General features: G+C 41.2%; 1 protein-coding gene across 1 annotated transcript; it reads right to left on the bottom strand.

Annotated features, from left to right (window-relative positions):
- Positions 1–33,111: 33,111 nt before the first annotated feature.
- On the bottom strand, positions 33,112–120,840 carry arid3c (AT rich interactive domain 3C (BRIGHT-like)). Its single transcript, XM_041936354.1, has 8 exons — positions 120,835–120,840; positions 118,315–118,962; positions 75,869–75,941; positions 61,975–62,158; positions 44,937–45,181; positions 38,808–39,113; positions 36,746–36,835; positions 33,112–33,281 (listed from the first exon to the last, which is right to left on the bottom strand). Exons 1-8 carry the CDS (start codon positions 120,838–120,840, stop codon positions 33,112–33,114), a joined length of 1,722 nt encoding a protein of 573 aa, XP_041792288.1.
- Between the last annotated feature and the right edge of the window lie 23,339 nt (positions 120,841–144,179).

The raw sequence follows: 144,179 nt of genomic DNA, 5'->3' as shown, positions 1-144,179 counted from the left end.
GGATGATCTGAGGGAACGAGAGGGGGTGGCTATGGAGAGGAGGTCAGAGAGATATGGGGGGGGGGGGGAGGTTGTGGATGGCCTTAAATGTATACAGTAAGATTTTGAAAGTGAGTCTGTATTTAACCGGGAGCCAATGGAGCTGCTGAAGGACGGGGGTAATATGGTGAGAGGAGGGGGTCTTGGTGATGATGCGGGCTGCAGAGTTTTGAACCAGTTGAAGTTTATGGAGGGACTTTCGGTGAGGGACACCGAAAAGGAGTGAATTACAATAATGAAGACGGGAAGTGACAAGGCTGTGGACCAGGATAGCAGTGGTGTGAGGGGTGAGAGAGGGACGTAGACGGTTGATGTTGCATAAATGAAAATAGGCAGACCGGGTAATGTTTTTGATGTGAGAGTGGAAAGATAGTGAGCTATCGAGGATGACACCCAGACTCTTAACCTGAGGGGAGGGGGACACTGTGGAGCTGTCAAAATCGAGGAAGAAACTGTCAGTTTTGGATAGTGATGCTTTAGTACCAACCAGAAGAAGTTCTGTTTTGTTACTGTTAAGTTTGAGGAACTTAGAGGTGAACCAAGATTTTATCTCTGAGAGGCAGAGGGTGAGGGACGAGGGTGGGAGAGCAGTGGTTGGTTTACAGGAAAGATAGAGCTGGGTGTCCACGAAGTAGTGGAAATGGATATTAAATTTGCGGAAGATATTGCCGAGAGGGAGAAGGTAAATGATGAAGAGGAGGGGCCCCAGGACAGAGCCCTGGGGCACACCAGAAGAGACAGGGGAGGGCTGGGAGGTGAAGGATTTAAGTTGGATGAACTGAGTGCGGCCTGTGAGGTAGGAGTGAAACCAGTGCAGGGGGGTGTCGGTGATGCCTATGGAGGAGAGTCTGTTGAGGAGAGTGGGGTGAGAGATGGTGTCGAAGGCCTCACTCAGATCGAGGAGGATGAGAATGGAAGTTAAACCAGAGTCAGATGCCATGAGGAGCAGAGGCGGGGCTTCCATGGTGGCACGGGGGGGGCACCCGCCCCCCCCCTGCAGTCTGATTGGCCACCCTGTGTGCCCCCCCAACGGCCATTGACTCATCATAATGTCAATCATTGCGTCAAGTTACTGACGCTGCATGACGGAAGTAAAGCCAAAACCTTGTTTGATTAGACTATGTTAAAAACTCATGAAGGCTTTTATTTTGGAAAAAGAAGGAAGTGGCTCCTCGGCTCCACGCATGAACTCGTGTAACTTCACCAGTCACGGACTTTTTTTTCGACGTGATGCTCAAAAGTGCACCGAGCTAAGGTAAGAACAGAACACTACAGGTTCTTAAAAACAGTGTTTTTCCAACTTCTGTTCCACTTGGTTGAATTGGCATGGGAAATTGTTCACTGTGTTTTACTTTAGTTAAGTCTCCATCTGGATAAATGTAGGCTAAACATCTCTCTACAGTTTCAGTAGCGTTAGCATCCTTCGTGTGTTGAGCGTTTTGCTACATGAATTAATAGTCAACAACAGAGTATCATGTTGCCACTGTGATGTGACGGTACAAATAACATGTTGCTTTTTGTTGTGTTTGTGGACACGTTTTTCAATGTAGGCTATAGTATGAAATGGAGGCAGGGAGATATCTCCAGCTTCTTCACGAAGAAGAAAATTAGGGAGAGTGACCAGGAGGAGTGTGAGAATCAGGGTGAATGCAGCCAAGCTAACATTGACCAAAGTTCCCAGGGCCTGAACAGCGCTCATGGACTTCCAGGTGAAAATGCAGGAATTGTGTGTGTGGTGCTCTCTGCACAAGTTACAGTTACAGTTATTTAGTGAATTAAGGAATTTAAATAGGCTACCTCCTTTTAATCATGGTACTAAACCAGCACGCACTTAAAATTGTGTAGTTGGTCCATCCATCCATTATCTATACACCGCCGAATCCTTTGCAGGGTCACGGGGGGGCTGGAGCCTATCCCAGCCGTCTCTCGGGCGAAGGCAGGGGACACCCTGGGCAGGTCACCAGTCATTCACACCTATGGACAATTTAGAGTCATCAATTAACCTCAGCATGTTTTTGGACTGTGGGAGGAAGCCGGAGAAAACCCACGCTGCACAGGGAGAACATGCAAACTCCACACAGAAAGATCCCAGGCGGGATCGATCCGGGGATCTTCTAGCTGTGAGGCGACGCTGCTAACCACCGAGCCCATGACCATGCTGAGTCAGATGACAGCTGCAGCTACAGCAGTTGCAGCAGCTCCAGCAGCAACAGGAACCCCCCAGTTCATCCGTCCTTTGCTACGCCGAAAGGTCCCCAAGGTAGAATATTTATTAAAAATTATATTAACCTATCACCAGCAACATCTGAATTACTCTTTTGTATTAATTTTCTGCTGAATTGCAGTTGTCCCTTTATATATTTTAAAGGGCTTGACAATCAAAATGTTACTTTCGAGTTGTTGTTGCTTAATGATCCAACTCAACTTTTATAAAGTTTAATAAAATCCTCATTTAAAAATTCCTGAATCTTTGCATATATTTTTCAAACATTTGCCATAGGAACAATAACAAAAGCATATTTCTGTCTTTAATTGTCAGTGTTGATCATGAGTATTAATTTCCACAAACTTATTTTGGATTTATTTTTAATATTTCCAGACATTTCTCAAACCAGAGCTGCAGGTCCTGCGCAACCTGTCCTGAAGACCTTCCCTCGCACCCAGCACGGACAGGCTAGGACCAGAGCGTTCAGGCCTTCGTGGTACAAAACCTATACCTGGGTGGAATACTCCCTGTGCCAGGACTGTGCTTTTTGTTTTGCATGTAGGCATTTTTCACTGCCCTGTGTTCCAGAGACAACATTCACCTCAGCTACTGGCTTTTCTGTACTGTTCTTTGCTGAGCCTTTTTCCTCTGCTTGAAAATTTCATATAATTAATAAAATGAGTACATCTGGAAACACAAGGTCTGTTTGAATAATTTTGGTGTCATAGGGAACACTTTGAGGATTTGTTGAGATGGGTAATTATTAGTGTATGTGTTACTGGTGAATAGATGAAGATGACACACAATAAAAATTAAATAAATGTAACCCCCCCTTGTTGTCACCCCCTGTGCCCCCCACCAGAAAATTCTCTGGACCCGCCCCTGATGAGGAGGTCATTGGTGATTTTTATGAGGGCTGTTTCTGTGCTGTGACGGGGACAGAAACCAGACTGGAATCACTCATACAGACTATTGTTGGTGAGATGGGTGTGAAGTTGAGAAGCAACAGTTTTTTCTAAAATTTTGGAGATGAAAGGAAGGTGAGAAATGGGGCGGAGGTTATTGAAGTCCTTGGGGTCTGATCCAGGTTTCTTGAGAATGGGACTCACAGCTGCAGATTTGAACAGAGTGGGGCCAATTCCAGATGAGAGTGAGGAGTGAATAATGACAGAAATGAGGGGGAGTAGAGAGGGGAGGCAAGATTTGACCAGAGCTGTGGGGATGGGATCGAGCACACATGATGATGGTTTAGACTTGGTGATGAGGGCAGAGATTTTATTTTTTTTTTAAATTTATTTAGGACAGTGCACATTGATGAACATTGCTGTAAATGTGCCAGTTTATAGCTGATTAGCTAATTTGCAACTGTAGTCCTTGGGCAGAATGTTAGTTGCCTAATAAAACAACATGGAAGTTCACATTAAAAACATGGAAGTACACATTACATAAAAATACAATTACAAAATACACATTTCAAAATTTCAGAGGGATGAGGGAGGACAAAAGTGGACAATGGTTGACAGGAAGGGAGAGGTTCAGAGGAAGGAGCGGGTGAGGTGGAGGAGCCCAGATGCTGGTGGATGTTGATGATCTTATCGTTGAAGAAAAGGAGGAGAGAATTACAGAAGTCAGTGGAGTAAAAGTGGGGGGGAGGGAGTCAGGGGGTTGAATGATGCTGTTGAATACAGAAAAGAGAGACTTGTGGTTGCCCGCATTAGAGTAGATGAGTCCAGAGTAATAATCAGATTTAGCGCGAGAGATGGAGTCCTTATAAAGAGAAAGTTGAGCTGTGTACACGTCTTTGTGGATAGTGAAACCAGATTTCTGTGACTGTTGTGAATAGAGCAGCTGACAACAAGGGAAAGACCATGTGACTGCTTGGAAATACAGCTGACAGGAGGAAAAGACCCCACAGGTGCTGGTATGGGCTAGCAACCCATGGCAGCAGTGGCAAGCCTTAACCTTGCTACAACCAGACTTAGCTACAACCAATATAAGGAAAATACCCCAAGAGTCAGCGAGAGCAGGGGTGGAAGATGACTCACAGGTGGATTGCATGGTAACGAACAGGATAACGGATATGACTATGCCTTGGATACATGACTCAGTGAGGGATGGGGGCACGGACCCATCTCTTAGGGCCAGAGGTAGCAGTACTCAGGTGACAGGGAAGGCAACTAAGGAGAGCAAAAGTTGTGCAGCAGAGGATAAGAAGCTTCAAGTTTGCCCATGTGGCTGGCAGAAAATAACATCAATCCGAGGCCTTAGAACTCATCAGGGAAGGAGGAAGTGTTTAGCGGTGGAAGGGCAGAGTGGCCGCATCGACCAGTATTTCTTGAGAAGTCAGTCGAATCAGTCGGATGAAGTCCAGCGACAGGTAGAAAACCACAGTTCGCAGGATATCAGTAACACTATCCCTGGAGAGGAGGAGGTACGGAGAGGGGATGCAGTTGGTGTTGAGGGCAACAGGCCAGCCAAGGAGAGAAGCATGGAGCAGAAAGCTAGAGTTAGGTGGCCGAGGGCTAATGATAGCAAAGAGTGGGAGGCAGTTGATAGAGATTTATCAGTCATATTAAGCAGGCTTAGAGGAGATGTAGTGGAGAAATTGGATAAAATTGGAGATGTGATCTACTCCTATGGTCGAGAGAGATTTGGGGTGCTTGTCAAAAGGAAAGGTGAGAGGGTGCAGGTCGGCAAGTCTAGGCGGCAAAGAGAAATAGAGAAGTTAGTAAAGGAAAGGAGGCAGTTAAGAAAGCAGTGGAGGAAGGCGACAGAAGAAGAAAGGGAGGGAATTAAGGTGTTGCAGGAGGAACTGAGAAGCAGGTTAGCAGTACTCAGAAGGGCAGAACACCTTAGGGAGAAGAGAAAGAAGAAGGAACGTGCAAGGTCAGCATTTTTTAGGAACCCCTTTAATTTTGCGAAAGGCTTGTTTAATCAAGAAAAAGGAGGGCAACTTAAGGCAACGAAATCAGAGATTGAACAGTATTTGAAGTCGACGTATTCATATTCAAAGGAGAATAGGAACATAGGTCTTCCACCTGACATGCCACCATTAGGGGAAGTGGAGCAGGAGATGGATGTGAGCCCACCTAGGTGGAGAGAAGTGGTGGAGGTGGTTAGGCGTGCAAAGGCTTCTTCGGCCCCAGGGCCTAATGGAGTCCCCTACCGTGTCTATAAGAGTGCACCTGGCATCTTAAGGACACTATGGAGATACCTGAGAATAGTTTGGGAGAAACAAAGTATTCCAAGAGCATGGCGCAGGGCAGGAGGTGTCTTTGTCCCTAAGGAGAAGGAGTCATCGGACCTTAGCCAGTTTCGGATGATTTCTCTCCTAAATGTTGAGGGAAAGATTTTCTTTAGTATCGTAGCACAGAGGCTGGCTAAATACTTAGAAAGGAATGGTATGATAGATACGACAGTGCAAAAAGCAGGGATACCAGGATTTGCGGGATGCTTAGAGCATACTAGCATGATTTGGCATCAGATTCAGACAGCTAAGAGGGAGAAAAGAGACTTGAATGTTGTATTTTTAGATCTGGCTAATGCGTTTGGGTCAGTGCCACATAACCTTATTTGGAGTTCCTTTGACTACTTCAAAGTGCCGGAGATAGTTGTTAACTTGGTGAAAGCATATTTCCAAGACATCAGACTGTGTGCAAGTATCGCAGAGCTCACAACAGGCTGGCAAAGATTGGAGGTTGCTATTATGGCAGGATGTACAGTGTCCCCGCTAGCTTTCACAATGGCTATGGAGGTAATTATTAGGGCTTCCAAGTGGGTCGTAGGTGGAGAGAGACGGCAGAATGGAATGCGTCTTCCACCAATTAGGGCTTATATGGATGATATGACACTGCTAACTTCAACAGTGCCATGTACAAGGAGGTTGTTAGATAAAGTCAATCAGAATCTCAAGTGGGCTAGTATGAAGATTAAGCCTAGTAAGTCAAGGAGTATTTCAATATACAGAGGGAAAGTAAGTGATAGAAAGTTTGCTATAGATGGTGAGGAAATCCCAACAATTAGGGAGAAATCAGTTAAGAGTCTAGGACGGTGGTACAATGTGGACCTGAATGATGTTGAACAGGTTGTGCAATTTAGAAAGGATGTTGCAGAAGGGCTGGAGAGAATAGATAAATCAGGGCTCCCAGGAAAACTGAGGTTGTGGTGCTTGCAGTTTGGCTTGTATCCTAGGTTAATGTGGCCAATGTCAGTATATGAAGTCCCATTATCTGTAGCAGAGAGAATGGAAAGGCTAGTTAGTTCTTATATTAGAAAATGGTTGGGTGCTCCCAGGTGCTTAAGCAATGTAGCTTTGTATGGGAAAGGAATGCTTCAGCTGCCAGTATCCAGTCTAACAGAGGAGTTTAAATGCACTAAGGTTAGGACAGAACTTTTATTATCTGGGAGTAAGGACATGTTAGTTAGCAATGTGGTTCCGAATCCTTCTGGGGGGAAGAAATGGAACCCAAGGGCAGCAGTGCAGGAGGCAGAGGCAGCTCTTAGGCATGCAGATAGAGGAAATAGTAGGAAATGTTCAATTTGGCCGGGGAGGCTTGGGGCTTGGCCCAGGCAAACCAGTGTGGAATAAAGCAGGTCTAAAGGAGAAAAGAAAGCTTGTAGTGGAACAGGTGCGTAGGCAGGAGGAGTTGTTAAGAGGGGCAAAAGCAGTTGGTCAAGCCAAACAGGGACAATGGTTGAATTGGGAAGGTGTTGAGAAGAGGAAACTTAGTTGGAGGGACCTGTGGAATATGGAGGAAGGCCGTATTAAATTTCTGATAGGGGCGACATACGATGTGTTGCCAACCCCGCAGAACCTAAGTCTCTGGGTACAGGGCGATCAATCGTGCCCACTCTGCTCAGGTACAGCAAGTTTAAAGCACATTTTGTCAGGTTGTAGAATTAGCTTATCACAAGGCCGGTATACATGGCGGCATAATCAGGTGCTGAGAAGCTTAGCATTGAGGAGAGAAGGAAGCAGGTGAATTCTGGAAGTTCTAGAAAGGAGAGGTTAGATGTGCAGTTTGTTCGAGAGGGGGAGAAAAATAGAGCTGCTAAGTCAGGGAGAAGGCAGGTAGGTGGCTGCCTGGTAGGGGCTGATGATTGGCAAATGCAGGTCGACTTGGGAGGAAAGCTAGTTGTGCCCCAGGAAATAGTTTATAGTAATCTGAGGCCGGACATTGTCTTATGGTCCATGAGTAAAAAGACTGTGTATTTTATTGAGTTAACAGTCCCTTGGGAAAATTCAGTGGAGGCAGCTTATGAAAGGAAGAAGACTACGTATGCAGATTTAAAGACAGAATCTGAGCAGAGGGGATGGAAGACCAGGGTCTGTCCGGTTGAAGTGGGGTGTAGAGGTTTTGTTGCAGGGTCAGCTGTTTCACTGTTGAGGGAGCTGGGAGTGCATGGGCAAAATTTAAGAAAGACAGTGAGGGAGATGTCAGATGAGGCTGCTAGGTCTAGTCAGTGGATATGGATCAGGAGAAATAATAGTAGTTGGGGGGTGAAATAGGGACAGTGGGGGGGGGGCAGAGGACATGCATGCCTAACCCGGCAAGAGAAGAGGTTAAAGTCTGAACAAGACACCTCTCCTCTGCTCTGCTTTCCCCCCCCCATCTTCTCGCTCTGCCAATAGGAAGAGAACCAGGAAGTTTAGATAAGGTGGGGGTGTGGCCAGCTAGAGTCTCTCTTTGGGACCATCCGGCCTGTTCAGGTGAGTTTGCGTTGTAAGATACAGAGTTGGCTTGTTTTTTGATCTTTTTGGTTGTTTTCCTGTTTTGTTTGCTTCTTGAAGGAAATGTTAGGGTTTGTTTTCCTGCTCTGTTTGCTTTTTGAAGGAAATGGTAGGGTTTGCTGCTTCTTGAAGGAAATGTTAGAAGAGGCTGTTAAATCTAGTCTGTGGTTTAGGCCTCCACCTTCAGCACCCTCTAAATTTTCCACCCCCTACCCGAACAAGGGTCTGTATCCAATCCCTACTTTCATCTTTTGACTCTACCTCTTTATTTTCTATCCCCTACCCGAACCAGGGTTTGTATTCCCACCCCGCTTTTTCTTGGTGCAGTTGGTGAGAGGCAGGGGTAGATGATGGTAGTGTGGCAATCGGCAGTTACATGTGGCATCTAGGCCTGTGGTAGCATTGTAGCAGCTAACAATAGCTAAAGCGGTGAGAGTATGATAGTATCTTAGCAGTTAGTATTGGTAGCTAGCAATTGACATTAACAGTATAGGTGAATCTAGCTTTATTGTCTTCTTCTGTTCCTCTTACCAGGTAGCGGTTAGCACGTAACATTAGCTAAATGGTAGCATCGGAACTGTATTGTCTTCTTCTGTTCTTCCTAGCGGTTAGCATTAGCATTAGCAATAGTTAAATGGTAGCATCGGTACTGGCCACTACCTGGAGCATCTCTGGGTCTCTGCTGTTTGGATTGTGTAGGAGCAGTGTGAACTGGCACTAGGGGGGGTGACTCTGGGACGCCGGAGTTCACTGCCTAACCTCCTGGAGGTGTAGTGGGTCTAAGTAGGCGAAACACTGTTGAAGGGAGGTTTCCACCTGATGACCCCCAGAGACGTGTTAGGAATCACTGCTCTTTGGCAGGTATAGAGGCAGATTAGAGCTCCAAGGTTCTTCACTGAGAATGAATCCTCTTTTTGAGCACAAGTATCTTGTGTTTAAATTAACCTGTAGAGTCTTTCAAGCTGTCGATTTTTTGATTTCATGGAGCGGAGAACCAGGGGGCAGATCGAGTGAAGAAAACAGAATGTGACTTGATGGGGGCGAGTGAGTCGAGAATGTTGGTGAGACCATTATTATATTGGGAGACAAGATCATCAGGGGTGGAGGGAAAGTCCATAGTCAGGCTGGCGATGGAGGAGGAGAGAGAGTCCATGTTAGTGTCCTTTATATTACGGAAGGAGATGACACAGGGTGGTTTGGAGATGGAGAGCTGGAGGGTGACATTAAATGTGAGGAGGAAGTGGTTGGTGATATGGAGTTCATCCGCAGAACAGTTGGAGGGTGTGTGTCCAGAACAGCAAACTAAATCCAGGGTGTGGCCTTTGATGTGTGTGGGGAAGTCTGCAAACTGTTTGAAGCCAAAACTGTCGAGTGATGAGGAGAAGTCTTTGGTGAGGGGAAGAGCAGTATTGTCCATGTGTATGTTGAACTCTCCCAGCAGAATGACCTTAGGTGAGAGAGTGGAGAGGTGTGGGAGGAGGGCGGAGACTCATTTAAAAAGTCTTTGTGCAGTTTGGGGGGGGCGGTAGACTGTGGCTATGATTGTGGGGGTGGGTCCAGGTATCTGACAGGCAAGACATTCCAGCGAGGTGAGGGGAGGGACAGAAAGTGGAAGGACCTTCCACTTCTTGCGGTGAAGTATCGCGAGACCACCTCTGCGACCTGAATCACGTGGTTTGCAGATGTAAACAAACCCCGGAGGTGTAGAGTCATTCAACTGAGAGAAGTCGCCAGAAAGTTGCCAAGTTTCAGATAAACAAAGGAAGTCAAGCTTATGGTCTGTGAGGATGTCCTGGATGAGATGTCCTTTGCTTGAGAGGGAGCGGATGTTCAGGTGACCGAAGTTGACGCCAGAGATGTTGTTGCTGAGAGGGGCATTAGCCGACCTAACCAGGCTGGCTAACACCCCGTGATTCACAGACCGGCTGGTGTTTGTGGGTGGGCGGTGAGTGGAGGACCAAAAGGAGATGATCCCATCGGAGCTCCCGACGTGGAACCCCCGCCGAGACCCCCGGTGGATATATCTCCGGCGAGGCAGGAAGGAGATGTCTGGGTGGAGGTCCAGAGCTGGTGGAGGAGTTCCGGGCCCTTGAAAGCGAAACCGGAGGAGCCCCGCGGCCAAATACTGAAGAAGTCCCTCCATGGGTGGGTGAAGGAGCGACAGGATAGTCCAGACCAGCACGGACAATACAAGGATCCTGCCGGCCAACATCGTAATGCGCAGTGGTGAAGTGGCGATGACACACACACACAAAGCCAAGCAGCGAGCCGAGCAGGTAGGCAAACGAAGGCCAGGCGAATAAGAGAGAGTTAATATCCCAAATTAGATAAGAAATACGGTCATCAAGTGCGTGGATAACCGTAAAAACATGTTAAAAGTTGCCGGTGAGCAGCGGCAGTAAGACGCGCCAGCGTTCACTCGACCGGAAGTAGGCTCATTCTCACTCTGAGTAGAGAGAAAGTGGTTGACATCAATAAATCCTACCAGTGGCTGGAAAATGCAGGACTGACAGACAGCACAGAGGCACTAATCATGGCAGTACAAGAATAAGCCATAAGCACAAGAGCGATAGAGGCCAGGATCTACCAGAGTAGATCAGACCCAAGATGCAGACTGTGCAAAGAAGCCCCTGAGACAGTCCAGCACATAGTAGCAGGATGTAAGATGCTAGCTGGATTAGCGTACATGGAGAGGCACAACCAAGTGGCTGGGATAGTATACAGAAACATCTGCAACCAGTATGGAATAGAAGTATCCAAATCCCAATGGGCCATACCACAGAAAGTGGCTGAGAACAACAAGGCCAAGATTCTGTGGGATTTCAGCTTCCAGACTGACAAACAGCTCCTGGCTAACCAACCGGACATGGTGGTGGTGGACAAAGAGCAGAAGCGGATGGTGGTAATAGATGTGGCGATCCCAGCTGACGCCAACATCAGGAAGAAGGAACACGAGAAAATTGAGAAGTACCAAGGGTTGAAAGAACAGCTGGAACGGATGTGGAAGGTCAGATAGATAGATTTCATTTTTTTTTCAATTCGTGCACAGAATGGACAGCTAGCAGGCTGTGAGAAGAAATTTGCTTAAGATCAAATTTAGCGAATATCAGCAATCTTTCTCCAGAATGACCAACTCCACCAAGTGTTTTCAGTTTAAAAGAAACGTCACGAGTAGTGATTTTTCTTAAATTGGTGAGTGGAGCTGTTTTTAAATTCAATTTTTACTTATCATTCATTTGAGTCCAAAATTGCTTTTCTAGCAGTTTGATAAATATGAGCTATGGACACTGCAACCACAAATTTGCTGTTTAACTGTTGAACTAGGAAAGTAAAACGTTTCATCAGATGGTCTTTTTTTAATGAAATGTCAGATTAGAATTCAAAACTCAGTCTCTTGTGATACTGGAATGTGATATTGCAAGATATTTATATTACAATCAGAGCTATAAAAGGGACAGCTACCTTTACATTTTTTAAAAACGCTTTTTAACCCTTTTTTTAAAGTTTTAGAATGTTGCTATTGTGTCAGGGGTCCCATATCAGACTGATTTTCATACATGGTAAGACAAGTTAACTCAGAGTGAATAGAAGTAGGCTCCTTTTCACTTCCACAGGAGGGCAGTGCATCCTCAATCAGTGACACAGACCACATCAAACCAATGCTGATGAAACAAATAAAATGTGAGCAAGATGGTCTTCAAATCTTGTTTTTTTATTGTAGCTTCAAATGGCCTTTTCCATATTTCTTAATTTTCCTACAGAGGAAACTGCAGTCAATGGATTTTCTTTGTTTTAGATAAATTCCTCCTTAGCTGACTTTATACCACCTAAAAATTAGTCTGTTGTTTGCAGACAATAATCAATAACTTTGTTAATAAGATGTTTTGAACTTGCAAACCCGATTCTCAGTGCCATCCTCACAAATCTAAGACTAATAAATCTAAGACAATCTAATCTAGCAAAGAACAAACACACAAGCACAATTTTAGTATCATACGTAGTTCTATCATGTAGATGCAATAACTGTCACGGCCTGCTTACTGCTTAAGCTGCTGGGGGAGCAGAATTGAGTTGTGAACTGCAATACTGAGTTTGCGCACACTCACCCAGCATCTCCAGAAAAGGCCAACGCAGTGCTATTGTGAGCAACTCAACTATATGTAGTTGAGCTCAGGTTCCTTCCACATGCCCAGAACCAGTCTGTAGTGCAAGGAGTCAGCACATCTAGGTCCCTACCTTTGTTTACTGTCCAGCTTGGAGTGCACGCAACTCGACTGGTCGAAGCCAAAGGGTCAAAGGGCCCAAAGGGTTAAAGGAGGAGTGCTCAGTTTCTCTGTTACGGATGAAGTGCGGCTGCTCCTTCTTGGCTGATTGAAAAATACGTCCAAACGTGAATTTTTGCTGGCGTACAGTAGGGGGACTCTGGTTCCAAAGGTCGCCGGTTCAATCCCAACATGGACCATAACTCCACTAACCCGAACTCTTACAAAGTGTTATGAATCGTTCAAAAATCACTTAAAAATGAAAACACAAATAGGAACGTGGGTTATTTTGAATAGCAACATTTGAGAACCACACATACACACATGTAACTTTGTGTGTTTCTTTAGTAATAGATGCAATTTAAGGATACAATCTAATTAACAACTAATGGAATAAAGCACTGCAACAATGCATCTGCCTTGTCTCACTGACTGTACAATGTGGAACTGTTTGCAATACTGTTTGGTTCCTTTCTTGTTATTTCATTGTCTGCTTGAGTTTGCAAAAAGCTAAACTTTACCTGACTCCTGTTTTTACAGATATGTTTCGTAGAAATGATTCATTAGTACTGCTGTAGAAATATAAATTTTATTAGAAAATATACACCTTAATTCTCTCTCATGCACACAATTGTAACCATAACACACACACACACAAAGAAATTAATGAAAGAAAATGTATAAATAAACTGAATACAAAGTATAATAATTAAAGATAGAAAACACTGCTCTACAATATATATACTGTATATACTAAAACACAATATCGACACACTTTGCCAGGAACACACAATATTTGTCAGTATATACAGTATGTTATTTCTGTAATGCTGACTTTCAGACCTGTTACATGTGATGATAATTAAATTATTACAGCAATGGGCTGATAGAAGAAGCAGGCTGTGGGGCATGGCTGTACAGGTGGGAGAGGGACAGGAGCAGCAGGAATAGAGGCAGCAGGCAGGTTGACTCCTTGCAGCAGAATACTACATTTCTGCCTTGTCAGTCGCTTGTTGTGCCACCGTCTGATTCACATCAAACAACTGCAGAGTAGTGTTGTGCATGACCCTACCATTACCCAGGACCAGCTGCCTGATCTTGCTGTAGTCTCTGAGAATCTGAGTCCATCTTGTCAGAGGTTAACTGCCTGTTTTTTAGGCCTCTTAATGTTACAGAGTCTGACAAAGTTGGACTCTACGAGACGACAACAGTCTGGCCACTTGGCAGGGGATCCTGTTGATGCTCAGACACAACATAACATGCTCTCCACACCTGGTTTAAATTCAGGTTTCTTTTTTACAACACCTGAAGCGTCCTGTTGTCAGACGCACGCAGTGCCATGCAGGACCAGCAGCGAGTGGCATACGCAGAAGGTTCTGCCACAGGGCTTTGATGGTGGTGGCCTGCTGGTTGCTCAGTGTTTGTCCAGTTTGAGTCCTCAGCCCCAGCAAATCCTCTGCCAGGCTGTCCACTCGGCCCATCCCTGGGACACTGTACTCATCTACACCCTGATAAATATAAGAGTACAGCAAAATCAAAAACACACAATATCACAGACAGACAAATAACACATCTGTCAGAATGTAACTTGTCACAGCATCAGATTATTGTATTTCTGGATAAGAAAAATAACCTCATCATGATAACTGACCAGAGCAGGCGGCTGAAAAGAGGCCCCGCTTCCTCCCGAGCACCTCAACGCTGTAGATGTTGACACAGTGAAAAGGGTCCCCTGAGTGGCTGAAAGCAGTGGGGGGGGGGCTTCACTACCAGGGATGCAGCCTAACAGTCCTGGTTCATCTGTGGAGGCCCTCCGGGGCCACAGCTGGAGATTCAGGCTGTTGCCTTCAGATAGTAACCATGTGATCAATAACTGTAGGTTAATTTGTTGTGTTTGGTCATTTAAAAGACATTCATTGTGTCACTATTTCCAGGATGATAATGATAATAATAATCATCATCATAAGCACAATAATGATATTAAGAACTGCAAGAGAACATGCTCTAACATTATAACGTTACTGTAAGAACAATGAGGCTAATAAAACGTTAAGTTTATGCATTGTTCCAGCAAAAAAGTCTAAATTTAACTTGACTGAAATCGCACGCTAAAATGAGGGTTATAATTATGCGTCGCTCTATGTGATTTTATCCGAACCTACACAGACAGGGACAGTAATTAACGGCGACTCTCTCTGCACCGACGTGCACCAAGACAGTAACGTTATGCAACGGCATTAATGCCGATATAGCGCTCGTCATATAGCGTAACAGCGTAAAGAAGCAAGCTAGCTCGTCGTCAAAACCAAATAAGTATAAAATAAGTTCACCAGCAGCAGCAGCTCACCTCATTATGTCGGCGGATGAAACCTGAGAGCGGCAGAAGCGGACCGGGACATTTGAAGCGGCTTCAGCCGTAAACACCGCAGCCGGCTCCCGTTCCCGGGTTTATTTTCGTACTGGCCGGAAACCGGCAGGGATTGGCCGCGGGGAAAGATGGAAATGGCGAGCCGCGATTGGCCGGGGGAAAAGATGGAAATGAGGCGCCGCGATTGGCCATCGGCCAAAAGATGGAAATGGGGCGCCGCGATTGGCCGTCGGCCGAAAGATGGAAATGGGGGCCCGCGATTGGCCGGGGGAAAAGATGGAAATGGCGGCCCGCGATTGGCCGTCCGGCGAAAGATGGAAATGGCGAGGCGCGATTGGCCCGCGAAAGATGGAAACAGGGAGAGGCGATTGGAGGAGGGGAGCCAGTCTCTCGGTCCCCGGGTAGCGCCACAGTCGCCCCTAAGGAAGCAGCACAATCGGCCAAAATTAAAGCCAGAAGCAGCGATGACCTGGTTTCAGGCATCACAAAGCTGAAAAAAGTCACATCAGATTGAGTGAGACCAACCACTGAGCAAGCAACGTCTGTGGACATCCAAGACAAGTTGATATCACATCGGTCTGTTGTGTAATCTGGACGTCTACGTGACATCCAGAATTAGTCGATAAATGACATCGAGAAAAGAGTTCTGCCTGGCTCGATTTTGGACGTCGACAGACAACCAGAACTAGTTGAAAATAGACGTTCCAACAGGCCACAATCTGGATGTCCAGTGGCAAACTAACTTAAATAACACAGAGAATTCAGCCAGGCCAACAAAGGGTCCTGGGTCAATTGAACTGTTAAACTGTTAACTGGACAAAAAAAAAAAAAAAAATCACTTTTTTTTAATCTTGACATGTTCCATAAAAAAATGTGAATTAGTTAATGTCCTGTCACGTTTAGATTTTGCTATTTAAAGCATTTTAGGCTATATTTGCATGAAAAGTTCTACACAGTATCAATAAAGTTGAGTTGAATTAACCAATCCTGTTCATGACACCAGGCTGATAGCCAATAGTTCTTTATGGTGATTGTAACAACATATTTTGCACTCATGGTAGGTATCATTGCTTTTAGCGATTTGTTTTCCAGCCTTATAATGTGGTAGCGAGTTCTTTAGTCGACCCCACATGCCATGAATGTATCAGTTTTTCTCTAGATCAGTCACGGATGGATATGATGACTGCATGAAAAAGGCAGTTTGCAAAGGAGGAAGTCCTGCCACAAGACGACTTGCACTTGGACTATTTTGAGGTAACAAGTCAACTTCACATAACCTTTAACACTCGTAGCTGTTTGTAACACACACGCGAGCTAGATAGACATTTTATGAAGTCGTATTCACTCCAAGCAACTTGGAAAAATAACGGTCACTTGTATTTTAGGCACGTACCCCCAATACACACAGACACATACATAAACACATGCAGCCTACCTGTTAAAAACAACAAAAGACTCAGTCCACCCCCAACTTGACATCACTTTGTCCATCTTTTTTTTTTGCATTACCTAACTGTATTCTGTATTCAGAACAGCTGAATTTGCACATAACTGATGGGAACAGTTTTTCCTACGGGGCGCAGTGGTGGCGACCAGTGCTCTCTCAGCTTTGTCGTAGCTTTTTATTCCTTTTAGCTCTCTTGAAACAGGTGCTAGTCGTGCTGCACACAAAATGGTTCTTTGTGTTTTGCTGTGTGTTTGGGCCTTAAGCCTAAACAGTAGCGTCTGTATTTATTGATCTTACATGATTTTTGTGGGGTTTTTTTTAGCTGCTGTCATGCAGTGGGACAGTTCTGCAACAGAGGCCCAGATGAGGACTGCAGCAGCTGACTACCTCAAACATGCTCCGGGGAGGGTGGGAGAAGGTGGATATAAGCAGTAAAGGTTTTGTTTGCAGCTATAAGGGTTACAAATATTATATGTGGACAAGACTTTTGGGGTCTGCTGCCTGCTTTTTGGGATGTGGTACTGCAGCTTAAGTAGTTTGAATGTGTTCCAGGTATCAGTCCAATGAAGTGACATGCATGAGTATTTAAAAAAAATTCAGGTGATTATGTTAAAATTAGATTTTGTGATCAGATGTTCAGATCGGATATAAAGTTTTGTATTTCCATTTTTACACTTTGTTTTAAGTGAGAGTATAAAAGCATTTGACTTACATAAGTGTGGTTATAAGTGAATGGTTGCAAAGCTATGATGATGATCAGTTGAAGTCACTGCATTTCAGTGAAGGGTACTACTTTTACAAGCTGTTCTCCCCAGTTACCCAATTTGAATGTTTAACATTTCCAAATGTAAAGTCATCATCCTCATGCAGTCAGCAAGTCTTTTGGATATCCAGTAATTTATGTCTTTAAAATTTTCATTGACATCTGTCACACCGCGGTGAGGTCTGTCTCGTCATGGGTTTTTTTGTCTTGTCATTTCCTGTTTTATTTTGAAGGTCTAACTCTCCTCTCGTTTCAGAGCACTTGCCCTTCCTCATGTGTCCCGTGTGTCTGCCCTGATCACCTATTGTCTCCACCTGTTCCTGATTACCCTCCACGTGTTAAATAGTCTGCGTCTCCCTTGTCTTGTGCCAGTGTGTCTTTGTCCGTCGGCGATTCACCCGAGCCTGTCTTCCCCGTTTGTTCTTGCCACAGCCACAGTCTTTGTTCAGTAAGCTCTTGTTTCCTCCTCGTGAGTGTTTTTTGTTTGTAATTTTGATATTATAGTTTCTGATTTATTTTCTTAGCTTAGTCCTTAGCCAAATTGATTTCCTCGTTGTAGAGTGATTTTCTGTTGTTTCTGTTTTAGTATTTAGATTCTAGTTCCTCCGCTTTTTAGGAGAGTATTTTGAGTTTATAGTTTTCCTTATCTAGGTTCGGTAGTTTCCTGTATTCATAGCCCATAGAGTTTTCCTCCTTCCAGAGTGTTTTTTGTTTCTTATTTCTATGGTCATGGTGTTCTAGTTTTTCCTCATAGGGAGCGTTTTCTGTTTCTTTGTTATTTTCTCATTCTTGATATTTATAGATATAGCATTGTGCCTAGTATAATTCTGTAGCCTATTAGTTTGACACTCATTGAAGTGGATCTTGGGTTGAGTTCAATAAAGATCTGTGAATTCAAATCTCTGTGTCTGAGTCCCGGCCTGACAACATCTATAAAACGTCCAGAAAAGACATCTGTACAACGTCAAGAAAAGATGTATAAAAACCTTTCATTCTGGCTCCCCTGGGGACGTCTTCTGGCTGTTCAGAGATCACATCTTTTTGACGTGTTCTGCATCACTTTTTGCTCAGTGGGTTGGTTCATACTTGCCCCCAGACCATGCACGCCTGAAATGGTGAAATTGAATTATGGGCCTTAATTACAGTGCCTACATCATTACCACAGCAACCCATACAGATGGGTTGGTAATGTCTGGACACACAAATCTGATGTGATCACTGACAAAACAGTGTATCATCAAGATCTGATTTGAAAACAAATCTGATTTGCATGCAGTCTGAACAAAGCCGAGCACTCTCAATCTTAATCTTGTGAGTTTTAAGAAAATTCTGCTATACACTTGAATTTGCAGTTAGATGACTTTATTTATTTCAAATTTAATTCACCAGTAAATAGCAGTCCTTATGGGAACAGCGAAGCTGGGCCTCCGACTGAATTACTGTAAGGTAAGCAAATGACAGTCAGTTATCTTGGACCTCAGTCTGTTATTGTTCTGTGTTGTCTTGGGATATCCACTTCATAACACCTGTTGAACTTTGACAGTGGAAGCTGCTGGTGGCAACTTTGGAGAGTAACATCACATTGCATTTCAATAAGCTCCAACTGTGCTCCTTCCACATTAATGTAGAAAGTTGGTTGGTGTCCTTATCAATGGCAGCAAAATCTTGAAAGTGTTTTTTAAATTTTGTGAGCACAGTCACATATTTTCCCATTTTCACATAAACTGGAGATTATTTCCTGCAGTGTACAGCATTGCAGTCAGTGCCTTTCAAAAAGCCCTAAATTGACAAATTATTTCATGTGTGCATCATTTCATGCAGGCTGTTGTCCAACATGCTCATATGGCCAGTGAATCAAGTAAAAAATGAAGGTCTGCCTACCACTCAGGATTTCTCAGTTACTGTGCTTTTACCTGTTTCTTTTAACTGTCAATTTCAGATCTCAGAGAATAGAACTGCTCCAAACTGTCCCACTGCTAAGTCAGCACACATGAGTGGTAAATTATGTCCCTGTGATAAGCCTCAGTTTCCCACAGAAACGCCTGAAACTCCTGCTGATTAAGTGCTCATGACTGGATGACATTAACAGACTTCACCACGGTACTCATCACATTGCCCAGCTGTGTGGCTCTGGTGGAGAGTGTTACTGATATCCCCATATGTTGACAGTAAAAACTAGCGGTCAAAATAGGATCAGCATCTTAATAGAGTCAGTGGGCCAAATATTTTAATTTTGAAATAACTCACACAGGTGATATAAATTAATGTCATCAAATTACTTTCTGACATGGCAGTTTCAGGACAGAACTCTATTGATGCTGATGATGCTCAGTGTAGCCAAAAAGCAGCAGCTCAACAGTCATCCCTCATTGTTGCCTTCCTGCTGAGCCAGTCTTTCTGAATGTAATACACTGTACACAGACTTCATTATGGAGCAACTTTTTTCTCTCCATCTGCTCATGGCTCCATCCAACACCTTCACTGCAGATTGATGCTTCACCTTATTTTTATAGTAGTGTTATTGATTAGCACTGTGCTTGTCAGTGGTGCATAAAATTAACATTGTGTTATAGGGGCATGGATTTCTGCCAGTCCTTGACAAGATAACCTATTATTGGATGACTGCTCCTAATTTGTTTTTGTTTATTCAGAAGTAAAAAGTAACATTCAGCCGGGCCCCAGTAATTAGTCTATTACCTGCAAATCCTTGTCATGCCATTTGTGGCCACTAATCTTTGCTGCTCCTAATTACATCAGGATTCTCAGCCTTAATTAACCAATCTTTACCCAATTTTGCTTGCTTAATGCTGCATTCAACCGAACTGCATTAGTTAAACTGCCTGCATTTGCTGAAAAGGAGTTTCCAGTTCTCCACATTTAAATCCACAGTTGCATTTAAAAAAATGCATATCTCTTTTTTCTGTAATCGTATTATTATATTGTCTATGGTATTTGAAAGACAAATGAAAAAGTCTTGATTATCAAAGGTTTTGCCATATTCCGTCCCTGTTATGGTTTTCTTTGATTCATGCGATTCATTTGTTTTTTACTGCTTTATTTTGAAATACTGTACCTCTCCTGACATTTCAGTTATTTCAGTTCCTGCCCTTGTGCGTTTCCTGCCTGTGTGATTACATACCCCATTCTGATTAGGTTCACTTGTCCCTCCCTAGTGTAGATAGTCTGTATGTTCCCCTCTTTCAGTGCTCGTCTTTGTACTTTGTGTTAACCGTTCCAGCGTTTCTGTAGTTTTTTGTTGCCCTGCTATTTTTGAATGTTTGCACTGTTTTTCCAGACCATGCTGCCACTTGTTTTCCTGCTACTGTGCTTGTACAACTGTGATAGGTTTGTAGTTCTCTGTTTAGTCTGTAGTCATATCTCAGAGTTCCCCAAGTTTATTAAAATTCCTTAAAAAAAAACCCATACAATAATATGGAATTATACATTATATTTTGTATCTACACGTATCAGTGCTCCTTGACAGTAGCTGATAGCTTGTCAAACCATTTGTAACTGCACCATTCTATTGAAAGGAAATATTTTGAAAGTCTTGTGCCTTTCCTCCAAATTCAGCCTGACAGATCTTTAGAAACTTCTGGATCTCAAATAGAATTTAGAATAAAGTTTGGAGAGTTTGTTAACAGACCACCTGACTCAGATGGCCCATCTGCTGGCCGTCGGAGTGTTAAGTCCTCCGCTTGTCTATGAACACAGCTGCTCATTTATAACCCCGAACTAATAAACTTCATCTCTGAGTTGCCTCAATTTTGTAATGTTTTGTAATTTTGTATAGTTTGTTTTTTGGCATTGATTGTACCTGTTGGTCTTATTGTGTCTTAAAATGGTTTGCATCAATCGAATGGCAAAACTGAAAACTTTCAATGTTTTTCAGTTCAATTCAGTTTTATTTATATAGCGCCAGGTTCAGGTTTTGACAGAAATCACACATATGGCATGGGATATGCCTGTGTGATATATTTATGTATGTGATGTATTAACATATTAATAGCAGATAGTATATTAACATAGTACGGCACTAATAATCTAATAATAATGGTAGCATAGCTAATAACAATAAAAGTTGCAGTGGATGTCCGGCAGGTGAACTCAGTAGTTCAGGTTTAGCCGCTCTCCATTCAGACCTGCAAGACGAGAAAGCACAAACACTTCGGGGAAGAAGCCAAGTCAGTAACATGCCTTGGTAGGACAGGAACGCACGCAGATGGAGAGGGAGAGAAGGACAGAGGTTTGGGTGTCATTGTCAGTCCCTTGGCAGCCTAATCCGATGGCAGCATCTAGAGGCTGGTCCAAGGCAAGCCGGAGCCAGCCCTAAATGTAATCTTGATCAAAAAGAAAAGTTTTGAGCCTGCTCTTAAATGTAGAGAGGGTGTCTGCCTCCCAGACAATAGCTGGAAGATGGTGTCACAGGAGAGGAGTTTGATAACTAAAGGCTCTGGCTCCCATTCTGGTTTTAGAGATTTAGGAACCACCAGTAAGCCTGCTTTCTGGGATTGCAATGTTCTACTGGGGTATAGGTTCTTTAAGATAGGATGGTGCCTGACCATTGAATGCTTTGTAGGAAAGGAGAAGGATTTTAAATTCTATTTGAGATTTTACAGGCAGCCAGTGCAGCGTGGCTAATATCGGAGAAATACAGTCTCTTTTCCTGTTTTTTGTCAGAACACATGACGCAGCATTCTTGATTAGTTGGAAAGTATTTAGCAATGAATTGGGACAGCCTGATAGTAAGGAATTGCAATAATCCAGCCTGGAAGTAACAAATGCGTGGACTAGTTTTTCAGGAAGCGCCTGATTTTTACAATGTTACGTAGGTGGAAAAAGCCAGTCCTTGAAATGTGTTTAACGTGGGAGTTAAATGACATATCCTGATCAAAGATGACTCCCAGATTCCTTACGGTTGTACTGGGGGCCAGCGCTATGCCATCCATAGTTACTTTCTCATCAGATAGTGAGTTTCTAAGGTGTTTAGGCCCAAATACGATAACTTCAGTCTGAATTAAGTCTGTCTGAATTCAATAACAAAAAACTGCAGGTCATCCAGGTCTTTATTTCCTTAAGACAAGCTTGGAGTTTAGTCAATTGATCTGATGCAATTAGAAGGTCGTTTGTGACTTTAACCAATGATGTCTCCGTGCTATGGTGCACTTTAAATCCTGACTGGAAATCCTCAAATAAACTATTGTTATTGTTATTGTTAAGTTGTTGTTGTTAAGTTGCACAGCTGGCAACTTGCTTTCTCAAGAATTTTAGAGAGAAAGGGTAGGTTAGATATAGGTCTATAGTTGGCTAAAGCCCCTGGATCAAGAATGGGCTTTTTGAGGAGAGGTTTTATTACAGCTACTTTAAAGAACTGTGGTACATGTAGCCTGTTGACAGAGACAGGTTGATCATGTCTAATAAAGAAGAGCCAATTAAGGGGAAAACATCTTTAAACAGCTTGGTTGGGATGGGATCTAAGATACAGGTTGGTGATTTTGATGAGGAAATTGTTGAGATTAGTTCATAATTCCTTCCTGGCTCTCGAAGAAGGCGGACGCTTTTTCTTTCGCTCCCTCCCTGCCCTTATCTACCCTGCTACTGCTCTTTGTCCTGTGCTGTCTCTGTCTAACTATCTCGGAGCCTCTCTCTGCATTCTCCTCCAAACCCAAAAATGATGGATCTGGTCAGCTGGTCTCTCAATGCAATTGACCATATTTTCTCCACAATGAAGTTGGGTAAAGGAGAACCCGCCTGCCCTGACGGAACGTTCGCAGCCGGCTACACGTTGGACTCCTGGGAGAAGTGGAGGATCGTGTGTCTGTCGGTTCTTTCCGTTGAGGATGTTGAAGATGCATACACAATTGGATTTATGATCTTAGGCTTTCTGCTGTTTGGCTTTGGCGGATACCTGATCTACTGCATAATAAGGAAGATGCTGGCGGAAATTGGCAAGCTGCTTGCCTTGATCGAGGGAACTTGCAGGGCTGCCAGCACTCAGACTCAAGCGATTTGTGAGCTCAATCGCAAACTGGATGCAATTCCTGAGCTCCTTTGCCGGTCGGATAACAACTTGGAGAAGCTGTCGGCTCGCCTGGCTGAATCTGGTCACTAATTCGGACATTTTGGAGCAAGCCACCGTGAGACCAGAGAGACTCAAGGGCAGACAGAAAAATTCCAGGTCGGCCCGTCCCAAAACAATTGTTATCTCCATTGGCTCCCAGACATAAGCGGCCTTCTCAAGGACGCTTATCTCTCCACTCTCCTGGATGTTTCTGCAGACAAGATGCTCCGACCCCCACCTCGTTCTGGGACATTCACCCTTACCCTCAATTCAACGCCTTCTTTGGCTCCTCACCCCCCTCCTTCCCCCGTGCGGCATAGTAGGCTAAGGGTTGAGGACGGCGCCCTGTAGGAGCTGCAGCCCTCCCCCGGGCGACTGTGCTGTGACTCCCCCCCCCCGAACTTCCTTCCCCCACCCACATGTGCAGGTGTTACAGTCTTGTTATGATGTCTTAAATGTTGCTTGTGCTGAGGTGTTTTTTTTTTTTTACCAAGCCCACACTGTGCCCCCCCCCCCCCAATGGGCGCAGTCTGAGATTAGTTTTTTTTTTCTCTCTCCTCTCCCTCCCCTCCTGTTTTCATTTGTTTTTCATCTAAGTAAGCGAGGCGCCGCCCTGCTGGTTGCATCGTGGTTCTCCTGTCCCTGTCTTCCCATGTCAATTATTTGTACTGTCTTTTGTGCCACTGTGTCCTCTGGGACGGTGTAACTGAACAGAATTTCGTTTATTGTCATCACAAACTTGTGTGATGACAATAAATGATTCCTGATTCCTGATAAAGCTTGACAGGAGAGAAGCTGTCTAAAAACATGACAGGTTTAACAGCTACTTTTAACATACTCATCATGAGACAGCCAGGTTTCAGTCAGACAAAATAAATCAATGTTATGATCTGATATTAACTTATTTACTAATACAGCTTTAAAGGACAGATATCTGATATTCAGCAATCCACATTTAATTCTCCTGTCTTGTACTGTTGCGGTGGTGGTGTTAATTTTTATTAAGTTTTTACATATAACTACTCTCCTGTTTATTTTAGATTTAGTTTGTTTGCGTGGTCGGGGAGCAGACACAGTCTCTATGGAGTATTGGGTGGGTAACTGCTCTAATGGAAGCGCAGAAAAGCGTATAGGACTGCAGTTCTGCCTCCTGGACTCAACTCTGGATTGTCACGGTTTTGGTCGACTAATAAATTCGGCCAGATTTCTAGAGATGAGAGCTTCTCCGTCCAAGCTGGGATGGATGCTGTCTCTCCTAATCAGACCAGGTCTTCCCCAGAAGTCTGCCAATTATCAATGAAACCCACATCGTTTGCTGGAACCCAGTGCCAATCAGCCAGCCAGTGATTGAATGATGACATGCAGCTCAACATTTGGCAGGGGCCCAGAGAAAACTACAGAGTCAGACATTGTTTTTGCATATGCACAAACCGACCCCATATTAATTTTAGTGACCTCCGATTGGAGTGTCATTATAGCCGATGTGAATAACAGTCTTACTGTATTTACACTTATCCTTAGCCAGCAGTTTCAAATTTGATTCAACGTCGCCCGCTCTGGCCCCGGTATGCATTTGACTATAGTCGCTGGTGCCGCTAACTTCACATTTCTCAAACTAATGCTGGCAGTAACCAAAGTTGGTTCCTCAGCGGGTGTGTTGCTGAGTGGGGAAAATCTGTTAGAAACATGAAGTGATGAACCGTGAGCTTCAGCTGTGGATCATTTTGCCACTCACGATTTCTTTAAACAACACTATATGCATATGGTAACTGCAGAGACCAGCTGCTGTAATTTTAAAGGTTGAATGTTTTCCCAATGATATAATTTCACAAACATTTTCAATAGGTGAGAAATTGGGACTACGGGCAGATCAGTTTGGCACCCAAACTATTTTACAACCTTTACAACCAGCTTGCTTATGGCCAGTTTGGAGAGAATGTTCTTTGGGATTCGACCATATTGTGCTGTTTGTGTAATCAGGTCTCCCAGTATGTGCCTCATGTGGAAGCTGTTTAGCTTCCACTCTTGATGTGTTGATTGAGTATGGGGTCTAAGCCTCAATACCATACAGAAGTGTGCTGATGACACAGGGTCTGTACACACGTACCTTTGTGTGGACTGGGAGTTTGCCATTGTCCCATACTTTAGCTGTGAGCTTCACAAATGTCAAAGCTGTTTTCTGGTGAGGCTGGTGAGTTCAGTGTCAGATTGCTGGAAATGGTTCGTCCAAGGTAATTAAAAAATGCACACTGTTTTCAATGTGTTGTTGTTAATGGTAATGGAAGGGAGGTTTCAGTACCCTGTCCCAGACAGCTCGAGCAGAACCAGGCTCTAGGTGGGTGGCCATCTGCCTTGACTGGTTGGGTGAGAGAGAGAGTGAGGAAGAGACAGCCAGACAGACATAGAGAGAGCAAAACAGAGAGAGGCAGGGACAGAGAGAGAGAGAGAAGAAAGTGTCGGGGGTGAACAGAGATGCAATCACAGTAACAGTGACCGCTCCAATAATAGACTTGTAGCTATATGAAGTATATATAGCATAGTATATACACATGTGGTATGTTTATGTTTATAAACTGGTTTATGTTTATATAGCGCTTTTCTAGTCTTCCGACCACTCAAAGCGCTTTACAACATGAGCTTGCATTCACCCATTCACACATGGTTGCTAGGCCACCTGCTCATTACAAGCATTAACACATTCACACACCGATGCACAGCTGGGAGCAGCTTGGGGCTCAGTATCTTGCTTAAGGATACTTCAACATGTAGACTGCCAGGGATCGAACCACAGACCTTCTGATAAGTAGATGACCGCTCTACCTCCTGAGCCACAGTCGCCCCAGTTATGTATGTGATATATAAATACACACATTAGTAGCAGATAGTATATGTACATAATACAACACAATGGATCTAATAATAAATTGTAGTATAGCTGATAGAATTAATAGAAGTTGCAGTGGATGTCAGGCAGGGACATGGCAAGAGAGCTAGCTATAATCCACAATACAGGTTCAGCCACTATCCATGGGGACCTGCGAGATGAGAAAACACAAAGACTCCAGGGAAGAAGCCAAGTTAATAATGTTGAGATCTGCAGTCCCCTCTCCTTTTGTTTCCTTTAGTGCTCCTGTGTCTTCCCTTCCTCTTGTCTCTTGTCTATCTCTCCCCTGTCTGTCCAGTGAGTGGTATCACTCCAGGGCATGGCCGACAGATTGGGCCAGCCTCTTCCCAGACCACATGGCTTTACAATATAAGAACCCCGAACAATCAACCACTTTTCGCTGAATTGAAGAGTAGGCTTTATAAAAAGAGGTTTTATTACAGCTACTGCAGGAGTGCTGCAACAAGGCATGCCACAAATTCTCCTAATTTAGGTTTCAGCTTCTTAGTTATTAGCATAACACTGTCTCTGTCAGAATGTGGCCTTGTGACAGCTGCTTTTTGGGCACCCACACTTTTCATTGCTGCAAGTGTGTCCCCACCAACTAACGTTGCCAGATTGACTTGCCTTTTATATTAAAAAAGTGTTAATTTCTCTTGGAAAGTGAGACTCAGATTCATATTTAATTACATTTTGTTGACAGGCACCATGATGCACTGACATGATATCAGCCACTCTGTGTAAGGTGTGTTAATAGACTGCTCAGAAGAACAGGTTTTAATCTACTAATGTATGTCATTTTCTTAATTGCTGAAGATAAATAATTCCTTTTTTCTATGTATGAATTGTCCCGTGGGCCATATGTGGTATGCTGGAGGTTCCCAACCCCTGATTTGGAGACTCAAATTCTGCCAGCTACTTAACTTCTCTGTCAACACATTTACAAGGAAACGGAGAAAGGGAGGGATTTTTGGCCAAAACATTAGTTGGCAGTATTTCACTGGGAGTTGTGGGACTTTTTTGATGAGAATTAACAATAACATACAATAACTGTAGACAGAGGAGTTGCTGAATCTGAGGCTTACAGGACCAAATCATCAGCATACAGTGACAATTTGTGAGTTACTATGTGTGACATGCCTTCAAATGGCTTTTCTTCTCGAAGCCACATGGCTGAGGGCTAAATCTCAATCATGAAAGGTCAACAAAGCACAACCATGTCTAGTGCCAAAAGAGAGTGGAAACACAGGTGCCATTCATTGAACAGAGGCCACTAGCCTAGTACATATATAATCATTTTATTCATAAAATAAAGTTTTTTTTTAATGAAAATCAAAACAAAACTGGAACGTTAGACTTCATTGTTAGCAATATACAGAGTTTCACTGGTTTTTGTGGAAAGAATGTCTCTCCAACATAAACCCAGTTTGACCAGCTGAAATTATGTGGATGTAGCCTGCTTTGGGGAAACAATATTGGCTAGAATTTTGTAGTCTACATTTAAGAGGGAAATGGGTCTGTAACTACTCATTGTATTTTTATCTGGAGTCACATTACTAAAATGACAAGAAGAATGGTACAGAAAGCATTTCACTCAAAGCATGATTTTATTTCTAAATACGCTACAAGTCAAATGGCAAAACAGGAAAATCTCTTTTACCCTTTTGTACATTTTTAACCCCTGAGCACCACATCCAGCATTCCCATAACATGCTGGATTCATCCAAGATAAACAAAATGGAAATAAAAAAAAAAAAACATTTAAAGCTTCATACACAGCAAACAAAGCGATTAGTCTCCAGAAACCATCAACATTGCATTATTAAAAAACTACCAGCATAACATGGCTAAAAAAAACAATCTAAACATGTTATTTGATTACATAAGTAAATTCATTTTTTTCTGCATGCTGAGCCGTCGCTTTCTCTTTGCTTGTCTGCTCTGCTGTCGTTATAACCAGAATATTAAGATAAAATGGTCACAGCTTGAAAACGTTTTTGGTGAATAGTGCCAGTGATTCCATGCTGCAGCCTAACAGTCATCTGAAGTTTTCAGTGATTCAGGACTAGACTGAGAATTGGGAGAGAGGGCTGTCCTATCAGGAGCACCTGCATCATGGAAGTAAAAAATTTACACTGTCCTGAATGAGCCTGGATCCAGGAGCATCATATGGTTTATCCCGATCCTTAATAACCATCTCACGAACATTTCATTCATTAAAATTTGTAAAATTTGTTATGGGGGAGAATGTACAGGTAGTAGGCAATCACCTTAGCAGCTTTTAAGATTGAACCAGGGACATTTAAAGAAACAAAAAAAAAAAAACAAACATTTTTTTTTCCATTAAATTCAAAACATACAATACATGTAACATTAAGCTTTCTTCCACACTCACTGATTTTTTTGTTTGCATTGACTGATATACTAATCGTTGTTACTGTACACCTGCCCAATGTATTTTTTTGGTAACCACATTAAGTCTACAGGAAGATTGTCTCCCACCCAGTGAGTTTGTATTTTCAATATTCAGAGCATCCGAGTGGCTGAAGTGTCTGGTTTACCTACTGTGATGGTCCTGCATCTAGGTAATTCTTGAATATGTGACACTTGTTTTGAAAGGGTACTGTAGAGTTGTGAAGTGGGAGAAGCCACTAGTTCTAGGGGTATCTATATGCCCCATTTTCTTTGAATGATCTCCCGTTGAAGAGATAATTTTTGTGTGTGTTTGTGTGTTGCGGAGTCTCCTGGAAAATTTAAAGACCCGTCAGGTTTATGTTATGCCCATCACTTTTAATAATAGTAAGAGGTAAGTAAAAGGTACAAATGTCATTGTCTGCCAAAATGACCCATGAAAATATTTTTCCTAACCCTGACACAATTGGTGGGGGGCATTTTTGTCAGTGTCTCCCAGGTCAGGGTTAGGAAAAGATCATATTCATTGTAAAAAATAAATAAACAAAAAAAAAAACAAACAAACAAACAAAAACACATTACTGACTTGACACAGGTTCAAAATAATGTCACATGCTTTGTTGATCCAAGCACCCACCCTGAAATCAGGTCTTAGAAGTTTTGCAGCACTACTTCTGCCTTTGCTTTTGCGAGACACATATACGTAAGTTGCGTGGCCATGAGAAAAAACATAATAGGTAGTTTTATGCAACTGACAGATTATTAACACTGCAGTAGAATTTGCAGCACTTTGTCGTAATTATTTCTGAATTAATTTTAAAAATGTTGCTACAAAATGTAATCTTTAGTTTTATATTCAGGATAACCCTTCTGTGACAGATAATAACAAAATTATCTGAGGTCTAGGAAGACCCTAGCTCTGCCAGGACAATATGAACACCACTATTACTGAAACAACATTACAGATTTTCCAGATGCTTGCTGCTTTTGAGAAAATGTATTCAAGTCCCTTAATAATAATCACTTGGCTGATATCACTGATTTAGTGCTTAAGTATGCAACACCAAGTTTGAAGAAGGGACTCTTTTCTTCAACCTTTGCTGTGCCTACCTGCAGAATTCTCTGACTACTAAAGAACACATTTCAAGTAAACACAAGAATTATAAAGAACCACTTTCACCACCGAAACTGAGGATTGTTCTCTGCTGCACGACTGTGTTTGTACAATTTCAACATCATCATTTATACTGCACATATAGTCACACAATATAGTATTAGCTTTAACACCAGTAATTTCTCCTTGGAGATAAATAAAGTATCTATCTATCTATCTATCAGCCTGCATCGTTACACTGTCATCATGAAACTGAACTAGTCATAGCATTATAAATCAAGAATGGTGAACAATCTGCATGAAAAACCCTGCACAGTGAGGAAGACAGCAACTGTAAAAATGCACACAACAAGGCAAATCTTAGAACTAGCAGTAGTGGACTTTTGACCTGATGGTGTTCTAGAATCAAGGTTGGGAGACCGGCAAAGTCCCTCAGAATCACCTGAATCACATGAATTTGATGGAAATCTGCCTAGTAGTTAATGTAACAATGTGTTGACCAGATGGATTGATAAACCAAGTCGAAGACAGTTTCAGCTGTCACTGTTTCTTCCAGTTACATTTCCAAAATGACAGATAACAGCTCAGTTTTGCGGTGGACGCATAGTGCAAAATTGCTAACACAGGCATTTAGCCCAACTTAAATTTTTCAGGCTGAAAGTGATATCGATGTTTGAGAAAAATCCAATATAATGACCTGTACTTGTACATCCATTTCAACTGCATCTCAGGTGAAAATCTGCAAAAGACAAACATTGTATAAATCGGCACATGTGCCGATTTATACCATAACATATATGAAATTAGAGAACAGTTAAGACTTTTCCATGATCAGTTAGATTTACTGAGTGACACCACTATCCTGAGGCCCCACTGCTGACAACACAAATAAAAAATATTTGATTGCCATTCATTTCAGGTGCTGTCCTCCTTTTTTATGTTCATGTTTTCATGCAGATGATTTGTTTTGATAAGTGTCCCGACTGTGTCTCACAAAAGGTTGTTTTGTTGCGCCTGCACAACACTAAACGTAAAGAGCACTTGTTGCTTAATTCTCGGTTATAATCTATTGTTTTTTGTTTGACTGAAAAGCAATTTGTGTTTCAACAAGTACATGACTATGACACACCATGAATGCACTGGCAATTAAGATTGTGAACATGGTTGTTGGCACAATCTATAACAAATGAGGTAGATGTGTGTCAGTAATATATTCCCTTCTGTGATATAACTATACAAAAATCTGAAAAAAAAAAAAAAAAATCCAGTGATTACTTGAAGTAGAACATTGATTTTCAGGTGGCTGTACCAAAAAATTAATGAAATTTATGAGGTATATCTTGTATTCGTACTTTACTATGATTATATACAGGCAGATTGGTGAGGTACTCAAGAAAAAAAGGTAAAAGGATTTGCAAATAAAATGGTGGCGCTGAATGCAACATTTGCATTATTGAATGTACAGCATAATAAATAAAATCTGAAAAAAAGAGAACTGAAAGAGGGAGAGGCTCTGATGTTTGACACAAGTACATTACTAAACAAACATGCATTCTATTCACAATATAAAACTACAGTGTGACTGATTTCATACATACTGCATGTCTTTGTATGTTCAATGCTTGTTATGTTAACAAATGCCACCAAGATTTCTAATATAGTATTTTCTTTAGTCAGTGTGTATTGCAGACTTCTTCAAAAAACTATGCAATTTCATGTGCTGCAGCTTTGCTACACTAAGTATTTCGTACCACGACCAGTGGAGAAATGACACTGACTGCAGTATTTACAATCATGAATGAGGAAAGCATATGACTGGAACAATGCTATAATAATAATGACAATTTAATCTGTCACTGTCTTTGTATACTCTGGAAGGCAGAACCAACAAGGTTCTGTACTTTTTTGTTATCACTGTAGTCTTGACTAAAAATAAACTTGTTTTGAAATAATAATTTATTCCATGATCAAACCGTAATCTTGTGATCAGGCTTGTCTCAGGTCAAAATCAAGTGACACTTATTGTGTGATCACAGCTAAAGAAATCCAAGACAAAAAAGACAAAACTAATGTTGTCAACATCTTAGAAATTACTTAATGCTGCTCCTTCTAATGGCCATATTGCAGGTCCTATTACAAGAGCTGTGAGCAGCCCTTACATGTACACCATAGCTGTCTCAACAGAACTGAGCAGAGATAATCAGTTACTGTGCAGTTTCTGATACTGAAAGATGATTTAATCAGTGAATTCTCTGTTTAGCTTTTAATCTGATCAGCTAATTATCACAGTGACAACACATCTGATTAGTACACTAGCTAACATACTAAAAGTTAATGACTGTGAAACTCTGTGAAAGACATTTTTTGAATGTGGTGTTTATGTCCCAGAATGCACACACAATGCAAAAGTGCTGTAAGTAAGTTCCGAGTTTGAAATTTCCCATGGTGTTCTTAGCTCAGATGAATTGACTGGGTGCATGTGCATTTTCTCATTTTCCTCAATTTCTTTTTATACTGTGTGCTATCAACATTAATGTGTATGTTATACAGGGGATGGTTACTAACTGGGTAGAGCTGCAAACTGCCCCAGGGTCTCTATATGGCAACTACTTTGGAGTAATTTGATTAATTCAAGTTTCTGCTACCATGCATCACAAAAGCACAATAAAGTCATGTCTTGTAGACAAACACTGCATCAAAAGTTGGTTTTAAGTTTTTAGTGGATAATATGCTTACATGGTGCATATCTTGAAACAAATGTGTTTAATTTATTTCATTGGCTGACAGCCCATTTTGCTGTCAGGCCCCTTGACAGGCTAATGTAATCGTGATAACGTGTGTGTATGGAATTCGGACACACTGTTTGTTACGAGTAGATAGAGGTATGTGTTGCCTTTATTTTCTTCGTTCCATTGGCCTGCTGACTAATAAGCTAGTTGTCAAGTTAAAAATCAGCTGCTGATTTTCTGTGTGATAAGATGACTTTGATTAAGAGAAGAGACCGTTTTCTGTCTTAGTAAATTACACTTGAAAGAAATCCACGTATTAAGACTATTTACTTTTACCTCTAATGTTATTACATGGATAAACACATAAAGTACATCACCCTCTGTAGCCTTCTTGCTGGCTATATGTTGAAGTAACTGTTCAACTTAATTGACTACCACTTTTAATAGGTCTCTGATGAGACTATACTGTTAAACAGTAGCCTTTCTACAGAATGCATGATGTAGAAAGGCTACTACGGATGTGCTGAATTCCTACTATAATCTTAAGGTTTGTTCATTGGCACTAAAGATCACAGTTTATGTATTAAACCAGCATTTATTTTCTTCTTTGGTATCAGCTGTAAGCAGCAAGTTTCTAAGGTCTGTCAATTCCTTGCTGAATTGGCTGAGTTAGCTCTTAGAGTTAGCTGTTCAGCTGCTTCATCTTTTGATTGAAACGATGCACAAGAGAAATTCTTTATTTGGCTTCACTCAGGTTGCACCTTAAGTTGATGGCTGTCCATGCCTTTAAACTGTTTCACACTGAACATATGTCTTTGAGGATGTGAGAGCAAATGGGAACACAGACAGGTTAAATGTCCTCGAAAGACACTGCGTCAGATCTCTTGCTACGGATTGTTTGGTTTTTTTATGCTGCTTTTTAATCTGTTGTTAGCTGGCCAACAAGGAATCTGATCAAGTGCATGGTGAGAAAACCACCTTCAAACAACTGAAGTTTATTTGATGATTGTGTCTCTAACTGTTTGGTGTCGATGAGAACAGAATGGATCCCCTCCCTTTTGAGGTGGGAGGAAGAGATGAGGAGGGGCAGGAAACTCAGGGGGAGGAGTTTCTGTGCCCACAGAGTGAGGAAGATGTGGAAGATGATGAGGAGCAGGAGGGCTGGGACTGTGTGGGACTCATCTTCCCCTGAGTCTGACAGTTGCTGTGTTTCCCATGGTGCCCCGTCATCGCTGCTATGGCTGACTGCCGAGCAAAAAGGATACCTGAGGAACAAACATCAGTCTTTGTTAGCCTGAAACTCAAACACTGTCCTGGTATCAGTTCTTAAATGACCATTCCAGGCTTTTTTATATATTTTAGTCTGTTCACTACAAATGGCATCACACTACTACCCTCCAATGCCTTTTTCACACCTTCCAAGCATCTTGTTTTTTATTAGTCTAGGTAGTCTAGGTAGAAACCTTTGCTTTAAAATAATTTGTTCCTCCGTTGAACATACAACTGTGGTTACTCTTGACAACCACTGATTCTAATCAATACAGCTCTCTATATCAGAGGTCTTTTTTGTTCCACACACAAATAACTGTGAGCCAACTGATGTCGACTGAGCTATGACAACTCCAAATGAGAGTTACATATGTAACTACCTTTACATGAATTCTGGATTACCTCAAGAGACTGTATGTAATCCCTGGAGTTTTTTATCATCTTGACTATAGAAATATTGGATTCATTCTAGAAAAAGACAAATAACTATCTGATACCAGAATCACATTAAAGTAATATGACATGACTGCATGGAACTATAAAGAAGTCAAAGAAGTAGTTTTAGGATTGCTTTTTAAAGTCACTATGTGTAAGGTTAGAAAATTTCCTAGTTTGTGGACTTCCAGTGATAACATTAAAAAAGATATTGGTGCAAGCAGTTGATATCACCTTTCTCTCATTGCATGATTCTGACTCTGGAACACAAATGAATAGGCCAAAATAAAAACACTTCTAAAGCTTCCACACACAAAAAACTATGCTAAAATAATAATTAATAATAAAATAAAATCCTGCAATTTAAAAGATTCAAGAATTCTAAACATGTGGCCTAAATGTTATAGTATCAATACTTATATTTGTAACCACAGTTTATTTAAACAGGCTGTTCACCTGCATGTATGTTCAGTGGGCAAATATAATGTAGAATTTAGTGAGGGAAGCATTATTACAAAATACATTTAATATTATACAGTTATTGTACAGTAATACTGAAGACATAAAAGCTATAAAATAACACATATGGAATTATGTGGTAAGCAAAAAAAGTGTAAACAAATATGGTTTATATTTTAGATTCTTCAAAGTGGCCACATTTTATTTTGATAATAGCTTTGCATACAGTTGGCTTTATCTTGACCAGGGAGGTAGTCACCTGGAATACTTTTCCAACAGCCTTGAAGGAGTTCCCAACTACCCTGAGCACTTGTTAGCTGCCTTTGCTTTACTCTGCAGGCCAGCTCATCCCAAACCATTTCAGTAGGGTTTAGGTCATTGTGGAGCACTGGTCATCTGATGCAGCACTTCATCACTCTCCTTTCAAGTAGCCATAACATGGCCTTTAGGTATGTTTGGGGTCATTGTCTTGTTAAAAGACACACACAGCACACACAGCACAACCTTATGGGATACCATGTTGCTGCTATTTCTCCAACTGACTGACCTCCATTTCTTAAAGCACTGATGAAGTGATGTTTCTCTTTACTTAGCTGAGCAGTTCTTGCCATAATGTGGACTACTAAATTAGCTGAATAGGGCTATTTACTGTATATCAAGACTATATAACACAACTGAAGGTCTGTAATACATGAAGAGGGCAAGATTTCCACTAATTCCACTAATTAACTGTTCAAGAGGCACACCTGTTGACGGAAATCCAGGTGAATACCTCATAAAGCTTGCTATGATAACGTCAACAGTGTGCAAAGCTGTCATCAAGGAAGGATCTAAAATAATAAACATACTGTATACTGTTTTGTATAACACTTTTTTGTATACTTCACAATTCCACATGTGCTCTTTCATAGTCTTGATGTCTTCAGTGTTAATCTACATTGTAGAAAATCATTGCAATCTGCAATTTCAATAAACCCATAAATAAAGTCTATCTATCTATCTATCTATCTATCTATCTATCTATCTATCTATCTATCTATCTATCTATCTATCTATCTATCTAAAGTAGTGGATAAGAAGGTGTGTCCAAACTTGTACTGTCTTCTCTTATCTATTCCATATGTGTTCATCCTGGAAGAGAGACTGAAATGGCTTTCGAGACTAGACATGACTATGTTGGCTTTGTATGAGTTATGTAACAGGTGATCAAAGAGAGTGAATAATTCTGACAAAAAGACAAAAAAATAAATAATTAAAAACAGTAACTGACATGTAGACCTTTTAATTTAAGACACTATGCCTTTTCCGTACCTCCTGGGCTTCCTTAGTTCCTCCCTTCTACCCCTCGCAGTGCTGTTTTGCAGTGCTGAGTGTAAGTTGTGTGATTAAATGCTGCTGTGATTGTATTATTTTCTTTGGAAATTTAGCTATTTATGTTAATAATCTTTGGTGCATATCTTTTGCTGTTGCATACTATTATGCTACCAACCTGTTTTGTGTTGTTCTGACCGTTAATAGAAGATTTAAAGACATTTTTAGTTTAACTTTTTTGGCGCGATTTGTACGGCAGCAGTCTGACCTGTGTCATGTAACCTATGCAACATAGCTTGCATTGCTAGTGTAAATACTACGCATGTTTGCATGTTTAGGAGCAGAAGTGCAGAATGGAAATGGACCAGAAGGCAATTAATGTATTTTAATGTCTTCTGCAGGTATGTGTTTTATTCTAAATTTTAAATTTTGTTTCTGTTTAGTCACTCCATCCCCTTGCGACTGTGTTACTGTAGCCAACAGGTGGTGCTGTTTTTCTTCTGTATGGGTTTTTTCATCCATTGTTTGGACAAGATTTGTTGTTAAAATTTACTGTATGTAAAATGTTTTCCTGTGAAAAATGAATAGCTCTTGATAGGTTATTGGTAAAATGAGTTAAATGCATATTGTAATGTGAAATAATTTAATGTATATGTATTTTGAGGAAAGAAAGTGGAATCAGACAGTGCGTTTTGCATTGCTGAGGAGCAAAAGTGCAGAATGGAAATGGACCAGAAGGTGTTTAATGTATTTCAATTTCTTCTGCAGAGCAAATAAATGCTAGGGAACAGTTCGCTGAGTCCTTCTTCATGCCCCAACGACACACCGCTTACATCAGTTTGTGGAAGGATGAGCTTGAGCAAGTCAAAACTCTGGCTATTTAACACTGGTGCTCAGAGAGAGAGCTCAGATATGATGTAACAGCCACCAGACTTATAACCTGACGTGAATGGTCTATGTTAAAGCAGAGAGGCAGTAATTACCTCAAGACACAAGCTACCGCCACACAGACACACACACCCAGACACCCACACACTCTAGGCAGGCACATAAGACAATAAGCCTCATCGACCTCAAATCCACCAGCCCAATTCTGAGATATTTAACTTTTTAAACTCTATTGGACTACCACTTCATTACGATGGATTTTATAGCAAAGACATCAAATTGCGTAGAGGACTAAGCACCAGGGTGCTGCTATAACTTATTGAATTTCCTGCCTGCAATTACATCAGCAAACGCCCCCTCTATTTACCTGTGTAGACAACTCCATTTATTTCTATTGACATGTTGATGCTGCTAATGCCGTTGGTAGACAGGTTCAATGCGGTCTCTTGTCTATCATCTGTCAGGAGAGGAGGCAGAGAACGAGAGAGAGAAAAACTCAATATGAGCATTTAGAAAGGGAACAGAAGAAGCAAGAGGAGCGCCCTGGTGGAGTATTGGTGATAATTCAGTGAGTGACAGGATAAGGAGAGCTTTATTAAAGAGTTCTGGGGAGAATGAACTGTCAAAAGATGTTACAGCCATTTGTACGTGTCAGTTATGGATGAATCCTGTAGCAGCACACAGAAAAATTGGCTGAATAAATGTGACTGGCTCTTAAATAACAGTGATGTCTTAAGAAAATGTTACACACACAGACTAACCTCAGTGAGCTGGTATGATATTAAATCATCTGTAAACACAAATTTATCCGTCTAAGTGCATGGGGTGGAGACAAATAATATTGTTTGGATGTAATCTTTAAATGACAGTGTTTATGTGTGAGGACCAGAGCCAGACCACCAGTGTGGGAATTAACCTGAGAAAGATTCTCACTCATTTTTCCATCATATATCAAGTGCAAAGCCTACTATTATGGCTAATATGAGAGAGGCAGTGATGCAGACAGAAATGATATCCCACTTGTGCAGATAGGTCCCTTATTCTTCGTTTAGCCTCTATCATTATGTCACATGTGACTTATGGCTTGTCATGAGATGTGTTGGCTGCAGCCAAAGCCCAGCAATACAGGTATTTTTACTCATAACAAGCAGATTTTTTGCCTGTGGTCAAGAAGAAGTATTTCTTCGTAACATTTGTGGAGCTGAGTGTCAAATTGCATATTATATCAAAAGTCAAAGTCAAAGTCAGCTTTATTGTCAATTCTGCAGCACAGACAAACAGAGAATTGAAATTACGTTACTTCTTTTATATGATGAACTATGTGCACATTAGTGGTTCAGGCATTTCACTGCTGGATCTTAGACAGCCTCCCTGGCAGCTAACAAAGTCAACATGACTTATATCACCCAATTTCCAAATTACACATCAAAATTAGGCTTACATTTGTTAAGTGTTTCAACAAATATTGAATGAGTCAATGTCTATGTTTCATTGTAAGACCTAACTGTTATGTTCGATTCACATCCACATGTAATCTATTCCAGTAAGAGGATAATTTGATGAGAAAAGGCCAGCATTTTTTCTAGATTTTAACTAGTCTCAGAATGACTAAAACCGGCAATGTGTTGAGTCTGTCTCTCAAACCTTTCTTGCTTTCCCTACCCTGTCTGTAGCACTCAGCCTTAAGCCCAATAGTTCCTACTGAAGACATAAATCTTAAAAAAAAGAACCCTCACAAATTTATAGTTTCATTTTTTTAAAAAGTCGAGTAATTTCCTGAAACAGTTGGCACTCTTAAACATTCCTCAGTTGTTGAGACAATTTTCAGCGGCGTATTAATCCACATGTGGCATGCTAATGGCTATTTGGGACCGCAGGACAGTAAAAAGCAACTACAATGTGTTTATGTGTTGATGACAGTGAAAGAACATGTCACCCAGTGTAACAGTGTGGTTCATTAATGTGTCTTTAATAGTTTTTGGAAAACAATGAAGCTCTATGGCAGAGAGGAATCATATCAGGCCTTCATACACAGACAATACTTGTTACTGGGATACTCACTGTTGGTTTGAGTCTTTTCAGGAGATTTGTTCATAATAATAATAAAAGAGCTGCACAATAAATACCATTGAGGACACAGAGGTCATGTCCATTTTGTTTCAGTGAATTGGAGGATTTTTATTCTACAATTTAACAAAATTGCACTTAGGTTTCAAATTGATTAAACAAGAAACTTTAGAGACTTTAAATTTTTCCAAAAAAAAAAAAAAAAATGTAACTCATGACCTCTGTACTTCTAAAATCTTGGCTACACCTCTGGACACCACTAAATTATTGCATCTTATAAAGCCCCAGAGAACTCAGAGAGAACATATAAACTCCACACAAATCAGTGTACTCAAACCTCCTGTGAGTGTCAAGTGTCTCACCTCTGTTGTTGAGTTTGATGTTGAGGGGCAGCTGGGTGGCCATTGCCAGTAGGTTCTGGTGCAAGGCATGCTGCATGATTATCTGCTGCTCCTCTGCCACGTACATCATCTTTTTCTCTGGTGGTTCACCACACTCCAGCTTCTCTCTAAGCTGTTCCAGGGCTGCTGCCTGAACCGCCACTGCTGCCTGAGCTGCCGCTGCTTGGGCAGCCACAGCTGCAGTGCGATGGCCACCGGGTGAGATAGGGAGGGCCATTCGGCTAGGAAGGCAACTGGCCATCATGGGCTCCTCTGTAGAGAAAAAGACTATTAAGAAGGTGATGTCTCTCTCCAAACACACATATGTATCCTAGACAAAAGTCATGTAAATGGGCTGTATGAGACAGCTCCTGTCACCAATCCATAAATTAGCCTAATACAGTAGATAATACTCTGTGCTGTCAACTTTCACTTCTTACATTTTGTCGTTGCTCGCATTGTTGCTGTATAAAGATACTGTGCTACAAAAAATAAGGTGACATGCATTATGAAAGAGATATATGTTTACAATATTCACAGGGAATATATTAGTCCTGTGAATAATTGCAATCTACTGTGTATCTCTTTCATAATGCATGTCATTTTTTTTTCTTTTTTGCTCCAGTATGTTTTTCCCTGTATTCTCCTGTAGTATTTTTGGTTCTGTTTTTTTAAGGCTAGCACTATTACTGGTACCTGGAGTAGCATTTTGTATGGATGCCATCTTTAAATGACAAATGGACTGTATTTTTATCATGCTTTTCTAGTCTTACGACCACTCAAAGCACTTTTACAACACAAGCCTGCATTCACCCATTCAGACAATGGTAGTTGGCCACCTGCTCCATTCAAGCATTAACACACTCACACACCAATGTACAGCATCAGAGGTTCAGTATCTTCGGTTCAGTAAATCTGTATCTCATCTATAATACGACAACTGACAACTCTTGCTGATATCTTTTCTGTGTATTGTGGATGAAATCTTCTACACTGTATGGGGTTTAATATCAGCAAAATTATCTGTAAACTGAATTCAGAAACTGTTTATGCATAATGCCAATCTAGAAATTTAAATACCTGACAAATTAAAGTGTTTATCATCTTGTGGATGCAAAAATCATATACACATGCAATTGTCACAAAACAGTACGGCTCATTGATTTTCACCACTACGTACAACGGTCTTATACACCCAGACATAATTTTCAGAGAGCTGCCAGAGTATAAACGGTAAGACAAATTTCTAATGGTTGACAAATTTAAATTGGGTCAAAGGGTCCTTTTGTATATCTTACAACATGAACCTCAGTCTGGAGAGAGTTCCAGCCCTGTGCATCCCAGGGAGCCCAACCAGTCTTTAACTTCCCACCTGATGAATACCCTTGAGAGGATCATAATGAAACACCTCGGTCACCTGGTAAACAGCGAGCTGGACCCCCTACAGTTCGCATACCGACCAGGCATTGGTGTGGAAGACGCAATCATCTACCTGCTGCACAGATCTCTTTCCCACCTGGACAGCACATGTTTTTTGACTTCTCCAGTGCTTTCAACACAATCCAACCATCACTGCTGAGGGGGAAGCTGAAAGAAGCTAGTTAGTAAGTAGCTCTGATGTGAAAAGTGTCATTAGACACATTAGATTGCTCTAGGTGATTTGACATTAATTCAGATCATAGATTCAGCCAATGTGGGCCCCATATCTGCTGGTTAACACGGTTAAAATATGGTTGAGCATAGGCCCATGTGTAGATTTCAATAGTACTTCTGTAAATCTCCTGTATTTTTAATGTTTCTAGGAAAGAAAAAGGTTAACTGTAACACTTGTCGGAGGTATAACCGCTTCTTTGATGCTTAATATATTCCCCTCCATTACAGCAGCTGCCAACATTAGCTGTAACATCTGGGTGCTGATCTGGCCTGCCTACAGTCCTGACTTTTTTCCATTGAAAAATAAAGGAGATCCCAAACTGCTGAGCAGCTGTAATCATACACCAAGCAGGGATGGGAAAAAACTACACTTTCAAAATTACAGCAATTGGTCTCCTCAGTTCCTAAACAAGTATGAGTGTTGTTAAAGAAGATGTGATGCAACAGAGTGGTAAACATGACCCGGGCCAAACGTTTTTAAAACGTGTTGCTGGCATCAAATTCTAAAAGAGGATATCGTTTTCTAAAACAATAAAATTTCTCATGGTCTATATTGTCTTTGTGCTATTTTTAAATATGGGTTTCAGTGTTTTACACCTCATCACATTCTGTTTCTATTTATATTTTACAGAATGTCCCAGCTTTTTTGGAAATATAGGGTTATATATCACTGATCAAAGCCGTGCTTTTTGTAAAATATGCCACATGGATTTAAGTGCAGCCCCTCATGGCCCAATTGTTGAAAAATGCGTGCTAAAGTGCCCCCTGGGAGCCAAAACTCGCGTTAAAGTGCCCTCTTGGGAGCCAAAACGCGCGCTAAAGTCCCCTCTTGGAAGGCAAAACGCATGCTAAAGTGCCCCCTGGGAGCCAAAACGCGTGCTGAAGTGCCCTCTTGGAAGCCAAAACGCGTGCTAAAGTGCCCCCTGGGAGCCAAAACGCGTGCTGAAGTGCCCCCTGGGAGCCAAAACGTGCGCTAAAGTGCCCTCTTGGGAGCCAAAACGCGTGCTAAAGTGCCCTCTTGGACCCCAAAACACGCGCTAAAGTGCCCTCTTGGACACCAAAACGCGTGCTAAAGTGCCCTCTTGGAAGCCAAAACGCGTGCTAAAGTGCTCTCTTGGACACCAAAACATGTGCTAAAGTGCCCTCTTGGAAGCCAAAATCATCACTACCATTAGACATCAGATGCCTTGCCAAAGGGCAGCAGTTCCAGCCATTGCAGAGGTTATAGATATAGGTGTATGGCTTTGCTAGAATTTCAATAGAGGAAGCTGCTTTACTTAATTAGTAATTCACGAATATATTTAATTTCTGGGGATAAAAGTCTTAAAAACTGTTGATGCTGTTACAATGAATTCAAATTAAAGAACCAATTCATCTTAATTAATTCTTATCCTCTAGTGTGGGCTAAGATTTAGGACACATAGGTCACTTTGAGGACTCTGAATTATAAGGGCCCACATTAACTATTTGTCCATTGATAATCTAAGAGTCAACTCAATAACAGGCACAGAAAAATGCTCCACGCATGACTACATTGACATTCCTCCTATTCGTTTTCATAATCACTGTTTTATTTTTTACAATGCGTGGATGTTCAAAGCATTTCACTTTCGAACAGGTATCTGATTCTGACCACCCAATTGTAGTCACATACTAAATGTAAGAACTAACATTACTGAGCCTACTGCTTGCTGCTCTGATATTTTAAAACAAATGGTTGCCTTGTGGTGATTTTTGAATTCACTGTGTGTAGCCTTGCCTAAATGTAAGGGGTATACGGAGAGTGGTAAGGTTGGTGGGATGGCCACAAATCCCACAAATATGACTGATATGATGATATGATATGATGTCTGAGATGTATGTGCAGCTCAGGAAAACCTTGACAATCCTTCTATAACAAGAGACCCTTGCAGGTAAATAAAATTTGGTAACATCAAGTAACAACTAAGGGGTAACACTATTGCTAAAATTTCCATTGGTATGTTAAATACATATTTCCTCAGCTAAAAAACTCAAATGCAGTGGACATGTGAAAAACTAGTTTGAAAAAATTAAGTTCCAACTTATTTTTTTCATGTGTAAAGACTAATAAAAACACTTGACTGTGGCTGTCATAGTTCATGCATGAAAGGGCTAATATAGGCTCATAAAAAAATAAAAAAATATATAATTTTGTAAGAAAGTGAAAATATTAAACAGTAATAGGGTTATTAGGCCTAAATTAATTACATTTTTTATTGATCCCCCCCCCCCAGTCTGCTTACAAAAAATCTGGCCCTTGGACAAATACAAATACAGTGTAGCTGGAGATTATTCATGGCGATCCTGTCCCAACACAAATGTGTTTTTAATGTGGCTTATTTCCCTATGGCATCATTGTCATGGTGACAGTAAGGCCAGGATCAGACTTCACAATTTGTTTGTCTTTGACAATGCTCACAGTGTCAGATCTAACTAGTCAGATCTAACTAGTTCAAAGTCTTAAGTGATGATTGATAGGCGAATGCTTCCATGAATAAATACAAAGAATACAATGATAAACATGTGACTGAATAACTGATGTAATTGTAATTTCAACTTCTTTGTGAGACACACAACCTCCCACCGTCTCATCAAAATGTCAAACTCTTTCATTGTAATTGTTAATTCAATTCCTTTGCATCTCAACTACATGAGACACACAACTTACCCTCTGTCTCTTCATTAATATTCAAATCCTTTTGTCAACCACTGGAGACTTCCAACTTCCCTTTTGCTCCTTCAGCAATATCCAAATTGTATTGTATTTTAAACTGTGATTTCTAGATGGTTTAACTTGCACCTCAGGGGGTCGGTACCAAAAACCGCAAGAGAGAAAAGTACGAATACACACCTTTGGGTAAGGGGCCGACCCTGCAGCAAACAAAGGATGGAAAACACACCCCAGGGGTTGGTTTCTCCGCAAGTATAAAATGTGCAGTTTTACCCATGCTCAGAGTCTGCTGACCGCTCACATGTTGATTGACCTTTTCTTTGCAAAGAAAATAAAAACTTGTCGGCCGGCTGAAGTCTCTATTTCATTCTTCACCAGCAGAAGCAGAAAATTCCACCACACTGAAGTCATGAATGCAGCAACATACCAAATTTGTGAATGAGGACCGTCAGACCAGATCAATCATGATATTTCTACAAATTGGTGGAAAAACAAAAGAACAAGTGTTAAAATCAGTGAAGTGTTAAAAAACATTGTGAAACAGTGAAATAAGAGATTTCACCCAAATAAACCGATAAATTAAGAGGGATCCGAAGCGAACAGAAATTAAATCCTAATATTTGATCTAATAATTCTTAAGAATTTCTGTTAAACACTAGCATCGACCCAATATCACAGAAAAGTATCTGTTTCACCTGTTATTTGATGGCAGGGAAAAGGTTGTATTGGAGGGGAAGAGGAGAGGTAAAGGCCACACAAAAATGTGTGGCCTATTTTTAGTATTTTCAGGATTGGCTGGTTGCTATCTCTCTTCTCATCTCTTTCTCATCTGGAGCTTTCAGGAACTCTCAGGTATTTTCAGGCACTCCTGATCCCACGTCGCAACTCTGGCTTGAGTCAGCTGCTAACATCTTCAGGAGACACCATTGCTACTTTGACATAATCTCTCACAGTTTGGACTTTTACAACTTTTGGTCAAATTGTTGAGTTTCATAGACAGTGGTTTAACTCTCAGCAAAACCTGAGAACCAGCTATAATTATTTAGCAGCAGACTGCTAAATGTGACTATTGTTGTATTGATAGTACCTGTCAACATTGGGAATTGAAAATAAAGGGAAATTTTCTGGTGTCCAGTGACATATGTCCACATACCCCTCACTGTAAAAAATAAAAAGTTGAGAAAACGTAAAATATCAAGGCAACGTGATGCAAGAGATGTTTGAGTTTTCTCAACTTTTGCCAACTGTTGTTGACTTAACTAAGGTTTACAAGAGTTCTGACAAGAGTTCTGCCAACTTGGATCTTCTTGTTCACCTAATTAGGATAATCCTGGAAGGCTAACAAAGTAATTTTGGTTTCAATGCCATGTATTTCTGCCTTCACCAAATGCAGATAATCTTGTTGAATAATCATATAATTCTTACTCCAGTGAGTTGAAAATTCACCTATATATATAAAGGAAAATGTATGTTGCCTGGACTGAATTTATATAACCCTTTAATAGTCTGACTTCCACTCAAAGCACTTTCACAACACAAGCTCGCATTCACCCAGTCACACATTGGTAGCTAGGCCACCTGCTCATTACAAGCAGTAACACACTTACACACCGATGTACAGCATCGAGAGCAATTTGGAGTTCAGTATCTTGCCCAGGGATACTTCTACATGTAGCTGCTGAGGCCAGGGCTTGAACCACCAACCTTCTAATAAGTGTACGACCTGAGCCACAGTCGCCCCAAATTGTCTTATTGTCTTATTTTACCTTTCTTGATGACAGGCACCTCAGAGATGTGGCCACTGTTGTGAGTGGGCACAGACAGGTGAGACATCTGTATCTTTGGTGAAGACAGGAGGGTGGGTGTGCCCACAGGAGAGTAATTAAAGATAGTGGAGCCATAGCTCTGCCGACGGCCTTCCCGACGGTTGCTGTCGATAGCTGCCTGAAGCTCACCAGGGGAGCTCAGTCCCCGCTTTTCACATTCATATGGGTAGAGATATTTCATATACCTAAAGGGAAGAAGAAGAATTCAATAATTTATTCTCCTTTTTCTCATTGTATCACATGTTCTCAATCAATTAGATGATTTTTTTCAGGGTGGGAGTGGGATTGAAAAAACAGTGAAATTATGACCACTCAAGCTACAGAACTTTACTATTAAATAATGTCAAGTGTGAAATTAATCAACCTTAAACTAAACTCTATTATAACTCATTTGAAAGCCTTGTTCTTAGTCTTTTACACCAAGCCTGGAAAAAAACTGCAGCCAACATTATTTATTATAGTGTACCACGTTCCTGGTCCTTATTCTGAATTTAAATCTGAATTCTCTGTTTTTATCAGGTTTAGTCCTTAAAAAAAACAAACAACACAACAAAGTAAATATTGTAGGTGATTTTGATGTTCATATGGATGTTGATAATGATAGCCTTAGTACTGCGTTTATCTCATTATTAGACTCAGTTTGCTTCCATCAGAGTGTACATGGACCAACTCACTGTTTTAACAACACTCTTGACCTTGTTCTTACGTATGACATTGAAATTGAACACTTAATAGTCCCTTGACAGAAGCCTCTTTTATCAGACCATCATTAAATATCGTTTGAATCCCTATTACCAGACTTCCCACCATTAGGCAAAAACTAAATTTAAGGATGTGATCCCATTAGCATTTAATACAGAACCCTTGCTAACCTTAGTCCCTCTAAATTGATCATCTGGCTGATAGTGGTACAGGTTCATTATGTATGACACTTGACTCTAGTGCCCCTCTGAAAAAGGACATAATAAAACAGAGAAGGTTAGCTCCATGGTATTAATCCCCTGCCAGGGAAATTCGGGTTATACAGGCAGCAGGCAATAGTAGTAGGAATAACAGAATACAAATAAAGGTTGACGATATGTATGTACATTTTTCTGTTTGATTACTATTGTTAATTAGATTCTTGTTCCTTCGTTTTTAGGAGCGTATTTTGAGTTGTTAGTTTTTCTTATCTAGTTCTTTCAGTTGGTCAGTTTCGTTTTCATAGCCCTTTGTGTTTTACTCCTTTGGGAGCGTATTTGGTTGTCTAATTTTGTAGCTGTAGTGTTTTAGTCTAATCTTTTTGGTTTTTTTTTTGTTCCAAGTCTTTGTCTTAGTGATGCCATGTTTCTTGTGTGTGTGTAAGTTTCTAGTGCTGTCTTTGTCTCATCCCTGTTGTGTTTTGTGTTAGTGTTAGTGTGTGTGTGTGTGATTGTTCCGTTTTTCCCTGTGTTGCCTTTGTTGTATGTACAGTCCTTGTCCCTAGTGTGTTTAATCATCGTTTCCTTAGTTGTGGTTTTTCGTTGTGTTTAATAAATTTATTAATTTGAATCAAGCGTGTGTGTCTGCATCTGGGTTCAATCCCTCATAGTCCCCCTTAAAACCCCGACATCCCTGACAGTAGTAACCATTGATGTTTATCAGCCAGGTCCTGCTGAGCAGTGGTGTGATGATGATGTAGAAAGGACTCCGCTGATACAGCTTGAGTTGAAGAGAACTTTAATAACAAGCAGTATCAGATCAGATGCTGGCCATCTGAGAGAGTTTCAGGGTCAGATCAGAAAAACTCTGCCGTTATCATAAAGATAATACAATATATAGCATAATGGTTTGTCCTACTCCACCCATATTTTACCTAACTCACGAATACGGTCATGTTCTGTACATGGAACAGGAATGCATTCCTCCACCATCACCCATATGTCCACCTCTGTTGGGGATTTACATCTGAACAGTCCCCTAAGTATACATTTCCACATTAGGACTCCCTCTTGCTGGCCTGTCCTGTGTCATCTCACATACCATGACTGAGAGTGGCTTGCAGATTAAACATCAGTTTACCTCTTATCATGCTTAATCTAACATATGTGTGATATTCATCTGATCATTTACCGCACCATAAGCACACATTTGTGTAAAAACAGTCTGAATATGGACCCAGTGCTACATTAAACAATGCTGGAGTTGAACACTCTGACAGCTGTTAGTGTAAAGGACCTGCAGTAGTGTTCCTTCTTGCAGAGCGGGTGCAGCGGTCTGTCGCTGAAGGAGCTGCCGAAGGCCCCCACTGTGTCATTCAGGGGGTGAGAGGGGTTGTCAATGATTGATGTCAGCTTGGTTAACATCCTTCTCTCGCCTTCGTCCTCAATGTTGTCCAGAGGGCAGTTCAGGACAGAGCCAGCTCTCCTGACCAGTTGTTCAGTCTCTTTCTGTCCCTCTCAGAGCTTCCACAGCCCCAGCAGACCACTGCATTAAAGATTGCAGATGAAACCACAGAGTCATAAAAAGTTTTTAACAGTGTCCTCGTCTTCTCAGCAGATGGAGACAACTTTGGCCCTTCCTGTACAGGGCATCTGTGTTGGAGGACCAGTCTGTCACACCGGGGTGAGGTCTGTCTCGTCATGGGGTTTTTTGTCTTGTCATTTCCTGTTTTATTTTGAAGGTCTAACTCTCTTCTCGTTTCAGAGCACTTGCCCTTCCTCATGTGTCCCGTGTGTCCGTCCTGATTACCTATTGTCTCCACCTGTTCCTGATTACCCTCCACGTGTTAAATAGTCTGCATCTCCCTTGTCTTGTGCCAGTGTGTCTTTGTCCGTCAGCGAGTCACCCGAGCCTGTCTTCCCCGTTCGTCCTTGCCACAGCCACAGTCTTTGTTCAGTAAGCTCTTGTTTACTCCTCGTGAGTGTTTTTTGTTTGTAAGTTTGATATCTTAGTTTTCTGATTTATTTTCTTAGCTTTGTCCTCAGCCGAATTGTTTTCCTCTTTGTAGAGTGATTTTCTGTTGTTTCTGTTTTAGTATTTAACTTCTTGTTCCTCCGCTTTTTAGGAGAGTATTTCGATTTTATAGTTTTCCTTATCTAGCTTCGTTTTCCCTGTATTCATAGTCTAAAGCAGGCATCTCAAACCGGTTCCATAAAGGGCCGCGTGGCTGCAGGTTTTCATTCCAACCCAGGAGGAGCACATCAGGCCAACCAATCAACATCAAGGGATCACTTAGTTAACAGCTGAAGACTGAGATCAGCTGATTAATTGATTCCAGCCAGGTGTGTTCCTCCTTGGTTGGAATGAAAACTTGCAGCCACGCGGCCCTTTATGGAACCGGTTTGAGATGCCTGGTCTAAAGTGTTCTCCTCCTTCTGGAGTTATTTGTCATAGTGTTTTCTAGTTTAATCTTCATAGTGAGTATTTTCTGTTCTGTTATTTTCTTATTCTAGATAATCATAGTTATCGCCTTAGGCCTAGTGTAATTTTATAGCCCATTTGTTTGACACTCATTGAAGTGGTTGAATTTCAATAAAGATCTGTGTATTCAAATCTCTGCATCTGAGTCCCGGCCTGACACAGTCCAGTTTGTTGTTGAGGTGGACACCCAGGTGTGGGTAGGCACTCTCAATGTCCAAACCCTGAATGTTCATCGGTGTAGTCAGTGGAACTTTCCTGTGGAAGTCTATCACCATTTCCATAGTCTTGCCGGTGAAGTGGAAAGGAGAGAGAGCACTGTACCCCGTGGAGCCCTCATGCTGCAAACTACCACATCTGGTACACAGTCGCAAAGCCTCAATGACTGTGGTCTGTTGGTGAGGTAGTTGATGGTCCGTGCAGCCAGGTGGCTGTCAATTTCAGCTCCTTCCAGTTTACTGCTGAGCAGTGATGGCTGGATTGTGTTGAAAGCACTGGAGAAGTAAAAAAAAACATGACCTTCACAGTACTCCTAGTGTCCAGACTGAGGCTCATGTTGAAAATGAGCAGAACAGCCCCACAGAGCTTATCTGAGCAGTCTGGAGCTGAAGCCATTACAATACTTGTAAACTCACTATCTGATCCTTTAACTCCCACATAAAACAAATTTAGATAGATATACTTTATTTATCCCAAGCTGGGAAATTGCAGTGCAGCAGCAGCATCACACACAGTGAAATAAGTGAAAATAAGACTATAAAGAACAAACTATACATAATAAAATATAAAAATAGCGAGCAGTAAAAAGACTAAATACATAATAAAATAGCCAAATACTAAACAGTAGTAAAAGTATTGCACAAAAAAGAATATCAAATGCAAAATGAGTATCAAAATAAGAATATCAAAAGCAAATGGCAGTGAAAATAAAGTGTACCGTGACTGTAAGAACAAACTATATATAATAAAATATCGAAATAGCAAGCAGTAAAAAATTACATACATAATAATAAAATATCAAAAGCAAACAGTAGTGGTAAGAAGTATTGTATTATTATTATTAGATTTTTTTTTTTTTAGCTGTTATTGTACAGTGTAATGGCATGTGGCAGGAAAGATTTCCTGTATCTGTCCCTTCGACAGTGGAGCTGTAGCAGCCTGTGGGAGAAGGTGCTCCGCTGTCTGTCCACTGTGTGATGGAGAGGGTGCTGATCATTGTCCATGATGGATAACAGTTTAGTCAGCGTCCTCCTCTCCACCACAGTCTCAAAAGACTCAAGTCTGAGTCCAAGTACAGAGCCAGCCTTCTTGATGATTTTATCAAGTCTGTTGGTGTCGCTGGCTCTGATGCTGCTGCCCCAACATACAACAGCAAAGAAGATGACGCTGGCAACCACAGACTTGTAGAAGAAGGATCTCAGTTTCCTCAGGAAGTAGAGTCTGCTCATCCCCTTCTTGTACGCAGTCTCTGTGTTGGATTTCCAGTCCAGTCTGTTGTTGATCACTACTCCAAGGTATTTGTAGTCCTCCACCACCTCCCCTTTGATCCGTAGTGGCTGTGAAGGCGTCTTCTTCCTCCTGAAGTCGATCACCATCTCTCTGGTCTTGCTGATGTTCAGCCTCAGGTGTGATTGTGAATGTGATTCTTACATTGCCTCCTCCACCATCAAGATGCATATGGGCTCGCTGCAGCAGGTAAATGACAGTGTCATCGACTCCTAAATGGGGCTGATAGGCAAACTGCAGAGGGTCAAGGGATGTCGGGGCGTCTGAGAGGTGGCAGGAGGTGAGCTAAACCTGTTAAAAAACTGGTTAAACTGGTATGATCTGTCCAGGCTCCCTGATGTCTGTCTGTCCTTCCCCTTCATCCCTGTGATGTGCTTCATTCCTGTCCACACATCTCTCACACTGTTCTGTTGGAGTTTGGCTTCCAGCTTCCTCCTGTAGTCATCCTTACACTTCCTCAGCATGTCTCGGAGTCTGTGCTGCACTCTCCTCTGCTCCTCTCTGTCTCCAGACCTGAAAGCCCTCTTCTTCTCGTTCAGCAGTGCCTTCAGGTTGCTGGTGATCCAGGGCTTGTTGGAGAAGCAGCATACAGTCCGGGATGGCATGGTGGTGTCCTCACAGAATCTGATGTACTCTGTGATGCAGTCGGTCATGTTGTCAGTGTCCTCCCCATGTGGCTCACAGAGTACATTCCAGTCTGTCGACTCAAAGCAGTCCTGCAGTGCTTCAGTGGCATCATGTGTCCACCTCCTTACTGTCCTGGTGTGCTTGGGTTGTCTTTTCACTCGAGGGACATACCTTGGAGTCATCCTGACCAAGTTGTGGTCTGACCTGCCGGGGGGGGGGGGGGGGGGGGGGGGGGGGCAGTGGCGTCTTCTGCGTCAATGGCGTTGGCATCAAGAAGATCCAGGGTTTTATTTTCTCTGGTGGGGCAGTCGATGTACTGATGAAAGTTATTTAAGGTGTTGTTCAGTGAAGCATGATTAAAATCACCTGTAATAACCATGAATGAATCCGGGTGTTCAGTCAGTAGTTTAGTGGCGGTGGAGCTGATGACGTCACAGGCAACCACTGCATCAGCTGATGGGGGGATGTAAAGAGCGATAACAATGGTGGACGTGAACTCCCTCGGTAAATAATACGTGCGCATTCCCACAGCCAGCAGTTCAATGTCGGGGGTGCAGAGACGTTCCTTCATGCTACCATGTCCGGGGTTGCACCACCTCTCACTGACATAAAGAGCAAGTCCGCCACCCTTTTTCTTCAGACTTTTGGAAAAGTCTCTGTCTCCCCGTACCAAACTGTATCCTGGGACCTCAACGCTGCTGTCCGGGATGTGCGAGGGCAGCCATGTTTCACTGAAGCAAAATAAGCTACACTCATGGTATTCCCTCTGGGTCTTCACCAGTGCTGCCAGCTCGTCCGTTTTATTCCCCAAAGACCTCACGTCTCCTGCGGGACCACAGGTCTGTCTCCGGGCAGCAGCACGGGTCTACACAGCGCAATCAGCTGTTCACGCATGTCAACAATGCTCCCACCGCTGCCGTCGGTATAGTTCCCAGTTACAAAAAGTAGGCAAAGTAGAAGAAAAACACAGAGAAGGATAGCAAACTTAAGTCCAGCCATTGTCACAACTCTAACAAACAGGTTGTGATTGATCAGAAAAACAGAAAAAAAAGAACGAACGGACAAATAAACGAAACTTAAAAAACACGACGGGAGCTGCTGCTACAGGCTGCCACCTGGGACGGCGCCAAAAGCTAATTTCAAGGAATTTAAAATCCTTCTCCCTTTGCCTACAAAGCCCTAAATGGTCAGGCACCATCTTATCTTACAGAGCTCATAGTACCCTATTACCCCACTAGAACACTGGGGTTTACTTTGTAAAGTCTCCAAAAGCAGAATGAGAGCCAAAGCCTTTAGCTATCAAGCTCCTTTCTTGTGGAACCATGTTCGTGTCTTTGTCCGGGAGGCAGACACCCTCTCAACATGCACAAGCAAGCTTAAAACTTTCCTTTTAGTTAAATCTTACAGTTAGGGCTGGATCAGGCTTACTTTGAGACCAGCCCCTACAGTTTGTAGTGTAGGGATATTTCCATTCCAAAAAATCTTGGATCATGGAGGTGGTCTTTGCCGGTCATCCAGATATTGAAACTGGATTGGTATAGAGCATAAAAACAGATAAAAACGTGTGAACTGTGTGTAATGTTTTTCCATTATGAAACAGTTTGAACAGCATATTACTTTGAAAGGGAGAGGGACAGGAGGAGAGCTGATTGGCCAGACCCTTTGAGAACACACTTGTTGACAATCACAATATTGCCCTTATGGCCCCAAGCCCTGAACACTCATGACCGTAGTTTGTGTGACCTGGTAAATGCTTAAATACAAAAGGCTGCACAGGCCCAAAATGGTGTGAACAGGAATGGGACAACACTTTGTAACATATCATGTTTTCCTGTGGCTATGGATTATTTAATTTTGATTTTTTGATTTTTACTTTTCTTCATGGCCAAGAAACTGAAGGGACCGACTGCCTGATCAGAACTTCATGCTCTTGCCTTACAGAGTGGATTGTCAATTAATCAAGTTACAACAGTATGTCAAAATAGCACCACAAACTTAGATGTAAAAACATTTTTTCTTGTAGTAGTGCCTTACCTGTTTGTTTACTTTTTTAAACTCGTTTTAAACTCTTGGGGTTTCCCCTGTTAACCCTGTGTTTAATGGCACAACGGTAAGAACCATGGGGTAGTTCTCTCACAAAAGTGTGCATAGAGGGCTCCAAATGCAAGATAGCCCTTATTTTGGCAGTGGGACAACCCTAACACTTTGCGGAATTACTGGGAGTCAAAGTCTATTAGTCCATGAGTGTGGACAGTGGGATTGCTGCTGATGCTCCTCTGCTGCCCACTGCCAACAATCTATTTACTTTCAGAGCCTGTACCTTTAACACCTACAGTCGATATAAAAAGTCTACACAGCCCTGTTCTTTATTGTGACCTATAACCTGTTGTCATGACCCGTGCCATGCACGGCGGTTTTGTTTAGTTTTCCTCTCGATGTTTTGCCTTATTCAGTTTGTAAGTGTTCATTGTAGTGTTCTTTGTTCATGTTCGTTTCTCTGTTCTACTCTGTGTATTCATTATGTCTTCTAGTCATGCCATGTTTTATGTAAGAATTTTGTATTGTCTTAGTTCTCTACCCTTGCCCTGTCTTGTTGGTACTTTTGTTAAGTTTCCCATTGTGTCTTGTCTTTGCCTGGTTTTCGTTACTTCCTGTTTTATTTTGAAGGTTCATGTTATGTGTCCTTTTGTTACTTTACTTCCTGTGTTTTCCCTCCCGTGTGATTGTCTGATCGTTTCCACCTGTGCGTCATTAGTGTTTGCCCCTAGTGTATTTAAGTCCGTGTCTTCCCTTTGTCCTTGTCGGTTCGTTGTCTGAGAAACCTTAGCCAAAGTCATAGTCTGTGTTCTTGCTATAACCCATGCCATAGTCCCCTCGTGAGTGTTTGTTGTGTGGTTTCTTTGTCATGTCCGAGTCTGGTCTCACGTAAGTGTTTCTGTGCTGCGTTATCTTTGTTCACGTCCGTGTCGTGTTTCATGTGTACGTCTCCTTGGTTTGCTCTTGTCCTTTGTTTCAGTCCATGTAAGTGAGTTTACTTTGTTCATGTCCAGGTCTTGATTTATGTAGTGTTCCCCGCCCTCAGTATTGTCCTGTCGTGCGTGTTATTTGTTTGAACGTGCATAACTTAGTTTCTGTTTTCTTTTCATAGTTTTGTGGCTTGCCGATTTGTTTTCCTCGATAAAGAGAGATTTTGTGTTTGAGTACTTTTGTTATTAGATTCTTGTTTCATTCTGTTTTTAAGAGTGAACTTTGAGTTGATAGTTTTTCTTACCTAGTTCTGTTTGTTGCATATCATAGCTTTTGTGTTTTCCTCCTTCGGGAGCGTTTTCTGTTTATTTTATTTGTAGTTTATTCCTAGTCATGTCTATAGTCTCCCACAGTTTATGTAATTGAGTTTCTTGTCTTGTCGTAGTTCCGCCAGGTTTTGTGTTAGTGCTTTTTTCAGTTGCTCAGTGTTTCCCTGTGTAGCCTTGTGTGTCTAGCCCTTAGAGTTTGTGTTAGTTCCCTTAGGTGTGTCTTATTTGTGATTAATAAATTTGTTAATTTAAATCTAGTGCCTCCCTTGGTTTGTCTGTGTTCATGTCCTGATTGTGTAGCCCTAGTCTTGTCTCGTTGTGTTGCGTGTTATTGTTTATCCATAGTCTACGTCCCCTTTGTTTGTCTGCATTTGGGTTCAACCCTTAGTTCCCCTCTTAGTTTCCCTCCTAGTTTCCCCTTAAGTCCCCACCTTCCTGACACCTGTACAACGCAACTGAAATACAAAATGAAAACTTTCAGGGAGGTGAAGTAAAAATAAACAATTGAGATAATGAGGTTGCACAAGTGTGCACATCCTCTTATAACTGGGAATGTGACTGTGTTTAGATTGAAGCAATTACATTCAAACTCATGTTAAATTGAAGTCAGCACACACCTGTCACCATTTAAAGTGTCTCTGATTAACCCCAAACAAAGTTCAGCTGTTCTAGTAGGCTTTTTCAACGTGTGCAGCAAAATGTTGGAGATCTTCTACCAGTCTGTTGTTGCCAGCGCCATCTTCTTTGCTGTTGTATGTTGGGGCAGCAGCATCAGAGCCAGCGACACCAACAGACTTGATAAGATCATCAAGAAGGCTGGCTCTGTACTTGGACTCAGACTTGAGTCTTTTGAGACTGTGGTGGAGAGGAGGACGCTGAATAAACTGTTATCCATCATGGACAATGATCAGCACCCTCTCCATCACACAGTGGACAGACAGCGGAGCACCTTCTCCCACAGGCTGCTACAGCTCCGCTGTCGAAGGGACAGATACAGGAAATCTTTCCTGCCACATGCCATTACACTGTACAATAACAGCTGAAGATAATAATAATAATACAATACTTCTTACCACGACTGTTTGCTTTTGATATTTTATTATGTATATAATTTTTTACTGCTTGCTATTTTGATATTTTATTATATATAGTTCTTACAGTCACGGTACACTTTATTTTCACTGCCATTTGCTTTTGATATTCTTATTTTGATATTCATTTGCATTTGATATTCCTTTTGTGCAATACTTTTTACTACTGTTTAGTATTTGGCTATTTTATTATTTTGTTATGTATATAATCTTTTTACTGCTCGCTATTTTTATATTTTTATTATGTATAGTTTGTTCTTTATAGTTTTATTTTCACTTATTTCACTGTGTATAATGCTGCTGCTGCACTGCAATTTCCCAGCTTGGGATAAATAAAGTCTATCTATCTATCTATCTATCTATCTATCTTTTCCTGACATTTTTGGAGCCCATCTTCCAGCAGAAGCCATGGTCCGCAGAGAGCTTTCAAAGCATCAGAGGGAACTAATTGTTGTTCACAGACATCAGTCAAGTAAAGGGTACAAAAGAATTCCCAAGGAATTAAATATACCATGGAACACAGTGAAGAGAGTCATCATCAAGTGGAGAAAATATGGCACAACAGTGACATTACCAAGAACAGGATGTCCATCCAAAATTGATGAGAAGATGAGAAGAAAGCTGGTCAGGGAGGCTGCGAAGAGGCTGACAGCAACGTTGAAGGAGCTGCAGGAATTCCTGGCAAGTACTGGCTGTGTAGTACACGTGACAACAATCTCCCGTCTTCTTCATATGTCTGGGCTATGGGGTACGGTGGCAAGACGGAAGCCTTATCTTACGAAGAAAAACATCCAAGTCCGGCTTCATTTTGCAAAAACACATTTTAAATCTCCCGGACCCTGTGTGGGAAAATGTGTTATGGCCTGATAAAACCAAGGTTAAACTTTTTGGCCATAATTCCAAAAGGTACATTTGCCGTAAAAACAACACTGCTCATCACCAAAAGAACACCATACTGGCAGTGAAGCATGGAGGTGGCAGCATCATGCTTTGGGGTGGATCTGATGTCTTAGTCAGGGTGGAGGGAATTATGAACAGTTCCAAATACCAGTCAGTGTTGGCACAAAACCTTCGGGCTTCTGTTAGAAAGTTGAAGATTAAGAGGAACTTCGTCTTTCAGTGACACAAAGCACACATTCAAATCAACAAAAGAATGGCTTCGCGTTTTGGAATGGCCCAGCCAGAGTCCAGACCTCAATCTGATCGAACATCTATGGGGTGACCTGAAGACGGCTGTGCACAAAAGACTGAGTGCTGTAATAAAAGCCAAAGGTGCTGCAAGAAAGTATTAGTTTAAGGGTCATGTTTCTAGCAGATTTTCCCCACTCAGCGACACACCTGCTGAGAACCCAACTTTAGTGATTGGCAGCTCTATTTTGAGAAATGTTAAGTTAGTGGCACCAGCGACCATAGTCAAATGTATACTGGGGGCCAGAGCGGGTGACGTTGAATCAAATTTGAAACTGCTGGCTAAGTATAAGCGTAAATACAGTAATACTGATATGCCAATGTCGGACTCCGTAGTTTTCTCTGGACCCCTGCCAAATCTGACCAGTGATGACATGTGTAGCTGCATGTCATCATTCAATCACTGGCTGTCGAGGTGGTGTCCAGCAAACGTTGCGGGTTTCACTATTAATTGGCAGACTTCCTGGGGAAGACCTGGTCTGATTAGGAGAGATGGCATCCATCCCACCTTGGACGGAGAAGCTCTCATCTCTAGAAATTTGGCTGAATTTATTAGTCAACCAAACCCGTGAATATCCACAGTGGTGTCCACAAGGCAGAACTGCAGTCCTATATGCTTTTCTGCTCCTCCATTAGAGCAGTTACCCACCCAATACTCCATAGAGACTGTGTCTGCCCCCAAATTAAAAAATAAACAGGAGTTATATGTAAAAAAAATTAACACCACCACCGCAACAGTACAAGGTAGAAGAAATAAATGTGGACTCCTTAATATCAGATCTCTGTCCTCTAAAGCTGTATTAGTAATGAGATAATATCAGATCATAATATTGACTTATTTCGTCTGACTGAAACCTGGCTGTCTCATGATGAGTATGTTAGCCAAAATGAATTTACTCCTCCGAGTCATACTAATGCTCATGTTCCTTGAGGCAGTGGCAGAGGAGGTGGAGTTGCAGCCTTTTTTGACTTTAGCTAAGTAATCAACCCTAAACCAAAACTCAGTCAAAATTCATTTGAAAGCCTTGTTCTTAATCTTTCAAACCGAACCTGGAAAACATCACAGACAGTTTTATTTGTCATAGTGTGCCGCCCTTCTGGTGCTTATTCTGAATTTATATCTGAATTCTCAGAATTTTAATCAGGGTTAGTCGTTAAAACAGACAAAATAATTATTGTAGGTGACTTTAATGTTCATGTGGACGTTGGCAATGACAGCCTTAGTACAGCATTTGTGCATTGTGGTTGCAGCTGCATTTTTCTACGCAGTGGTCTGCTGGGGCTGCGGAAGCTCTGAGAGGGACAGAAAGAGACTCAATAAACTGGTCAGGAGAGCTGGCTCTGTCCTGGACTGCCCTCTGGACACCACTGAGCATGTATGTGAGAGGAGTATGTTAGCCAAGCTGACATTGATCATGGACAACTTCTCCCACCCCCTGAATTACACAGTGGGGGCCCTTAGCAGCTTCTTTAGTCACATACTGCTGCATCCAGTGTGTAAGAAGGAACGCTCCTGCAGGTCCTTCATTCCATCAGCTGTCAGATTATTCAACTCCAGCATCACTTAACATAAGACTGTGTTGATGTTGTTTGCCAAATTACGCTCATATCCATACATTTTGTGCAATATTGCATATCATTTACCGTTTTGTATATTTTATTCTTCGGTGCAATAGCAGTAACACTATTTATTATTATTTTTAACCTGAAGGCAGCATACTTTATTTTCCACAGCCACTGGGGCAACACATACTTTTTACTGATTTTTTAAACTGATTTTTTCGACATATTTTTCTTTTATATAGTCAGATTTCACTTTGCTAGTATAATTGACTTCAAAATAAAAAATATATTTTTTTATTTTGTATTTTTTCGAATGTTCTCTGTCTCTGCTGCTATTTTTCTTCCCATTGCTATTACATGCTGCTGTAATTCCCAAATTTCCCTGGCTGGGGATAAATAAAGTTTTATCTTATCTCTTATCTTATCTCATTTATCTCATTACTAGACTCAATTGGCTTCCGTCAGAGTGTTCATGGACCTACTCACTGTTTTAACCACACTCTCAACCTTGTTCTGACATATGGCATTGAAGTTGAACACTTAATACTTTCAACACAGAATCCTCTTTTGTCAGATCATCATTTGATTACTTTTGAATTCCTACTACCAGACTACCCGCCATTGGGCAAAAATTCCTACACCAGATGCAAAAATTCCTACACCAGATGCACATCAGATAGTGCTATAGCTAAATTAAAGGATGTGATCTCATCAGCATTTAATTCAGTGCCATGTCTCACTACAACACTGGACTGCTGTGATAAGTTTAGTCCCTCTCAAATTGATTATCTGATTGATAGTACTACAGGTTCATTGGGTATGACCCTAGACTCTACTGCCCCCTTAAAAAAGAAGATAACAAAACAGAAGAGGCTAGCTCCTCAGTATACCCCCCAAACCCGCAAATTGGAGCAAATGTCATGACAACTTGAAAGGAAATGGCGGTCCACCTATCTAGAAGTATTTCGTCTCACCTGGCAAGACAGTCTTAAAACATACAGGAAAGCCCTCCGAACTGCCAGAGCAGCCTATTACTCTTCACTAACAGAGGAAAATAAGAACAATCCCAGGTTTCTTTTCAGCACTGTAGCCAGGCTGACAGAAAGTCATAATTTAATTGAACCACGTATTCCCTTAACCCTTAGTAGTAATGACTTAATGAGTTTCTTAAATGATAAAATTCTATTAGAGACAGAATTCAGCAACTACTAACTTCAGTGGGTACTGATTTATCCTCAAATACAGAAACCATAGCAGTCGCTGTTAAACCTGTCATATTTTTTGACAGCTTTTCTCCTGTCAAGCTTCACAAACTAATCTCAACAATTTCCTCATCAAAATCCTCAACCTCTATCTTAGATCCCATCCCGACCAAGCTGATGTCTTACCCTTAACTGGCTCTTCTTTATTAGACATGATCAACCTGTCTCTGTCAACAGACTATGTACCACTGTCCTTTAAAGTAGCTGTAATAAAACTTCTCCTCAAAAAGCCTACTCTTGATCCAGGGGCTTTAGCCAACTATAGACCTATATCTAAACTACCATTTTGCTCTAAAATTCTTGAGAAAACAGTTGCTAGTCAGCTGTGCAACTTCTTACATAACATTAGTTTATTTGAGGATTTCCAGTCAGGATTTGGAGTGCACCATAGCATGACCTTCTAATTGCATCAGACAAAGGACTCTGTACGAGTATTACTAGATGTTAGTGCTGCTTTTGACACCGTTGACCATCGTATCCTATTACAGAGACTGGAACACAAGGGAAATGCATTAAGCTGGTTTAAAGCTGGTTCGTACTTTTCGAAACGATTTCAGTTCATACAGGTTAATGATGACTCCTGTACACTAAAGCAAGTCACAGAGTTCCGCAGGGTTCTGTGTTTGGGCCGATCCTATTCACTCTATATATGCTCCCTCTATGCAACATAATAAGGAAACATTCCATAAATAAATAAAAACTATTTTCATTGTTATGCAGATGATACTCAGTTATATTTATCAATGAAGCCAGAGGAAACCAATCAGTTGACTAAACTCCAAGTGTGTCTTAAGGAAATAAAGACCTGGATGACCTGCAATTTTTTGTTATTGAATTCAGACAAAATGTTATCGTACTTTGGCCTAAACACCTTAGAAACTCACTATCCGAGGAGATGGTAATTATGGATGGCATTGCACTGGCACCACCATAAGGAATCTGGGAGTCATCTTTGATCAGGATTTACGTAAAACAAATTTTAAGGACTGCCTTTTTCCACCTACGTAACATTGTAAAAATCAGGCACTTCCTGTCTCAAAATGATCCAGAACTAGTCCACGCATTTGTTACTTCAAGGCTGGATTTTTGCAATTCCTTCCTATCAGGCTGTCCCAATTCATTGCTAAATACTCTCTAACTAATCCAGAATGCTGCGGCACGTGTTCTGACAAAAATAAGAAAAAGAACCATATTTTTCTGATATTAGCCACTCTGCACTGGCTCCCTGTAAAATCCAGAATAGATTTTAAAATCCTTCTCCTTATCTACAAAGCATTAAATGGTCAGGCACCATCCTATCTTAAAGAGCTCATAGTACCCTAATACCCCAGTAGAACATTGCAGTCCCAGAATGCAGGCTTACTGGTGGTTCCTAAAGTCTCTAAAACCAGAATGCTCCTCTCCTGTGGAACCATCTTCTAGCTATTGTCCAGGAGGCAGACACCCTCTCTGCATTTAAGAGCAGGCTTGAAACTTTTGAGCTTCGGACACTGCCACATACACTGCTGCAGTAGAGGTGCTCAGGGCTGGCCAGAGAAACCTGCCTCCTGCACACACGGACCAGGCTCCAGGGCCGCTTCTCCTCATCGCTCAGATAACCAATGGACAAAGGGGTTGAACTGATTTTTATATCTGCTGTCTACTCTGTCCACGGGACTGTGAGTACAGATTATTCTCCACCAGAGGATTTCACATGAGCTCTAACAACGTGCCCACAGTGGTACCATTAGACTGAGTAACAAAATTCTGGGTATTATTAAAATATGGTTGAATTTATTTATTATTTTATTTGGGGGGTTTAAAATAAATATTGTTCTGTTTTTGCATTCGAAACATGCATCATTTGTGTTTCAAATTGATTTAGTTCATTTGAAGGTTATGTGATTTATAGTTAAATATATAAGGTATGGTGTGATGCATGGGAGTTTAAGATCACACCACAGTAAAGCTATTCAGTAAGGTAACTGGGCCTCTTTGCACTTTAGTTGAGGTAATTTTCCTTTAACTGTTACGATACTGAAGATACCAAATTAATGGGGTTTTTTTTGTAGCTCTCACCAATTCATCTCCCATGCAGAAAGGTATTAAAGGTGTGTGTCATAAAATCCTTTTCTGAACAAAATGGAATTGAGTTGACAGTTAATACATCTCATACATTAATATATAATGTACTATAATATATAATATAATATATAATGTAAATAATATAATAACTTCTATCCAACCCCAAACCTCTCTCTCTAGCTCTCTCTCTCTCTCTCTCTCTCTCTCTCACCCAACCGGTCGAAGCAGATTGCCTGGTTCTGCTTGAGGTTTCTGCCTACTAAAAGGAAGTTTGTCCTCACCACTGTCACCAAGGTTTGCTCATCAGGGAATTGTTGGGTCTCTGTAGATAAAGAGTTTGGTCTGTACCTGCTCTATATGTTATGTGTCCTGAGAGAACTTTGGTTGTGATTTGGAGCTATATAAATTAAATTGAATTGAATTGAATTGTATGTGTTTACTCTGTGAATCATTAACATTTTGTTCTGGTACACATCATATGATTGATTGTGAAATAATGATGCTGTAAAAGGGCAGTTTAAGCACATTTTAACCTGCTGACAAATATTTAATCAATTGTAATTAATAATAAATAATTCTTAACAATAATGTCTGCTACTTTACTGTTAAAAGATGGATTGTTAGATGAGGAATCAGGTAAGTGCATGGCAATCTCACAACACTGAGACTCCAGATTAAATGCTAAAACACCTACAATACTATGATTACCACAAATCCTAGCACAGACTGGCAGGTAAAGACTACACATATGGCACTGCAGCAGGACATACAGATGACTGTCCTTTTCACGTGTCTGGACACAGGTAATCAAATGTGATCTTTGATAGGCATTTAAAGGAAAGAAATGGTAATATTTCAACCAAAGCAGATGACTTAAAGAAACAGAGACCTAACAAAAATCACTATTTACAATATAAAAAACAAAGTATCTCATTCACGTTGCTGGCCTAGTGTTGTGTTCTGTTGTGAGTGCAGGCTATCAGTCATCTGGGGTTGCACTCACTGTGTTCGGAGAGTGAAAGCTGCACTGGTAATGGAGGTAGGAAGGTTAAGGCCTTTGGTGATCTCACGCCATATTTTCTTATTGATGACTTCCACTAAGCCGCCTTTTTCTGTGACGAGCTTGTAGAGCATGTAGAGGTCTAACACCTGCTTGGCCATGATAGGAATCCGATTCACTGGAGTCCCTGCAGAAAGCAAACACAGTATCCATAATCAATTCCATTAACTTTCGTTCCTTGCATCAATAGGCTTCTGCACCTTCATAAAAGGCTAATTTATCTCAAGCGTTTCAAATGTCTGACAGCTCTCTGACAGCAGGAAATATAATTTAAAAAAAAAATTCTAATGTCTTACCTGTGCATCAAGTGGAAACTACTTGTTATAATTTTTATCATATGATGAAACATTATCTTGAAGTAAACTTTGAAAAATTGCACATATGTAGTGGCAATACACTTTCATTTAGTTATTTAAGACAGCAAACTTGAAAGGTGCTCCTAATGCACTGTTAAAAACAAAATATGTATATCAGGCATGGAGGAAAAAGTAACTAACACAGGAAAAAAAAATAGAAGAAAACACCACATATAAATTAGTTTTGTGGAAAATGGAAGGTCATCTTCTATTAGTGAATGCCAGTTTGCTCCTTTATTAGCAAAATAATGGGCCACAGATAATAATTTGTATTTACAATTTAACGTTAGGCATTAAAGAGAGAACAACCAGCTCTTTGTGAAGATTCCAAAGTGATTGACCCTGAGATAATTAACCTGCATTTTGCTGATAGAGTTCTATTGTGCCCATTGGATTTACCATAATAGCAATCAATAGCTGCAGAAATATAGTGCAAACAACAGCAGTGGGACCTATACAGTGAGGGGGGAGGAGAGCTCTGAAGTATCATTTGAGGTGGTAAAACCACATCAATTAAGGCCAGTAATTACGGCTTCATTTTGCAATGCTGGCATGTGAACAAATGAGACACTATTAAAACAAAAGATTGATGTTCACAAGACAATACGAGCTGTAAGTCTGAAGCTGCAGTGCTTCAACCTCATTCTTTGGAGAAGGAAGTGCAGAAGAGGCTCAATTTAGACAAAAAAAATATGTCAGTGGTTAGTGAATGAACTTACAATACAAAAATGACAACATGACAAATGCAAGCATCTGATCTAAGAAACTATAACTTATCATGTGAAAATGATTGCAATCATATTGTCAAGTAAAGAAAAAGTAAACAAGTAAAATTTGACAAAATGGACTCACCTAAGGAAGTTTTTTTTTTTTTTTTTTAAACATTAAAATCAATACGAAACCCTGAGAAAAACCTCAAAGATGCATAAGTCCATTCTCCACCCATGGCCAGAGATTCAGAAAAGTCTCTTCCCCCAAGCCATTTGGATTTTGAATTCTGATCCTGCAAAGACCCCAAGCCAGGAAACCTTTTTGTATGTCAAACACTGTGCATGTGATTTCTTTGTTGTGAACCACTACAAGTCAGCACTACAATTCTTCTATGAATAATGCTATACAAATAAGTATTATTATTAGTATTATTATATAATGAAAAAAGACAGTGTAGCAAACTAATAGGCAAAACAAGGACAGATATACTGTATATAGGGTTGAATACTGGGAAAATCGGGGGCAGGTGAGTAAAGAGACACAGGTGTGGATAATCAGGAAGGTGGGAAACACACAAGGGCAGGAACTTAAATGACAGGAGAAGTTAGTTACCAAAATAAAACAGGAAACACAATATGCATAGATTAGCAGTATAATACCCAAAGCAGCACTAGAGATCCTCAGTTTCTACTCTCCCCTTACAGCTTCATCTTTGTCACCACTAATTATAATGTGTATCCATGCTGATCTATAAAACTATTATTTTGATGAAGACACAATAGCCAACCAACCAAGGACTGAGGTAATAAATAAAAGCCACAGGCTTTGTCTGACAGAATCTTAGGAGAGACAAGCTTCTTAAAACAAGATTTATGTGCTTTCAGTACTAAGGGTGATGTATTTGTTTCTCTGATTTCCTGAAAGAGATATAAGGAATAAAAGACTGAGGATGGAGGCCTTTTGTCAGCGCAAACTATCTCATCAGGCCATGTATCATTATGACAATGGCAATGGTGGACAAGGTGGAAGAAATCCACTTTGCACAGAGTCAAGCAGTCGTCTTCAGTTAATCCCTCAACTGCTAAGAGAAGAGGAGTTTGTAATTGGAACAATGTAGATCATCAGGGGCTCCAGTAGTGCAGTAATCATCTTTATGCTTGGCTTCATCGCTGATGTGTTCACTTTGCACCTTCAAGCCGATAATGGGATGAGAATTTCTCCTCCTCATTGACTTTACTCTTTTAACCCATTAAATGAACAATTAATGCAGTGTAACAGGGGAAACCCACGTTTATCTACTTCTGTTCAACTCCCTAAATAAAGATGAGGAGGAGGGTGGAATGCACAGTCAAACATCACCAAGATATGAACATTCAGGGCCAGAATAGGATGTTTTGGGGACCCAATCAGAATTCAAATAGCCCTACCCCTAAAGTGTAGGTCTGGGGATATTCTATATTTTTATTATTGTCAACAAATCCAATGAAAGGACCCAAACCAATAATGATTTGAATGATTGAAATATGTCATAAAAATTGTAAAAACATTGTTATTATAGTGCTCTTAATATTATTTGATTACATCTATTCTATTAGAATAAAAGATATTGGTGAACAGTTTGAAGAAAATTGACAGAACAACAATAACCTATTAACATCAGTGAAATATGAATGTGTAACAAAATATATAACCAACTCTGGACAGGATTTGATTTTTTTTGTGCAATTATGCTACCTATTGCCTAGTATCAATGCTTATATCAAGACAATACTTTTTTCAGTGTTGCACTTTGAGAAATGTAAAGCTTTTTTCAACAAAACCCTTTTATCCATTTACCAAAAGAAACCAAAGTTCTCAAATGTTAACTTAACACAAGCTGCTGTACAAGAAAATTGCCAAAATAGAATAGAGTAAAACTTTGGAAACTTCACACCTGTAGTCAAATTAGAGTTGCCAATAACCTGCATATGTTTGGACTGTGGGAGGAAGCTGGAACACCCAGAGAAAACTCTTGCAGACACAGGTAGAACATGCAAACTCACACAGAAAGGTCCCAGCCTTGAACCCAGCTTTTGCTGTGAGGCAACAGTGCTAATCACTGCACCAAAACAAAAGATGATTCACTTTGAGCACACACAGCAGAACCTGTCTGTGCTAACTGTGTGAAGACTCAGAGAGCAGAGAAAAACATGAAAATAAGGGACATCAACTGAAAGGTGAAAGCAGGAATGAAGAATATTTAGTGTCACAGCAATCGAAGACTATGCCATTTTTTAAGGTAGCTCTCAAGTAGCCTATTCTTCTGTCACATAGTATTCTTAAGCAATTAGATGTTAGACAAAAGTTGACTTATCTGAGAAAAAGTGCTGATGGTAGTCCTAAGAGATAATAATCAATTAATAACAGCCCAGTGTAACAGTAATTCACACTGGGTATTTAGCAACACACAAAAGAAGCCATCACAGCCATTGTCTGCTCTACTTTTGATGGGATCTCTCAATGAGGATATGGTGTCTCTGCTTCCAAGACTGAAAAACCAACACAAAGGTATTCCAACCATCTGCTGCATAATTCAAACTGTAAACGTGCCTCTGACAAGAGAGAATATGTCAGTGAATACTGTGCTGCATCGCCATCACACAAAAAATGGATTTAAAGAATCATGTGCTATCTGACACATACAGTGGCTTTATAAAGAGGGTGTTATGAAAGCTGAATATGGCTTTCCACCATAGAAAAGACTGTATGTGAGAAAAACAGGTATTATGACCCTGACTCATAATTTGTATTTGAATGCAATTTAGTGATCATTTGTGTGTTATTTATTGCGTAAATTATTGGGGAACGCTCATAATGTGTGTGCCACCCTCATGGTTGAAAAGAATGATGTTGTTAGGGCTACTGTATTATGTGCCTATGAATCAGTGCCTGAAGCATGTAGGTAGAAATTTAGGAAATGTGGAAAATCTGTCAAACAAACTTATAAGAGGTTTTTGTATGTGAAAGGGGTGTTTTTTGATAAATGTTGTCAAGTCAGTAAAGCCAAGGAATTTGTGCAGCTGCAAGACTGTGTGCCTTTGGAAGAAGCGCACTGAAGCACAAAAAGAGCACATTGTTATATAACTTTATGAACAAAAATGTTTTGACTCACAAGTGTTTTTTTGTCTCTTGTGCGGTGAAAATAACCAGTATCTGCTGAGACTAAAGAAAGGGGACGGCAGTAGGTCACTCCACAAGGAAGGTATCTTTGTGTACCTCTATGTCCCTGGCCGAATAAAGTATTAATCACAGAGTAATCTCTGCTCTGACTGGTAATACGGTGGAAAGGATTCAAATTACTTCTCTGAGAGATAAAAGGCTCAACATGGTTATGTGCCTTTTACAAACAAGTCACACTGTGGTTCTGACCTAGTGGTGTCAGGAATTAAATTGAATGATTTACAGGTGCCATTTCACGCAATGTGTCTCTCCTCCCCCTTGCGTTGGTGTGCAAGATTTCATTGTCAGGAATAATTTGACTGGAGAAAAACAGTCCTGCTACTCCTGAGGTAACTGAAAAAAAAAATCACTCCGTCCATGCATAGACTACAGAGGTCTCAATGCAATCACCATTAAAAACAAGTATCCATTGCCGCTTATCTCCTCAGCCAAGTCACTACAGGGAGCTACTGTGTTTTCTAAACTTCACCTCAGGAATGCATATCTTTTGGTGAGGATAAGGGAGGGGGACGAGAGAAAGGGGGGTTTTAACACCCTGGGCATTTTGAATATCTGGTGATGCCCTTTGGGCTCACCAAAGCCCCAGCCATATTCTAAAACCTGGTAAATGATGTTCTGAGAGACTATATTAACTGCTTTGCGTCTGTGTATCTGGATGACATTCTCATTTCAAAAATGATTATCTAAAATCAGGGCGGTAAAGGAATGGCTGACCCCCACAGACAGCAAACAACTGCAATGTTTCCTGGGCTTTCCCAATTTTTGCTGCTACTTCATTAAAGACTATAGCCGAGTAGCAGTCCCCTTAACCAGACTAACATTGGTTTTACATTAGAAAAATGTGCCGTTTTAACATCTAGAGAACGTGTAGAAATATTCAATGAACATTCCCACAACCAAAAAACAATTTTCCCTGGGTGTTTTAGGACCCAAATTTTGCTAGCTGGGACACTAACTATTGTACTAATATACTTTGGGTTTTCTGCCAAAGTATATTATATGATGTGTATCCCTTGCTGCCTTATGTAAATATACTTGATAGACATGTCCCTGACATGTCCCCAGCAAAAAATACAAGAAAAGTAAAGAACAATGCTGGACCAGTGACTTGAGGACACAGAGATTGACCAGTTTGAAGCGGACAGACATGACAAGACTGGTCAGTGGAGAAAAAAATGGAAACAAATTTTGAAATGTATGACGCCGAATGCCTAAATCAGCTACTGCGGGCCTTTTGTCCATCAGTGCAAAATAATAGTGATAAACCAAACTCTGTCCCCAGCTACGTCTCTCTCAGGTCTGGGATATCCTGCCACTTCTCCAAATTCGACATGATTACGCTAAATAACTCTAACGTAATATGTTACCTGGCCTGCACCCAGTGAGGTGTGGTTGCTATGCAAACTACTCTGTTTACTCTCAGTGCCACTGTGTAGTGTCAGCAGTGACAGAAGAGAGTAGGCTAATCTAAAATCAATAAAAATATGTTATCATTCGTGTGACATCATTGAATGCTTTAGTAAGCCATGTTCTAAGCAGTAATGTAGAGTGAGCAGGTTCCTATGGAGAAATAATAATTTATATATATATATGTATGTATACAAACTCACACTTTTAAAATATAAATATATATTATTTATATATATGTATATATATATATATATTTTCTATATAAATATAGAACACACACACACTATATATATATCACACACACACACACACACACACATACTTTGGGTTTTCTACCAAATAAATGCTGTTGATATGCCTAATCCTACCCTTTGTCTAGCTCAATTCGGACTGACTCAAATGAATCACATGAAATTTACTAGCCTACAATATTGGGCAGGTAAACTCCTTCCAAAAAACATGTATGCCTATATTTCATTTTCCTACCTATTTGGGGGCAATAAACACACCAGAAACGTGGCGGTAACTATTATCATGGCTTCTGTAAAAAAATGTACTTTGTACTATGTATTGCTAAACCACTAACTAATTGGCATTGTCCTTCCAGCGCATTTGTCTGGACTGCAGTGTGTCAGGACTCATTTGTTTCTGCCAAGGCTCTGCTTTGCTTGTACTGGCTGAACCTGATTTTGCACAATCCTTTATGATAGAGGTCGATGCCATTGCTTATGGTGGAGGTGCAGTTGTTTTGCAGGGGGGTGATTATGGTATTGATCATCCTGTGTGGTATTTCTTAAAGAAATTCAATAAAAATCAAGAAAATTATAGTGCCATTGAGAAGGAAGCCCAGGTTTTTGGCATTGCAGCATTTTGAGGCGTATGTTTGTATGTGTCATAATAATCACTGTCTGTGTTAAGTAATGCACATTTCTTGGGGGGGGGGGAATCATAGTTTGTATTTGAGTGTGATTGTGTAAGGCTGACTGATGACTGGGGGTGGACACTGCCTACACTAAAATGGCACCTGCTGATGTCAGCTTCACTCCTCTTTTCCCTGGCTCCCAACCAGACCATGCTCTGCCATGCTGTACCAAACCACACTGTGCTGCTTTGTGATTGCTGTTGTGATCTCTGTCTGTTACTTAGTGCTCATTCCTCTCTCTCTCCCTCCCTCTGCCTACAGGTACATGAGTAGGGGCAGAGCCGATCTCCTCAGGAGTAAAACTGATTGCACACACCTGACAATAATCAGCCCATCAGCGCTGGCTACTTAAGCCGGGACCATACACTCCGTCAGTGCCAGATTATTCCCTCATGTCACCAGGCATTGTCTCGCTCCTGAGGAGAATCTAGCCACACTTCCTGTTTATTGTAGTTTTAAGAATTTACCTGAGTTATCTTCCCAAGTTTAGACCGATCTTTTGTTGCTACTTTGTGAGTACCATTTCCCCCTCTGTGTGTTTTGTGTTTTTGTAAGCTCTTTCAGTTGTTATTTAGTTGTTGATTTTTGATATCTTTTTCCCATTTGGCGTCCTCAGTTGTACTTTGTTATTGTTGAATAAATACTTTTGTTTTCCTCCCTGCATCTGGGTCCGGGTTCTCTATGCCCGAGCCATAACACAATAAGGACAAAAATGTTTTTTAGGTACTTCTGTTAGTTCGGAAGGAGGAGTGAATTAAATAAAATATAAACAAATTCTGGAAGCAAACATCAGTGTGTTTAAGAAAAAAAAAGCTGAAGATAAAAAAAATGATGGCTTCTTCAAGGGTAATGATCCTAAACACACCTCAAAATCCCCAATCGACTACCTCAAGAGTCATAAACTGAAGGTGCTGCAGTGACCCTCATAGTCCCTCACCAAAACATCAGATTCAGACTGGTTCTATTGGTGTGTGCACATACAAGTAATTTGACTCTTTGCACTCAATGTACTTCTATAAGAAAAACAGAGTGGATTATTCCTTTGTAGAACTGGAACAGCAGCTTTTGTGCCTTCCTGAGGATTGAGACTATGTTTGAAGTCGACGAAGGAGATTGTTGTGGACTTCAGGAGAAGACGCCCCCGGTGGAGAGGGTAAGCAGCAATTCCTGGGTGTGCACGTCACTGAGGACCTCTCCTGGACCACCAAAACCACATCGCTGGCCAAGAAAGCGAACCAGTGCCTCTACTTCCTCCGCAAACAGAGGAAAGCTAGAGCCCCGGCCCCCATCATGCACACGTTCTACAGAGTCACCATCGAGAGCGTTCTGACCAGCAGCATCACCATGTGGTATGGCACCTGCTCCACGTCCTGCAGGAAGAACCTCCAGCGCATCGTGAGAGCAGCTGAGAAGATCGCCGGTGCTTCTCTCCCCTCCCTCCAAGACCTCTACACCTCCCTCCTCACTCGCAAAGCCCTCTGCATTGCGAGAGACCCCACCCACCCGTCACACAGCCTCTTCAGCCTGCTGCCATCAGGGGGGAGACTGCAAAGCCTGCGGGCCAAGACCAGCAGACTGCGGGACAACTTCGTCCACCAGGCTGTCAGGAACATTCAACTGAACATTCTCCTGAAGTCTACTATCATCTACGCAGTTTTGAGTGTGTCAAACTCCAGGTTGTTCTGACAACACCAGTGGACTGGCTGTTCAACTTCCCTTCTTCATCGTCTCATATGAGGCCTGTGCAAACTTCAGGAGTTTAACAGACAGGTATCCTCTGGTGCCCAGGGAGAGCACACATCCCTGGGGGGGCTCGAGTGCTGATGGTTCGGGTGCTGGATATGATTTTCCACAGCGTCATCTAGCTGTGTGAGCTTTGAGAATTTCTGGAATGATTGTGTTGAGCGCTAAGCTGTGTTCCACAAAGATGATCCTTTCGTATGTACCTGAGTCGTCGAGGTGCTACAGGATGTGGCTTAGTCCAATGCTGACTGCATCCTCCACCAATCTGTTTGCTTGGTAGGCAAATTGCATGGGCTTCAGCAGGGGGTCTGCGATGGCAACATCAGTCTCTCAAATGATTTCATGACCACAGAAGTCAGGGCAATGGATCTGTAGTCATTTAAGATAGAGATGGAGGATTTTCTTTTTGGCACCAGCGTTATTATGGAGTATCTGTGTGAAGATGGGTGTGAGCTACAGCTTCATCTGGTAACGGGTGCTACTAGTTACTGGCACTTAGTACACGTAGGGTGCCCAACTGTTACTTCTGGCCCTTTTCCATTTTTGTTATGTTAAAACTGTAAAAGAGGGAAATGAAAAGCTAATCTCACTTTAATTATCAAAGACATATTTCATCTTTAACTTAATGCCATTTGGAAATCTTTTGCTTACTTAGCTATAAACAGTAACATAAATTTTGATGAGGGGTACTGACATTTTTGCATGCCACATGTTTGCCACTTTTGTTTTGTGTGCATGTGTTAAACACATGTACATGTACTGAAGTATGAACAAAGCTTAAGACTGTATCAGCAGCAACATGGGTATTTCAGGCTCTGCACTCTCCCTGTTCACATCCTACCTCAAAGACCTTGCAGGATCTGTGTTTTAACGTTGTAGCCTCCTTACTGGGGTCCCTCAGGGTTCTGTTCTGGCTCCCCTCTTTTCTTATTGACATCAAGACACTTGGTTGTGTTATCCAACTGGCTTTCACCAGTTGTCCTCCCATACTACACTGCTTCTCCACACCCTGCACTAGCTACCTGTAGCTACCTGCATTGGATTCAAGTCACTGGTACTTGCCTTGTCTACTCTTTTCAACTGTTAGTTTCTCTCACATGCCTTGTCAGTCTGCCCTTCCTGGAAACCCAGACCAGTCGCTCTCTGGACTCAGTATTAATGGAATCAGTTCACCATTGGACTCCTTGTTGGTTTACTTACATTAATGAAACTGTTCAACTTACTCTTGTCTCCAGTCTACTCTGTCTGAGCTTTGGTGTAAAGAGTCTGTTAAAACCCCTTAAATGTATCAATTATAGAAAAAGGATTGCAGCCATCAGAAAGGACATTACTCAGAAAAATATGAACAATGTACCACACAGTAATACTCCAAAATCCAAATGCACCATGCTCTGTTTTATAGCAGTGCACTTGGAAATGAAAAAACCTCTTGATCCCATTCCCATTCAACTTGTGGGTGACTCAGAACTTCTTACAGCTAAATCAAGACAAAACTGAGATTCTTGTTTTTTCCAGAGTCAGACTGTTTTTCTTCCAGGCAGACATGGAAAAGCTAATACATGCTTTTATCTCCAGCAGGTTGGACTCCTGTAAGGCTCTTCTGTCTAAGGTGTGTCTAAGAAAGCTATTGGTCGATTACAGCTCATACAGGATGCAGCAGCATGTGATCTAATGAAGACCAGACAGAGCCCACATGACTCCAATTTTAAAATCTTTACACTGGTTACCTGTCTGTCACAGAATTCATTTAAAAATTTTTGGAATGGTTTTTAAATCACTGAATGGCTTTGCCCCATCTTATCTGTCTTACATGCTTAAGACTTATGTGCCTGTTAGGTCAAGTGGTTGAAACTGGATTATGGATTACAGCTGCATGTCCTGCATGGTCCTGCCGGACATCCACTGCAACTTCTATTACTATTAGCTATACTACCATTATTATTAGATCAATAGTGCTGTATTATGTTCATATACTCTCTGCTATTAACCTAATTAATTGTGAGATGTTCCAACAGGTGTTTTTGTTTAGTATTTTATTGTTGTCAATGTCCTAACTTTTTTGCAAGGTGTTGATGGCATCAAATTCTAAATGAGGATATAATTTTCAAATAGGATTGTATGAATGTGAACTCTTTTTTTAATATATAGATTTCTGTGAAGTAAATTGTAAATTGAGTAGATTAGGTAAATTCCTTGTTTTTACTAGTATGTATTTCAAAAACTAAAGTCTCATTTGACTGCAGTCCTGCTGTTTGCTCTGACAACTGTAGTAAAGTACATGTTGAAGAAGTAATGATGTAGTTTGGTGGTCACTTGGGTTCAGAGAAGGTATGGATTGTTGTTGGTGTTCAATTAGAAATTGATTTTGGACTTAGTGTTGGGAGACATTGTCAGTGCAAGGCAGATCAGCAGCAGCCTATCTCCACTGCTCACCTCTGACAACCGTGATCAGAGTGGACTGCTCCAAATGTCTAAATCGATGTTTCTTGAAAACATCACTGTCATTCTTCACTGACAAAAAAATCTCAGCCAGGTTGACTTGCTAACCATAGATTCCAATGAAAAGTGCCAAACATACACTACTCATTTAATATTGTTGATCTATTGGCCGGCTAAATTCAGACAACAATAATACAGGTGGTCAGCTATGATGAAGGGTTGATTAGTTTAGGGAAACATCATGGTTGTGTTCAAAAGACACCACATAGACTGTTGGTAGGAAACAGAATCAAACCTACTTTTCATGGCAATGGGTCAGACTTCTTCTGATTCTTCTTCTTATTGCTATCACGATATGCAAATTTGACAAAAACTAAAGGTAATAAACACAAACACTCTGTAAGTGATGTTGTGCAGGTGATACAGGTAATAGCATGAGTTGTCTGATAATGAAGATTTGTGTGTTCAGTGGGCTGTTCCTCCAGTTGCACCGAGCAGTGCACAGTAATACAGAGAACAGTCTTATTCATTGAGACTTCTTTTTTAATTAACCAATTGTAAAGACCAAAATACACACTCGCCACCCCTTTTTTTCTTTGTACAGCCCCTGTTGCATGACGGTGCTCAGTGCAATAGTTCGTGCCACTGTCCAACAACCCCAAATCCGGAAAACTTACATAAAAACAGAATAAAATGATTTGGAAATTCTTTTTGACCTATATTCAGTTGAATACAGTACAAAGACAAGATTTTTAATGTTCAAACTTGTTTATTGTAAATATACACTCATTCTGATATTGTCAGCAACATGCTCCAAAAAGTTGGGGTGGGGGCATGTTTACCACTGTGTTACATCATCTTTTCTTTTAACAACACTCTAATTGTTTTGAAGGTAAAATTCTTTCCCATTCTCGCTTGATATTGATATCAGTTGTTCCACAATCTTGGTTCTGCATTGTCATAATGCACCACACATGGGAAACAGGTCTCAACTGCAGTCAGGCCAGTCTGATACCCACACTCTTTCACATGCTGTTGTAACACAGGCAGAATGTGAATTGGAATTCTCGCTGAAATTAAGAGGGATGTCCATGAAAAAGACATCTGGGTGGCAGCATGTGTCACTCCAAAACCTGTGTTACCATCCAGCATTAATGGTTCCCTCACAGATCTGCAAGTTACCCATGTAATGACCACTAACAAACCTCCACACTATTTGTGATGCTTTTATCCAAAGCGACTTACAATAGCTCCTTTCAACTAAGTGGATCCAATCCCAAAATTGCAAGAATGATGCAAGTGCATTAACTTCATCAAATAAGCGGAACTGCTTCAAGTGCTACATTTAGTATTTTTCTTTTCATGAGCCATAGTGCAGTCTGAACAGTTGAATGTTCAGAATGCGATTGAAGGTGTGTAGCGTGTCTGCTGTAATGATTATCAACGGGAAGCTCTTTTCACCATTGTGAAGCCAGGACAGCTAACAGTATGGATTTTGTTGAGCGGTAGGTGGGCTGTCTTTGTAGTGAGGGAGTAGCAATCCCTTTGGCAGGAGTGGACAGACTTGAGTGTATAGTTTTACTTTGTCTTGGATGTAGAATTAGCAAGGCATTTGCAGCAGGGTAGTAATAATAATAATAAACTTTTATTTATACAGCACAATTCATGCATAAAATGCAGCGCAGTGGGTGGTGGCAGAAATGCAATCACAGTATTGTAAATTTCTCTTTGGAGATGTGGAGAAGTATCTATCTATCTTTTGACAGCTCTAATAGATTTGTAGCTGTATGAAGTACATATGGCATAGTATATAATATGTGATATATTTATGTATGAGTATTTACATATTAACTGCTAACAAGTTAATAACATAATTGGGTATAAAAAGAGCAACCCAAAGAGACTGAGTCTTTCTAAAGTAAAGATAGGGAGGGGTTCATCACTCTGTGACAGAACAGTTCAAGAATAATGTTTCATAATGTAAAATTGCCAAGAATTCATTGTTTACAGAATATAATGTCATAAAAAGATCCACAGAATCTGAAGAAATCTCTGTATGGAAGGGTCAAGGCTGAAAACCAATATTGAATGGCCTAGAGCTTCAGGCCCTCAGACAGCACTGCATTGAAATCAGCCACAATTCTGTAGTGGACATCACTGCATGGGCTCAGCAACACTTTCAAAAACCTTTGTCTGTGAACACAGTTTGTTGCTGCTGACCGAGTATAAGCCAGATCCAGAAACCCTGCCACCTTCTATGGTTCCAAGCTCATTTGAGATGGACTGAGGCGAAGTGGAAAACTGTCCTGTGGTCTAACAAGTCAAACTTTGACATTCTTTTTGGCTAAACATGACCCTGTCCCAACTTTTCTGAAAGGTGTTGCTTGCATAAAATTCTAAATGAGAATATAATTTTCAAAAACAATGAAATTTCTCTGTTTCAACATTTGCTATGTTGTTTCAGTTTTTTGCAAATCAACATTCTGTTTCTTTTTACGTTTTCCATGGTATCTCAACGTTTTTCGGAAATAGGAGTGTACCTGTACAAAAGCTATGAAATTTTTTCATGTTGTGTTGTAGCTTAAAATGTCAGCAGCTCATTATGAGTTGAGTCATATTTATCAGGTTATTAGTGATTCTTGCAGAACATTTATTATCAGTGATTGTCCCAGTAACTTTCAAAAGCAAAGTAGTTTTGGATCATAGTTGATCCAAAACTTGCTGGTAGCCTTTTTCTATTTGAAATGGTGGTGTCATAAAAAAGTCATTTTTTTCCACAGAATGAGGAATGATAAATATGTGAAATCATGTGTAGCAACATGCCTTGACAGCTATTTTGTGTTTCCATCTCTAACATTAAGCCTTTCCTTAACATACTTTATTTAGTCATTAGTCATTAATGGTTTGAAGAGAATTAAGCTAGCTTCATCGACTTTACATACCTTTGTGAAGCCTGCAATGGAAAAAAGGAAGAATTCTGGACAAGAAGTTTTGTAAGGGAGGAAACATGTTTTGTACTCAAATGGAAATTACTTACCTCGTTTCTGCATGAAACTGAAAAGGTCATCAAGAAACTCTTTGCGCTTTTCATCATTATCCAATTCATACAACTGGAAAAGAAAGAAAGAAATCAGTTAATGTAATAACCAGATCACCAAAGAAAACCAAGAACATATTTGATGAGTGGTAGGTGGGGAGTTTGTTCATGATTGTATTCAACACAGACAAGGAACAGCAAGAATCTAAACAGTGAGGTTGTTAAAGATGGTGGTCAACACAGATGAGGACAGTTTCTTCAAGACGCCGTTCCACGCTGGTGTGAGAACAATATCAGTGCAGGACTATATATTCATAAAAACAGTATTCAGTAGTCTGTAAGAAGAAAAAAACAAAATGTAAACAAAACAGAGAAAAATGCATCTAATAGAATATGTACTAATAATGCTAGTTGCAGTAATTGGCAAATGAATGAGGTCAGGTACAGTATATGGCTGATATCTCCTGTCATAACAAGGAAGTAAAGCAAAAAGTAAAGGAAATACAATGTGAGCGAGCACAAATCTAGATCTCTAAGTATTTTTTTTTTAAATGTGGGACTGACTCATATCTACTCATATCTCAGCATAGACTGTTAGCTAAGATTATTCCACTAACAAAACTGTTAAGCTGATTTATAAACTTTTCATTTGGTTTCGCTGAACACTGGCAGATGAAGTGAGTCGATGAACACTCAGTTTTCATGGCAACCATCATGCCAAAGGTTCTGTCTCACTGAGCCTCCTGTGAATGTCATGGTTTGAGACTGTTTTCCAAAGATGTGAGTTTTGAGTTTGAGTTTTCAATAAAAATAAAATAGAATGAGAAACTAATCTGAAAACTCAATCAATTCCTATACACTATGGTTGTTGTTAATATCATGATCATAACTGGATGGTTGTTACATGCTTCCTCCCTCCTCCTTGCTGATCTGCCTGATCTTTCTCATTTTGTGTCTGCTCCGTCCCAACAGGTGTGGCTGCACAGTAATTAGAGCACCTGTAAAGAGGGGGAAGGGACTGCAGCTCAGGCTCTCTCTTCTCATTCCAGCCTGGCAGCAGCAGCAGCAGCAGGAGCTGCGGCAGCAGAGAACTGGGTAGTGGTTGTGTGTGACCTTACGTAGATATTTTTTTGGTTGTCTTCTCCTTTTTTCCTGGTGGGTCCAGTAGTTCAGTTTCCGCGGCTTTATTTCCATTTTTGATGATTTAGTTGGTTTATGTTAGGGTAGTGGGGAGAACCCTGTTCCGCTGGCCCCATGTTGGTTAGGCAGTGGCTCTCTTTCTTTTGTTCTTTTTGGCTGGCCCACCAGCATTTAGTAAGTTTGGGAGGGGGTTTTATTTAGCTAGGTTTTTTTGTAGTTTTTTTTCAGTCTTTAAACTGGTCACATTTATTGCCTACCCTTTCAATAAAAAACCTGTGTTTTCTTTGCAGCTCTTGGCATCTTTAATTGCATTCGGTCTCAGTGGTACGAGCTAAGTTAGGGGATCGTGGTTAATGGTAAATTTTGAAATGTATTTATATAGCGCTTTTCTAGTCTGATGACCTCTCAAAGTGTTTTTGAGAACAAAAGTCTGCAATTTGGGGTTCAGTATCTTGCCCAAGGACACTTCGACATGTAGACTGCTGAGGACAAGGATCGAACCACCAGCCCTCTGATAAATGAACCACTTTATCTCCTGAGCCACAGCCAAGGATGATCACACAAACTATAGAATACAATTTCAAGGGTTTGGAACCCAAAAACACCACGAGATCCGCTAGTGCTGTCGCATCTGGGGGAGCAGCACAAATCAAATAAAAATCACTTTCTCTGCTCAAACACCTTTGGTGTCACAGAGTGATCTTTGAAGAACTGAAGGAAAAGAAGATGTTGAGACAATGAAGATATGAATACAGAGACAAAGAGATATATCATCAAACTACAGCACCAGTCATCTAAGAAAAATTTGTGGATATCACAACTTTGGTCATGTCTCATCAGCAACAATGATGAGACTAACTACAAGAACGAGGTGAACCATGTGGCCATGTGGCACAGAAATAACAATCTCTCTCTGGACATCTACAACACCTGCATTACCCACAAGGCATTCAGCATTGTGGGCGACTCAACCCATCCCTCACACAGCCTCTCAGCCTCCTACCATCTGGGAGAAGGTAACAGAGCCTCCGTGCGAGCTCAACCAGACTGAGTAACAGCTTCATCCACCAGGCTGTCAGGATGCTTAACTCTCTTACCTGCTCCCACTTCCCCCCTCTGCCCCCCAAAATACTGGACTGAAATCCCTGCCCTTCAATCCCTCTGTATATCCTGTACATACAGCAAAACTGACAATAAAGTTTAATTTGAGACAGCAGAGAACTACTGAAGGAAATTTAAAAAATTCCCAAATTCCCTCAACTGGCTGAAGCCCTACATGTATGGGCATATAAGTATGTAATTATATATATATATATATATATATATATATATATATATATATATATATATATATATATATATATATATATAGTGTGTATAAAATAGAAATAGAGAAATACAAAATACAAAAATGGAAAAATAAATTACTAAAATATATATTGCTGCAAAGAACTATAAGAAGAATTGCCGTAAAAATATACTACCAGAAATTCTATGGAATTTCACAGAATTTACACAAATTGCACAAAGGATATGTATACATACACAGAGAGAGAGAGAGAGAGAGAGAGAGAGAGAGTGAGAGTGAGAGAGAAGTGTCCTTGAGCTAGAAACTGAACCCTGTGGTGTGTGTTATAAAGCATGTGGTCGGTAAATTAGAAAAGTGCTATATAAATGCAGTTCATTTACCGTTATTCTACATCTATTTTTCTTTTCTTTTTTAGTATATCTTTTTCTCTCCTATGTTACCACCTATCCATGCCATGCATCACAGTGCTGAACCTTTGCATTATAATTAAGTAAATGTGTTATGAACTGCAATGATAATGTGTTGTGTGTCAAAGTGATGAAGATCTCTTCTTAATTTACGCTCTTAATTTGCTGTGTGTTGGAGCTCTTTTGGTCACTGTACGATCATATTTTGTTTATTTAGAAAAACAAGTACATTTAAAGACTGAGAATATAATAACATATTAATATCATAATAATATCTCCTTGTGCCTGTCCTGGTCCTCTGTGTATTTTAGTTGTCCCAGTTGTCTTATCAGCATCATCTGACACAGCCAAGGAAGCTGTTAAATAGGCCTCTCCACCCTGATACGGGTGATGGAAATATGTTAGTGGCAATGTTCACTTTCAGTAAAACCCATAGCCATGTAAACAGGCCCACTTAATCAATACTGGAAGACAGATGGATGACCTTTGGAATCAGTGGGGCCCTGTGGACGAGGCTCATTTAAAAGTGTATTAGCTGTCACCAGTATTAAAGAACCAATGCAGGTCAGCACTCAGGAAGAAACCACAAAGCAGGTGGGTGGTGGGGTACATTATGGGGAGGGTGACAGAGGTAGGAGGTGGTGTGTATGTGTTGTGTATTGGGTGGGTTGTGAATGCGTTGTGAGTGCTGCACTGGAGGTGGTCCATGGTGCAGGGAATATCGAGAGGTAAAGGAACAGCAAACGATTGTAAAAATGTTAAGTGCACAAATGCATAATGCCGCAGGATCAATTGTGAGGTCTATGGAGTACAAAGGCATATATGCAGAGACAATGTTGAGCATGTGCTCATAGAGGCAATAACACACATTTTAGCATGCACACAAACATGTACCAACCAGCACAAAGAAATGCACAATGTAAAATGAATACAATATAATTGCTATCTAATAATTATTTTCATTATTGAAACCTGTAATACTCCAAAGATGTCAACAGTGGACTACAATACATATGTCATGTATCTACTAAAATGCATCTATTAGTAGCTGAATTGGTACTGTTTTGAACATGCTTTAATTGTTTCAACCAGGCACAGCTAACTTTGCAGTAAGTCATCATTTTCACAATGTGATTATGACCTTAAATTAAGTTGTTTATTGTTTATGATGCAATTATTACCAAAGAGGAAATCAAATTAAATCTAAATAGATTTTTTTTGTTATATCTCTTATACAATACATATACAGATTACAGTCAACTTTAAAAATATTGTAATATTTGAGTGTATTTTTCCTGAAAAAAAATGTGTGAACTGGAAGCTTTAAACTACTGCTGCTGCTCCCAGCTGCAAACTGCTGCTCCCAGCTGCAAACTGCTGCTACAAAAGCACATTTTCAGACAGTTTAGCACCACCTACAGGTGAAAATGTATAGACTGCTACAGACTTGTTCAGCATCCCCATCTGTACAACCTGGCTGAATTTGGTTACCATGAAATATTACATTAAAGAGATACGGCAGTTAATAAGCTGTATGGTGACATTTCACTAGTGGCCACATGATGGGGCTATTGCTACCATGTTTACCAACTTGTTTATCAAGATCCATTTTGTTAAAGTCAGACAGAATTGTAGGAATATCAACTTTTATTATCTGGGAGTAAGGACATGTTAGTTAGCAATGTGGTTCCGAATCCTTCTGGGGGGAGGAAATGGAACCCAAGGGCAGCAGTGCAGGAGGCAGAGGCAGCTCTTAGGCATGCAGAAATAGTAGGAAATGTTCAATTTGGCCGGGGAGGCTTGGGGCTTGGCCCAGGCAAACCAGTGTGGAATAAAGCAGGTCTAAAGGAGAAAAGAAAGCTTGTAGTGGAACAGGTGCGTAGGCAGGAGGAGTTGTTAAGGGGGGCAAAAGCAGTTGGTCAAGCCAAACAGGGACAATGGTTGAATTGGGAAGGTGTTGAGAAGAGGAAACTTAGTTGGAGGGACCAGTGGAATATGGAGGAAGGCCGTATTAAATTTCTGATAGGGGCGACATACGATGTGTTGCCAACCCTGCAGAACCTAAGTCTCTGGGTACAGGGCGATCAATCGTGCCCACTCTGCTCAGGTACAGCAAGTTTAAAGCACATTTTGTCAGGTTGTAGAATTAGCCTATCACAAGGCCGGTATACATGGCGGCATAATCAGGTGCTGAGAAGCTTAGCCGCAGGCATTGAAGAGAGAAGGAAGCAGGTGAATTCTGGAAGTTCTAGAAAGGAGAGGTTAGATGTGCAGTTTGTTCGAGAGGGGGAGAAAAATAGAGCTGCTAAGTCAGGGAGAAGGCAGGTAGGTGGCTGCCTGGTAGGGGCTGATGATTGGCAAATGCGGGTCGACTTGGGAGGAAAGCTAGTTGTGCCCCAGGAAATAGTTTATAGTAATCTGAGGCCGGACATTGTCTTATGGTCCATGAGTAAAAAGACTGTGTTTTTTATTGAGTTAACAGTCCCTTGGGAAAATTCAGTGGAGGCAGCTTATGAAAGGAAGAAGACTAAGTATGCAGATTTAAAGACAGAATCTGAGCAGAGGGGATGGAAGACCAGGGTCTGTCCGGTTGAAGTGGGGTGTAGAGGTTTTGTTGCAGGGTCAGCTGTTTTACTGTTGAGGGAGCTGGGAGTGCATGGGCAAAATTTAAGGAAGACAGTGAGGGAGATGTCAGATGAGGCTGCTAGGTCTAGTCAGTGGATATGGATCAGGAGAAATAATAGTAGTTGGGGGGTGAAATAGGGACGGTGAGGGAGGGGGGGAGGGGGGGCAGAGGACATGCATGCCTAACCCGGCGGGAGAAGAGGTTAAAGTCTGAACAAGACACCTCTCCTCTGATCTGCTTTCCCCGCCCCATCTTCTCGCTCTGCCAATAGGAAGAGAACCAGGAAGAGGAAGTTTAGATAAGGTGGGGGTGTGGCCAGCTGGAGTCTCTCTTTGCGACCATGCGGCCTGTTCAGGTGAGTTTGCGTTGTAAGATACAGAGTTGGCTTGTTTTTTGATCTTTTTGGTTGTTTTCCTGTTTTGTTTGCTTCTTGAAGGAAATGTTAGGGTTTGTTTTCCTGCTCTGTTTGCTTTTTGAAGGAAATGGTAGGGTTTGTTGCTTCTTGAAGGAAATGTTAGAAGAGGCTGTTAAATCTAGTCTGTGGTTTAGGCCTCCACCTCCAGCACCCTCTAAATTTTCCACCCCCTACCCGAACAAGGGTCTGTATCCAATCCCTACTTTCATCTTTTGACTCTACCTCTTTATTTTCTACCCCCTACCCGAACCAGGGTTTGTATTCCCACCCCGCTTTTTTGGAATCACTGCTCTTTGGCATGTATAGAGGCAGATTAGAGCTCCAAGGTTCTTCACTGAGAATGAATCCTCTTTTTGAGCACAAGTATCTTGTGTTTAAATTAACTTTTATGTTACTGTTGTGCCCGCTGTGGGTACAATTTTATGTAATGTGCATTGTGGCTGTATGTACAACATTTCCAATTTTGGTTACAATCCAATATAGCATTGAAGAGTTATGCACATTAAGTTTATCAGGCCATGTCTTCAAAATTTTGTTAACTTATTATAGATCAGCTGTGAGTGATACCCGGACTCATATGTTTTGTTCAGGGTTATCAGGGTTATATATGGTATGTAGCAAGTTTGGTGAAGATTAGATGAAATATTTCATGTCAATATCAGTCAAAATCATCATCATCCCAGGAAAATACAATGCACAAATTATTTTGCTGCACCTCGTGGTTCATGAGTTCTTGTGAAATGTGAAACATGTAATAACTGACCACACAGTGGCACCATTGGTATCATGTTCATGTCATGGGTTAAGCATTTCCAGATGAGTCACCTGTTCATAAAGTATGACAACTTTAGCACTTGGGTACTAATTAGCTCATCTCAATCAACTGTGTGTTCCCAAGTGCAGCCAAAGGTTGCCATAATGATAGGGTTAGAGTTGGGATTTTAGCTGAGGTGCACCTATCATACTCCTGCTTCTACCTCAAAGACAATAACTTCTGCTGTCTTAATTCCAATAGCGTAAGACATGGCCAATCCTGCTGGGCACACTGTGTGAAATGTGTGTGTATAGTGTCAAAAATGTGAGAGCTAGTGCAGAAAAGTGGCTGTTTCTGCATCCTAGTTAAAATGGGAGCCAGTGTGTGGCTGTTGGTTGGCACTTCTGTTGCTGGGAGGCTCCTGGAGTCAAAGTCAAAGTCTTTGTGCTTCTGTAGTTACATCCAAAGTCTTCATGTATAGTTTATGTATGTAGAGTGAAAATTGTGGGAGTGAGAGCACGTTCTAAGTTGTTTTTTTTTTTTTTAAGATTTAAAATTTCCACTCTGTTATTTCCCCTACTCTGACTCTAAGCATTCCGTTCCACACAAACAGTATTGTCTCATTAGAAAATAATGGAGATGAAAATGTTTAATAATTTCGAATTATCCAAAGTATCAAAAATATAAATAATAGCACACATGTCCTAAATGAGCTGCATTTTGGATGCTTGAAGGAATCTCAAGCCCAATTCACCTGGGAGGAGATAAGGTTTTAGAAAGTCACATTTAGTAGTATATCGATTCTATACTAAAAAGGCAATTTCTGAAGAAAGTGTGAATGTTGGATTATAAAAAGCTAATGCTAAATTCCATTTCTGATTTTAAAAGTTGAATAATATCAATAATGTATGGAAGATGTGGAATATATTATGGTTTGTTGAAAAAGTGATGCAAAACAGTATTGCTGGCTTTATCTTATATGGTGAAGCAGCTAAAGTGGGAAGTGAATGAAGGATGCAAAACGTAATATGAATTTGGAACAAAACCTCATACCTGCCTTAACTTTGTATGAAGCACTGGCTGAAGTAGAAGGGAGGGTCTATTAGGTATGAGAGTTGAACATAAATGGAGGATGGACTGCATTTATATAATGCTTTTCTTTTCTTACTGACCACTCAAACTACTTGACAGCACAAGTCAGCATTCACCAAGTCACACACACATTCATACTGTGGCGGCAGAGGCTACCATGCAGGGTGCACCTGCTTCTCAGGAGTGATAACCATTCATGCATCACACAACAATGGTACAGCATCAGCAGCAATTTGGAGTTCAGTATCTTGCCAACCCACCGACCTTTGGATTAGTGGATGTTCGCTCCAGCTCCTGACTCAGCCCATCTACAAGCCACCACGAATGAATGTAATGCTGGAAGCTTTCGGTAAGACTGTCTTGATCAAGAGTATTGAATGCAACACTGAAGTGTATGAAAGCGGAGCACTGCTCTATATGAGAACTGTTATTTATTCGGAGGTAATTTCACAGTTAAAGTTTAAAAAACACAGCTCAGTGTTAAGAGCCCTACACTCTAACAAATGATGTGCTGGCTCAACGCAAAAAAATTGAGTTATTTCAACTTAGCTAGTATTAACTAGTGACTTACGACTTAGCTAGTCGTACATGCCACACGACTTTTCTAGTTAGGCCAACTCAGTTACTTAAGTTTAATCAACATGATTTGCCTATTCCTCTCCAAGCTTATTTAAGTTAAACCAACTTAATTTTAATTGTGTTAAAATTACTCCTTTTAGTTAATCTAACTTATTTATTTTCTTTTCATTCTACTCAGAAATGTCCATGGGAATTGTTACCTCTTTTTTTTATGTTGAGCCAGCAAACTATTGTATAGTTTATAGTTTAGACTCTAAAATGGCTGCCCCATGTTTTAAATGAGCAATAGCACTCCCAATAAAGACAAGGGAGAGATTCTCCACCATGACCATGTCTAAGTCTATAATGCTTTAGCAGATCTGTCTTTCTTGGTGATTCAAATTTGCACATTTTACAGGACCACTTCATTTTTGAAAACTAGCAGTTCTGTTCAAATAAGGTCAATCAGAAGGCTATGATGGCTACAACTTGCAACTTAATAACAGTAAATTTGACTTAACTGTTTTTTTTTTAAATGGAAAACAAAAGAAAATTCACACAAACTATTGCAATGAAATGGGCAGGGAGAAATAGACATGCACTGTTAAGAACTGGTACAACTAAGACATAATTTTTCTCGTCATCAATGTGGATTTTAGTAGGCACTATTGATGCTGCAATGGCTGACTAAGTTTAAACAAACCGAATGTGTGCAGTAACCTACAACAGCCTAGCCATGAGGCTACTGCTGCTCAAACACTACAAGTTTTAAACAAATTTCAAAGAAACAAAGTTAACCAGTGTCAACATTTGCAACCTAAACAAATCTTAGCAAACACTGAGGTTAGACGAATTACTACAGCTAAGTTACTGCTAGCTTACACAGTAGCACTGCTGACCAAGAAAAAGCACCTGTTGTGTAAAACTATTTCTTATACTGACTACTAAGCTGTTGGGACTAATATGAGTCCATTTTCACTCACCAAACCACAAAGTTAACAGATGTGTGCTGTGCTCACTCGTGTCTTCCACTTCAATCTGGCAATGCCGCATTGTCTGTTCGCGCTCAGCCTTGTAGGCTACTCAGCTAATTAAGTAACAGGGACATGGATTTTTAAGAGGTGCCAACTGAATATACCTATATGTTAGTTGAGGCAGAAATACCTGTTGAAAATCCATGCATTATTGAGTTTTTTTTTTTTCAGTTAAACAAACGTATTCAATTAAGTTATCAACTCATTAAAATGTATAAACATAACAAACTTTACAGATTTACAGTTGTGTGTCATCTGTATAACTATGGAAAAATACAGTATATTGTGCTCTCTACATTGATAACTCAGTTGTTCTCACCAAGTGAAGAGGGGAGACAGCAATTAAATGGATTGCAATTTGTGTCAGAAGCACACAAATTGAGATCCTATTTTTAGCAGAATTTAATCTGAGGTTGCTGACAGTTTTTTAATAGGAACAGTTTGAGCACCGTGGTATGTTTTAAACCTGATTGAAAATCTCCCAGGATATTATTTTCTTTAAGAAAGGAGATAATTTGCACTGAAACTATCTTCTCCATTATGTTACTGTTGAATGGAAGGATGAATATCAGCCTATAATTTCTTAGTGCATTCCCATCTATGTTGGAGTTCTTCTTGCAAGCCGTCCCAAAGCTCTTATTTGTGGAGTGAAGAGCAAGTCATGTTTCAATTAAATTTATTTCATCCACAACCTGTTTTGTTATGTTATAAATCTCACTAACATCACCAGCCAAGCATGTGAGTAAAATATTTGATCATATAAACTACAGCACTCTATTATCTATCAAACTTCAAGTGTCGGAAACTTTGACATTATGATTACAAGCCTTCTCCAATAATATATAAACCTTACACACTGGCCTCTCGTGAATTCTTCTTTGTGTCATCTGAGTGACATAATGTGTTTTGTGGCTTATAGGTTTCCTTTTACTGACAGCTCTGAAATCTGTCTCATTGAACAGGGAAAGAAGACACAGTGAGGCTGATAAAGTTCAGGTTAGAAAATGGCCATGTGTCACCTGCCTCTCATTTGTTTTCACCTGTGCCTCGTTAGTCTTGCCTCCCAGTCTATTTAAACTGAACTCGACTGTGCTTGATGTGTTATTTTGGGATTTTGTTAAGAATAGGTAATTGTCAGTGTTTAACCCTGTTGTTAATACCAACTCCAGAATGCAACCACTCTGACGAGTGGCTTCATGTACATGTTGGGCGAGTTCAAAGGTGTCCAGTAAATTCACAAGCTCCAGAGCATTGGAGTCATTCTTTTTATTGATATGAATATTCAGGTCTCCATTCAGGATTAGTCATATCTGGTGATACTAAGTGCAATCAGCCCTATTCCCGCATTAACAGGAATTCATATTTTGGTGGATAATACAATGTAATGATGAGCACTGATAATTCTGCTTTGAGTTTAAGACCAAGATGTCCAAATTATACATTTATCCAGGTGAATGTCATTATACACAAACTAAGAGGAAGAAATGGAAAGAAAAAAAGGAAAAAAAAAAAGTGAAATTCTCTGTCAATACCACACCAGTAGTAATGTGTAGCCTGGTCTCAACTAAAAACAATGACTGCAAATTATTTCTAGATCATTAACCAAAAAGGGTTTGGATTTTGTGACAGGAGAGGCTGTAGCTGAACACTGACAAATTCAAGATTACTGAGACAGGTACCTGATGGTCTTTGATTGCTATGATTTGTCTGTTAATGTTTAAGTTCACCATTATGCTTGAGCAAGTGGCATGAGGTCTGTTTTATTTCTGACAGACATCTGAGTGATGAGGCCTGTGGTTATTGTATAAAAGTTTCACTGAGTTTTAGTGAGGCATCTTAACTAACGTCTTAAATGATGACTGTGGTGGAGGGGGGGAGAGGCAGTGTTTGGTCCCAGGAGAATGTGATGAAGAGTAGGAAGTGGTCCTTTGGATCCCTGATTGGGACAGAGATGCTATGTCACTGCCTTGGCTGATGTGAAACAGAGGGCTGGGTGTGTGGGCACAGATACACACTTCCTGCCTGTGTATGCTGTTCTTTGTGCTTGTCTGAGCATTCCTATTTTGGTGTGGCATGTGAAGAGCATGACCTAGGTTGCCACTGAGAAATCTGCAACCAAAAATGTTTGCATGTATCCCATCAGGCTTAAAGTGGTCATAACAGTATTATATATATTAAAGAAATTAAAATTGTCAATGCACTTTATTCCATGTGTGAGGCTTGCTGCTGTCTGACATGTGTTCAGGCCATCTGCTGGATGCTTTGAGTCCTTTCCCCAAGTTAGGAATGGGGCCTGATATGAATAGGGTGACGAGATCTCAACTACATCTGAGTGGGACAATGTGGGACACCAAGATGTCGTGGTTGTCTTCAATAATTAATTTTTAAGAATCTGCTCAAGTGTATGATATTTTATTTTAATGCAACTTTCCCAGGTTCATGTAAGATAACAACAAAACCTTTTGTTCTGAACAATAATGAACCACATATTCAAGTACAAGATGTAGGCTACTGAAGAAGGCTCCATTTGCTTATAGGCTCAACAAATCAAATCCAACAATCTGAAAAAAAAATGCTGCAGGGAGCTCACCTCACTCATGCAGTTCAGAATAACAGACTAAGTAGACCTACACCAAATGCATTTTAAATTATGTATTAACCTGTTATTTACTGTGCAATGCCACATTGTGGTACTGAAGGCACAAAAATATATAAAAGATAAACACCACACTATTAAAGTGTTTGTTCTAATAGAACAATACTGAAGCACATATTCAAGTAAGATGTACTGTATGCTACTGAAGTAGGCTCCATTCGCCTATAGCCTCTACAAATCAAATCAAACAATCTGAACAAAAACAATGGTGCAGAAGGAGCTCACCTCACTCATTCAGTTCACAAACAGTAATAGACTAACTAGAAAATTCCCCCTGGGAAATTTTGAAAGGGACACGGGGTGTGTTGGAGCCGACAAAATTATCTACGTTTTAAAGTTTGAATGAAGTCTCTAGGACAAAGTATGGCCGAGCAGCGGACAATTGAAAAAGGCTGAAATTTGAGGAAACTTCCCCATTCATTTCTTATGGGAAATTTATCGCAGTTGTTTGCGTCTTACGTCGGCCTTCGATGGTCATAGCTCGAAAACCGTAAGAGATATCAAAATGTGCCGAGGGTCATTTTGAGCCAACAAAATTATCTACGTTTTAAAGTTTGAATGAAGTCTCTAGGAGAAACTATGGCGAAGCAGCGGACAATTGAAAAAGGCTGCAATGTGAGAAAACTGCAGATATCAGAGGTAGTCAGTCCCTGATTAATGAATTGCTCTCAGCTGTGTTTCTGTGGCTTTCTCCTTGTCTGTCTCTGTTGATCACCTCAGCTGTCTGTGTCTGCTTCTCTCCTCTGCTTCATGTCTCTGTTAACATGAATTAATGAACTGAATCAATAAACATGAATGGAGCTAATGCTGACGGAGCTAACAGAGCTAACACTAACGGAGCTAACAGCTAGCGGTGCGAATAGAGCTAACGGCGCTAACGCTAACAGAGCTAACTGTGCTAACAGAGCTAATAACGGCGTTAACAAGGGGGCGGGGGGATGGGGTTTTCATTATGCATTTGTCTGTGTGTGTGTGTTTATGTATCTGTCATTGTGTGTGACTGCGTATGTGTGTGTCTTCGTCTGTTTGTGTGTGTGTGTCTGCTTGAACTACACAAGCAGCCCAACCTGCTCCTACATGGAGATGTGTCTGGTATATGTGTGTCTGAATGTGTGTGTGTGTGTGTTTGTTTGTGTGCGTGTGTAACTTCTGCCCCACCTGCTGATAATTACCTCTCTACCTCTCCCACTTTTTACCTGTTCCTGTTCAGTTTTGACGTGCTTGTTTTTAATCACTTTTTAGCTGTTGGTTAGCCCTGCTTGTGTGTGTGTTTGTGTGACTACTTTCTCAACCTTTTTGGCAAAGCGCTTGGTGAAGCTGAGTTTAACTGTTTGTTGGATGGAGATTGTTTTCAAACAATGCCCTTGTTTTGACTGAGCTCGTTAAGATAATCATTCTCAGGCTTGTTGTCCTGCAGATGTGTGTGCGTGGGTTATTGACCGGTGTGTGTGTAAATGACAGTTGCACCTGTTAAACTCTTCCCTTGAAAAGCGGCTTTTTCGCTGTCGGTTTCTTCCGAACAACTTGCGATTGTGTCAAAACCGTAGCTGCTATCAAAAAACCGATTACACTGTGAGATGCGGACAAGTCTGGGCCAGATGTACGTGTGTTTTATGTCCAGATATTCTTTAGAAAAATGACAAAATGGTCGACTTAAAAAGACTCTGCGACTCAGAGAACAGGAGTTTGTATTGTATGCAGTGAGATTTGGGTTCGGCGAACCTCCTGAACTAAATCCTCTGGTGAGAGAACCGTACCTCGTATCAGAGTGTACTATAGATCATCGGACTCCCGAGAACTTCCTGAGTCCGACCATCTCCTCGTTTTATTCCTGACACAACAACTTTTCGTTTTATGGCGATCTAAAGACAGGAGGCATTTCTGCTTTGCTCACAAAACAGCTCTGAATTTTAACATGGGACTTAATGGGAGAACAGGAGGGCGCTGGCTGCACAAAATGTCTCACTATTTAAATTCAGTAAGTCTCTCGGCTTTTTCGAGGACATCACACGAAAGAGGACAAGTTTGTCTACAAACTGATCCCAAAATTATGCGTGTAGAGTGTAATTTGTGGCCGTAGCGACGAGAAAAAGAGAAGATTTTCAGATCGTTTTTAGACTCTGTGCCACTCTAGCACGCACTCTAGCACGAACATTCCGTGCAATACACACCCATTATAATCTCAAAATTTCCCGCCAAACGATCACTGTCATTGAACAGTGACTGATCAAAAACTATAGGACCAATCAAAATGTGGATGAACACACCAATAGACCAGACTTGGGTCTACATTTTAAAGTTGAAATGAAGTCTCTCGGTGAATGTATGCCTGAGCTACAGATGTTTGAAAAACTCCAATTTCAATCTTGTTTTTTTCGCCCGTCCCATTCATTTCTTATGGGAAATTTATTGATAAATTTGAGAAAAGTAATAGCACACCGATCCCGAACAATACGCACGTTTTGATATATAATTTGCGAGGGTTTTCTCAAAGCTGTGGGACGAGTTTGAGGACGAAAACTTGGAGGAAGATGAAAAATAACTAGAAAATTCCCCCTGGGAAATTTTGAAAGGGACACCTTTTGTTTTGTCACATACATTTAGATATCCATTTGTGAATTGTTTTGAATGGATTAAATGTGAGGATCGCATGCTTTGATTTCTCCAGTGCTTTCAACACCATTCAACCTCTGCTATTGGGTGAGAAGCTGCGGGGGATGAGTGTTGATGACACAGTGATCTCCTGGATTACTGACTACTTGACAGGCTGGCCACAGTTCGTCCGCCTGGGCAGCGGGCCCCACAGGGGACTGTGCTTTCTCCCTTCCTCTTCACCTTATACACCACTGACTTTAGTTGAGTCATGTCACCTGCAGAAGTTCTCTGATGACTCAGCTGTTGTCGGGTGTATAAGAGAGGAAGAGGAGGGGGAGTACAGGACACTTATAGACAACTTTGTTGAGTGGTCCGAACAGAACCACCTGAGGCTGAACATCAGCAAGACCAGAGAGATGGTGATCGACTTCAGGAGGAAGAAGACGCCTTCACAGCCACTACGGATCAGAGGGGAGGTGGTGGAGGAGGTGGAGGACTACAAATACCTTGGAGTGGTGATCGACAACAGACTGGACTGGAAATCCAACACTTAGACTGTGTACAAGAAGGGGATGAGCAGACTATACTAAGCTGAGATCCTTCAATGTGTGCAGCAAAATGTTGGATCACATAAACACTTTTTACTGGTACTGCTTTCTACTATGAGTCTCTAAAGAGAATCTAAAATGAAATAAAAATAAATAAAAAAATAAAGGAAACACTGAGGTCTATGGATTATCAGTAAGTGTAACATTGTTTTGTGAAGAGAGATGATGCTGTTGATTTTAAAGTAATTTTTCAATGCTGTGAGTACCATGAGCTAAATTCCATCAGCTTCTTTTGTTTATTGGGGTGGCAGGGAAACTCCTTTCTCACCCTGATTGAAAAACTATGACTTAGAGATGTTCCTATATCAACATTCCGCCTGGTTTCATTTGGAAAAAGGTCTAAAAAATTAATTTGTGTGTGTGCGTGCGTACGTGCGTGCGTGCGTGCGTGCGTGCATGCGTGCATGCGTGTGTGTACAGACAGAGTTGGTCGTATCTTGGCTATCTGCTTACATAACGCTGGTCTCACCGGCCCATGGTCCTGGCAGAAAATACCAGCTCTGTGTGATGATGTGGCACTTTGAGCAATTAATTTACTATTCCTTCCCACAACCCATCCTGCTAATGACATCTATTTATCTTTTCTCTTACATTTAGTGTTCCACGCTTCCTTGAAATCTGCACTCTCCTCTTTTACAAACTACATAAAGCCTGAATGTTTTATATGACTTAATGCACGTATTGTGAACGAATGTCTTTTCTGTAATGCAGGGAAACTTGTTCAAAACTAATCACTCAACCCAGCAATTTCTTGCCACGTAGTTCTTGTTTTCTGTCTTTTGATTTATGATCTGATATGCATTAATTTAGTAGAGAAATTAAGGTTATGGTAATCCAATTAAAATTTCACCAGCAGAAGAGCTTCTGCATGCCTCAGCAAAGGGAAATGAAGACACAATGCTCTGGATTAAACTATGAGTCATGTGCTGTAATAAATTTGTTCTGTTTGCCAAATCAATAGGCACGACTTGAATTATTTTATAAATTCAAGATTTAAAAAAATATAAAATAAACCATTATCCAAAACTAATATTAAAAACCTCGGAAAAGGTAATATTAGATACAATGAGACAAAACTTAATTGATCCCACACAGAGGAAATTAACAGCAAGAATAAAAAGTAGAGATTGAAAAAGAAAAACACTAAAATAATACAAAATAAAATCAACTGTAGAGGCTATAGCTATACAGCTATAGCTTACATTACATTAAACGGGGTATAAAAAATATTGCTTAATGAAGAATGGCTCAGTTCCTGCAGAAACTTGAATTGCATATGAGTAAGATTGACAGTCTAATGGGCTCAGGAACACTTCCTGAAACCGTGGTTGGTAAACACAGTACGTTTGCAAGTGATTGCATTTTGTTATTTACCTTTAACACAACATGCCAACTTTATTGGAATCAGGGTTGTAATGAAAACAAGATACCATGTGTTGGAACAATGTAAATGCTTACTGTTGAGTATGTAGGAACTATTTGTGTCTCAGTATAAAACAAGTTCATCTTGATCTCGAGCAGGAAACACCATGTCATTTCATATTAAGTTAAACTATGGGGCTTTGGCACAAGTGAAATGGGATGTAGGATTAGTATGGCAAGCTGATCAAATATGATATCCATCCCCTCTCTGATCTCCCACCAACTTATTATTATTTTATTTTATTTGACTATTTAGGAGTGCTAAACAGAACTCTGATGAGCAGCGACTTACAAGTTTGTCATAGATCTTCAAATAGTGCTTATGCCAAAACAAAACAACAGAAACAAAGACTCAGCAACCACGTGTTAGCTCTCACAGGTGTAAACGCCAATCAAAGAGGATCACATTACATGGCAGAGAGTGCAGAGAGTCTGCATGAATGCACACACCTACTGTGTTCATACAAGAAGAGAGCACAGACACATACTCACTTCTGTTATTATTATATTCAAATAAAGCTCAGTTTTTTTTCACCAAACAAACTCAAACTTTCAAAATGGCTATCTTTCAAGGTCACGTAAATTTATTTAGCCTTAAACAAGCTTGAAACATGAGCTGAAATCATTCCAGCGCAGCTTATTTTTGGTTCAGGAAGTTTATAGAAATAAATATCATCATACAAGTCAGAATCTTTTGTTAATACACAACTAAATGACATAAAATGGCAAAATAAAAGGGAAAATATTCTGGTTTATCACAGTTTCCCCCACTGCTTCTCCCTCTCGCTCCTTTCCAATTATAAAATGAATGAAAAGGTTTCTGTGAATGCCAAAAACACAGCAAACCATTTGGAACATGTTTTTCATTACAAACAAACACACTGAAACAGAATCCCTTAAAATGAATGCCTGCTGCCCCCACCCCCCAATTAATCTGTTTTTTGTCATGTGACCTCAGTCTAAGCTAATGACTTTGTTCACTAAATACGATGTGGTAAACATGGGTGGAGAAATGGACACAGATTTTATGTCTGAAAAAAAAAAATTCAGGAGAAACAACACAACTTAACAAATGCATACATTTTACTGATAAATTACACATTTGACTAACTGCTTAAGCAGTATTTCCTTTAAGAAAAGGAGATTTATCACTAAATAATAAAGAAAATGTTCAGAAAGATTCGCAACTGAGCTGAAATGTGATGCTGCTTCATCAAAATAATCTAAATCGATATCACACCCTGTGACTTAAGAGAAACTGTGGGGGATTGATAGCAGTTAACAGTAACATGCTATGGCTTCACTGTGCTCTACTTATCTATAATTAGTGACCATTTGTCCATTAACATCCCTCTTCACATATACATATGAGAAACTGCCTGAGAAAGACAAGTTAAGAGTTTTTTTTTATACCTGCTGCTGACTACTTCAGAAATTATATACGTGTCCCATGGCTTTTCCACAACAAGGTCAATATCGATTTTTTATTCCCATGTGAGCAGCGCTGAATAATCTTTTCCATGTCCATTCCTTACTATGCTGAGATGTTTGTCAGGAGCCTGGATGGGACTAGAGATAAAATTTTAAGCCTTATTTTTAACAATCTCTCATCCTGGAGAGTTGCTTGTGTCACATATTTTCTAAAGATGTAGATGGATTAATTTCAGACATTGTAGGATTTAAGATTTGTCACTTTCCTGACTGTCCTAGTTGTGGGTGAATCAAAGTGACCTACTTATTTCCCTATGGTCCCCTGCCAAGCTCACAATAAATTAAAACTCATCTTGAAGCACTGCTAAGCTTCCTCTGTTTGTCCAACGTATTTTATCAAGCAATCTCAACAAAGGGAAACAAAGATAGAAAGCACAACTGTTTCATTTTTTCGCATTGAGGAATCCATAAGTACATTAGGAACTACTGTATATCTAGTTTGTATTGATTTCGGCTATACTTCAGCTTGAATTTACTGGTTGCTTGCCTGAGCCTGTGAACAAAGAACACACTTCTGGCTGAATTTCCCTTTGTCACCATTAAAATGACACAGGAGCTCTCCTTTTACTTATCAACCTTAATCTACAGTGCAGAGCAGGCATTGTCACACCCAGCTCATGCCACTCATTTGCAAGATTAAAAAATATTTCTGTTTCACAAAAGTTGTGTCTCCAAACCAAATCTCAAAATGCTACTATAGCATTCAGAGCATTTGGAGGCATGTAAGTCCATTATTCGCTCTCTCTCTCTTTTTTTTTTTTTTTTTTTTTTTTTTTGGTTGAGATCACGGACAAACCCAGTGTACACTGGGTTTGTCACAGCTACCTTACTGAGAAAGCTAGTTTGCAGGTAAATAAAACCAAAAGACTGACTTGAAAGATGCCAAAAAACTTCACAGAGCTGAAGGGAACTGCAGAATTTGTGATAATTCTCTCAGCACTACAAACAACAGCTTGACATAACAATAAATTTAAGTGCAGTTTTACTTTCCATTACTTTATTTTATATTATCATGCTCAATAATGTTTTTTTGTAATTTACTAGTACCAATGTTTCGATAAAGAAACACAACAGGAAAGAAGTTAAAATATTTTTTTGATTCAGATGCTGAAAAAAGTCTTTGAAGATTATGAATAATGCTTTTTAAAATTACCTGGATTTGTCAATGATTGATTCTTCTTTCCTAAAAACAGATATTTAGCTGTGTGACTGTAATGTGATGATAACACATGAGAGAAACAAACCAGGGCTAAAATCCCTTACTCCAAAAAAAGACACAAGGCAGACAGCAGCACTGTTGTGTAAATTCAGCTTTGGGTATACCTACACAAGTATGTTATACATATACATATACAGTGCTGTGAAAAAGTCTTTGCCCCCTTCCCGATTTCTGTGTTTTTTGCATATTTATAACACACAAAGGTTTCAGATCATCAAACCAATTTTAATATCACACAGAGATAACCCAAGGATGTATAAAATGCAGTTTCTAAATGATGATTCCATTTTTTTAGGCACAAAAAAAATCCAAAACTGTCTGGCCCTATGTGAAAAAGTAATTGCCCCCTGAACCTAATAGCGAGTTGTGCCACCTTTGGCAGCAATAACTGAAATCAAGCGTTTGCGATAATTGGTGATGAGTCTTTTACACCGCTGTGGAGGAATTTTGGCCCACTCTTCTTTGCAAAATTGTTTCAACTCTGCCATATTGGAGGGTTTTCTACCATGAACTGCCCGTTTAAGGTCACACCACAGCATCTCAATTGGATTTAAATCCGGACTTTGACTTGGCCACTCCAAAACCTTAATTTTGTTTTTTTGAGCCATTCAGAGGTGGACTTGCTGGTGTGTTTAGGATCGTTGTCCTGCTGCATGATCCAAGAGCGCTTGAGTTTGAGGGCACAAACTGAACTTCTCCTTCAGGATCTTCTGGTAAACAGCAGAATTCATTTTTCCGTCAATCACAGCAAGTTGTCCTGGTCCCGAGGCAGCAAAGCAGCCCCAGACCAGCACACTGCCACCACCATGCTTTACTGTTGGCATCATGTTCTTTTTATCAAATGCTGTGCCATTTTTACGCCAGATGTAACGGGCTGCACACCTTCCAAAAAGTTCAATTTTTGACTCATCAGTCCACAGAATGTTTCTCCAAAAGTCTTGAGGATCATCAAGATGCTTTTTGGCAAATGTGAGACGAGCCTTTGTGTTCTTTTGTGACAGCAGTGGTTTTCGCGTGGGAACTCTCCCATGGATGCCATTTTTGGCCAGTGTCTGTCTTATAGTGGAGTCGTGAACACTGACCTTAACTGAGACCAGAGAGGCCTGCAGTTCTTTGGATGTTTTTCTAGGTTCTTTTGTGACCTCCTGGATGAGTTGTCGTCGCACTCCTGGAGTAATCTTAGTTGGTCGACCACTCCTGGGAAGGTTTGCCACTGTTCCCAGTTTTCTCCATTTGTGGATAATAGCTCTGACAGTGGTTCGCTGGAGCCCCAGAGCCTTGGAAATGGCTTTGTAACCTTTTCCAGGCTGATAGATTTCAGTCAGACAAATTATCAGTTTGTCTGATTAATTGACTAATCACTTATTGTCTATCCATTTTTTTTTTCGAAAGGAATATTGTAATGGACTACAATGTTAATGGAAAAACAATTCAACAAAAAGAGAATCCTGACAATATTATTTTGTGACAATATAATATATTGAATAATGTCTAAATGCAAACATCTTTAAATTTGCAAATATACTTTATCAAAACAATACAAATTAGGTTGCTGTATAACTTATTAAAATGGTGACAATGGAAAATATTTGTTGTATTGTTTGTCTTGGTTGGCACTGACCAGCGGCATATTTTGGAGACCTGACCGAAGAGTATGGTCCTGACCTGCTGTATATGGAAAGTGTCCCGAGACAACTTCTTTTGTGATTTGGTGCTATATAAATAAAAGTGAACTGAAAATTGAATTGAATTATCACTCAGCCAGGTTAGTAATTAAAATAAGTGTCCAACGTGTGATCAATTTCACATGATTATTAAATCATACTTTTCACAAATAGTCATTAGGAAGTTATTGAAAAAAATATTGGTATTGTGTCATTTCAGTAGTAATTTATCGATGGTCTCTTAGTCAACCCCAGCAGTTAAGTGTGAGTACTGAGAAGTGAATGAATGAAAGACCTTCCACTGCTGAAAGCTGGTATTATTGAAGTTACAAGTTACTTTTATTAAAAAAAATCTTTTTTTTGTTTTTTTAAAAAAGGGTTTTTTAAATTTGTCTGAAGAAATTAATTATCTCATTAAGTCTTTTGTTTGTAGGATGGCTTTATGACTAAAGCCATTATAGTAAACAAAAACGTTAAGAACTACAGAACACAGTGTAAAATGAATGTTGTTGTTTTGACAAAATCAGCTAAGAGCAATGGTTTGATGATTATGCTCAAACAAATACAGTTTCTACAGCTGAAGAACACTACGGAGAAATGTTTCTTATTTGAAGGTAAATGGTAAAGGGATTATATTCAGGTCAGGTTACACATAAATTAGATATTGTGACAGATGACAATATAATGAATAAGATAATAGGAAATGTCTCAACTGGCAGAAAAATATTAGCCAGCTGATGTGCCCTTGAGCAAGGCACCCGGGTGCTTGAATGCAGCCCACTGCTCCTGTGTGTTTCACTGCATGTTGCATGGTGCATGTGGGTGTTTCAGTAAACCAGTGATGGGTTAAATGCAGAGAACTGCTTGAATGCAGCCCACTGCTCCTGTGTGTTTCACTGCATGTTGCATGATGCATGTGTGTGTTTCAGTAAACCAGTGATGGGTTAAATGCAGAGAACTGCTTGAATGCAGCCCACTGCTCCTGTGTGTTTCACTGCATGTTGCATGGTGCGTGTGTGTTTCAGTAAACCAGTGGGTTAATTTCCCAGTTTGGGATTAGTTAAGTAAATAAAATAAAAAAATAAATAAAGTGTGTCAACAATCACTAAAGCTCTCACCAATCACTAACGCTCCCAGATCATAAGAGGTTATGCAATATTTTAACTTTTTCAAATTCTTGAAAACCTATCATGAAGAGTATGTTCCAACATGTCTGACCTGCTCAGCTGTCTACTTGACCATCTGGGATAAAACTCAATTTGACAGACAGAGCAGATAATTGACCGCAGGCTCCCATTAACACCTACACCTAATTACTCAGTGTCCATCACATCTAATTTCCACCTGTACTTCTTTTAACGCAGTGATTCTCAATCAGGAGTCATCGATGCCTTAAGCTCTGCAGAAATTCTTTCCGAACAAATGGTTCAGAGTTTGATTCACTGACTAATACACTCTTCACAAGAAATGTATGACTTCAGAGTTGCCAACTGTCATGTTTTTTGCAGATGTCCAGTCTCTGTCTCACTCTTTCACACTGCCCAAGCAAATCTCACTAGAAAAGCCACTCCTTGATGAACAATGCTGTGACCATTACAGGCTTCTTCCACATAGAGCATACAAAACTGAAAAATAAAAACAAAAAATAAACAAGGTTTATCTCAAGACAATGAAATAATTAAATCTCGATCCCAAGATAACAGCATTAAAAATGCATGACCAAGCATGACTTCTTGACTTACGAAAGCAAATGAACAACAATGAAAACTAATTCAAATGGACTATAAGTTACTGTAGCAGTTGCCTTACTGGACAGAAAGGCCAATAATACACAGGAATTCCAGTATTTTGTAAATCAAAATTCAACTATTAAATATCTGCCACTGACAGCATATATTTGATGTGTGGTATATTAATATTTGGCTGTTGCATTATTGTGTTTTGAGACTTTGGTGCTTCATGGAAGCAAACTCTTTTCCCTCAAACACACCTTGGCCTCTCTCCTCTCGGTCAATATATACAAAAGACTATAGAAAATATATTGCCAATGGAAAGTACCAATACCAATGAAGTCCTGTGGCAGGACCAGCAGCGAGGGGCATACACTGCATGGCACCATGAGCGGCTGACAACAGGACGCTTCAGGTGTTGTAAAAAAGAAACCTGAATTTAAACCAGGTTTGGAGAGCATGACATGTTGTGTCTGAGCATCAACAGGATCCCCTGCCAAGTGGCCAGACTGTTGTCGTCTCGTAGGGTCCAACTTTGTCAGACTCTGTAACATTAAGAGCCCTAAAAAACAGGCAGTTAACCTCTGACAAGATGGACTCAGATTCTCAGAGGCTACAGCAAGATCAGGCAGCTGGTCCTGGGTAATGGTACGGTCATGCACAACACTACTCTGCAGTTGTTTGATGTGAATCAGACAGTGGCACAACAAGCGACTGATGAGGCAGAAATGTAGTATTCTGCTGCAAGGAGTCAACCTGCCTGCTGCCTCTGTTCCTGCTGTCTCTCCCACCTGTCTCTCCCGCCTGTACAGCTACACCCAACAACCTGCTTCTTCTATCAGCCCATTGCTGTAATAATTTAATTATCATCCCATGTAACAGGTCTGGTATTTCAGGAAAGTCAGCATTACAGAAATAACATACTGTATATACTGACAAATATTGTGTGTTCCTGGCAAAGTGTGTCCATATGGTGTTTTAGTATATATATATATATATATATATAGATATATATATATATATATATATATATATATATATTGTAGAGCACTGTTTTCTAGCCTTATTATTATTAAATATTATTATTATTAAATTTATTTGATAAATTTCTTACATTAATTTCTTTGTGTGTGTGTGTGTGTGTTATGGTTACTTGGTTAATTGTGTGCATGAGAGAGAATTAAGGTGTATATTTTCTAATAAAATTGAAATATATTTCTACAGCAGTACTAATGAATCATTTCTACTAAACATACCTGTAAAAATAGGAGTCAGGTAAAGTTAAGCTTTTTGCAAACTCAGGCAGACAATGAAATAACCAGAAAGGAACCAAAAAGTATTGCAAACAGTTCCACATTGTACAGTCAGCTAGACAAGGCAGATGCATTGTTACAGTGCTTTATTCCATTAGTTGTTAATTAGATTGTATCCTTAAATTGCATCTATTTCTAAAGAAAACACACAAAGTTACACGTGTGTATGTGTGGTTCTCAAATGTTGCTATTCAAAATAACCCACGTTCCGACTTGTGTTTTCCTTTTTAAGTGATTTTCGTTTTGAACGATTCATAACACTTTGTAAGAGTTCGGATTAGTGGAGATATGGTCCATATTGGGATTGAACAGGCGACCTTTGGAACCAGAGTCCCCCTACTGTACGCCAGCGCCAGATTCCCCCCACCGGACTAGCAGAGAAACTTGGGTGTGGTGGAGTACCCCCCCCCCCCATTAGCCAGCTGACGTGCCCTTGAGCAAGGCACTTAACCCCCCAATATGCTCCCCGGGCGCCTGATGTGGCAGCCCACTGCTCCTGTGTGTCGCACTGCATGTTGCATGTGCATGTGTGTGCTTCAGTGAATCAGTGATGGGTGAAATGCAGAGAATAATTTCCCAGTTTGGGATTAATAAAGTGAATAAAATTTAAAAAATTAAATTAAAACTATCTTCTTGGTCTTGCTGACATTGATGTGCGGGTGTTCAGTCCACACCAGTCATCAAAGTTGGTGATGACTTCCCTGTATTCCCCTGTAATACACGTCCATGATGGCTATATCATCAAAGAACTTCTGGTGGTGTAGAGGGTGAAGAGAAAAGGAGAGATCACAGTATCCTGTGGAGACCTGGTGCTGCAAACTACCAGATCCGACACACAGTCCCAAAGCCGCACATACTGTGGTCTGTTGGTGCTCAATGGTCCATGCAGCTAGGTGGCAGTCTACTCCGGCTCCTTCAGCTTCCCCTCAGCAGTGATGGTTGAATTGCGTTGAAAGCACTGGAGAAGTCAAAAAACATGACCCCCACTGTGGTCCCCGTGCTCTCCAGGTTTGGAAGTTAAGGCTACCAGCCTGAAGTGGCTGGGCTCATTGGGATGCACAGTCTTTGGCACTGAAACCACACAGGAAGTTTTCCACAGAGCTGGAACTCTCTCCAGGCTGAGGCTCATATGGAGATGTTCTGAACAACCCCACAGAGCTGATCTGCACAGTCCCTGAGCAGTCTGGAGCTGATGCCATCATGGCCAGTAGCCTTCCTCACCTTTTTTTTTTTTTTTTTTTTTAGCCAAGATGCCGCCGCATCAGTGGCAGCGAGTTACAGCATTTCTGACCATTTTCCTTTGTTGTGCTGTTTTCTTTTGAGTTTTTTGTCTCTTTTTTCTATCATTATTTTCAGTCGGTTGTGCACCCCTTCGGATGTACAATTGGTGAGACTAGTGATTTGGTTTTTACTCTTTTGTGGACTTTTAAAAATAACATCAGCTCCATTGTTTACACTCTGGACCAGCTGTTAGTGCTGTGAAACACCAGCGTACTCCCAGCAGAAAGACCAGCAATCCCCTCGGAGATATGGAGACAGAGAAGGGGATGCAGAGCTGGAGCTAAATGCCGGGACAAGAGAACACAGTATAAGCCATACATACCGTCTCTTTCGATGGGGAATGTAAGATCTCTCCCTAATAAGATGGAAGAGCTAATGGCGCTAACCAGACTGCAGCGGGAGTATCGGCAATGTAGCGTCAAGTTGTTTCACGGATACTTGGCTGAACAAGCTCACGCCGGATACGCATGTCACTTTGGACAATTTTCATCTGCTGAGAGCGGACAGGTGAGCGGACAGGTGAGCGGACAGGTGCGTGACGGAGAGTGGTAAAAAGGAAGGGTGGAGGCATAGCGATGTTTGTGAACAAGAGATGGTGTTATCCAGCACTTATTAGTGTAAAGGAGCAGCGCTGCGCTAGAGACATTGAGCTGCTAGCTGTTAGCATGCCGTATTACCTCCCAAGAGAGTTCTCGCATGTCATTGCAATAACTGTGTACATCCCGCCCTCGGCCGATGTGGCAGCAATATGCAAACTCCTACGCACTGTGGTCTCACAGCTGCAGACATCGTACACACAGGCCCTCCTCCTCATCTCTGGAGATTTCAACCATGCTTCCCTGTCTTTAGCTCTCCCCACCTTCACTCAATATGTCGAATGCCACACCAGAGAGTATAAAACACTGAATTTACTGTTTGCAAACACAAAGGACACTTACAGCTCTTTACCTCTCCCCCCACTGGGCAGATCTGATCACAACCTGGTTCATCTGCTACCAACTTACATACCCTTGGTGAGTAAACAACAGCCAACCATCAGGTATGTGAGGACATGGTCAGATGAGTCTAGTATGGCACTGAGGAACTGTCACCACCAGGAAGTCTTGTACAGCCCTCATGGGGAGGACATTGACAGTTTGACAACATGCAGCACGGACTACATTAACTTCTGTGTGGATAAAACTGTGCCTACCAGGAAAGTGTGATTTCCAAACAACAAACCCTGGGTGTTCCCTGGACTGAAAACCCTACTGAACGAGAAGAAAAGGGTTTTTGAGTCTAGGGATAGAACAGAGTTTAAGAGGGCCCAGAGGGAGCTGAAAAGAGAGATCAGGATCTCACACCACTTCACCCCCCTCCAATCCACATCAGAGACTACGGACCCAGCCCCCCTCCTCACGCACCAGGAGCCACCCCCCTGTCCCCCACCTGGCCTCTCCATAGCAGCAGAACAGGTGAGGATACAGATAAGGAGGACGAAGGCGAGGAAGGCCACTGGCCCTGATGGCATCAGATCCAGACTGATCAGGGACTGTGCAGATTAGCTTTGTGGGGTTGCACACCTTCAATATGAGCCTTCCTGCCCTTTGGAAAACTTCTTGTGTTGTTCCAGTGCCACAGACTGCGTGTCCAGGGAGCCCAACCTCTTCAGGCTGGTAGCCTTAACTTCCCACCTGATGAAGACTCTGAAGAGGATTAAACTGAATCACCTCCATAACCTGGTGAGCAGCGAGCTGGACCCAATACAGTTCGCATATTGTCCAGTCATTGGTGTGGAAGATGCCATCATCTACCTGCTGCACCACTCTTTTTCCCACCTGGAGAGCACTGGGAGCACAGTGAGGGTTATGTTTTTTGACTTCTCCTGTGCTTTCAACACGATCCAGCCATCTCTGCTGAGGGGAAAGCTGGAAGGAGCCGACTGTCACCTGACTGCATGGACCATTGACTACCTCACCAACAGACCACAGTATGTGAGGCTTCGTGATTGTCTGTAGGATGTGGCAGTTTGCAGCACCGGGGCTCCGCAGGGTACAGTGCTCTCTCCTTACCTCTTCAGACAGAGGACTTCAGACACAACTTTACCAGCTGCCACCTCCAGAAGTTCTCCGATGATACAGCTATCATTGGATATGTATCACAGGGGAACGATTTGGAATACTGGGAAGTTAACACTAGCTTTGTCTGACTGGCGTGGACTTTACTGTGCTGCAGCTACAACGGGCTTGTCCGCGTACAGCAAAGAAGGGCCGCGCAGACTAAGGAGTCCTTCACGTGTGTACGTGGGACACTCGGAGTGTAGTGTCAGTCTGAGGACTACAAGACAGGATTGTGCCACTCTACTCTGTGCTCACTCTGTGCTCAGGGGCATGGGGGAGACGGGCACATGAAGAGGATCTCTGTACATGTTATCTACCGGAGTCAACTTGCTCTTAACTCTGTATTCTTAAGGAATCATATCTCTGTTTACTTAGTGAAATCTCTGTTTACATAGTGAGTCATATGTCTGTTTAGTTAGTACTATCTCTGTTTTGCTTGGCCTATGTTCTGTTATATACATCTTTTAAAAAAATGTCCTAAGACTTGGCCGGACACCAATAAAAACACTAGAATAGAGATAACTTGCTAAACTTAGTACAAAGCAGTGATCTGGAAAGTTCTTAAGATCCCAATAGATACTGATGCCAAAGGGATCTCAGTGGAAAATCCCCCAAAACTACAGTGGAAAATTACCAGTAGAAATGAGGTAAGGGGTTATCCAGAGGGCATTAAAGAGGGAAGCCCCCAACCATGAAAACACCAATAAAATCAGAGTAAAGATGTAACTTGATAAAAGGGATGTGGCCAAACTGTATGGCCAAGCCCCTTGACAATAGTATAAAAGGTGATGTTCAGAACAGAATTTTGGCATTGTTTGGCAGGACTTGCCCGGGCTTTTTGATCTGTAAAGAGAATAAAGCTCCCTGGACTCAACTCTTCTGGACTCCAACTCTTTTTCCAGACTGTGCATCTTTTGAAGAAAATCTGATTTCTCCTAAGACTTAGATTTTTTTTAGATTATAGTGATAAAGTTAAGAGTTAAGAATTAGGCAAAGAATCATAATTTGACCCTGATCCAGTCAGTATCTGGTCCTTGGCGAGGCAGTAGGAGATCCCCGTCAGAAGCTGTGGCTGAATCCAAAAGGGGTCCCCGACGCGGATCCAAAAAATGAAAAAGAAAAAAAAAACAGTGCCAAACAAAATGAGTGTAGTGTGTAATAAAAGTGGGTTTCCCACGTGCAGAGTTGCATAATGCTTCACCCACTTTAAATAAATATAAAGAAAAGTGTCTATTTACAATAGAAAAAAGGAAAAGTAAGAAAACAGGGGTCAGAGCAACCGTTACCAGCTGCTGGTCATCCAGCACCATCTTGTCAGGCAACCGACAAGTGAAAGGAGGATGTTAGCCAAGCTGATATCCATCATTGATAACCCGTCCCACCCTCTGCATGACACAGTGGGGGCCCTCAGCAGCTCCTTCATTGACAGACTGCTGCATCCACCCTGTAAGAAGGAATGTTAACGCAGGTCCTTTATACCAACAGCTGTCAGAGTATTTAAATCCAGGGTTGTTTAACTTAGCACTGTTTTCCATACTCTGACTGTCTTTTGCAGTGATGTGCGATCATACACCTAGTACCTTGCAATACTGCTCTTTTCCACTCTCATTGGGTACTGTACATATCAATACACAATAGTAATCTCCTGTGACATATACATATAGATAGATAGATAGATAGATAGATAGATAGATAGATAGATAGATAGATACAATACAAAATACAAAATACAAAATAACAATATAAGAAAAAATAGTGAAATAAAAATAAAGAACTAAGCTATCCAGGATAAACATCTTAACATCTGGCATTACAGGATAAACATCTGAACATCTGGCATCTGTGATACAGGATAAACATTTGAGCAGTTAAATATGTGCACAGTAGTGCAGTTGTGCAAAATAACAGTGTGCGATAGTCAGTTTGTCCACACTTGGGTCCAGCATATGGATGTGTATGTGATAAAGTCCAGCATTTGGATGTGTGTGTGATGGAGTCCAGCATATGGATGTGTGTGTGATAAAGTGCGTGTGTCCATGCATGGTGTAGGTGTGTAGTGAGTTCGTAGTTGTTGTGTTGATTATTGTTTTTGTTGCACTCCCGAGAGATGTTGTAGTCTGTCAGTCTGTCAGTAGAGCAGGACTATGACAACAGCCTGTCACTGAAGCTGCTCCTCTGCCTGGAGATGGTGCTGTGCAGTGGGTGATCAGGATTGTCTATTATGAACAGGAGCTTGTTCAGTGACTGTCACTCTGCCACAGATGTCAGACTGTCCAGCTCTGTGCCAACGACAGGGCCTGCCTTATTTATTTCTGTGCAATATCATTAATGCTGTATGCTGTAGTCACTTTATCCATTCCATGTGCAATCTGTGTGTATTCTACAGAATTCTTGGCAGTATATTTTTACGACAATTTTTCTTACAGTTCTTTGCAGCAATATATTTTTTTTTCCATCCTTTTTTTTCTTACATAAGCCCTTTGTATAATTGTACATTAGGGTTGTATATTTCCACCACTGAGGATGATTCGGTTTGCATTTCGATGCGCTGACACCGATACGATACATTTACGATACACTGAAGCTCCCATCGATACAATGCGATACGATTCACTCCTGCTCACGATACGATGTGATTCAAAAATGATTTGATATGAACGATTGAACGATATGACTTAATTAAAAAAGGATTTGTTTCGATATGATGTGATCATTCAAAACAGTTAGTTGCGATATGAGAGAGTAATAGTAACATCAGGTTTTTTTTACCTCAATAGCACAATTCTGCTTTACTCTCTGTATCGATTTGAGGGATGTATTTAATATTTGTTTTTTTTATGGAGCAAACCAATAAATCATATTTTAAAAAAGACATATTTCAGTAGACAGAGCATTCAATTTTATTTATAATTAGCACTCCTTACTCCCAATTATGTTCTCTGTCTCTATAATTACACAAAATGTATAAAACTTCACAGTTAAACAGTTTCAGAAAGCACAGTATTAACAATGTGCATTAACAATGTGCATATTGCTAATAATGACCAGCAACACATCAGTAAGTTTATTGATTTCTTACAAAGAATGAAAATCAAATAACAATGTTTTACAGAATCAAGTGTAAAAAATAAAACTTGGTTGGATACTTCCACAAAACAATGTTAAAAAGCAAACCTTCAGTTATGTCTAACTTTTCCTATTATCAGCTACTTTTTATGTCAGCAGAACAGCCCGGTATACCATCTTTAGTATTTAGAGTTCACACCTCAGTGCCAAGTTCAGTGCCCATGTAGTAAGATGTTTGCCATTTCGTAAGGTGGAAAGTGAAGATATGGAGGTTGGGGTGGTGGATGGTGTATGTCACTTCCATGGGGGAGCCTGGAGTTTGTGTCCCATCAACACTTGCTGTTAATTTGACCATGCCATGTCTTTCTCTTATCCTAACCAAGTCCTTTATTTTCCTAACCTTTATAACACCATAATTGCCAAGTGCAGATATTGTCAAACAAAATATTTTTTAAAACACTAGCACTGTTAAAAAATGTCATCACATTTACAATCCATATTGTTGAAACTCAATGTTCTTGTCTGGTGATTCATATGGCTGAGCATTGCTGATGACACAGTTCACATGTTCTCAGCAGCCAAGAAATTCAGAAAATCAGTTATAAGAATAGTTCACAACAAATTCAATGCCACACCTATAGCTTCTGTAATTAATTACAGGAAATGATGCTGGCTGCTTTGTCTCTGTGGTAAACATTTGAAAAATGCAGATGCAATGATGACTAATGATACAGAGGACAAAATGACACACAGAAATGTGTTACATCTGTTTTCTCTCAAATTCAGTACCCTGATAAAGCTAACACTTGATAAAGCTAACTCCCCTGATATATCTGTTTTACATCTAATGCCACGGATGCCACGGTTAAAGCTTTAGACCATTTCAGATTTTTACTGTTTCTTTAACTTTTGCGTAGAAGAGATAATCCTGAAAGGACATCAACAGTGGCTTAGCATTTTTTGCACATTTACTACAAATTGTGTCTGTGTTATAATCTGCAATGCAAGGTCACCTTACTTATCATCTCTTTCCAGAATTTTCATTTCATTTCATTTGGTTACATATGCATATTTTCTGTGAGATCCATTTAAAGTATAATTCATGGTTTATTGTTATGTCATGGTTCAATTTTTCTTAAATCAATTATTTTAAACTTTCAAACTGAGATTTAAATTAGTTGGGTTTGGTTCACAATTTGCTACCAAAAGTTGTTAAATGTCAATATGGTTTAATTCATGCATATTCAGTTATGCAATAATTAATCCTAATCTTCAACCGGTTCACAATTTGCTACCAAAAGTTGTTAAATGTCAATATGGTTTAATTCATGCATATTCAGTTATGCAATAATTAATCCTAATCTTCAACCTTCATCATAAGAACTCAATAGCATCCCCAAATCCCATTTTAGTGTTCAAATTCCCACAGTTCAGAGTTTTAATTCATAAAGTGATACTATAATAACAATTTATTTTCATTAAAAAATATAATGCAGTACTGTAGAGATAGCTCCTACACATTTCAAAATAACTTCGAACCTTAAACTATGCTTTATGGCTACTCTTGCTGGGTGGACTGGCTGAGGAAGCTCTCTCAGTAGAGTCACATTTGTCTGTCACCCTGAAAGTGTATCGTCTTTGCACTGGACAACAGCAGTACAAGAGGAGGGCAGGAAACATAACCGGCTATCTGGTGATGTCCTGTCACTCACAGAGTGTGTGTGTGTGTGTGCGTGTGTGTGTTGTGAGGAAATAAAGAATTGAGTGAATTGAATGAGTTAATTAATAAAAATATAAGTCTATACTAGAATCACCCAATTACATAACCACCTTGTGTAATTTTTAATTGTAAGCTCTCCCAAGGTTGCTGAAACTCCCAAATTCCCTGACAAAATAAAGAGGACATGGCCTCAGTTCACCTCAGATAGCTAAGACTCTGGTTACAGACGCTAATGGGTCAGCTTCAGCAGGACAACAGTAAGTAGTAAGTCGTAAAAAAATTGTGTGGCAGTGGCAGGTCAGATTTTTGACGATTGTGTCATGATCTGCACTTGCCACGTCTGAATTATGTTGAAGGTTTTCTTTTGTGCTGTCATGATCCATGTTTGTCATGCCTGTTTTATGTTGAAGATTCTCCTTTTTGCGTTATCATAGTCTGTTTTTGTCACGTCCTGTTTTGAAGGTTCAAGTTATGTTTCTTTGTTTGCTTTACTTCCTGTGTTTTCCCACCCTTGCGATTGTTTAATCTGTTTCACCTCTGTGTCATTAGTTGTCCTCCCTTGTGTATTTAAGTCTGTGTCTTCCCCCCAGTCTTTGTCAGGTTGTTGTCTGTGTTACCCGCCATTGCCCGGGAACCCTTGTCTTTGCCATTGGCCCAGTAGTGTGTTTCTTTGCGTTGTCTTTGTTCATGTCTGTGCCATGTTTCAAATAAGTGTTTCCTTGTTTTGTCTTTCTTCCTGTCTTTGCTGCGTTCTTGCAGATGTTTGTCAGCATCTTTAGTCTTGTCTACGTTCACTAGCCTTGCCACAGTCCATGTAGGTGTTTTTTTGAGTTGTCTTGTCAGCTGTGCCATTTTCTTTGTTGTTGTTTGTTCAGTGTTTCCCTGTGATGTCTTAAGCCCATCTGTCCTTGTGAGTGTGTATTCGTATTCATACTTATATTACTTTTATTTATTTTTTTTTATCTAAATAGGGGAAAATCTGACTTGGCAGACATTTATGGTTTTTTTTATTATTTTGTTTAGTGTGTGTATAATGTGTGTATACACATATGTACATATATCATATATACTACATACAGTTAAGTCTATTATTAGCACTGTCATTGTTTCCGTGATTGCATTTCTAGCTCTTCCCCTCTCTTGCCTTTTAACTTATCAAAATAAAAGGTGTAGTGCCTGGGATGATGGAGAATATTTGTGTGTTTTTTTTTTTTTTTAAAGAAGGAATTCTCAAATGTCATCTTGACCGTGGAGTATCTTCACAAACACTCTTTATGAATTGTCTGTGACATACTCGGTCAAAATAGCACAAGGACCAAGCACCACATTCCCCTGTTGTCCCTTTCTGAACAACAGCCCTGTTCAGAAGGGCTGTTGAGAACGTATTTAAGATATCCCCATATCTCAAACCTAAATGTTGTAGGTAACAGCTAGCAATATTCCACCTCAGTTCATTTAAATGAGGCAAGCAAGGGGGATAGGATCGTCTGGCATCACCTGATAACTTGTAATAGTGTGTGTTTACCAGGTGTTTCAGTGTTTAAACATTCTATACTTATTAAGCATATTTATAGAGCAGACTATGAGCCTCTACGTCAAGGGGAATAGAACACCAAGTTGTTATTCTAATTAACTGCCACTTAGTATTGTAATTCTCCAGTTCCAGCGTGGTCTTTTATGTGGTCTCTTTATTCAGGAATGTTTGTGAAGATGTAAAGGCAACAGTTGAAGTGCCAACACCAACATCACCACAGGATACCTTGCCCTCAAAAATAATAATAATATGCAACAGGCCACAGTATGTACTACAGCCTACTGTACAGATGTACTTGCCTACACCAAGAGCAATAATATTTAATGCATGATTTTTTTTACACACTTTTTTTCAATATATATTTTTACATAACATACCAAAAAACTGAGTGTGCCCATTACGGATGAACGTAAATCACATTTTCCTGAAGCACAACATGCTAAAATTGCAAAGCCCTAAATACCTGAGTCAAACACAGCTGCAACCACCAACATGCAGGACGGGGGGAGGGGGGTTAAATGGTCTTAGTGATTCACAGCAAGTCATAAACTTCTTGTGAAACCCTACAGAAATGCTCTAAAAAAAATCTACGTTACACCCATTCTCTCATTTTACTCTCGTGTCATTTAAGTGCTGATAAGATGCACACGTTCAGCTAATAAAGAAATAGCATTAACGTTATTGTGGATCTTGCAGGAACCAAGTAACCAAAACATTATCATCTAATATTTACCTCAGCTGTTAGCATTAGATAGTGTTGCACATCCAAAGAAACACATACCATAATCATTTTTTTAAATACTTACATTTTCTCCTCTGCTCTTTTGCTACGGACAGTTGGTATGGATCCCTCTTTTAAAAAAAGTTTTGTTGCCATTCTCGCATGGTACTGGTTGGAAAAGTAATCAGACTCCAAGTAGTTAGCACAAATGAACAGGATTTTGTCGATTGTAGCTGGGATGTTGCCATCAAAAATAAAGTTAATTCACTCAGCTGTTCTGTCCTTTGAGGCCGGACACTGATGTAGGGATATGTGCTACTCTGTACAGCAAACAGCAGAGCAGTTCCCGTGCTTATCTCTTAGCTTTGGCATGCTAACAGTCCATGACTTGCAAGAAAAACAATGGTTTTGCACAAAGCCACAACAAAGACTCAATCCACAGGCAGAGATACTCAGATGGAGGGCTGGCTTTTGCAAAAGAGTCCCCTCGTTACATAGGAAGGAGAGCAAAATCTGAATGGCTTGTTGAATTCCATGCTTTCTGACCATAATATAAATTATACATGATTTGTGGATAAATCAGGCTTAACCACTGATAATTGTAAGGTTTGGGTTAGTGAGCTGTATAGTAATATTTTGTATCATTAAAGGAGTGTTCAGATGATATGTGGAACTAATTTCAGAGGTGCTGCGATTGCAAACAAAGCTCTCAGTAGTGGAAGCTGAGGTGTAGAAGCATCCATGCAAGTTGAAAATGTTTTATCTTGAGAAACATTGCCTCTAATCCCAAGGGCCAAAGGAAGGAGCATTGATTGTTCAGGGCAAATAAATGGGGACTGCTGAAATTTCCTTCAGATTCAGTCTGAACATACCTCTCACGCCTTTTCAAATGACATACCATATGACAGCATGGAGGGAGGGGAAATAGAGCAAATATAACTTTTGCATGCATGACTGGTTTCATTTATCTCATGTCAACTAGGCTGACCATGCAAAACATACACAATCACACACAATTTAAATCTTTCTTTCTATCACTACTTTGTTTTCCCTTTACAGCCCCACCCACCCTGCCCACCGTAAAACTGTAATGGCGTATAGTGAAAAAATCCAAAAGAGCCAAAGATTCTGGTGGGGGGATGTGGCCCCACGCACTCTGTCCACTGATTGTACTGCCCAATAGAAAAACTAAATCTAGCTCCTAGCCAAATGGATACAGGGGCTTGAGATCAGACTGTTTCCATATCCCTGACAGAATGCTGACATGGAAGTTACAGTGCAGCAGCATGTGGCTCTTTCAAAACATGTCCCCCTGTCAAGTTTTATGGTCACTTTAAAGTGGGTGGTGCAGGGGTGGAAGGGGAGGGATCACATTGGAGGGCTGATTGTTTTTCAAGACGAGCCCTACACAAAATGGCTGAAAAACACTGAAAAAAAATTAGAAGCATACCAGTGGTTTTGCACATTTTTAGCCATCTTACTACATTTCATTGTATACTAGGCCTGTCATGGAATATTCTACATTCGCATTTACATTCAAATTGCATAAAAATCAATCAACGTTTGTGCTATTGTTGTGAAGTTTTATGGGCAATTTGCCTGGGAGCAACAACCACAAAGGCACAAAGTGGTAAACCACACAAACTCACAAAGTGGGGCCAACGACTACTGAAGAACGTAACACGTAAAAATCATCTGTCACATGTTGCATCACTTACTACAAAGTTCCAAACTGTCTCTGGGAGCAACATCAGCACATGAACTTCACTAGCTGGCCGTCAGATAGATGAATATGGGTTTGGCAGATGTTAGGAGCATCCATCAGAATGCATAGCTCCTCCTGTAAAGTTTGGTGAAGGAGAGACAGTGGTCTAGGGCTGTTTTTCAAGGTTTGGGTTAGGCCCATTACCCTGAGACATCGTGTCTGCCCCACATTTTTGATTCATCTTCGACAGGTGTGTTTTGAAAGTGTAGCGTTTTGGCTGCCTCAGATTTTGCTGATTTGCCCATTTTTTTCTTTATATTTGTTTTTCTACCATGTGAGTAGGCTTCATAGTAAATGGTTTCTTTTTTTTACTGTTTAATTGTATTTATTGCAGTTGGGAGTCTGCACAGGGTGTTTCATTTCTAAAATTTACCAGATTCTCCACACTGTTCCTGAGTCTGAGTCTGTCTGGCTCGATCTCCTCTGTGCAGATTGATGTGCCGTCTGTCAAAAATACACTTGCCATAGATTCTCTGCAGAGGATAGAAACACACTGAAACACGCTAGGTGAAAGTGCACGCATTGTCGTCTTATGTTCCATTTGTTCCCTCACTGTACCATCCATTACAGCCATATGTTTGACTATAATCTCTTAACAAAAATCTCAGTGTATAGGAGAGTCTAATAAAGAGGAAATTACCCCTCAAGTGGACAGTTTAAGACTGCTATTTTTTTGGTGCAGAATTTTAAAAAATGAGCCACAATGCGAAAATATCTTAGTAATGTTGTGTTCTTAAAATCTGATTTCACTGAAAACTGAATAAATCTGCAACATTTGTATGATTCATATTGAAATTTTCATTTCAAATCCATTTGTTTCAGGAATTTTCCGTAAACCAATGTTTTTTTGCCTCCTTGCTTTTTTGAGAAAAGCTGCCATAAATTACTTAATAGTATTCCCAAATGACGTGTCAAGATGGATATGTTTGCAATATAGATGATTTGAGTGGCAGGGGGAGGCGAGTGAAATCATACACCAGTACAGCTGCAGCTCCCTCCCTTGTTGTGTTTTAAGGGCAACATTCAACATGCTGATATAGACGTCAAAAATGCTTCTCTTAACAAGTAGTTTAGTCTCATATTCATATTCCAGTTCAAAGAAAGAGATTGCCCAAGTAGTACAGTCTTGAACCCCAAGCATCACCAAGCATGACACAGTCAAACACACTGACATCTACTGTCAGTTTACTTTCACTTCAAAACGTAAACTGCAGGTAATTACCTCTGCTACAGAAGTTATGCTTTCAGTTCCGTTTGCTTATTTGTTTGTTAGCTGGTTATTTTAAAGCAATGTCATGAAATGCCAGGCATTTTTACAGTGGCCAAAGAAGACAAAACACATTGAAGGGCAAAAGACAGCAACAATAACATCATCATAATGTGTTCAAAATCCAAAACACCAAACACTAAAGAACATACAAGGATAAAAACATGAAATGCTCTACAAATTGTGTAGTGTAAACACCAGGGACACCAAACTGATTCAGGACTGCACCAAGTTGGAAGAATGTCTGTTTGTGCAAATGCCTGCAGGTTCACATATCTGTGGCAACACTATTGTAAGTAATATGTATGCGTGTATCAGAGAAGAAGCATGGCCGCAAAACTACACGTACACGCTCTTCTCTTTCTCTCTTAATCTTTGGCTTTTGTCATATGCTTCATGTATGCTCAGTATCTTCTTCATCTATTGTCTAGGAGCTATCTGCAGTCTCATAGACTACATAATACACCCATGTTACTACAACACACTCACTTCACTACACGACACACACCCCAAGTTCTTTCCCCAAACCTAACCAGAAATGGTTCAGGAACCAATACACCCCACTGAAAAGTAGTTTTCTATATCTGTGCCACATGGGTGTCGCCACTGACACACCCATTTAGGAAACTGAGTCTATTGATTCCAATGGGAGAAGTGACCGTGAGCACAGATTATGACCGATTTTTTCACCCCATAGCCACTGAAGTAAATATTGGACCAATTTTTTACAAGTCACATATGCTGTATCCAAATTCACTGCTCTGTACTGATGTGTGCTCAGAGTGTAATAATTTAAATCCTGAAACTGTGAACTCAATTCTTTTTCTACACAGTGCCGCCAAACAGCAGGATAAAAACAGATAGTTTAGACCTCCACATGTGGACCGATGTTCTGTTAAAATTCAATGATACGATATGAAGGGAAAAGAGGGAGAGAACAAGAAGAAGAAAAGGCGAGATATAGACTTAATGTCTCTGATTAAATTTAAACCTTCCCATTACTGTGTGTTGGGGAGAAACAGGAGTGCACTCTGACAGTATCTGCTCCAGTAGCAGGATCAGTCTGTTGGAGAGTGCAGGAAGCAGATCGCAGCACGAGCCTGACAGTTGTGCTGATATTTGTTCTGCTGTAATGCATAAAGTTGGTGATTTGCAGGTCAGATTGGGTGCGGGTGTTGATTACCATATATTTTTGTTGGTCGGACAGGTGGGTTGGCTCTCATGATGGGTCTGGTGAAGGCAGTAAAAAAAAATTGTGCGTATGAGTGTGCATTTTGGCTTCTTAAGTGAGGAACTCAAGGGCCCATCATAATAGCCTGCACTGGGGTCCAACTTATGCCACTGGGACTCGGTCAGTTTTTACTGTATATATAAATCTGCAGTACTACTATATATAATATGAATAAACACTACTATTTAATTATATGTTAGTCTCTCAGTTATTATTGAACCTTGATACAGTTAAACAAGGTTGCATCTAACTTAATCAATCAGTCAATGTAATACGCCACACAGCAACCAAGCATGCTAAGTGATACAAACACAGATGCACCAGTAGTAATAGGTACACTAGATTACTGTACTGTACTAGATTTTGGCTGAATGCTAAAATGCTCACAGCGGATTTTTCAGCAGTGACTTTCATGTTTGCTGCATTGATTGTGAACTCCTTCCTTTTCGTGACAACTTCTATCACAGTTGTCACTGCAGAGCTTTGTTCACCTGTTTTAAAAATCTGAGGCACGCAGTGGGAAATTTATTGTGAGATTGAAGATTATTGAGAGGTTCATAGGACTGGTGATGATATGAACTGGAAATGGTCAAGTGAAGAAGCTCAATCAAGAGGAGACTGTTGAGGACTTTGCATGCACAAGGCTCAGAGAATGATGTTCAGACAGGTGAGAAAAACATCATCAACCACTGTGTTGCGTAGCAAAATTGCCATTGCATATGTTTGTGTGTGCTTCATGTGTGTAAAAACTGTGAAGCTCACTTTGCTTTATGTGTTTGTGGCTGTAGCTACTGTGAAGTTTATGTTGTTCAAATCTGTAAAAAACTCTGTGTCTCTGTGTCTGCTATAGTGATGTTTTATGCTGCCATTAAAGTGGCAGGCATTTAATTTCTGTAGCCTAATATTGCTTGTTTCGCCCACTGTAGTGTCTGTAGTGTGTTTTATTTATTGTTGGTCATTTGTGTTTTATTGGGTTTTTGAGGCTATATACAGAAGAGAACCACTGATATATCTAATTGATAATCAGTGGTATGCACAGGCCGCAAAATCTGTCTATACAAATGGAGTTTATTTAGACATCAGGGCTCAGTGGCGTGATTTGATCTCGTCCCACTAGTGCTGTTGGACTGATATTGAATGCAACTGTACCCTAAAGGTGTTCTTCACATTTTTTTTACTCTGTCGTGGGATTAGGATGGAAAAGGAGTATTTTTTGTGGGAAAGGGATGGGACAGGAGTAAAAATCCACTCTCTTACCCTCTATTTTAGATTCAGCTGCACTTTGTCTCTGACTGGGTCATTAAAACTAAAATACGTTTTCTGAGCTGCCTGTCACCATTCTTTGCAGTAAATAGTTAATATAGTTAAATGGACTGTATTCATATAGCACTTCTCTAGTCTGATTACCTCAAGGCGCTTTTACAACATAAGTTTGCATTCACCCTTTCACACACATGGAGGCCACTTGCTCAATACAAGCTTGAACCATTCACACACCCAAACAACACAGCATCGCAAGCAATTTGGGGTTCAGTATCCTGGCCAAGGATACTTCGACATGTAGACTGCCACGGCCAGGGATCGAAACACCGACCTTCTGATTAGTGAATGACTACTCTACCCACTGAGCCACAGCTGCCCCAAATTAGTTTGTGCTTACCTTTCAATCCCATTTAAGAATGCTTGTAAAATGTTATGTAATTAAAAATTAAAGGAAGAAACTGTATGCATGCCAGCATTTACTCGCATGTTGCTCCTGAGGTCTACAAAAGTGATTGAGCAACAACTGCACACACCGGCAGGTTTCCTTTGGTTCAGATCAGATTAAAACTTCTCCGCCTTAGTGGGGCCTTTTTATATTTAGCCTACATCTTGTTCTTATTTCCAAAGATGCACTTACTGCCTTCCAATGTGGTTTTGTTTTGCAGCTTTGAGCATGCTTAGTATGCTGGCTCCACTCTGTCTGCCTAGCAGCCATAAGCTTTTATTGTCCCATGACTATTACACTGAATGACCACATACAAATGACCCCACAGTAACTGCACATCCTGAGGAATCTTTGAAGCGTATACCCTGATTTTGCATGGAGCATGAATGCATGGCCAAATCAAACGTATCTGAAAAAAGGAAAGACTTTATGATGACAATAATAGGTGTACAGATTTTAAATTAATCTTCTGAAGCTTTTCCATTGCTTATAAGATCTAATTACTAGAAGGAATAAAGACTAGAAGGAATGCTCACATCCTTTCCTTTGATGGTAAACATCAACCAAGCTAACCATACAAATGACTATGACGGTGATGCAACCAGTGACAAGTAAACTTCTAAATATGCAATTAATAAATCATAGATATGTAGAGAAAACAAAGAAGTAGCATTCTCTCCTCAGGCTCATCTCACCATCCTTCACACATAACTGTCTCTATATTGATGCTATTGGTTTTCAGAAACTATTTAAATTGCATTTCCATGTATTGAGTTGCTTTATGGTGCTACGCAAATGCAGTCACTAATGTACAGATTACATTTAGTGAAGTCTAAGTCTAAATTAAAGATGACATGGTGCACAATCATTATGAGTGTATAGATCTGCCAGTTGCAGGCTGGAAATATGAAGACAACTTTATATCAATCACATAATTTACTGTCATTAGCTAGCTGCTAAAAAAAAAAAACAAATGAGTTCTTTAGGAGAAATGCCTTCAATAAATATTCAAAAAATTGAAAAATGAAACACATACACAATAAGGACATCACAAAAAAACCTTTATAAAGGATTTTGATGACTTTACTTTAAAGCTTTCAGTTATAAGCCATTAATAAGAGCAACTTTTGGTGACAAGGTTGGATTAAAATCCTGGATTGATAGGACTCTATGACCACTTACCTTCTGAAAAGGTGTTTGAATCCAAGTCCATATATTAATAATTTGTTAAGCATTTATTTATGGATTAACAACATCATTATTACCAAATAGGAAGGATAGACACACATCAAAGCTGTTTTAATTGTTTATAAATGAGTAAATACACTTTCTAGCTAGCAAAAATTAAGTTTTAAATGATTATGTGTTTGTGTGTCCAAAGGACTGTAGGGATTTTCCCCAGCCTGGCAAATAAAATGTTGTTCTAATTAATAAATCAATCATAAATTACTTATTATCCATCAGTAAATATATTAGCTACATCGTATACCCCTTTATAATTAATGCCTTGTCAGAAAGTCTTGTTCTAATTTGTCCCCCAGTTCTAGTCTCAGTTGACAATTTTCAACTTTTTATAGCAGAAACTACATTTGACCATCTGAGTTAAACCTCTAGATTTCTGCAAGTATATTTACTGCGTATGCAAAGAAGATACAAAGAGTAGCACTTGTGAACAAAGCCTTTATGAACAGATTTTTTCCTCAGAGAGTCGAATACAGCTTTGTCAAATAATGTCAACCATGGTTTTCATTAGCACACAGAGTACCTTTGTATGCAAGCTCACTGTACGAAAAGGAAAACGTTCACTATGCCACTAAAGAAAAGCTTTTCCTTTAATAGGACTACAACTAACTACAATTACTTTCCTATAGGTAAGTTAAATTAAGAAATTCCACGTGAGTATTCAGAAATTAAACTGCTGTCAAAATCTTCAAAAATTCTATTTGAGCCCACAAATAACTGAATGAACCAGAAACTCTGGGATGAGTCGCTTTGCACCATGAATATTAGTGTTGTCGTACCTGTTTGAACTGCTCCTCATAAGTCCACTCGTGGTGCTGGGACTGGGGACGCGCCGATGGAGACTCTGCGCGGCGGACCGGAGCGAAGGCTACCGGGACTCGGTCCATTAGGTGCATCGGAGCGCTCTGCGTCGGCAGATATTCTTCCTGGAGCGAGTTGTGTCGGTGCTGGTAGTGGTGCAACCCGACATCGTCTTCGCCCTCATCCTCTTCATTCATTATTTCATGCTCAACTATGTCATCTTCCTCCTCGTCACGTTCCTTATCGTCGCTACCCGGTCTGGAGCACCCCCCGTCGTCATCCGCTTTGGGAACCTCCATGTGTGGGAGCGTCACTCCTGAGGACGAGTTGGTAACTCCGGCACTCATGGCGCTTCGCATCGCCGCCTGGTAGTGGCGAAAAGCCAATGCTTGTTGGTGTATCTGGGACTCCACCATGGAACGAAGATCTTTCTCCGTCTCCGCCTGCCGGAGCTTCTCCTCCATGGCCAGCCGCGCTGCCTGTTGCCGCTGAAGGTTCTCCATGACCGCCTCGAGCTTCATGCCGCCGTTGCCGGGCTGGTGGGACTGTGCACCGGCGAGCGGGTTGTGAGAGGAGGCGGAGGGAGTTTGGAGCGGAAGGCTGCTGGCGGACGAGAAACAACCTTGCTGCGTGGGGACAAGAGTATTTAATGATTATCACCGGCAGTTGGTCAGACTAAAACACGTTCGACTAATTAACCTCATTACACGCACATAGATAGTTTTAATGTGATATAGTGCGACGTAAATAGCATAACATGTATAGTATTTTACATTACCATATAAGCAAACATGAAAACTTTGCACTAACTTTGACACTATTAAACTATACACATGCAAAGTTTCTAAGCGTATTTGACAAAAACAAACAAACAAACAAAAACCTGTAGAGCTGCTCGGTATATATAATCCAGTTCAAGTAAAGCCTGGCCGCTTACCAAAGTGGATTTAGCTGCTACACCTGCCTTATCAACCATGCTTCTCTCCGTCAGGTGCGCCGAAATATTATCAACGGAATCTCAAGAGTCTTCTTTCAGTCCTGGTAACTTTCCGCTTTCAACATTTACATATGCAGGTCTCGGTAGATGGCTGAATAAATACTTGAAATATGTTGAGATGAACAGTTAACCCCGAGCTGCTTTTGGCAACAAGTGGCTACTGTAGTGAGAATGACCTCTGGAGGCAGAGATCAGCCCTCCTGTACCATCAGCAAATAGCACGTCAATGTTTCAACGTTGAGAAGTGTTGTAGGCCGGCAGGGAGACGCTATACCACTGGCTGTACGCTGATATACGCTGATATACCGCAGGACTGCTCATACACTGCAATGAAGTAAATGAGACTTCATTTTATGTTATGTAGACTTAATAAAATATTTCTGAAATGTAGATAAATGATTACATTACATTACATACATTTATTTATTTGGGTTGCTTGAATACAGTTGCCATAAACCATGAATAACAGGTTTTTAAAACTTAATCATTTCTATGTTCTGTAAAGATAACCTACATCATAATTACATTATTGTTAGTTTTATCTTTCCATATAATGCTGTATGTATCATTTTCTAAAGCAATATCCGTGTAGATGTTATTTACATATTGATATTCTTAGATTCTTTTTTTTTTTGGCACCTGTTTATTCCTGTTGATGTGTGTGTTAAGTGCCAATTTTTTTCCACATAATAATTTGTTGAAAGTGTGTCTGAGTGATTCTACTTCCTATAAGTCACGGCACATTCACACTGGATAAGCGCAATGTTTTACTCGAATTTACTGATATTATCCCCTGGATATGATGTCAAGGCTCTGCATAACATAATCAAATTTTAAGAAGAGGAGCATCTGTTCTTCAGAAACCACATTACTTACATAGTTTAGACTTGTTTTGCCAGGTTTCTCCATGTGCTAGAGGCAGAAATACTCATTCGCAACTCAATTAGATCAAGTAACAGTTGCTTTGTGGTTGTACTAGAATATGTGATCATTTGTTTTAAATGTCAATAGCCAACCTCACAGCACAGTTTACTGCTGTTTAACATATTGTGAGCCGTGATTAATTTCGTACCAGTGTTGTAACATAAACTACGGTAGGCGATTTGAGGTGGAATTTTCACTTTACAGATTAGATTAGATTTATATAAGCAATGTTACAGAGCATTACAATAAAATTAAATTATACTGAACAGATATTAGGTTTTCCCAAGTTAGTTGCTTTTCTTTTTTTTTTTAGTTTTGTTTTAGTTACATTTAAATGGCTAATTAAATGTTTTAGGGGAAAAGCATTGAAATGTTCAACTAGTTTAAATCACCTGTCTATCAGTTTTCTCTGCTTTTTAGTACACTTCAGTAAAGAACAATGAGTAATGTAGCTCTACTTCTGTAATTTGAAATGAGAGCATGTCACTCTAACCATGCCACAGAGGTCTCATTCAGAAAAGTGTAGCTTTTTTTTTCTGGTGACATATTATGTAAAAATACATTAAAGAGGACCTACTTCCATTACGAATTGCCACATTGCATTCTGAGGAAAGGGCAGTTCACAGAACCAAGTGACAGCATTTTAAACAACTTTACTTCAGGACAGAATGCAAAGGACATCGGAGATTGTCATAGGTTTTCACTCCAATATAGAATTATCCACTTAGTTTTTATAGGATTAACTTTTTTTGTCATCAATTTGTCATAGGAATGTGAGTTCATACACAATAATATTTTGATGTGTTTTAAATTGTAGCATATTAGCAACGTTTTGAAGAAGAAAAAGAAGAAAAAGGTTGATGGATTCCTGCATTAACAAATAACACATATGTCCAGACATGCCCAATAACTGCTGAAACAATCACATTGTTTATTTGTTAAAAGAATTATATGGAATCATTCTACTTTCTGAAGGCATTACACATGCCTCTACATAAATGGTCCAATGTTGGTTTGATGCAGGAATGTAAATCTCTGGAGTGTCAGTCCTGCACTTTACAAGACTAATCCAGTGTGCTGTAGAACAGCGCTATCTAGTGCCTGAACAGCTGAAGTATCCTGAGCTGACTGTACAAATGAGGCAGTGTGATAAACTTCACACAATCACAGACCTGCACCTCACAGAAGGAGAGACCAATTTTGCTAATGACAAAAGTAATAAATTTGAGTTTTTTAGTCTCCCTCTATTCCTCACTTACACTTTATTATAGTAGCCTATTGTTTAGAACAAATATTGTATTTACTCTGTGAGTGTTGTGTTACTCACTACCTGAGAGGTTGATTAGAATTAGGACAAATTAGGCTTAATTTATGTGTTATGAGTACGATTTGGTGGGCATACAGTTATATTTAAGGATAAAGAAGAGACAAAGCATAACAGATGGAGGTCAATGATGATCAGTGACCAGCTACTTGGAAATGGAAACACTGAGCTAGTGGACAGGACAGGCAGAGACGAGTGCATTCTGATTTATGGCCTTGTTCAATTTTCTAGTGTAAATCATTACAACAAATATTGTGCCTGTTGTAAAACATAGGCTTATAATAAAAGTATAGTTTTGCCCTAGGTTACACCCATAACAGTAATTCAAAGACGTTTGCCTAATAAATAGAGCTGAGGGCAAGTCAAAAAGATGTAGGTCAGTCTGCTGGAGCACAATGATACAGATCACATGTTTTGTCTAATTTAGGAAATATTTTTGAAAGCTTGGCTTTTGTATTTTATGGTGAAGAACTTTGAATTGCATTAAGCTGAGTCCTGCACATTAGGTTAAGTCTTTCCCAAGCCAGGTGACAGAATGTTCTCTAGTTTCCATTTGCATTTGCTTTGATATTAAATTAAATGTGGTGTATAAGACACTAAAAGCGATTTTCCGCATCATTGTGTTACGAGGTGTTGAGGAATACTACTGCATGAATAGTTGCAGCCTTTTGAGGCTTCAGAGAGAGCAATGTAAAGTCTGATTATTTATAAGTCCTCAATTAATGTCACTGAGTCAGCATTGGTTGGGTCTGAAGATTCAAGTCTGAACATGAAAAAAGCTCACCAGACCTCTGCAGCCTGCACCTCATTTCTGCTCAAGGCTTCAGGCTATATTAACTGCTAGTAAGATAAGATAAGATACGCTATCTTATCTTCAGGCTATATTAACTGCTAGGCTGCCAGGCTATATAAACTGCAAGTAGCATGTTTTCTCTGACCGTGCAGTCGGTGATCCAGTTGCATTGTCTGTATGTAGGCACTAGGTTTTGACAAGAAAAGAGAATCCGATATCTCAGGTTCATCTGGCTGCATCAGTTTTGGACTACGGATAAAGGGATTGTCTAGAATAGATTTGATTTTGCAGGCACCTCAGGAAAGTCAGGATTATGGGACTGAGCAAAGCGACAAACCAGAAAGTGGATAATGGATAAGATTTGAGTGGGGGAAGTTGCGTTTTTTTCTAAGTGTAAATCTAAATTTTTTTTTAAATGAGTGAAGCCAAATGTTTTACCAAAGAAACAATGTTAAATCTAATCTATTGTTTTACTAACTCTTTCACAATTGGACAGAAATAGCAGAAACATGAAAGCAATCAGTGAAGTGACTTTGGCTTAAGAAGACAACACACACGTACATTTCTCGAGCACTAATTCCAGAGTTCCAGATGAAGGATTATTGACCAACCCCGTATGCCTTGAGCCATGGAGAGGTTGACCCTTCCATCCTGTCAATGATTAACCTCCAGGGATTGTCGACCAAATCGCCGGGTGCAATCAATTGCTTTACAACTGTCACATACTGACCACTTTCACTAATGATGTCAGGCTAATTAGCTGCTTCTCACAGGGCATCAACTTTTCAATCATTTATTTAGCATTTTTATTCGAGAAAGTATATTGACCCTAACCTTTTGTTATGTGGTTCAGAGGGCATCGTTTGGGATCCACTGTTCATACCTCTCACCTCCCCATTGTTTCTGCTCCCATGTCCGTTCTGCTTTTAGTGTGTGTGACACACACACACACACACGCAAATTCTTGAGAAAGCAGTTGCTAATCAGTTGTGACACAATAGTTTATATGAGGATTTCCAGTCAGTGCACCATAGCACAGACTCAGCACTGGTTAAAGTTACATATGATTTGAATTGCATTGACAATCAGACTGGAACATTCCATTGGCATTAAGGGAACTGCATTAAGCTGGTTTAAATTCTACTTTTCAGATCAATTTTAATTTTTACATACTGATGATTCCTCTGTGCATGCTAAAGCCATGCACAGAAGATAGTTGTTAACTTGGTGAAAGCATATTTCCAAGACATCAGACTGTGTGTAAGTATCGCAGAGCTCACAACAGGCTGGCAAAGATTGGAAGATTGGAGGCTGGTATTATGGCAGGATGTACATGTTTCCCCGCTAGCTTTCACAATGGCTATGGAGGTAATTATTAGGGCTTCCAAGTGGGTCGTAGGTAAGAGCGTAGGGAAGAGACGGCAGAATGGAATGCGTCTTCCACCAATTAGGGCTTATATGGATGGTATGACACTGCTAACTTCAACAGTGCCATGTACAAGAAGGTTGTTAGATAAAGTCAATCAGAATCTCAAGTGGACTAGTAGGAAAATTAAGCCTTGTAAGTCAAGGAATATTTCAATATACAGAGGGAAAGTAAGTCATAGGAAGTTTGCTATAGATGGTGAGGAAATCCCAACAATTAGGGAGAAATCAGTCAAGAGTCTAGGACGGTGGTATAATGTGGACCTAAATGATGTTGAACAGGTTGTGCAATTTAGAAAGGTTGTTGCAGAAGGGCTGGATAGAATAGATAAATCAGGGCTCCCAGGAAAACTGAGGTTGTGGTGTTTGCAGTTTGGCTTGTATCCTAGGTTAATGTGGCCAATGTCAGTATGAAGTCCCATTGTCTGTAGCTTAGAGAATGGAAAGCCTAGCTAGCTCTTATATTAGAAAGTGGTTGGGTGCTCCCAGGTGCTTAAGCAATGTAGCTCTGCATGGGAAAGGAATGCTTGAGCTTCCAGTATCCAGTCTAACAGGGGAGTTTAAATGCACTAAGGTTAGGACAGAACTTTTGTTATCTGGGAGTAAGCACATGTTAGTGAGCAATGTGGTTCCGAATTCTACTAGGGGGAGGAAATGGAACCCAAGGGCAGCAGTGCAGGAGGCAGAGGCAGCTCTTGGCAGAGGCATGCAGAAATAGTAGGAAATCTTCAATTTGGCCAGGGAGGCTTGAGGCTTGGCCCAGGCAAACCAGTGTGGAACAAAGCAGGTCTAAAGGAGAAAAGAAAGCTTGTAGTGGAACAGGTGCATAGGCACAAGGAGTTGTTAAGGGGGGCAAAAGCAGTTGGTCAGGCAAAACAGGACAGATGATTGAACTGGGAAGGTGTTGAGAAGAGGAAACTTAGTTGTAGGGACCTATGGAATATGGAGGAAGGCCGTATTAAATTTCTGATAGGGGTGACATACGATGTGTTGCCAACCCCACAGAACCTAAGACTCTGGGTACAGGGCGACCAATTGTGCCCACTCTGCTCAGGTACAGCAAGTTTAAAGCACATTTTGTCAGGCTGTAGAATTAGTTTATCACAAGGCCGGTATACATGGCGGCATAATCAGGTGCTGAGAAGCTTTGCTGCAGGCATTGGAGAGAGAAGAAAGCAGGTAAATTCTGGAAGTTCTAAAAAGGAGAGGTTAGTTGTGCAGTTTGTTCAAGAGGGGGAGAAAATAGAGCTGCTAAGTCAGGGAGAAGGCAGGTAGGTGGCTGCCTGGTAGGGGCTGATAATTGGCAAATGCAGGTGGACTTGGGAGAAAAGCTAGTTGTGCCCCAGGAAATAGATTATAGTAATCTGAGGCCAAACATTGTTGGTCTGTTGGTATGGTCCATGAGTAAAAAGACTGTGTTGAGTGAGTACTACTGTGTTGTATTGAGTGAACAGTCCCTTGGGAAAATTCAGTGGAGGCAGCTTATGAAAGGAATAAGACTACGTATGCAGATTTAAAGACAGAATCTGAGCAGAGGGGATGGAAGACCAGGGTTTGCCCAGTTGAAGTGGGGTGTAGGGGTTTTGTTGCAGGGTCAGCTGTTTCACTGTTGAGGGAGCTGGGAGTGCAGGGGCAAAATTTGAGGAAGTCAGTGAGGGAGATGTCAGATGAGGCTGCTAGGTCTAGTCAGTGGATATGGATTAGGAGAAATAATAGTAGTTGGGGGGTGAAATAAAGGCAGTGAGTGAGTAGGGGGAGGCAGAGGACACGCATGCCTAATCTGGCAGGAGTAAAGTCTGAACAAGACACCTCTCCTTTGCTCTGCTTTCCCCGCCCCATCTTCTCTCTCCCAATAGGAAGAGATCCAGGAAGAGGAAGTGTAGATAAAGTGGGGGTGTGGCCAGCTAGAGTCTCTCTTTGGGACCATGTGGCCTGGGTGAGTTTGTTGTAAGATACAGAGTTGGCTTGTTTTTTTTGGTTTTTTTTTTTTGGTTGTTTTCCTGTTTTGTTTGCTTCTTGAAGGAAATGTTAGAAGAGGCTGTTAAATCTAGTCTGTGGATTAGGCCTCCACCTTTAGCACCCTCTGAACTTTCTACCACCTACCCGTACAAGGGTTTGTATCCAATCCCTACTTTCATCTTTGACTCTACCTCTTTACTTTTGTGAAGATGAGTTCATTCGTTCATTGGATAACAAATTAATAAATACAAAAGGTTAATGTAAAAAAACCACCCCCCATATTTCATTTAATGTAATGGCTATTTATTTTCATTTAATTGTAGTCTCATTTCATTATAGCAGGTATTGCCTTCCAAAATACATATTCGTTCCTGTGTATGAACAAAGATGGCAATTGTGCTCTGAGTTCCTGCATTTAAAACGGTGTATAGGAGAGTAGGTGTTGTTGCCTCTTTTCGCCACAAGAGGGAGTATCCCCCATAGTGAGCACCCCTGTCAATAGTAAATAACAGCACTTCCTGCTGAGTTGGACAGACGTGTCACGATGTAATGCACCGTTTCATTTGTATATTTACAGGTAAGCAAACTGGGTAATAAGTGAACAGAAGTATGCAGGGAGTTATGGCGAGAGTGCAGAAAGTTGGCTGTTTATTCCCACTGAGTATTTGAAGTCTAACTGGAGCTGCTGTGTGTAAAGTTAGCCGCTAAGTTAATTTCCGGTGTAGACGCCGTTGCTATGCTAACTCCGGCTGTAATGTGTAGGAACTCCAACATAGATGTTTGCTGTGTTTTAATCACTTGTACCCATTGGAAAATAGTAATTAGGAAGCAGGGAGCCAGAGACATTTTGTGTAATTGTGTAGTATTTGATATTTTTGTTTTGTATTTTGCATTTGGGGAAATTCATTTTATTTAAAGCCAATCGAAAATAACAGCACTTCCTGCTGAGTTGGACAGACGTGTCACAATGTAATGCACCGTTTCATTTGTATATTTACAGAATGGAAATAAAAGAAGAAAAACACAAATCACACTGACTGGTAATTCAAGTGTGCAACAAAATTTGCTGGCAGCGGTGGGATCAGCGGTGCTACTGAGAACCAGTGTGAGATTGCAGACCCAACATGGAGAACATGGAGCTGGAAGAACTGCAAGACCAGTTAAGTGAGCTCCTGGTGCAGTTAAAGTTTGAACAGCTACAAGAGGTGTGTCTGCAAGCTAAAATCTCAACTGAAAGCTATACAAGGAAGCACACGCTGAATAGAATGAAGAATGAAGAAGAGGAAGTAACACATGAGTTCCTGCTCCGCTTAATAGCTCATGCTGAAGAAGTGAAAAAAAGAGATGAAATACAGGTTGTAGAGGATAGCGCCAGCAAAGATGCTGCAGCATTGGCCAACCTACAAGAACAATATGCAGCACTACAGCTTTCAGGCCTCTACTAAAAGATTGGAGGAAGAAATGGCCAAACTGACAAACAAAACAACTAATCAGGGACCCAGTCATGGTTTGGGCTCTAGGCTAACTGCTTTGCTAGCAACTCAGACACCTGAAATGACCGTACGCAGAGACTTTAAAATTAATGGCCAAATTGGGGAAAGGGGGCCTGGTCCATCAAATTGAAATGGGGCTGAAAAGAAACCACAGCGAGGCAGAAATTATTTAAGCCGTCGTCAGAGCCATAAGCCCAGGCCTAAGCCTCCGTGATATGTTAGGGATCAAGACGGACCGTACCCTCTCTCAGCTTCGTACCATCTTAAAGGGGCATTACAAAGAGGATAGTTCCACGAACAACAAAACTCATGAGATCATATTGCCCCCAAAGACTGTGCTTGGACAAACTCAGAGGGTCAACTTGTTAAACAGAGGATGGATAACGAAGTCCAAATCTTCCTACTCCAGTCCCATTGTGTGTATGCGGAAAAAGGATGGGACGCTCCGCCTTTGCTGTGACTACAGGGAGCTGAATATGAAGTCAATCCCTGACCGCCATCCAATACCACGGATACAGGACATGCTCAACACTCTGAAGGGAAGCTCCTGGTTTTCGGTCCTCGACCAAGGGAAGGCCTACCACCAGGGTTTCCTGGAAGAGTCAAGTCGCCCTCTCACTGCATTTATCACACCATGGAGACTGTATGAGTGGGTGAGAATCCCCGTTGGATTATCATCTGCTCCTGCAGAGTTTCAGAGATCGATGGAGGAATGCCTGGTGGGATTACGAGATGAGATATGGTTGCCCTACTTTGACCACAATCTGGTTCATTCTCAGACATTTGAGGGCCACCTGAATGATCTGAGGAAGGTTCTGCACCGTTATGAGAACCACGGAGTGAAACTGACGCCCAGAAAATGTGAGCTCTTCAAGAACCAGGTGAGATTCCTGGGGAGACTGGTTACCAAGGACGGTCACACTATGGATCCTGCAGATATCGCACCAGTCCAGGCTCTAAAGCAAACAAACCCCACCACAATTGGGGAAGTGAGGAAGTTGCTGGGATTACTCTCCTATTATCGTAACTACATTCCAAACTTCTCGCCCATAGCGAAAGCTCTTTATGACTTTCTCTCTACAGAAAAGACTATGAAAGGAAAGCACAAACCAAGAAAACATGACAAGAAAATGAAAAACAAAGGGGGTCAGTTGCCATCCTCTCACCTCATTGTGTGGTCAGCGGAACACCAACGGGTGCTCTGTCAGCTAATTGACTTTCTTTCTCAACCACCAGTTTTAGGGTATCCTGACTTTGAGCAGCCATTCTTCATACACTGTGATGCATCGCAGGAGGGGCTCGGGGCCGTGATATACCAAAGGCAACAAGGAAAGCTGGTGGTGATTGCATATGGTTCCAGAACGCTAACTGCCCCTGAGAAGAACTACCACCTGCACTCAGGAAAGTTGGAGTTTCTGGCCCTGAAGTGGGCCATATGTGAGAGGTTCAGGGACTACTTGTATTATTCTCCACCATTTGTAGTCTACACCGACAACAACCCACTCACATATGTGCTCACCACAGCTAAACTGAATGCAACCTCCCACAGGTGGGTCGCTGAACTCGCTGACTTCCAGTTCTCCATTAAGTACTGACCAGGCAGGGCTAACCGGGATGCTGATGGTCTCTCACGTATGCCCTTGGATATGGAGCAGTACATGAACACCTCCACACAGGCAGTGGCCCCTGAGGTTATGAACAGTGTGACTCAAGCTTTGGCTGTTCAGCGGCAAGGAAGTGAGCCTTGGCTGTGTCCACTCACCATTTCAATGGTGTTAGCTGAGGAAAACAATGAAGTGAGGATGTCAGGACTGGAGATCCCAAAACCGGCTCTGAGAGAGGCACAAAAGGAGGATCCTGTAATTGGGGAGGTACTGAAGTATGTCATCTCGAACCAGTGGCCAAAAGGTGGAAAACAGGCCCGCAACAACGAAGTAGCTGCCCTGGTAAGAGAAAGACAAAGACTGCACATTGATGATGAGGGTTTACTGTACAGAAAAACAGCCAGCCGGTCACAGTTACTCCTCCCTAAGAAGTTCCATGAGCTGGTCTATAAGGAACTGCATGAAGACATGGATCAACTTGGAGTAGAGAGAGTTTTGACCCTTATCCGAGACTGTTTTTATTGGCCTCGCATGCAGAAGGAAGTTGAGCATTACATAACCTGGGTGTGCAGCTGTCTAAAAAACAAGCATCCCAATAGGCCGACCAGAGCTCCCCTCACCAATATTATCACCACATACCCATTTGAGCTGGTTGCCATTGATTACTTGCATTTGGAGAAATGTAAGGGAGGGTATGAATATATACTCGTGGTGATGGACCACTTCACGCGGTTCGCCCAGGCCTACCCCTGCAGAGACAAAACTGCCAAGACAGCTGCAGACAAGATATTTGGAGAGTTCGTATTGAGATTTGGGTTCCCCACAAGACTCCATCATGACCAGGGGAAGGAATTTGACAACAGACTGTTTGCTAAACTCCAGGAATACAGTGGAGTGAAGGGCTCCAGGACTACGCCATACCACCCACAGTGGAATGGCCAGGTGGAGCGGTTCAATAGAACACTGCTAGCAATGCTCAGGAATCTCCCAGAGACAGCAAAGGCAGACTGGAAAGCTTCCCTGGCAAAGGTGGTCCATGCATATAACTGCACACGCAGTGAGGCTACTGGATATGCACCTTATTTTCTCCTGTTCGGACGGAACCCCAGGCTCCCTATTGACCTGATGTTTGGCCTAACAGTAAAAGACCAAAGCTGCTCCCACAAAGATTACGCAGAGAAGTGGAAAGCTCGTATGACTGATGCTTACAAGCTGGCCTCAGCGACAGCCTACAAGGAGGGCAGGCGAGGAAAAACTCTCTATGACAGGAAAGCCTATGGTGCAGAGTTACACCCTGGATGCAGAGTGCTGATCCGAAATCTCAATGAAAAGGGAGGACCAGGGAAGCTAAGATCCTTCTGGGAAGAGCAAGTGTACATTGTTACACGAAGGAAATACCAAGACAGTCCAGTGTATGAGCTCCAGCCAGAAAATGGAAAGGGTCGGATTTGAGTCATGCTCAGGAACCTCCTGCTGCCGTGTGACTTCCTGCCCGCAGAGAAGATGGACTCACCTGCAGAACCAAGGAAGAGGAAACAGAAACACAACAAAGTGATGCATAAGCAACAACAACAAGAGTACAGTTCAGAGGATGAGAATGAATGGAGAAGAATCACGGGATTGCATGTGGAGGATGGGGAACAGGTGGAACAACATCTGCGAATGGAGGGGCCAGAGGTCTATCCAGAGAATGGAGCAGCAGGAGGGGAGGATCTTCTCGGTGAAGACAATACAGCACATCAGGGGGACCAACAGGAAGAGAACACAGGGACACAAGAGGACATTGACATACAAAGTGCTGAGGAGGATCACCAGTCTCCTGAGTCTGCAGGCAGTGACCAAGAGGATGCTGACCAGTCAACCATCCGAGAGAAAAAGTATCCTTTGAGACTGAGAAAACCAAAATTAATGTTTACATACCACCAGCTGGGTCAGCCCACCATGTCACATGAATAAGTTATTCTTGGAGACTTATAAGCTGAATATTTGAGCAAAGTTATCATAAAGCTTATAAGATTGAGATTTCTGTTACTGTTCTTAGAAATTCAGTCATTTGAGTGAAGTTTGTAATGTTATACCACAGTTCTGCAGGGTTAATATAAGAATGTCTTAATAGTGCAATAATTACACAATAGGGTAACCCGTCATAATGGTTGTACAAACTGTTATTCAAATAGGAGGTTATTGTTATGCTAAGATACCTTACTCAGAAAAGATGCAGATACCCATGTTATTCATGGAGGTGGCAGTGGACTGTTATCGTGCACAATGACACCTTGTGACGGTTGGTGTTTCCAGTGCTTTTATTTTTACTCTCCACTTCCGGTGTTGCTGTGTGTGTACGCTAACCTTACTCTTATTCTCTGAGGCTCCCCTTCCCCCTGCAGCGTCGAAGAGTGATTGGTCACACCTGGATTCACTTCCGAATCAAGACTCCTATTTATTCTCTGCGGAGACGCTCCTCGACGCCAGAGTATACTACTTCGTTCCGTGGTACCAGTGGCTTCACGTCTCTCTAGTGGTAATACTGTTTGAGATTTCTCTTGTGAAACTTTCCGTGTGGATTAACCCTGTCTCTCCGGATCCCATTCGGACTGCCCTTGCCCACCAAGGACAACTTCTCGGTCAGCATGAGGACATGCTCCGGTGAGTTCTGGAGACCGTTCAGACCCTCAGTGCCCAAGTCCGCGACCTCACTACGCAGCTCAGCCGCCCGGACACCCGCGGCGCTCATTCCCCCGTGACCCTTGCTACACCAGCACCCCCTCCAGCGCCTACCTCCGCCCTGGCCGCCCCCCAGTCAGGTTCTCAGCGAGAGCCCCATGTACCGGCTCCAGAGCCGTTCTCAGGTGAGGCTGGGAGTGCCGGGGGGTTTATCTTACGTTGCTCGCTAGTTTTTGATCAACAGCCCCTTAGTTATCCCTCTGATAGGTCTAAGATTGCTTATTTGATTAATTTGTTAAGAGGTAGAGCAGCTCAGTGGGCTACCGCTTTATGGGAACAACAGTCGCCTATCCTTTCATCGTTTGATAGTTTCTCTAGTGAGCTGGGCAGGATTTTTGACCACCCCAGGCAGGGACAGGAGGTAGCCAAACGCTTATTTTCGCTCCGTCAGGGCTTAAGATCTGTGGCAGATTATTCCATTGACTTCCGCATTGCAGCCGCGGAGAGTGGGTGGGGGGGGGCTTGAGTTAAGAGGGGTATTTTTACAGAGCCTTTCAGGTGAGCTAAAGGACGAATTGGCCTCCAGAGACGATTCCGATTCCTTAGAGTATTTGATTTCTTTAGCCATCTGCATAGATAACCGCTTACGGGAGCGACAGAGAGAGAAATCCCTGACTCGTCCCTCTCGTGTTTTTGAGCCAACCCCCTGTGCACTTCCTCCAGCTAATCTCAGCCCCAGCTCCTCCGTTCGCCCCACTGCCACCGCTCCTTCCACGTCTTCCCCCGTGGAGTCCATGCAGCTTGGTCGAACCCGCCTACACCCCAGTGAACGACAGCGCCGCTTCAGCCAAAAGCTGTGCATTTACTGCGGCCAGGTCACTACCAGGCAAACTGTCCGCAGATCCCAAAAGGGCAGGCTCACCCGTGACGGAGAGCGCACTGGTGAGTCAGACTTCCCCCACTTCTAGCTCTCCCTCCCGTGTAACGGTTCCATCCTGCCTGCTCTGGGGCCGCGACTCGCTACCTTTAAAGGTCCTGATTGACTCCGGAGCAGATGAGAGTTTTATTCATGATGAACTCGCCGAACAACTTAAATTGCCCCTGGAGCCGCTGCCCCTCCCTAGGAATGTCACCGCCTTAGATGGCCGGCTCATTGCCCATGTTAAACAAGGCACAGCCCCTGTAACACTTATCATCTCTGGTAACCACCGTGAGGATATTCAACTCGTAGTCATCCCATCCCCTCATGTCCCCTTGGTTTTGGGTCTCCCCTGGCTGCTAAAACACAATCCCCAGATCGACTGGAAGACAGCCAGCACAACCACCTGGAGTCCCTTTTGCCATGCCCAGTGTCTCCGTTCAGCCAACCCCTTTTCAGCCCGCTCCTCCTTGCCACCCCCCGCACCCCCGGTGCTTACCTCCGTGCCTCCTGAGTACCATGACCTCGCCCCTGTGTTCAGTAAGGAGTTGGCTCTTACCCTGCCTCCCCATCGTCCTTACGACTGCTCCATAGACCTCCTCCCCGGTGCTCCTCTCCCCTCGAGCCGCCTGTATAACCTGTCACGCCCTGAGAAGGAGGCTATGGAGGCATACAGCCAGGATTCCCTTGCCTCTGGTCTCATCCGTCCCTCCTCCTCGCCCCTGGGGGCAGGTTTTTTTTTCGTTAAGAAGAAAGACGCCTCCCTTCGCCCCTGCATTGACTTCCGGGGTCTTAATGACATCACCATAAAGAATAAGTACTCCCTCCCACTCATCGATCCCTCCTTCGAGCCTCTCTGCTCCGCCACTATCTTTACTAAGCTAGACTTGCGGAACGACTACCATCTTGTCCGCATAAAGGAGGGCGATGAGTGGAAGACGGCCTTTAATACTCCGCTAGGTCATTTCGAGTATTTAGTTATGCCCTTCGGCCTCACTAACGCCCCTGCAGCCTGAACCTGTCTCTCAGCAAGACCCTCTAACTCACAAGCTGCAGCCCTGTGCTTTTTTCTCTAGACGACTATCCCAGGCTGAGCGAAATTACGACGTTGGAAATAGAGAGTTGCTGGCTGTAGTTTGGGCCCTGCAGGAGTGGAGGCACTGGCTGGAGGGCGCTACTGTCCCTTTTTTAATCTCGACCGATCACAAGAATCTCGCTAAGAGACTCAACCCCCGTCAGGCCAGGTGGGCCCTCTTCCTGAGTCGGTTCAACTTCTCCCTTTCTTTTCGCCCTGGCTCCCGCAACGTTAAGCCAGACGCCCTGTCCCGCTTATACGCTTCTCCCTCGGATCTGGAGCTCCAAGATCCCATCCTTCCGCCGGCTTGCATCGTAGGCATGGCGACATGGGAAATCGAGTCCGCCGTGCTTAAGGCGCAGAGGCAACAACCGGACCAATCGCCCCTCCTCCCCCCCGACTCATTGACGGTCATCCCGCCTACACAGTGTCTCGGATTCTGGATGTCCACCCGCGCAGTCGGGGGTTCCAGTACTTGGTGGACTGGGAGGGTTACGGCCCGGAGGAACGCTCCTGGGTCTCCAGGGGACTCATTCTGGATGAATCACTGCTCCATGACTTTTATGCTGCCCATCCGGGCAAACCGGGTAGAACGCCTGGAGGCGTTCGTTGAAGGGGGGGTACTGTGACGGTTGGTGTTTCCAGTGCTTTTATTTTTACTCTCCACTCCGGTGTTGCTGTGTGTGTGCGCTAACCTTACTCTTATTCTCTGAGGCTCCCCTCCCCCCTGCAGCGTCGAAGAGTGATTGGTCACACCTGGATTCCTGGCCTATTTCTCTGCGGAGACGCTCCTCGACGCCAGAGTATACTACTTCGTTCCGTGGTACCAGTGGCTTCACGTCTCTCTAGTGGTAATACTGTTTGAGATTTCTCTTGTGAAACTTTCTGTGTGGATTAACCCTGTCTCTCCTTTTTTTGTGTTTTTTCTTCCAGTGCCTCCCGCGCCCACACAGCCCAGCACTCTCTGAAGCCTTCTTTGAGTTTGTTTGGATCACGAGTCTCATTTACCTAACCCTTGCCTTCCCCGTTTGTTATAATAAACTGTGTTTAAACCTTCTCCATTTCCGCTCCTGGGTCTCACTCTGATTCAGCGTCACACACCTGCTGCAAACATATGGCATTAAGTGGAGATACATGTCATATGATTTACTGGAATCAGCAATGCATCTTTATGGACTTTGTGAACCTCTGACTCCTGCATAACATAACTTTCCTACATGCAATGCATGAATATAAAATTGGAACTGATAATGTCGTAGTGTCGGGACGCCACTGAATTTTTGAGGAGAGAGTGTGAAGATGAGTTCATTCGTTTTCGTTCATTCATTCATTGGATAAGAAATTCATAAATACAAAAGGTTAATGTAAAAAAGCCAACCCCCATATTTCATTTAATGTAATGGCTATTTAATTTCATTTAATTGTAGTCTCATTTCATTATAGCAAGTATTGCCTTCAAAAATACATATTCCTTGCACCCCTGTCAATCGTAAATAACAGCACTTCCTGCTGAATTGGACAGACGTGTCACGATGTAATGCACCGTTTCATTTGTATACTTACAGGTAAGCAAACTGGGTAATAAGTGAACAGAAGTATGCAGGGAGTTATGGCGAGAGTGCAGAAAGTTGGCCGTTTATTCCCACTGAGTATTTGAAGTCTAACTGGAGCTGTTGTGTGTAAAGTTAGTCGCTAAGTTAATTTCCGGTGTAGACGCTGTTGCTATGCTAACTCCGGCTGTAATGTGTAGGAACTCCAACATAGAATGTTTGCTGTGTTTTAATCACTTGTACCCATTGGAAAATAGTAATTAGGAAGCAGGGAGCCAGAGACATTTTGTGTAATTGTGTAGTATTTGATATTTTTGTTTTGTATTTTGCATTTGGGGAAATTCATTTTATTTAAAGCCAATCAGAATAACAGCACTTCCTGCTGAGTTGGACAGACGTGTCACGATGTAATGCACCGTTTCATTTGTATATTTACAGAATGGAAATAAAAGAAGAAAAACACAAATCACACTGACTGGTAATTCAAGTGTGCAACACTTTCTACCCCCTACCCGAACCAGGGTCTGCATCCCCACACCCCGCTTTTATTGGTGCAGTTGGTGAGAGGCAGGGGTAGGTGATGGTAGTGCGGCACTTGGCAGTCACATGTGGTAGCATTGTCGCAGTTAACAATAGTTTAAGCGGTGGTAGTATGATAGTATCTTAGCAGATAGCATTGGCATCAAGCAGTTAACATTAACAGGTGAATCTAGCTGTATTGTCTTCCTCTGATCTTCTTAGCAGTTAGCAGTTAGCAGTTAGCATTAGCATTAGCTAAATGGTAGCATTGCTACTGTATTGTCTTCTTCTGTTCTTCTTAGCAGTTAGCAGTTAGCATTTAGCATTAGCTAAATGGTAGCATCGGTACTGGTCACTACCTGGAGCACCTCCTAAACAGGCCTGGATCAGTTGAATGTGGCAGTGCTGTTTGGATTGTATAGGAGCAGTGTGAACTGGCACTAGTACTACTTAGTCCGCCTAGCCTCCTGGAGGTGTCGTGGGACTTAGTAGGCGAAACACCGTTGAAGGGAGGTATCCACCTGATGACCCCCAGAAACGTGTCAGGAATCACTGCTCTTTGGCATGTATATAGACAGATTAGGGGTCCAAGGTTCTTCACTGAGAATGAAGCCCTGTACTTAAAAATACAGAATCATACCTACCAGTACTGAGCACTCAAATTCCCCTAATGCTCTAAAACCATGTTGGACCATACATCCGTAATAACTCATGTTGTACATCCATTCATTGTTCAAACCCAGAGAGGTTCAAGTGTGAAAGCTTATTCCTGATCTTGGAGACAAATCTAGTCGTGGACTAGTTTGACAAAAAAGTTCATGAAAGAAAGATAAATCTTCACTCAAGGTCGTAGTTCCAAGCTTTTTCAGTCATCTTGTGAGGAAGACCACAAGATGAGGTTGAATAATATTTCCATTCTGTGGAATAATTCATCCGTAAAAACAAGTAAAAATACGGCAAAATGCTGAATGCTTACTGCTAATTTGCTTTACACAGGTTCTGGTGATAACTGAACATTAAACAAATGGCTCATCACGTGGCGTTTTAGACAAGGCAATGTGAATTGATCCTTATCCAATAAATTTGTGCATACATGATTGATTGATTGATTTCTTTATTTTCGTGTCATGCACACAAATGTGCCCAACCCACATGGGTTTACAAGACACCAATATATTGACATTGCAGCAATAAATCCTAAACAATAATTCTGATGCTCAGTTCTCAAACAAAATATCTTGCCTTCTATTCCAGGCCCGGTTAAGAAATTTTGCCATGAAAAAGGTTCCCCTTCTGAAACATAGTTCAAGTTTTTCTTGGCCATCCAACCAAAAGAAATCAAAATAAACAGAGGACATCTTATTGAAAAGTACCTTCTGATATCTGCGTATACAGGACAGTAAAACATAAAATGAACCTCATTCTCAACTTCTCCCAAATCACACAGCAAACAAAGTCTGTCCTTCTCTGGAGTAGCATTAAACCTTCCAGTCTGTATCGCTAATGGTAATGTTCCTGAGCGTAACTGTGCACACAGGGATCTCTGTCTTTTGCTTAAATTATACTGTACATAAGGTTCCACACAGAACACAGGAAATCATTGGAGAGAAGTCAAGTTGTTTTTAATTTGGGTTCAGTAGTGCTGTCATATCCTGACCAGTATAAATATCTTGGTTTGACACTGGATGAACACATGACATTTAAGGAAGCTGTTAATGTTTTAGCTCAGTCAGCAGGCAGAGCTTTGGGATCTGTATTGAACAAAGTAAAGCATTGTGGTAATTCCATACTTATACAGAACTATACAATTCATGTGTCTGTCCGGTGTCTGACTATGCTTCTGGTGTTTGGGGCTTCCGGGAACATACATGTTGCAATACAGTGCATTATAGAGCAATTCGATCATTTCTGGGAGTCCATAAATTTGCTTCTGTCTTGGCCATTACCAGAGATATTGAATGGGAACCTCCAAACATCAGACATAAATGCCAAATGCTTCGTCTCTGGAATAGACTGGTGAAGATGCCCAACCAGAGAATTACAAAAAAGATATTTAATTGGAGCATCTCCAATCTTCACCCCTGGGCTAATGAGCTAAAATCTTTATTTCATTTGAATAATTCATCATTTATTTTCCATAATAGGTTATGTTGTGATATTCAGGAGATGAGGAGTAACATGTTTCTTAAGTTTATAGAAAAATGGTCTGTTGACATTTGGTATAAACCAAAATTGCGTACTTATTGTCTTATAAAGGACAGCTACTGTGTGGAACCTTATGTACAGTATGTGCATACAGTAAAATCTATATACTTGCATCAGACTCTTGTCAAACTTGGGTCAATAATTATTATTATAACTATTAATAATCTGTGAAAAGCTGTTTTCCAGTTATATATTGTGGTGAAGATCTGAAGACCTTCTGGCCAATCTGAAGATTTTCCACGACACTGTGTCAACCAATCTAGGCAAAGGGAATGAAAAGAATGTTTTGCCATTTACAGGTGCTCAGTTTTCACAACTTCCAGCTTTTTTCTATTTCACAACTGTCTATGCCCAACTTTTCCAAGAGCAGCTGATGGTACCCCTGACAAACGCTCCCTCCAACATGATCATACTGTGAAAGCCTGTTTGTTCTCCTTGCAGTTTTAGGTTTTTGGGTTGTGAGAATGTTTATTGTACACAACGTGTTAAAACCACAGTTTGCTCTGGCTTAAAAACAACATCATTATTTTCCCTGAATTTTCTGGCAATGTTAGTTAAATGTTCCAGGATGGTTACATGAACGTTTTCCCTTAACGTTGTCTAGATAATAAAAGGAGAGTAGTTTTTTCAAAATATAACTAACATGACACTACAAGCTGTAACATGACACTACAAGACGTTTGTAACATAAGGCTTTTTCAACAAACCTTCCAAGAACGTTCTGAGAATGTGGCCTCATGTTGGATCTATGTGGAATACACTCTCCATTTAACATTGAGACAATGTTGAAGGTTAGTTGAATGTTTGACTGTTTGGATGAGAGAGAGAGAGAGAGAGAGGGAGAGAGAGAGGGAGAGGGAGAGCAAACAATGTGGGTTTCATAGATAATTGGCAGACTTTCTGTGGAAGACCTGGTCTGATTACAAGAGACATCATCCCACGTTGGACAGAGCAGCCCCCATCTCCAGAAATCTGACTGAATTTATTAGTGAACCAAAGCTGTGACAAGTCCAGGAGGCAGAACTGCAGTTCTACACGCTTTTCTGCGCTTACCATAAGAGAAGAAACATGCAAAAAGTAAAAAAGTTAATTTTTTAATTTTTTTGTTTTTGTAAACAACAGAGACAGGCTCCTTGAGTTAATAATGTCCACTCTAAGATTTAATTCCAAGAATAACATCCAACTGTGGTCAGTTGATCAGCTAGATCAGCTTTCTACCCAGTTGATCAGTTGGTCAGCTAGACCAGCTTTCTACCCACTGAATCAGTTTGATCTCCTGATTCTGTGGGTAGAAACCCTGAAGAGGAATGCAGTCACTACCCAGCTCATAGTCATGGGGAATGTGCTGTGCTTTCTCAAGTTCCTCATGGATACACAGCTGCCAGAGGTTAAAGCTCACAACAAATGTATCTAGGGAGGTTTGTTCTCCCTACAGGCATTAGGAAAAGACATCCAGGAAGGACTTGCAGTTGCACCATCAAACAGGTCGCGTCAAAAAAGCAAGTAGGTTCCACAAGTCTGTGTTAGTCAGTCCCTGTCTGTACCTCTGGCGCTGGAGTTGAATGTGTCATGGTTCTGAGTGCTAGTTTTGTTATTTCCTGTTTCATGTTGAAAGTTTAGCTCAATGTAGCTTACTGTATTTACGCTCATCCTTAGCCAACAGTTTCAAATTTGATTTAACGTCACCTGCTCTGGCCCCCGGGATACATTTGACTTTTCTCAAAATAGAGCTGCCAATAACCAAAGTTGGTTTGTCAGCAGGTGTGTTGCTGAGTGGGGAAAATCTGTTGTTGAATGAAGTGGTTGGCGATTAACTGTGGGCTTCAGCTGGGAACTATGCTTCCTTCAAAAAGTCACCGAACCTCCCTGGTTTCCCAGCTGTTTGGGAGCAGGTGAGGGACGGCTGGCAGGAGCTACACTTGGTCGGTCCGCACCAGCTATGTGGGCCTGGCTAACTACGCCTAGGGATTGCGTTTCCATGGTGCAGAGCCACACTTCCAATTCACTAAGCCTCGCCTCCAGCCAGCAAACAAACTACATTTATTACATGTACCAGTATCACTAAAGGAGGTTGAGGATTAGCTGAACATCTGACACAGAGTAAGCAGAGGAGGGAGTAGGCGAGACAGAAGCCATCGTTAATGGCTAGCAGAATGGGCAAGTGTGTAAATTAGTGAGATTAGTAGTCGCTAGAGCGGGTGACGTAAAGTGTCATAAAAAGTAAACACAGTGCTTTTACATATAATCCATATATGGCATCTCCCCCTTTCAAGTAAATATAATTATATGCTAAAGTGCAATAACATTCAATTGGCAATTCCATCTTAAAATGTTTAGCTGATGTATCTACAAATTCACTCAAAATATTCAGTCCCTGCAACCTTAACATAATCAGAAACCTAACCTTTAGACCAGTACTGACTTATTTAGCTTTTCTCCCTATTTTTCTCTGAAAACACATGAAGTGGGGATTTCTTCTGTAAACAGGGTCAGAAATTTAGCTGCTATAATTACAATTTGCTGAAATAAAAACATTAGTCAAAGTCAAAGTCAGCTTTATTGTCAATTCTGCAGTATGTACACGACAACAGAGAATCGAAATTGCGTTACTCTCAAATCTCTCTGACAAGACATATATTAAAAAGAAATAAATAAAAACTGTACAATCTAATAAATGACACATTAAGAGAATGTAGTAGTGCAAATGTAAATGGTAGTGCAACAGCAGGGGGGGAGCATTTCAGAGTCCAGGGTGTGTGTGTGTATGTGTGTGTGCACACTGCGGAGCAGGCGCCATACCACACGGTGATGCTGGTCAGAATGCTCTCGATGGTGCCTCTGTAGAAGGTGTGCATGATGGGGGCCGGGGCTCTAGCTTTCCTCAGTTTGCGGAGGAAGTAGAGGCGCTGGTACGCTTTCTTGGCCAGCGATGTGGTGTTGGTGGTCCAGGAGAGGTCCTCAGTGACGTGCACACCCAGGAATCTGGTGTTGCACCGTAGCACCAGAGGGGCATGCTGGGGGCATCTTCTCCTGAAGTCCACAACAATCTCCTTCGTCTTCTCCACATTCAGAGAGAGATTGTTGTGTTCACACCACAAGGCTAGGCGGCTCACCTCGCTCCTGTAGTCCGTCTCATCGTCGTTGCTGATGAGACCCACCACAGTTGGGTCATCTGCGAATTTGACGAGGAGGTTAGAGCTGTGTGACAGTGTGCAGTCGTGGGTCAGCAGAGTGAAGAGGAGGGGGCTCAGCACACATCCTTGGGGGGCTCCCGTGTTCAGTGTGGTGGTGCTGGATGTGTTCCTGCTGACCTGAACTGCCTGAGGTCTCCCAGTCAGGAAGCCCAGCAGCCAGGTGCACAGGGAGGTGTTTAATCCCAGCTGGTCCAGTTTTGTGATGAGCTGTTGCGTGATGATTGTGTTGAATGCTGAGCTAAAGTCTACGAGCAGCATTCTGACGTAAGAGTCTTTTTTTTTCCAGATGTGTGAGAGTGGAGGCCAGTGGAGATGGAGATGGCGTCATCGGTCGAGCGGTTGGGCCGATTCACAAACTGGAAGGGGTCCAGGGAGGGTGGGAGGACAGTCTTGATGTGTTTCAACACTAGCCATTCGAAGCACTTCATGAGAATGGGGGTGAGTGCTACCGGACGGTAGTCGTCGAAACAGGAGGGTGAGGACTTCTTCGGGACAAGGATGATGGTGGTGGTTTTGAAGCATGTGGGGACAACAGCGAGATGTTGAAGATGTCTGTGAAGACATCCATAAGCTCTCCGGCACAGTGCCTAAGCACACGACCAGGAATGTTGTCAGGACCAGAAGCTTTGCGGGCGTTGATCCTGCCGAGTGTCCTCCTCACACTGTCCGGGGACAGCATCAACACCTGTTCGCCGGGAGGGGATGGGGATTTCTGTGTAGGTGTGCTAGCTCATTTAGCAGGGGGCTCTCCATTAAAGTGCAACAAAGTAATGGACATTTCAAACAATCCATTGCAAACTTCATAGTAACTCAGTCTTTTTTTTTTCTTTTTTTTCACCGTTTTCCTCCACCCTGTTCCCCCCCAAAGGCCATGTAGTGCACAATGCACACCAAAGAGACTACGGGTCCAGTCTCTTGACAGGTTTGCACACACGTCCTGATCTGGTACTAACAGTCATTGGCCAAATAGCATGTGTGTGAGTGTTGGCGAAAACCCGAGCAGGAACAGAGGATGCAGTCTCAGAAGTGAGATGGAAGAGGCTCCACCAAAGTACTCTTGGCTGGTGGGTGTAAGGCTGTGGCTGCAGGTTGCGGAAGATTGTCCAGCTGATGATGCAGATGACGGCAGTTACGGCGCAACACTGCACCCTGTGGCGTTTGCAGAAGGTAGGACTGTGGGGTAACACACTCCTTGGAAACAACTGCTGGTGTCACCCAGGTCTTTTCCTGATCCAGTTTGGTGATGATGGTGTCTCCAGGACGAGGAGGAGGACAGGTCTCGCTCCATGACAACGGTTGTAGTAGAAAGCTTGTTTAGTCTTCTCCATGGCATCCTTTTGCATGATAGTCTTTCTGTCAGGCCACTTTGGTTGAAGATTCTTGTCCAGAGTGGGCAGATTTGTAGAATCTTTCTACCCATTAGAAGCTCAGCAGGACTGACTCCTGTAGTGGAGCAAGGTGTTGATCGGTAGCACATCAGAGCTATTAGCGGATCCTCCTACAATGTCCTTGAGCTCAGCAGAGAGGCCTGGCCACCAAACAGATGAGTTTGCTCTGTCCCTACATTTTGTGAGTCCTCGGTGTCCGGCATGTATTTTCTTTAGAATCTCTGACCTTTCTGACTTTGGGATGACGATTCTTGAACCACGATGTTGATGGATGTTGATAACATGCCACCACGGGCTCAGAGGGGAATAGCACCAGCATATCATAACAAAATATTGGAATATGAACGGTTTTGCCGCAGATTATGCGTTTATAGAGGCTACTCGAATTATACGGATATACAGGAGGAATACATTCCCCAGTAAGACAATATACAAAACATGACCTTATTCGTGAGTTAGATAAGATATGGGTGGAGTAAGACAAACCATTATGCTACATATTGTTTTGTCTGTATGATTTTTTTGATCTGACCCTGAAACTCTCTCAAATGGCCGGCATCTGATCTGATACTGCTTGTTATTAAAATTCTCTTCAACTCATGCTTGTATCAGCGGAGTCCTTTCTACGCAATCATCACACCACTGTTCAGCAGAACCTGGCTGATAAACATCAAGACAAAACTAACTAATTAGTTGGTCAGCAGTTTGCTTGGCAGCCACTTAACCTCTTAGGACCTGGTGTACACATGCGTGGACAACACATTTTTGGTTATGTTACAACATTAGTTAATTCTGCTTAACTGGGGCCTTATCGACACATGCATAGCAGTGACGTGCAGTCAGGGGAGGCAGGTGAGGCTGTGCCTCACCTGTCATTATGGGAAGAAAAAACGAAAAAAAAATTAAATGATTATATTTAATCAGTAATTTGTGCTTTGCAGTCATTTTCCATTTAAATTTACCATTTTTGGGTGTTTTTTTTTTCAAAATCGTTGAATTTCCACATTTGCCGTTCAGATACAAAGAAGTGACGTGCGGTGAGGCAGCAGCAAGTTGAGCCTCACCTTGGATTGCGCAATGCCTATGCAATCAGACGGTACTGCTGTCTCTCTGTATGTCAATATTAAAATGTTCGATCACCTGTACTATATGAGCTGAGTTTACATAATTTAGCAGATGTATATGATGTACCGTGTTTGTTTTTATAAACAACTGTGTGAGTGACGCTTTTCTTGTGCTGAGCGATCGTAAAACGCCGGTGAAAAGGCACTGAGTGAGGCACGCAGTTCTCCTGCCTCATGTTAGGGGGCGCCGGTGATCCCCGAGATTATGACGCGTCAGCTAAAAAATAATAGAATAAGTGATATCAAGCGGCAAATCAATTACCGCCTTCCAGTCATTTTCAACATGGAGGATTACGTCTCTCAACTCAGGATTTTTTCCAAATTGGACTTTCAGTCAAAGCAGGAGATTATTTTGAAAGGAAGACCAACGCCGGATTTACGGATGCTACAAACAACAGGACAGAAGAATCGGTCATTTCAGACAGAGTGGTACAGACGAAAAGACTGGCTTTGTGGATGTCCAGCAAGAAACCACCTTTTCTGCTTTTCCTGTCTTCTGTTTTCCACCTCTAACAACGTCTGGACTGAGAGGAATGCAAATCTGCTGGACAGCTTCTCAGCTTTTTGGCCCAGAAGGATCTCATCCCAACTGTTCCTGAAGCAGCAAAGTTGCTCCAGCTCGTGCTCACTGTTCCTGCTACTACAGCGTCCGTGGAGCGGTCCTTCTCTGCGCTGAAAAGACTGAA

Source organism: Chelmon rostratus, chromosome 5 (genome assembly GCF_017976325.1).
Source record: "Chelmon rostratus isolate fCheRos1 chromosome 5, fCheRos1.pri, whole genome shotgun sequence".
Classification (NCBI taxonomy): Eukaryota; Metazoa; Chordata; class Actinopteri; order Chaetodontiformes; family Chaetodontidae; genus Chelmon; species Chelmon rostratus.
Note: the sequence above shows the minus strand (reverse complement) of the source record. Positions and strands in the feature narration are given on the sequence as shown.

Excerpts from the sequence above, each read along its gene's own strand:
- arid3c (XM_041936354.1), bottom strand. Across the intron at positions 62,159-75,868 it reads CAGTTTCATGCAGAAACGAG|GGACTCCAGTGAATCGGATT; the intron begins GTAAGTAATTTC and ends TGCTTTCTGCAG. Across the intron at positions 45,182-61,974 it reads GCTTTCACTCTCCGAACACA|GTATATGAAATATCTCTACC; the intron begins GTGAGTGCAACC and ends TCTTCCCTTTAG.